Source organism: Panthera pardus, unplaced genomic scaffold (assembly GCF_024362965.1).
Source record: "Panthera pardus isolate Hobbes unplaced genomic scaffold, ASM2436296v1 HiC_scaffold_25, whole genome shotgun sequence".
Classification (NCBI taxonomy): Eukaryota; Metazoa; Chordata; class Mammalia; order Carnivora; family Felidae; genus Panthera; species Panthera pardus.
Genome location: NW_026526821.1, coordinates 12,036,178 through 12,178,012, shown reverse-complemented (window position 1 = coordinate 12,178,012; position 141,835 = coordinate 12,036,178). Strand labels below are relative to the sequence as shown.

The following is a 141,835-nucleotide window of genomic DNA, read 5'->3' as shown; positions in this document are numbered from 1 at the left end:
TGCTTCCAGTCTCTCCTTCTGGGGAAAATCCCTCTCCTGGGACATCAGGGGACAAAGACATCCAGGGACTAGGAGGAGATCTAGGGGCGGCCTCTCTGCGGAGAGATCCAGGCCCTTCCCACCATGTGGAAAAAAGTAAAAACCTGTGGTTTCCCTCCAGGGCCAGAGGCCAGGGAGCCTGGGGCTGGGGCTGGGCTCCTAGAGCGCCAAAAGTGGCTGGTGGTGACATTTCCCCTGGGAGCTTTCCAACGGGAGTGGGAAGAAGTAGGGGGGTGGACGGGGGAAGGGGGGCAGGGAGTACTTGTATCACCAGATGGGGGAGGGGGAGTAGAGGCTGACTGCGGCTGAGAGACAGAGCCGTCAGGGAGAGAAAGACTCAGGAGGACAGCTGGACGTAGAAATAGATCTGGGAGAGGGGACGGAGAAGGGGAGAGGCTGAGACAAGGAAGAAAGGTGAATCTCCACGGATTGTGAGGTGGTGCCCTGGGTCCTGTGCCTCCTGGTCTCAGGCCCCCCGGGACCCCCATGAACCTCAGGACAAGCCCAACCTCCCCTCACCCCAGCTTGTGCCCTGGCCCCTCCCAGACTCCCTCCTGCCCCTCTCCCCTCACACCCCAGCGCCTCACTGACCAGGCCGCCATCTCTCCCCGGCTTTTGGGACTTGGCCCAGGCTGTGCCCTCTGCCTGGAACCCTTCCCCTCCTCCTCCCCCTGCACATCCTGCATGTCTCAGCTCAGACCCTGCCTCTCCCAGGAAGCCCACCCTCAATCCCTCTCCAGGGGCAGATGTCCCCCTACCCCCGGGCTCCCACAGCCTCTGGGCTTTCTTCCCCCTTCCCAACACTGGCTTCTGTGTGGAGGGATTGTCTGGGTCCCTGTTTGTCCCCCCACTTGACCAGCGGCTCCAGAGGACCATGTCCTCTCCGTGGGCCTCAAGGTCAGGCACTCGGTGGGCGCAAGGGACTGGAGGGGTGACCGGGATGGGGTCACCTTTGGCTGAGGGGCTCAGGGCAAGCGTGCATGAGAAAGACGGGGAGAGAAAGAGAGTAAGAGACAGAGAGAAACAGATGTTCAACAAAGCCCGTGCTCTGGCAATCTGGCTCTAGAAACTACAGTATCAGCCCATGAAGGCAAGATCTTGTCTGTCTGGTTCAGGGCCTTGGCCTGGCGTCGGGCCTATGGTCAATACTCAGTAGCTTTTGGCCAATTGTCAGTTGATCAGTCCACTGTGGCTCAGAGGCAGCCCCCACCACTGACTCTGTGACCCCGGCCGGCCACGGCCCCTCCCCGAGCCTCCCTTCCCACATCTGTAAGTGGGCACTTTAAGACTTGGCTCTTAGGTCCTACACATATTAAGACTCAAGGACGAGCTATTGAGTGAGTGAATGGACTCCGAGCTGGAGGGGCCACGAGAGTCCAGGGCTGTGAACTCAATCATCCCGACATCACAGGACGAGAGTCATAAATGACCAAGTGAGCCGAGTGCGGACTGCCGTAGCCACCACTCAGCTCCAGTCACCGGCCACCGGATCTCCTGGTTTCTCAAGGGCAGCCGTAAATACAGTCTTACGAGAACTTTCCTAACTTTTAAGTGGTGACAACTGATTTATAACACTTAGACACATCTGTGAGCAGGATGTAGTTGCAGGCTGTTGGTTTGAGCCTCCCCAAAGGCCAACTGCTGCGGCTCAGAGGTGGGGACTGGAGCCCAGAGAGGGTGAGCCAGCAGCCCCAGGTCACAGAGTACAGGAACTGGAGGGAAAGTGGCCATCTTTCTCCCCAGGCCTCAGCCCCGCTGCCCAGGCTCAGGGCGCAGGCTGGACTACTTGGCCACAGTCCCGAGGGAGGCAGCCCTGCCTTCTCCACCCAGGCCTGGCCGTCCTGGGACGAGAGGTTACCACATTTCTGCCCACCCCACCTAGACCAGGCCGTATCAGGCACTGAGATCCAGAGAATAAGTCTAAGCAACAGGCTGGCCTAAGAAGCAAGAGCTGGGGTGGGCTGGGGGGTGGGCACATTCCTTCCTCACTTCAGCAGAGCTGGGAAAGGGACAGATCTTGGTTCAACGCCTGCTTGGAGAAGTGTGCTCTGCTTCCGAAACTGGACCCCCCCCCCCCCCCAAGCCCAACACCACCTTTATAGATCTTGTCGGGCGATACCTGTACCAGGCCCGTCTCACCAGAGCTCATTTGACCCCTACACCCTCCCTGACCTCCTCTCTCCATCTCCCCCACATCTGCCCCAGTCACAACAGCTAGTCCAGACATGCCCCCACCTCAGGGCCTTTGCACTTGCTGTTGCCTCCACCTGGTATACTTCCCCCCATTGTCCACATGGCTCATGTCCTCACCTCCTTCTAGGCCTCTGTGAAGTGCGACCTTCTCAGTGAGGCCCTCCCAGCCTGTTCACCTGGCTGAAAATCACAAACCATCCCAACATCCCCGTTCCCCATCTGGCTTTGTTTTTCCCCATAGGACGTCTCACTAACGTCTTATACGCTACATTGTTTATTTGTATATTGGTTTCCTGTTGCAGCTGTCACAAATCAGTGCAGCTTCGTAGCTTACAACCGTGCAAGCTTATTATCTCATAGTTGCGGTGATCGGAAGCTCAAGCTGGGTCTCATTAGGCGAAGCTTAAGGGGCAGGAGTGAGCTCATTCTGGAGATGCAGAGAGAAAATCTGCTTCTTTGCCTTTTCAGCTGGCTACAGGCCACCTGCCTTCCTTAGCTCTGTCTTCCATCATCAAAGCCAGCAGTGGTGAGTCTGGTCTCTCGCGTGCTGCCTCCCTCTTGGACTTAGAGGGACCTTTATGATTCCACTGGGCCCACAGGATGGTCGAGGATCATCTCCCAGCTCAAGGTATGTTGATTCGCATCTTTGATCCCCCCTTGCCGTGTCACCTAGTGTGTTCATTCTCAGGTTCCGGAGATCAGGCCGTGGACATTGTGGGGTGGGGTCTCACATTATTCTGCCTAACACACACACACCCCAAATTGGCTCCAGGAACACACAGGTTATTGTCCATCTGGTCTATACTAAGCCAGTGCCTGGTGCTTAGTGGGTGCTCAATAAACATCTGGCGATGGATGGGTGGATGGATTATACTGTGGTGGCTGAAGGAATGACAGGCATGAGGAGATTCGGACACCCCAAAACTACCCCTATCTGACTCATGAGGAGACCTTGGCTCAGACGGACCCAATATGCCAAAGGTGAGGGAGCTCTGACTTAGCCTCTGGCCTTCCTACGCCAGCCAGAGCGTGCCCATGTTGTCATCCTGTGCCCACAAAGACGGGGTGGACACGGGTGTTTTCATTCCCTTATCGCTTAGCTCTGCCCATTCCAGGAAGGAACTGAGCTCCTTGTCCCCTGACAGGCTGTGGGCAGCGTGTGAGAGCCCCAGGGAGAAGGCCTGAGGTCTGGGCAGCTCAGACAGGGGAGAGGCGTGGCCCTGAGCCCACTCTCCAAATGCCCGCTTACGACCTCAAGCTCTCTCCCCAGGCCGTGCCAGGCTGTGCGTGCAGACAGCTGCCGGGGCCCAGCCTGCCCATCTGGGGGCTGCGGCAGCAGGTTGGGGGGGCTGGTTGGGGGGGGGTGCAACAGGACCCCACATGAGTCACGCAGGGAAAATCTCTCCCTCCCAGCCCTGCCTGTCTTCCCGACTTCAGAGAGGACGGGCTCGGGCCCAGGTTTCCTCATGACTGAAAAATGTTCCACCCCAAAGGACGTGAGCAATTGGGCTGCTGGAAAAGATGCAGAAATAAATGGCTTTTCGGCACCGGGAGGGATGCTCAGCCACATGCGGCAACGTGTGGAGACCGTGGGAACAGCATGTCGAGTCAAAGAGGCAAGGAACAGAAGGAGAACCTGTCCTAACGTAGAAACGCTCACGCAGAAAATAATACTGCTCGTTTCACAAAGACACGTATGCACCCAGGGACACATGTCATGGGCCTGGGCATCAAGAATGAAGGGAGAAATCAAACAAAATAAGATAAAAAGCAGTGGAAATCCCTGACACAAACCAATAATGACAGGTTTGACTCCACAGCTAAAAAGAGCTCCGCTTCACCCTCAGTTTATAAAGAGAAGTTTATGGGGCGCCTGGGTGGCTCAGTCGGTGAGCGTCCGACTTCAGCTCAGGTCATGATCTCGGGGTTCCTGGGCTCGAGCCCCGCATCAGGCTCTGTGCCGACAGCTCGGAGCCTGGAGCCTGCTTTGGATTCTGTGTCTCCCTCTCTCTCTGTTCCTCCCTCGCTCACACTCTGATTCTCTCTCTCAAAAATAAATAAACATTAAAAAAAATTTTGAAGAGAAGTTTAGGGGCACCTGGGTGGCTCAGTCAGTTCAGGGTACAAGCAGAGCCTGCTTGGGATTCCCTCTCTCCCTCGCTCCCTGCCCGCCCCCCAACTCTCTCTCTCAAAACGAATTAAAAACACTTAAAAAGATCTTTAAAAAATAATTAAAGTAAATAAAAAGAGAAGTTTAAACTACATTAAGATACATGCTTTCATCTATTAGAGTAACAAAAAATCAAAAAGCTCCTAACTCACAGTGTTGGCAAGCTTATGGGGAAACGGGAACCCTTACACGTTGTTGGGGGGAGAATAAATTGGTACGACCTCTACAACGTGCAATTTGATCCTATGGACCTCAAATGTCAAATGCACAAATTTGTCCTAAAATCTGACCTCAGGGATTTTCCCCACAGATCTTCGCGCCCGCGCACACGCACGCACAAAGGCGTTAAAGGAGGAAGACAATGACTCTGGTATTGCTTGGAAATGGCAAAGAGCTGGAAATAACCGAATGGTTCAACAGTAAGGGAATGACTAAGGAGGATAAGGTCCCGCCACACAGTGGAATACTGCGCAATTGTAAGATAAGAAAGGATGACGCCCCCGCATCGGTGACAAATTAAGATCAACAAGACGTGCAAGGGCGCCCTCTGGTGGCTCAGTTGGTTCAGCATCTGACTCTGGGTTTCGGCTCGGGTCATGATCTCACGGTTCGTGGGACTGAGCCCCGAGCTGGGCTCTGTGCTCACAGCGTGGAGCCTGCTTGGGATTTTTTCTCTCCTTCTCTCTCTGCCCTTCCCCTGCTCATGCATGCTCTCTCTCTCTCTCTCTCTCTCAAAACAAGATATGTCATGTGAAAACAAGCAAGATGTGAGACAGCGGGAACGTCATGCTTCTATTTGTGTATAAAGACCATCTACGGTCACGTCTATTTGCATGCGTATGCTTTCTCTGGAAGAGCCCACAGGCAGCTGAGCACAGGCCTGCTTGGGGGTGGGGCTGGGAAAGCTGGCGGCTGAGGGTGGGGAAAAGATTTCATTTTCACTACATACCTTCTTGTGCCATTGGAATATTTTACCATTTACATGTCTTACCAATGTTTTGAGCATACTTTTTTTTTTAAGTTTATTTATTTATTATGGGAGGGAGGGGCAGAGAAAGAGAGAGAGAGAGAGGGAGAGAGAGAATCCCAAGCAGGCTCCATGCTGTCAGGGCACAGCCCGACACGGGACTTGATCCCATGAACCGTGAGATCACGACCTGAGCCAAGATCGGACGCTTAACCGACTGAGCCACCCAGGTGCCCCTGAGCATAATTTTTAAAAAATAGAAAAGCCACACTCATTTCTCCCCAAATTTAGTGAAATGCAGATAATATGAAACCAATCGTCTCTAACCCCTGCCCTGAAACAACGACTATTAACAGCTTTCCAGATTTAGTAAATGATCTCAAATTTTGACATGCTTCTGTATTGTTTGAACTTGTATGACAGGGGCATGACCCAAAATTAAACATAAAGTCTTTTCCCGTTTAAGTCAGAACAAGCAAGAAGTCTGTTGTAGTGGCAAAGGTGAGAGAAAATGGTGGCCTGGACAGGCCGTGGAGGCAAAGAAGTGGCTGGCTTCAGGAGACAAGCATCAGGGACAGTTGCACAGGCAGGCGAGCAGGGACGGTGGGCCACAGGCTCCCGCGTCCAAGTCCACACGGGGCTGGTAGGCCTGTCCCCGTCAGATGGGGCTGAGTACAGGGTCCCGGATAGGAGCCCAGACAGGATCACAAATTCAGGGATGGTGGTGGGTCTGGGGGCACAGGGAAGGGGTACGTGGGTCCTGGATATTAGAGTCTGGAACCCTCAAGCTCAGAGCAAGATTCATGGATGATGCACTCAGTTTCAAGAGTGAAACTCCACGGGTACATGGAGTTCCGGAGTCTGGACTCATTGCTGTGAAGTCTGGAGGGAGACGGTGGTGACAATAATATTAACGATCACAATAATAATTACAATAGCCAACACTTTGTAGCACTAACTAGAAGCCAAGTGCTTTATACGTGTTAACTCACTTATTTTTATTTTTTGATATATATTTTTACATTTATTAGAGACAGTTAAGTAGGCTCTAGAGCTCAGCATGGGGGTGGACACAGGGCTCGATCCCACGACCCTGGGATTACAACCCGAGCTGAAGTCCAGAATCAGATGCTCAACCGACTAAGCCACCCAGGTGTCCCTGTTAACTCTTTTAGTCCCCATAACCATTCTCTAGAGAGATGCTGTCATCCCCATTTCACAGATGAGAAAACCGAGGCGCAGAGGGGTAAAGCAAGTTGCCTAAGGTCACACAGCTTGTTGACATGCACACCACTCAGGGCACACCGCTGAGTAAAAAGGAGGTCCCTTCACCCTAGCGCCCCAAATTCCACCTTCCTCACTCTGCCTCTCCAGCCCACCACAGCGCGGACAACAGCAACAGCCCTCTCCTCTGCTGCCCGGCTTCTGCCCTCCTCCCCCATGGTCCCTTCTCTACCCAGCAGCCAGAGAGGCAGTCCTAAAGTGTAAATCTCCTCGTCTCTTGGCCTGGTCCCTGGTAGGGCCGGGGATTCAGGTGAGGCAAGGCCCAGGGCACATAAATCTCAGGAGACCCTCACTTTCAGGTGAGACCCTGCACCTGCCCGGCCCCATTAGTGAGGCCCCCTAACTTCTCACCCTCGGCTTCTCACAGGTCCTGGTCTTGGGCCTGCTATTCTGTACCCTTCTCTGGCTCCCCATGGCCTTCTAGAAATGTCCAAAGTCCTGAGCAGGTCTTGGAATTCCTGATCCGACCTGCTGGCCTGCTTCTGTCTCCATCCCCCTCCCTTCTCCTCTCCACTGGCCCAGCTCCCGGTGCCCTGAATCTCCCACATCCTTCCCACCTCTGGGCCTTTGCTCAGGCTGTACCCCGCCCCCACCCCCCGCCCACTCCACCTTTCTCCTGATAAAATACTGTTCAATGATCAACTGTTCCTCACTTGATATCCACCCCCCTTGTCACCCCCCCCCGGTCCCCACAGCCAGAATTAACCTCTTGGCTGCATGGATCCCCCATGAGGTCTGTTCCCTGGGGACCTTCCAGAGCGTGAGTCCCATATTCCTCTGCGTCCTCTCGCCTCCCTGGGCCCCTGCACAGGCTCTGCTCAGAGCAGGCTCGGTCACCGCAGCAGGAACAGACCCTCATTTTACGTTCTCTCCCAGCAGAAGGGGCTTCTGAGGCACAGTCTTCAACTCAGGGTGGAGAGATGGAGATCAGAACAAAGTCCGGGAGAGGTTCTCGGGCCGGTACCCTGGCCTGCCTCAGCCCTCTCCCCTCTTGCCCTCGGCCCTGGGCTCTTTCTGTAACCGTCTCACTGACAGAGGCATCCGGCAGGAAGGAGTGGGCTTCCAAGGTGGTGCCGGGGAGACCCATATATCCACTGCACCTGGCACTCCTCCCCCAGGCTCCCCGAGAAGCTATCCTGTGCCGGGTGGGGGACGGGGTGGAGAGGAGATGTGGGGGTGGCCGTCAGAACCCCCACCTGTATTCACTGGGCACTCACCAGTGCAGTCCACGCCCCAGTGCCCTGCAGCGGGCCCCTGCTGTCTCTTGAAGGCACGAGGCCAGCAGCCCTCGTAAACTAACAGACTCTTTCCCTACTCACCCAAAAAGGTCCCAGGGAAGATGCTCATTGACGTGGCTTTGGTCACTCTCCACGAGTTGCCAACCGCTCTGGTCACAGGATACTGACTTCTGGAGCCAGAGGTGGGTTCCGCCCATCAGTCTGGATCCCCGTGTCCTTGCCTAGTTATAAGTAAAAATTCAAAGCAAGTGAAGGCAAGCCAGAGCCTATACATCATCAGTGATTACTTCTTCCAACCTAGAGCCCAAGTTCTTACATAGAAGTTGTATTTTTTTTTTTTTTTCTGATTCCCCTTGAAGCTCTTCAAGTTCCCCTCTCAGGATTCTTGGTTCTAATTCCCTAAGGTTCAAGTCTCCATCCCTGCAGGGGACATGAAAATAAAGCCCCCAAGTAATGATTAATTAAAAAGGGAAATAGTATTTACAGGAAAACTTTTGTTCAGCTTAGCCAAATGATCAAAGTGAACATCACCAATAAATGATAGCAATAATAATCAACAATCGTTGGGGCGCCTGGGTGGCTCAGCCGGTTAAGCATCCGACTCTTGATTTCCACTCAGGTCATGATCTCACGGTTCAGGAGTTCGAGTCCCACATCAGGCTCCGCGCTGACAGTGGGGAGCCTGCTTGGGATTCTCTCTACCCCTCTCCCTGTCCCTCCCCCGCATGTACACACACACCCTTTCTCAAAAATAAATAAATAAACTTTTTAAAAAATCAACAATTGTTAATAACAACCAGCATCCCGTGTCGCCTGGTAAGATGTACCCAGAAGGTTCCGACATTCACTCCACAGCTCCGGACAAAAGCACACAACCTGAGTCTACACATGAGGAAACACCAGGCTGACCACCGAGGAGGGACAGTCTGCTCAAAGGGTATCCAGATCAAGGACAGAATCTCTCAGATTCAAAGAGACCAGAGAGGCACGATGGCCAAGTTAGACTCGGGATTGGGGAAAAACTCGCTGTGAATGACGTTACTGGCACAGTTGGCAGAGTGGTTATGGATTTTAGATAGTATCTGTGCCACAGCTGCTGAATTTGATAGCTATGTGGTTGTCCAAGAGGATGTCATTACCCTTAGGGAAAACACCCCAAAATATTTAGGGGTAAAGGAGTATCCCGTCTACAATGTATTCTCAAATGATTCAGGGTGGGGGGTGGGGTGGGGAATGATCCCGAAGAGAGAAAGAATGAATTGTTAAGGAATGGCAAGGTGGTAACAACTGGTAAGTCCAGGTGAGGGGTTTTAGGGTTCTGCATCATCACATTCTTGAAACCTTTATTTATCTCAGAATTAAAAGTCTTTTCACAAGTTCCTAGGATCCCTCCCTTGTCATCAGCTTAGGCGGCATTTTCTACTCTTGTGCCATCCATTTACAAGGCTACTTGTCACGTTTTATCCAGAATCCCTCCGTGCTCTGGCAGGACGGTTTCCCAGTTCTCTGACCTGTCCCCAGACTCAGCCTCAGGGCTCCCTGAGGGCAGGAATGTGTCCCTGTAGCCCCTGCAGCCCAGAGGTGGGCCTGGCGAATATTTGCTGAATGAATGAACAAAGCCACTGGTTACCCGCTGGGTTCATATTGCAGCTCTGTACTTCCCCACTGGAGAGCTTCTTTGCTCAGAGGAACCTCCCTTTCTCCCTCTGCAAGGAGCATATTTCCAGGTTTTTTTAAATCTTTTTTCTTTCTTTTTTTAAAAATAAACCACAGGTACAGAAAACCATGTGGCGCGAATCAATACCTTAATAACTACGGTAAAAAGAATACACTTTCTTGAGATCACCTCCAGGTGGAGAACAGGACTCGGCTGGCTCCCAGAAGCCCCAGCAGGAGCCCCGTCCCCCAGCCCCTCCTCCCTCCCAGCAGGAACCACTACCCTGGTTTAGGGTCCTCACTTCTGCTTCTTTCTCTACGGAGGTCCCCAGACAGGACACTTGGTCTTGCCCATTTTGAAAAAACTCTGTGTCTTTTAAGTCTCTCTCCCTGTTTCCTGCCCCATGCCTTTCTCGTCCTTGCCATCTGTCTGCTGCAGCCCCTGTGCCCTGTGATCTGCAGACTCTCCCAGGGGCTGGGGGGCTGCCGGGGGGGGGGGGGAGGGGGCTGCTGGTAGCACATGCTTCAGCTTTGGCATTTCCTGCAAAACAGCAGCTGCATCCAGAGGCTTGATCAGGGTATTTGCAAGGAATGAGGGTGTGTAGGCAGTGCCTGGCTTGGGTGGGCAGCCCGAAAACCGAGACTATTTGGGGTGCCCACGTGGCCTGACCGCAGCTCAGCCAGGGCAGACATCCGGGCTCCACAGCCCCCAGCTCTGAGTCCTGCCCACCCCACCGTCGGCAGGCTTATCCCAGTGGGAGCTGGTGGCAGAATGGCCAGTAAGTTTAGCCCTTTCTCTTCCCTAAAATTATTTCTCATCTGGAAACGGTTTCCAAACCCTCCCCAGGAAGGAGTTAGTGGCACAGGAAACGTTTTTCTATTAAAAACCAGAAAAGAGGGGCGCCTGGGTGGCTCAGTCGGTTAAGCGGCCGACTTCGGCTCAGGTCACGATCTCGCGGTCCGTGGGTTCAAGCCCCGCGTCGGGCTCTGTGCTGACAGCTCAGAGTCTGGAGCCTGTTTCAGATTCTGTGTCTCCCTCTCTCTGACCTTCCCCCGTTCATGCTTTGTCTCTCTCTGTCTCAAAAAATAAATAAACGTTAAAAAAAAAAAAAAAAAAAAACAGAAAAGAGACACTGAGCACAGGGTCTCTGCATCCCCGGTTCTGGAGGCCTGGCCAGCTTCTACCTTGCCGGAGCGACTCTGCCAGGGAGAAGCAGAAAGTGACCTCCGTTGCCAGGATCCCCCATCCCAACCTGGGCACGGACGCAGGGTCTGTGGGTGCAGGGCCTACAGGGACCAGAACGAGCTGGGGAGAAACATGTGGCCTGGGGTCGAGCGGCTTCCTCAGCTGCTGGGAGACTTGAGGACTGTGGATTGTTCTAGGTAATGTAGGGCATCAGGTCACAGAGGGGCTGTTTTCCCCACAGGGATTCTCTCATAGCTGCTCTGAGCATCTCAAGGAATAAAGCTCTCTTGCTGTTGGCATGTTCTTATCACCTGGATAACTAACCCTCTCTCGTGTCCGTCCTTTCTTTCTTTCTTTCTTTCTTTCTTTCTTTCTTTCTTTCTTTCCTTCTTTCTCTTTCTTTCTTTCTTTCTTTCTTTCTTTCTTTCTTTCCTTCTTTCTTTCTCTCTTTCTTTTTCTTTTCTTTCTTTCTTTCTTTCTTTCTTTCTTTCTTTCTTTCTTTCTTTTTCTTTTTAAGGTTTTGTTTTTAAGTAACCTCTACACCCAATGTGGGGCTTGAACGCACAACCCCAAGATCGAGAGTCACATGTTTCTCAAACTGAGCCAGCCAGGCACCCCTCTCATGTCCCTTTTCACAAAGCTCCAGCAGGCCTCCACTCCCAGGCCGGACCAGCGAGAGTATCTGGCAAGAATGTAATGACATTATTTCACTCTGACTGTATTTATTCCCACCTTTATCTTCGTGATAAATGACATGGGATTTCCATTTCTGCTAATGATATATAGTTTCCTTTGTACAGAAACAGATTCACCTACAAAAAAAAAAAAATGTGGGTGGGCGTCCATTCAAAATCTACATTAAAGAAGGCAGAGCACAGCACGAAACTCAGAGCTGGCTGGAGATTGGACAACTGGGTGCCCCGGGTTAGAAGGCAGACTACAGAGCCTGAGGGAGGGAGGGCCTGGGCTCAAATCCTGCTTCTGACATTCGTGGGCTGTGTGATCTTGGGCAAATCACTTGCCCTCTCTGAGCATTGGTTCTGTATGTGTGAAGGAAAGGAAAGTAATAGCTCTTCCCTCATAAAATTATTTCTGAGGATCCAGTAAGACAACGCTGGGAAAAACACTCCACACAGCGGGGATGTGAAAGATTCAATAAATTCATCCATTCAGTCAGAGCACACTGAACCTCTCTCCTGAGTTCATAGTGTTTCCTCAAGAAGCCGCGAAGCATCGGGGCAGCTGGGTGGCTCATCCAGTTAAGCGGCGGAAGTCGGCTCTGGTCACGATCTCCCAGTTGGTGAGTTCAAGCCCCGCATTGGGCTTGGGACTCCCCCCCCTCCCCCCCTCCCCCCGCTTGCTCACTCGTGTTTGTGCGTGTGTATGCACGTGTGCTCCCTCTCTCTCTAAATAAATAAATAAGTAAAAACTTAAAGGAAAAAAGAAGCAGCAAAGCGTGGAGGTTTGCCCAGCCGGTTCAACCCCAGCCACTTCCTGGTTGTCTGGGTAACCTGCACCCGCCTCTCTGAGCCTCAGCTTCCCTGTCTGTAAAAGGGGAGGCTGATATCCCCTTGAGGTTCCCGAAGGAGGTGGAGGGCCATTTTCTGGGACCCCATGTCTCCCTGTGTGTCCTGTGTCTGACCCCAGGCCCTGCCTCTGCCGCTCAGAGAACTCAGCCCCACAATCTCTCTGCCCCATCCTGCCTTCTTCCCATCCTTTTTAAAAGTTTTTTTTTTTTTAATGTTTATTTATTTTTGAGAGACAGAGCTCGAGCAGGGCACGAGCAGGGGAGGGGCAGAGAGTAGGGGAGGCACAGAATCCCAAGAAGGCTCCAGGCTCCGAGCTGTCAGCACAGAGCCCGACGCGGGGCTCGAACCACCAACCGTGAGATCATGACCTGAGCCGCCCAGGCGCCCCCTCCCATCTTTTTATGCCACTTTAGCAGACTCAGCTATTGGGGCTCCTGGAGTCACCCCGGGGCTTCCGTGCGCACCGTCCCCTCAGCCTGAAGTGTCCCACGGCTTCCACACGGAAACTTGTTCCTCCCGAAAAACCCAGTGGGCTTCCCCCCTTCCCCTGCGGCATCCCCTGAGGCCGGGTGAAGCTGCCCCTCTCTGGGCCGCCCCAGCTCCCTGGTTCTCTGAGCCTTCCTGATTCCCCGATACGGCGGGCCCACAAGCGTGTTAAACAAACGACTGTGCTCTGCCTTAACCCACCCTCTTGGGCACAAGTGTCCGCCTCCCTCCCTGTGGTCAGCACGCGGATGCGCTCATCCCCTCCTCGCAGGGGACCTGCCTCCGTGCACCGTGGAAGGGCGTTGTGTCTGCCCAGGGACCTCACTCGCCCGGCCTCAGTTACCACCTCTGAATAATGGGGGCAGTGACAGTACCCGCCTCATTCCGGTCATCCTCAAGAAAGCTCATGCCCACAGCCCCTTGCTCTACGCAGAGCAGGAGGAACGCCTATCTGGGAGGACAGAGCCTCTTAGACCACAGCCTGGGCTAGTGTGAGGCGAGTGAGGTGCCAAGGGTGCAAAATTTAAGGTGGCGCTCACTCCTGTGGCGGTGCTGGTCCTGCGAGCCACGGTCGTCCCAGAGCTCCGTTCGCCCCCTGCTGGCCCCTCTGCAGAATGACATCCCTTCCTTCTGCTCCCGTGGGTCTCCCACCCTCATGGCCAGAGCTGGCTGGAAAGAGGGCACCTCACCAGCCTCTGCCCCCTGGGAGCCTCGGTTTCTTCACCCGTAGACCAGGAAAGCCTGCCTCACAGCGCATGACAAATAGAAGGCATGCCTCAAACATTTATGCGCTTCCCTTCCTGCAACACCACTATTTAATGAGCACCTACTATGTGCAAAGGACGGAAGAACATGACTGAGCTATAAGTCTTCCCCTTCAGGGGCTTAGGGCACGGAAGGGAAGGAGGCAGAAGGCTGGGAATGGTGACTGATGTGAGGCACTGTCTCTGCTGAGCATGTCTACAGTGCCACATACAGTTCTAAACGCTTGTGGATTAATGGTCTCAGAACACGATGAGTGGGTGCTATTGTTACTTCTTTTAGGAAGCTCAGGCCCAGAGGAGTTAACTAGCCTACCCAAGGTGGCACAGCCTTGGTGGTGGGGGTGAGATTAGAACCCACAGATTTCTAGTGTGAGGCTGTGATCCATTCAGCAAATACTTGTTGAGCACCTGTTGTCAGAGCTGGACATGGGGAGAGTGCAGTGACTGAGCAGACACACCCCTGCCCCCCAGGAGGCTGTTCACAAGGAGCGGGTGGGCAGGAGGGGAGATAAGTAAGCAAAACATGTCCCTGCCGATTCTTGCTGTATATAAAAAATAGAGGGCAGAGGGCAAGGAGGCAGGCAGGGATGCGTTTCGATTTTAAATAGCGGGCAGGGCTTTGGCTTTCACTGTGAATGAGGTGGGAGCCATGGGGGGTTCTGAGCAGGGAGGGACATGGGGGTGACCGAGAGGAGTGGGGACAGCTCCCTGAGCCTCCCTCCAGATGGAGCTGCCTTTGAGCCAGGGAAGGTGGGGAGTTTGATGGGTCCATTCTCGGTTGCCTGTTAGCGTGGGGGCGGAGCTTGGGTTTCTCCGCACGAAACACCTCGCATTAACCCGGCACATCGTGAGCAGCCGGGGGCGAAGCGGGATCGCTGCCACCATTGATACTTGTCATCACATGAACCCTGGAGGGATCGGTTCTGAGTCTTGGCTTCTCCCGAGGCTGCTGCATTGTCCCGCGGAGCCACCAGGTGGCGCGAGCGCGCGTGCCTCCCAACCAGCGCGGTTCGGGCGGGAGCTGTGCCCTGCGCGTCGCTCAGCAGCGTCTCTGGTCTCCACTCATCCCGGGTCAGCAGCATGCGCCCTCCTCCCCGGCTGACAACCCAGACTGTCTCCAGACATTGCCAGGCATCCCCTGGCGGGAAAAATTCCCCGGAGCAATCAGAGCCGAGACCTTGGTGCCTGCTCCATTTACTGAGAGCGCCCACTGTGTGCCCGAGCCCGGGCTCGGCTGGAACTTGAAGCCCAGAGTAGGCTGCCAGCAGAGACCACGGCCAGACACAGCTGGACCCCAGGTCACGGTGAGGCCGACATTCAAGACAGTGGGACACCAGGAGTCAAGTTCATCCACCCCGTGGGGAAGAGGAGCCCTGGGTTCCATCCAGGGGGTGCCATCTATTAGCCACGTGACTCTGGGCAAGGCGCCGTAGCTCTCGAATTTCCCCGGAGGTAGAATGAAGCAGGAGCCCGTTTCGGAGCCAAGCCCCACGCCGGGGTCTGGGATCCAGCCGCAGGGAGGCCACCGTCCCCCTCCGGAGCCCACAGGCTTGGACACGCGGCATCTGCAGGGTGAATCCTGCCTGTGCCAGTGCCTGCGTGCTCCCCGACGCTCCCCGACGCTTCCCGGCCCGCGTTTTCTCCACTTCGTCACCCGACACACTGTTCTATTCACTCACTTCTCGGGTTTATCCCCAGGCTTCTATCTCAAGCGCGTGAGCTCCCTGAGGGCAGAGGTTTTTGCTACAGTGACTCACTGCCCTGTCTCCAGTGCCAGGACTGTGCCTGGCACACAACAGGGCCTTCATTTGGTTGGGTGAATAAATTCCCTTCTTCTGTTTTGGCCCCATCTAGTCCGTTATCAACAAGGCAGCTTAAGGGGGGCTGTGGAAACCCACCACAGATCATGTTCCATGGAACTCTTCTCAGAGTAAAAGGCAATGTTCTCCCTATGGCCTGTAAAGCCCAGCATGATCTGCCCTCCCTCCCCCACCAATCTTATCTTCCTGACTTCATCTCCCACCATCCTTCGCCCAGTCTCTCTGTGCCAGACACACTGGCCTCCTTGCTGTACCTCACACACATTGGCATAGTCCTGCCTCAGGACCTTTGCACTTGCTGTTCCCTCTGTCTGGAAATCTCTTTCCGCCAGATATTAGCATGGCTCCTCCCTTCCATCCAGGTCTCTGCTCAAATGTCACTGCCTCAGAGAGACCCCCCAGCCCAGGCACTGGTTATTTTTACAACACGTATCACTAGCAGAAAGGATTTTATTGGGATATTAACTTCTTTATTGTCAGTTTTCACCCCACAAAAGACAAACACCTTCCCTCTTGGAGTTCATATTATAGTGAGCCAGATGGTCAGGAAGGGCCTCTTTGAAATGGTGACGTTTGAATTGTGACTTGAAGAATGAGAAGGGACTGGTCATGGGAGACTGAGGAAAGTCTCTTGGAAGGAGGAATGGCAAGAGCAAAAGCTCTGGGGCTGCTCAACCCTCAGAGCCTGCCTCAGAGCAGGCTCTATCTAGGCGGGCCCTGCTCATTTGGGTGGTGGTTTCCCAGGCCAGGCCCACTTTTGGCTTGAAAGCCCTTAAGTCATCAGGAAGCCGTATACCGTGGACAGGGGCTGGGCCAGACCTGGCCGCACAGAGGCTTATGGACAGCCAGACAGGAAGGGCCCGAGGTGGCCCGAGCGGTGGCTCCTTCTTGCCAGCTCCCAGGATGCTCTGGCTGGAACAACGGAAAGCCTGGAGCTTCTCAGTAGATTTGTGTTTCCCAGAGTAAGGGAGAGAAACGCAGGTGGCCTGGTCCCTTGGACACACAGGGCGGGTGTGCAAGGGCTCTGAGTTCCCACGGCACCGTTCTAAGTCCAGCCCCGCCCTTCGCTAGCTGGGTGACCTTGGCCGCGCCCTCTCACTCTCTGAGCTTCAGTTCCCCCCTCCCCAAAATGGGGTGATAAACAGGCCCGGCACTACAAGGATGGTGGAGGTCGCATGGGGGAGCAGCAGGAACCAGACATGAGCCGGGAGGTGTTTGACAGCAGGGGGTCCGCTGCGGTGGCCATTGTGGGGTAGGCTCCCGTGGTTCTAAGCATTAAGACCAGAGGGGAGCATGACTCGGGTTTCTGGTTTGGACCAACCTGGGTCCGGCTCAGGTTTCCTGCTTTCTGGCTGAAGGCAGGTATGATCTCCCCGGCCATGCCTCAGTTTCCGCATCTGTAAGGCAGGGATAACAGGAGCCTTACACGGGACAATGACTAAGGCAGCCACACTGAAGGCCCCCTCTGGTGACAGAGAACAGAGAAAGCATCAAGGCGCACCGGAGACGGGAGGAGAGCGCAGATGTGCGCAGGGCCTGGAGGCAGGTGGGCGACCCCTGCACGTTCATGTGAACAGATGTACAAGCTCGACCGCAGGTCAGGGTGGTTGAGCACGTCTCAGGCTCGGGGAGCCGCAAGAGCTGAGACCCTGGGAACAGAAAGCCACACGGCAGCGGCCGAGGCCACGGGCACCTTGAGAAGTCCTGCTAGAAAAGTCGGCAGGCCCCAGGAAGGGGAGCGCAGACACCCCGAAATCAGGAGTGTGGCCATGGGGAGCTGTGGGAGGCTGGGGAACTGAGAGCCAGACCGTTGTGCCCTTGAGAGCTGGCACAGAGAGGAGGGAGACCGCACTTCACAGCTTCGTCTCCAGCACCCAGCTCGGGGCCTGAGGGACAGCTGGTGCCCGGGGAGATGGTTTGGGATGAATATGAGAGTTAATGGGGGAGGGGGAAGGCTGAGCCTTCCCTGGCCCTTCTCCACCGCATAGCCCGGGGTACCTTGAAGGACTTAGCGGTAGTTTTTCAAAAGCTATAGTAGCTGCTGTTTGTAGAACATGGTTTACTGTGTATCTCCTATGTGCTAGGTATTGGCGAGAGCCAAGAACTAAGCAGACCTAGTCCCAGCACTGGTGGAGCTCACGGTTCAGTGACAGGTAAACCGACAAATAGGATGCCTTCAGGTAGAGTGCTCAGTGCTTGGGAAGAAGCAGGGTGGGCGTGTGAGGGAGCGAGGAGAGAGTTGAGGACACAGCCGCAGGAAGAGCTGAGGGAAAGGCATACCAGGCAGAGGGACCGGCACAGGCAAATGTCCCGAGGTGGGAATGGGCTCAGTGAGACGGAGGAGCAGCGAGGAGGCCAGGGAGGCTCGGCAGAGAAAACCAGAGGAGAGGAGCCTCGTAGGGTGACGAGATAGGAGGGCACTTCTGCAAGGTTTTGCACAGGGGAGTGAATGGCTTGATCTTATCTGCACTTTAAATCCTCCTTTCTAAGGGTTTAATCGTTGCTATCCCCATTTTACAGATGAGAAAACTGAGGCTGCAGAGTTTTCATGATTTACCTTAGGTCCCACAGCTAGTAAGAGGCAGAGCCAGGGTGCAAGCCCAGCCTATTTGTGTCTGGGGTCTGCAGGGATGAAAGGGATTAAAAGATGCCTGCTGTGCCCACAGGGCTCCTGAGTCATGGGTCTGGGCCTGGGGCTCACCTCCAGCAGCCAGGAACTGCCCTGGGAGGTGTCCCTCACAATGCGCCAGGGGTCTGTCAGGTGCTTCCACACCCTTTCTACTCTCCGGGCAGTTCCTGTCGCTGACACCAGCGCTGAATGCCTTGTAGGAGACTGAGTGACAAGCCGCTGCCCCATCTGCCCCCCTGCTTTTGCCATGTGGCCTTGAGCGAGCACCCCACCCTCTCTGGGCCTGCCCTGTGCCTGCTGCCTGGCCCCACCCAGTGCACCATGCCCCTCCCTTTGCACCGTGAGTCCTGGCCGATTGCTGATACTGGGTCCGGGCTGAGGACAGAAGGGCGGGGCAGATACATGCAGGCAGTGGAAGGCGCCCCCGGCCCCACAAGCCTAGATGCCTGTGAGAGCGGCCGAGGCTCAGGCCCCACCCGGATGACAGGACCCAAGAAGCGAGAGACTCCTGCACCGGAATTTGACCGCCCCGTTCCTCCATTCGGTCCCGCGTCAGGTTTCTGACCCACTTCTCACTCTACCACCCTCCTCAGCGTCCTCCAACCAGGTTTCCACCCTCTGTGCCACCAAATGGCTCTTGATGTCACAATTCTCGCTGCCAGGTCCAAACGTGGCACCCTGTGCTCAAGACATTCTTGCTCTGCTCTGTCTTTGGACCTCCTTCCATGTCCTTGGTGACCTCCCCCATTCCGCTGCTTTAAATAAACGTGCGTGCGTGCGAGAGATGACTCTAAGATTCCCATCAGCATCCTGATCTCTCTCCTGGACTCTGGACTTGAAACATCCTAAAAAGACATCTTAATTTCCCCAAACACGTATTTCCCTCCATCCCAGCCTGAGCCTCCAGTCTTTGTTCTTCTTTTGCTTCTGTCCAGCTCTGTTGCCACCACCCTGGCCCAAGCCACCACCATGCTTGCCTACAGCCCCCTTGCTGGGTTCTCTGACACCGGATTTGCTCCCCACAGCAGCCAAAACATGCCATTCCCCCCCTGAAACTTTGCAGTGGCCTCCGGCTGCTCTCCCCCAAGCTCCAAAGTTCCGGACGCGGCCTACAGGATCCCACCTTTTCCTCCTCCCCTCCCTTTCAGCCATACTGGCTTCCTGGCTTCCTTTCATTTTCTCCAACAAGCCAGATTCTTTCCTGCCTCAGGGACTTTGCATTTACCCTTCCTCATCCTGTAACTCTCTTCACTTTTCTTGCCATAACCGCCTCATTTCTTTTATAAACCTCAGCTGAATCATTAGCTCCCCAGCGGTGTCCTCCCTGACCATCTAACCAAAGGAGCCTTACCCTGTGTCTGGTCACTGTCAATGCCGTCACCCTGCTCATTTCCTTCATAGCTTTTAGCGTGTCTGGAACCCGCTTATATACTTCTATATTGTCTATCTACCCCTCCTCCCCAGACTGTTTGTTTGAACTGTCTTGTTCACTGCCAGAGGTGGAAACCAGGAGTACAGCACAGTATCTGGCACATAGTACATGCTCATTAAATATCTGTTGGATGCAAGGATGGCTACATGGATGGATATATATGCAACCAAGTAAGTGAACCTCAACTACACCTTTATTCATGCCACTCTCCCGCTCAAGAACATTCTTTGGCTCCTTACTGTCTATAGAATGAACAACAGATTTTTTGTGCATTCAACGCTTTCCGAATTGTCTCCAGATAGGATGGTTACTGCACCCTCAGAAGATAAATGATCCATTCATACTTAACCCTTAGGGAGTGGATCACTTAGCTCAGAAGATAAACAATTCATTTATACTAAGCCCTTAGGAAGTGGATCACTTAGCTCAGAAGATGAACAATTCATGCATACTAAGCCATTAGGGAGTGGATCTGCCTTCCCCACCTGGCCAGGAGCCATTTGAGAGCAGGGTCTTAGTACTCTGCATCTCTGTATCTCAGCATGTAGCCCCTGGCCAGCAACATCAGAAGTTTGACGAATAAACACAAGGATCAGTGAGTGAGTGAGTGAATGAGTGAATGAGTGAGTGAGTGAGTGAGTGAAAGAACCCGTGGTGACCCTAGAAGCCAGCAAGCAGGAAGGCTCAGAAACAGAAGCTTCAGACCCAGACAGATGACCTTTTCAAATTTAGAATATGGGAGTAGTTTCGCCGTTTCAGGTGACTGCTCCTGGTCGGGGTTTCAAAGTGTATAAAGCTGGAAAGTGTGGTGACAGGGAAACTTTGAAGCCTGCCAGAAATGAGGCAGGCAGTGTCTCCTCACTCTCTCGGGAGGGGATGATTTGACTAACAACTCCGATGATAAGACCCCGGCGGCGCTGGTTCAGAAAAACACACTACGGCACCGGGAGCAGAGGTTCTTGAGGCTTCTGGAAGGTCTTGTGGACTTGCTTTCTGTCTTTGCCTCTAAGCCTTTCAGACTCAATTCTTTGGTCCCCGGGTGGGGTGGGTGCAGCGCTGTGATGGAGGGCAGGCAGCTGGGTGACCGCGGGTGCGGCCTGGCCTCCTCTGAGTCACCAGCTCTGGAGAACGGACCTGCCCCACAGAGCGGCTTTGTCCTTTTTTATTGCTCGTTGGCTCAGTACCTATCTTTGGCTGGGTTCACTGGAAGGCAGACTCAGAGACAGGTTTGCACGCAGGCCTTGTTTGTCAGGCCCTTTGCACCTGCTGTTCCCTCTGCCTGACGCTCCTTCGGATCTCCCATGGCTGATTCCACACCCTTCAATCTGCCATGTCCCCTCCCTACAGCCCTGAGCTGCCCGGACGTCACCACTGACCACCAGGAGAAGGAGGACCCCATCCCCCAGGCCTGCTTTGAGGCTCCTGGTGTGGGACAGACACAAAGGCTCCCCATAACCTGGCACGCATAATACCGCAGCCATATGTAGTCTGTTCCCCTAATGACCGTGATCGCTGAGTAATGATTCATATTTACCATCATGTGCAAATTTGCTGTGAGGACAAACTCTTAAGGTCAGTTTATGCCACGTATGTGATGAATTCTGCTTGTTGTGGGCAGAAAATTGCCAGGGAGGGTATGAACCGTGCGGCTCCCTTATGAGCACAGCCTTCCGCCCTTTTCTCTCACCCCTAAAGGCGGGCCTTTCCTCTCTGCCACCTGGCCCTGCCCCTCCACTCCCCACTACTGCTGGCCAGGCACCGACAGAAGCGGTGTGCTTTATTTCCAGAACACTGGTGGGTGGCTTAGGGAAGTAGCCAAATAGGAAAGAGGTCCCTGCTTTGCGGAGAGCCTAGAGGTAGGAGGAGGGGAGGTCGGGGAGTAAATCTCTTGCTCTTAATTCTAGAAAGAGCAGGGATGTGGAAAGATGTTTGACAGCGAGGGGCGCTCGGGTAGCTCAGTCAGTTAAGCATCCGACTTCAGCTCAGGTCACGATCTCGTGGTTCACGAGTTTGAGCCCCGTATTGGGCTCTATGCGGACAGCTCAGAGCCTGGAACCTGCTTCAGATTCTGTGTCTCCCTCTCTCTGCACCTCCCCCACTCACACTTTGCCTCTGTCTCTCTCTCTTAAAAATAAATAAACATTAACAACAACAGCAAAAACAGATGGCCGAAAGCCAGATTCTACCTTCTACAACCAGAGCTCCACAGCCTGGAGAAGTTCCTTCACTTCTCCGTTTCCTTCGCTGTTAGAGAAAGAGAAATTAGATAAAACCAGGGGTGGCCCATAGTTTTTGTAACAAGGACAAATTGAAAAGTCTAGGAATCTGGGTAGATAGCCATCCCATCCCATCCCCCCCTCCTACACACACCTCCTGTCTCTCTTTCGGTTTCTCTCTCATTCAACACATTTTTTTAGAGTTTATTTATTTAATTCTAGAGAGTGTGTGTGTGCAAGTGTGAGCAGGGGAGGGGCAGAGAGAGAGGGAGAGAGAGGATCTCAAGCAGGCTCCAGCACGCAGCCCGATGTAGGGCTTGAGCCCACGAACCGAGAGGTCATGCATGACCTGAGCCGAGATCAAGAGTCTGAGGCCTAACCGACTGAGCCTCCCAGGCGCCCCATCCTACAGATATTTTCACCCCATGTACTGGCACATGCAGCTGTGGATGGTGGGGAGTGTGCAGCTACTTTGTCGTCAGGAAGCTTACAGTGTCGAGGGGGGAGGCAGCTAATAAACCAGTGAACGACCAAATGAACAAGGAACTTCTTCTAATGACGTGGTGTGAAGAAAAACTAGCCAGGATGGGGACGGTCAGCTGTTTCAGACTGGGTGTTCCGGGAAGACATGCATCATATCTGAAATCAAAGAAGTGCTCCCAGCAGAGGGAGAAGCACGGGGAAACCCCCTGGAGGCTCATGTCCCAACGTCAGCTCTACACGCATTCCAATTCTTTCCCTACCACCCTGCACACGAAGTGTCGGGCTCACGTACAAAATTTAATACTTTGTACAGGAAATGAATCAGTTAGGCAAGAAACTGGCACAAGAAGCTGTCAAGGCCAGAGGGTAAACATTTTATTTTTAAACGTTTACTTATTTTTGCAGAGGGAAAAAGTGGGAGAGGAGCAAAGAGAGAGAGAAGGGGACAGAGGATCTGAAGCGGGCTCTGTGCTGACAGCAGGGAGCCCGACGCAGGGGCTTGAACTCACGAACGGCAAGATCGCGACCTGAGTGGAAGTCAGACACTTAACCGATAGAGCCACCCAGGCGCCCCAATAGTGACTATTTTAGATATGGGGGCCATACGTAGTCTGTCACAACTGCTCTGTTCTGCCGCCCTCCCTTGAGGTCGCCACGGACAACTCGTAAACAGACGGGCATGGCTGTGTTTCAGTCAAAAGTTTATTTACAAAGACAGGCGGCCGGCTGGCCATAGTTTGCTAACCCCTGAATTAGGCTAAAAATATACAGAAAAGTGAGCGGTGAAGGAGGGATCACAGAACAAGGAAGGAGTCCAGGGAAAATAAACCCAACGATCTGTACTGGCTGGTTTATCACCGCGTAACACGTAACAGGAGTACCGTGGAAGGAAACTGAACCACCCGACAAAGAGAAGAAAGACAATTGAGGCTCTGGCAACGCAAGGGAAAAGGGAGCGACAGAGAAGAGTGACAGGTTACACAGAAACACGGAAAAGCCAGGCTGACGGGGGAAGAAAGGTCACACCACAGGAAGGACGTGCCCGTTAGAACATCGAACTGTAGCTTCTTTGATCCTGGCACGTGGCTGAAGAGAGAGCTACTGGAGATTTAGGGCAAGGAGGGACATGACTTCTGTGTCTGCCGAACCAATGACCAAAACCAGCGTCGAGGCAAAATAGATTTTTAAAAAATGTACCACTTAAGGGGCGCCTGGCTGGCTCAGTCGGTTAAGCATCCGACTTCGGCCCATGTCATGATGTCACAGTTCGTGGGTTCGAGCCCCGCATCGGGCTCTGTACTGATGGCTCAGAGCCTGCAGCCTGCTTGGGATTCTGTGTCTCCCTCTCTCTCTGCCCCTCCCCTGCTTGCACCCTCTCTCTCTCTCAAAAATAAACATAAAAAAAAAAAAGTGGAGTTGTAATGGAGATTAATAAGTAGAATTTTATCATTTTTTAAATTGTGGTAAAAATATGCATAACGTAAGAGTAAATCTTCACCATTTTTACAATGTGTCTAGTTCAGTAGCACGAGGTATATTCACGGAGGTGTGCGGCCAATTTCCACAACTTCATCTTGCAAAAATGGCATCGTACTATCATCGAACACCACTCCCCCTCACTTCTGAGACTCAAGGTGACCTGCTTATGTCCGTGCACGTGGATTTACACGCAGCCGTGTTCACTGTGGGGCATACGATGTGACAGTGGAAAACTGAAAACAAATTCCATGTCCTTCCCGAGGGAAAGGACTAAATAATGACACTGGTCCACACAGCGGTTACTCCATGTGGCCATTCAAAGGAAGAAGACAGCTACGTTCAACAAAGATTTAATGAGCACCTACTATGTGCCTGGGCCAGTTCTTGGCACTAGGGATAGAGCAAGAACAAAGCAGACTCTACTTGACAGGGACTACGTTTTAGTGGGTTGACAGTCAAAGAGCAAAGAACCAAGAAAAATAATGGGATTCAGGGCAAGAAGTCTTGTGGAAGAAAATAAAGGAGACTAGGGAATGAACCATTTTAGCGTGGTGCTCACACAATGCCTCTCCGAGGAAGGGACACTGAGCTTTATTGGAAGAAGCCTTTCAATCACAGAGAAGATATCTCCAAAAAATAGTAGGATAGGGGTGCATGGGGGGGCTCCGTCGGTTAAGCGTCCGACTTCGGCTCAGGTCATGATCTCACGGTTCGTGGGTTCGAGCCCCGTGTCGGGCCCTGTGCTGACGGCTCGGAGCCTGGAGCCTGTTTCAGATTCTGTGTCTCCCTCTCTCTCTGACCCTCCCCCGCTCACGCTCTGTCTCAAAAATAAATAAACATTAAAAAAAATAGTAGGATAAAAAAACAAAAGTTATTACAAGACAGTTGATGTTGTTTTTCTAAGCATACATGTCTTTACCTCCCCATACATACGTGTAGGCAGACAGGCATCAATATAGACACGAGCCAAACTGCTACCATTCAAGGGGGAGAAATTTAATACTTTTTCAGTGAGCACATACTCATGTATTACTTTTATTAATAAAAATATTTAGGGGCGCCTGGGTGGCTCAGTCGGCTAAGCGTCGGACTTTAGCTCAGGTCATGATCTCACGGTTCGTGGGTTCAAGCCCCACATCGGGCTCTGTGCTGACAGCTCGGAGCCTGGAGCCTGCCTCGGATTCTGTGTCTCCCACTCTCTCTGCCTCTTCCCTGCTTGCACTCTCTCTCTCTCTCAAAAATAAATTTTAAAACATTAAGAAATTAAAAAATATATATATGAACCGTGTCTTAAACAAAAGCTATTAAGAGCACATATACAAAAAAGAAGTCGGACCAGAAGTAGCATAGGGGTTCAGAGCATTTACCTTGGGGTAAAAATGACCCCGTGTTCAAATCCCGGCTGTCTCCGGGTGCTAGTTTTGGGACCTCAAGTGAGCAGTGGCTTTGGTGGCTTCTGTTCCCCAGCACTAGGACAGCAGTGGCAGCCAAGGGATTCTGCTCTCCCCAGGGTCATTTGGCAATGTGTGGTGACAATTTTGGTTGTCACAACTGGGGAGGACGGGGTGCTGCTACTGGCCGGTAAAGGGTAGAGGCCAAGGGTGCAGCTAAATTCTCTGCAGTGCACAGAGCACAGCCACGGCCGCCCCCCACACCGTTGCCTGTACAAAGAATGATCCCGCCCCAAATGTTAAGAGCCGAGGGTTGAGAAACCTTGCTCTAGAAAGAGGGACAGTCTCCCCTACAGGGCTGAGGACTAATTGTGTACAATGTGCTGCGTTAGCACAGCCCCTGACACAGGACAAGCATCAATAAATGGGAACTACCATTTTTAGGACTGTACTTCCCCCAAATTAAAAAAAAATCATGAGTGGGGAGGAAGTGTAGTCACCAGGAATCAACTCTGCCTAATTCCAATTCTGGTGACTCACTGAAAAGGAACCTTGTTTTTTTTGAACAGCTGTAAGGATCTTTCACAGGGTGTCGGTGCCTGCCACGTAGAAATGACTAGGAAGGGGTCCTAATTCCTCTTGGGTTTTGTTGAGTCTCCCCCCTCCCCCGCCAGTAGCCCAGGTACATTCCTGCTAAATTAGCCCTTGTGCCTCGGATACTGAGCTCTCTTTCTCCCGTCGGCGTCTCCCTGCGGTTCGAAAACATACTCAGGTTTCTCTGGTTGGAAAACCAAAATAAAACCCTCCTCGAGCGTCACACGCTTCCCTCAGCTACCAGCCTTCTCTTTTCACCCCTTCACATGGGATTTGAGAGATGCCTGCACCCACTGCCGCCTCGCCTTTCTCGGCCCACCCCCCGTGGGACGTCCATCGCCGGCCTCCTCCTTGCTCCCCATGAGTTTCAGGCCTCATCGTACATCAGGTCTCTGTTGACCCCTCGCCCTCATACATCTCTTCCCTTGACTTTCCCATCCAACCCGCTGCTGGTTCCTCCAACCAGTCTGAGTGAGCCCTGCTCATCACCTTCTTCTTCTCAGCCGGTATAAATGGAGCTCTTCGACGCTTGGGCCTGCTCCTGCTCTACTCGGCACCGAACCAGCTGGTTCCACTCCTAGACCCGCACTCCTCTCCCACACGGGGGACTCCTGATCCATCCTGGTCCCCACTGCGCTTTGCAGTCCCCAGGCTGGAACATGTACAACTGCTTGTCGGCCATTTCGGCTTGGGGGTCTCAAAAACCCCCCGAACTCAACATGCTCACAACTGATCTTGTGGTCTTTCCCGTGAACCTGGTCCAGTTCCAGTGCCCTCGTCCCAGGGAATGGCCTTGCCGTCTACCCAAGTGGGGACGCCGGAGGCCAGGGCACGTCCCCCCAGCTGCCCCCCAGCCCCTCTCCTCCATACTGTCCCCGCGTGACTGCGTGCACTTACCCGATCCCCCTCCTTCTCCTTTGCTTCTCTACAGCACCCATTTTCCCTGCAGCCAGAACCATCTATCAAAATTACTACTGAGGGATGCCTGGGCAGCTCAGTTAAGCATCTGGCTTCAGCCCAGGGCAAGATCTCATGGTTCTTGAGGTCCAGCCCGGCCTCGAGCTCCACACTGGCAGCACGGAGCCTGCTTGAGATTCTCACTCTTTCCTCGCTCCCTGCCCCTCCCCCGCTCACGCTTTCTCTCGCTCTCAAACTTTAAAAAAACAAGATAAAATAAAACTACTAATGACATCACACACAGCTCTATCTGCTGGGAACTCTTGAGGCCATTGCTCTAAGGACAAAACCCAATCTCCTTACCTCGGCGCACGAGGCCCCGAAAGGCATTCTGGCTTCATCCACCTTCCAGCCTAGCAGTCCCCAGGGCAGCCCTTTACTGTCTGCACCGGCCTGATGCTTTTCTGTTCCTGCAGTTTACCGGGTGACCCCACTTGTCTCCTCTGAGCTCATCAACATCCCCTCGGGAACGCCTTCCACACCTTGTGCTCACGTCCTTTGTAACACTCCTGTGGTTTTTAATTTTAATCATACCCTCCACGGGGGGGCGCTGTGTGAGGCAAGAGGACAGTAAGCTTTAGGAGGCCACTGACCCTGTCCTTTTTGCTAATCATTATATTCCTAGCACCTGGGCACGGAACTTTATACTCCATAAAGATCAGTGAGTGGTAAACACTCAACGAATAGAAGCTATGATTACAATCTCCAAGCGGAACCAGGCAGGCAGCAAACTGTGGACTGGCCCCAGAGGACCTTCGATCTGGACTCCATCAACTTTCATCCTCTCCGTGCCCAGGTGTCTTGCTCGACTCGATGGGCATCACCTGGGCCAATTCTGGAAAGACATTGTGGGAGGATGCCTGGGCAGCACAGTGGGGTTCGGCGCTTTTGCTCCAACGGCTGAGTTTCTCACTCACTGGTCTGGTCTCGGGGGTCGGGTGGGCAGGTTTTCTCTCGGGAGTACCCAGAGGCCGGCGGAGCAGCGTGTGGAAGTCAAGCTGCTTGAAGGAGCACACAGGAGCTGAGCTCCCATGAGAAAAGGAGAAGAAAGGCCCCCGAGGAGCCAAACGGTTCTAGGTAAAGACAGATGACCACCAAGGTTTGGTTCTTGAATATGTATTTTTTACTGAAAAAATCATTCATAAATTAACATACAAAAATGTACAAACACATGAGTAAATAATGTAATGACAAAGGACTATTTCTGTGAAAAGTGTTTTTAAAACATCTTTAGATTTCAGTGCAAAAATGTACCCCTGGCACCTCTTAAAACATAAGAGCAAGCTCAAAAAAAAAAAAAAAATGTAGTGATGGAAGGGTGCTAGCTAGCTACGTTCAATGCCATCGTCAATGGTGAGTGGACACGATCAGTACATGTGGCTGCTGCTCAGCTATTAATGTCTGTGGCAAAGGAGCTGCAACAAAACAGTCCCTGTAATGTCAAAAGAAATATTTTTGCAATAACTCCTCCCCCCCAGAAAAACCGCGTGAAACGAGAAACCTTTCCCTGCACGCAGCAATCAAAGACGAGACTGATTTAAGGGGTCGCCCGTCAGTAGCCTTAAAGAATTTCAGCTGCCAAAATACTCACAAGGTCACATTTGGTTCTTATTGTTCTTTTTTTTTTTTTTCTTTTTTTTTTTTTAACATGAGACTCTTACACCATTAACAGCTCACGGGCCTGGTTGTATATTTTGCCTTTTATATTTCCGCACAACACTCCCAACTTGGTGGGTAAATGACTCAGCGGCACACGGGCAAAGCGATTTCACACTAAGAGAACAAACTCACATGTGATCGCAAAGACAGTTTCAGTGACCTTACTTCAAGCAGTGAAAAGAGACCTTTCCTCTTGTCCTCAAATCAGCATTTTCTTTTTAAAATCAGGTGTTTCACCTCTTGCCAACATTTTGTTCTCGGTGGCAAAGACGTTCATGAAAAGCTTCGAACGAGACCATTTTACGACACTGCTGGGTACACACACATCGTCCTTAACCAAGGATCGGTGTATCCCAGCAAATTCTTCCAAATGACATCATATAGTTGTGTCCCACTGAAAGCGGCTCACGGCCTTCAGTGACGAAGGAGGACAGGAGAAGGACCAGAAGCGTCTAGGCCAGCACACAGGCCTGGGGGAGGGGAGGGCGGAGAAATCTTTATTGCTCTATGCACCAGACTTCAAAAAGGAAAACCAAGTGAGCTCCTGGGTGTGATGTTCCCCCGTGAAGGTCTTTCAAAGCATGAGATGCTCAACATTCTTTTAAAACCTAGGATACAACTTACCAGCATTTTCAAGGGCAACAACCTGCCTTCTCATATGAGCTGATAAGAGCTTTGTAATGCTATTTTCTATATATACCATTCTATTCTTCAAAAGAACAAAAAAGCAAGAACAAAAAACAAGGCCCGGCCAATCACTCCCACAGCTTGTGGGGGTCATAAGTCCATGGAACCAACACATGCAACGGAGAAAACCCCCAACCCGCACGCGAATACACAAATATACCCCCTACACACACATTCATGTAAACCATGAAAATTAAGGAAGTTGAAGGCAAACAAGGCAATTAAAAAAAATATGAAGTACTTTTCAGGAAGTACTCCTAATCACGATATATAAATATGTTTTATGGAAAAGGAGAGGAAAAAGACTGGCATTTGTCGGCGTCCTGCAGAAGCCAACAGGAACTCTAACTTGAGGGATTTGGCTCAGGGAAAAACAGAGAGGCACAACTTCGAGGGCAATTTGGAATCTAACTTCAAGAAGTGCATGGGGTGTGAACACAGCGCATGGGCTTGGGTCCTTGCATCCTGGAGCTTTATTAGTCTGCTTTGCAAAGCTCTGATCGGGGCTAACCAGGACCCTAGCTAACCCACGGCACCCAAGTGTCACCTGCTCCCCAGCTGAATTCTTCATTCCATCGCTCATTATTTCTATGTACTAGTTCATAATGTTGACAAACAATCTTTCCAGAAACCCAAACAGGGAAATATTCAGAGGAATCACTGAAGCTAGTTAGTAATTTAGGCACAGATTTCAGGAATTGTGGCCAAGTTCCACAAGAGCAAAAACAAAAAAACAAAAACAAAGAAAAAAAAAAAAGAGGAGAAAAGAGGCAGAAAACCCATCCACCCCACCCCATCCCCACCTCTCTCAGTGATGAAAGGATAAACACTAGAGTCCAGAAATCCAGGGGCGTGTGCACAGGGGGGCCCCCGAGGGCTCCTGTTCAGCAGGCGGCTGGATGAGGGCGTGCGTGCCCAACTCGGGAGAGCGCGTCCACAGCAGAAGTCAAGAGCAAAGACTTTCGGAAGAGGAGGATGGGAGGGGGCAGGAGTTAGCTACCAGTGACAGACTGGACCGGCTCGTTCTGTAGGTGACATGCCCTGCATCCTCTCCCTTCCAAAGTGACAGCAATTTGGGAGGGGACATTCTTCCACTTCCCCTGCGTTTTTAACGGAGTTCCTGCATTTGCCAACCAAATAAGTGAGCTAATGTAGAAATCCTCGGTTCGAATTGGAGCCAGCTATAAAATTAAATTTAAAAAAGGCATTTTACATGGCTTATTTACAATTATACTTCTTCAAGAAGTGATTGTTATAGGTCTATTTATCTTCCCCAAGCCCTCCCCCCCCACCCTCAATCCCCACCCAAAGCAGGTAATTTATGTATCTATTTTTTTCCTTTTAAAAAAATGAAGCCGAAGAGAACACCAGAGATGGAGAAGGATGGTGTGTGGAGTTTCATTTGCGCTGCCCTGGGGTGGGGCTGCCTCTTTGCTCCAAGGCCATTCGTAGGAACGGGCTCGGCGGTGGGACCGCGGTGGATCTCAGTTCCGGGTGGAGAGATCCTGGCTGAGACGGGACGCTGGGGCAGGAGACCGGGGGAGCAGAGCAGCAGGACAGACGTCGTCTTGTGAAAATAGAAAGCCAGTCCTCATGAAGGGAGTTCCCAAGCCACAGTGAAGGCGTTTTGTGCGTGGACACTGTTCACATTTTTTTTCCCCCTCGAACCCTGTGATCCTTCATCAGACACTGTATTTCTACTCTCTTCCTGTGTGGAGCCCCCAGACCTCACACCAGGCTGCCTTCTGGGTGGCGGCGGGTAAAGCACATACATCCTCTCCTCCTCTCAGTACTCGCTCACCTGAGCCAGCTCGGGCGTCAAGTTGACAGTAATGTTTTTATACAAGGCGTCGTATGTGATGTTTGCAAAGTAGTTCAAGTTGTTGAGGCCGTCCAGCCCTTGCCGTTCTTTGGACTTCCTCAGCAGAGCATACCTGTTGAAGCAGAGAACAGAGGGGTGGCTCTGAGCGAGGGGCTAACCTCCTCCTGGCAGGGGATGGGGCGGGGCAGACACGGGAGGGGACACAACCCAGGGCAGCGTCCCCTGGCGGGTGACTGGCCCACCCGTGCAGCTGCTCCAGGCCAGATGTTATTACGGGAAACACCTCCTACTTCACGCCAGGTGCTTTCCTTATGACATCATTTCAGTTAACGTACCTGCCCCGTAGCAAATGAAGAAGCCAGGGCTCATGATGTTAAATGACTTGCCGAAGGTAAGGGCAGGGGGCAGGGGAGTGGCAGGTAAGATACTAAAAATCCATCAGATGAGAAGGTCAGGGTCGGCATTCGGTGCCTTCCTGCTCCCATGACAACAGAATGCATGCAGCGAGAACTGATGGTCCAGAGAACAGGCCTCCTCCCAGTTAACGAGACAAAAAGCTACTCCTGGAAAGGCAGAGATGTCCCTCCATCTATATGCCCCAATCAGTCCAGTATGGAAGCTTCTTATCAGAAGCAAAGGTGATAACAAAGCAAGTACAAACGGAATTTCAGGGGCCACCCTTCCGGAACCGGAGCTCGCAGGAAGGGCTCCAGTCTGCTCTGTGGTGTGGGTGTAGGTTACACAGAGACCTTTAACGGGAGTGGATTTTTCTCCAACTCCCTGAAGACTACAGAAGAGACCATGAAGCTTAAGCTGCCAAGTGACCGATTTCCTTAAAAGACCTATGATCAAGTTTTGCACCGATAATCTGATTTCACACAAGCGCCTGCCTCACGGGTAAATGAACATCTCTCCAAGAACTATTCAACAGCCACCAGAACCGGACCTTAGAGAGGAGGTGGGGAGGAAGACAAAGGGTTGCCACATGCTCTGGGACATCTGCAAATGCAAAGTACAGAGGGTATTTGTGAGAAGGATAAACACATTGCACCAACCTTCCAAGAAACTGGACTTCTCCTCGATGGTGATGAGGAATAGATTTGTATTTCCCGGTGTCGCCTTCCGGCCGGCTCACGGAGTAGCCTGCGTTCTGTACTCTGTCCGAGACAAAGAGAATGGGCTTTTAGACCAAATGATCTAGCAGTGCAGGTGTCCACATCTATGCCGAGGCTGAGAAACCCCAAGGTGAACAACAGAACTTCTGCACCTAAATATTCAATTGCCTACCCTCTGGGCAAGTGCATGGTTGCAGACAAGAGGTCTACAATACAAAAAAAGTTTTGAGAAAGAAAAGAAATTTAAAATTCTCGAGAGTGAGGTGTGCTGCCAGGTCCCCAGGGACAGGTACATCGGTGAGCGTCCCCCAGGGGGTGAGTGCACACGCCCTCTCGGCCGGCTTGTTCGGATCCTATCAAAAATATTTTTCTCACTGGTGGACAAAACACTTTTCCTTTCCACCACCTGCTATAACGCAAGTCAGGAAAGTCAGAGTTGCACTGTGCTTTCCTGGTTGTGAACTTAATTACTCTGCCCAACTCCCCCGTCGCCACGGAGGTCAACTCATTTGCAGGACATCCTCTGATCTAGATGTAAAACTTCACAACACTATGGGGACAGCAGCATTTAAGGAGGTATTCGGTATTTATCCTTACTATGAAAAAGGTAGGATTTTGCAAGCTGGGTTTACTGGAAACTTGACGGGACTGTAAGAAACTATGAAAGCATGGAGGCAGACTTTGGAGAGCTGTGTAAAATTTACGGTTGTCTTCATATGTCAACACTGCGGGAGAATATTATTTCAACATCCTCCTCTTGACTCCAAATTACACTCTCCTTTTGATACAGGAAAGTGTGTTCTTACTCTGAGTTGATAAATACATATAGGATGCCTACTGTGTGCCTGGAATTGTGCAGCACACTGGGGGGAACCAGCCCCAGATCCTGCACCCAAGGGGGTTCCTGCTGACCTGGGGACAGTGCCAGCGGAGAACTGACAGATGTCCTGAATTGGAGTTTGACTGGACTCAAGGACCAGTCAACCAATAGGTTTGTGGCAAAGCTGTTCATCCTCACCGGGTTCCTAAGAAACCCGAATTAATTAAAAGGATGAGATGCCATTTTTTATCTCTCAGACTGAGAAAGAATTCTCTGGAGCTCCTCTGTCGGGTACAGCAGCCTCGGGCCACACGCGGCTGCTGAAGGGCCGGAATGTGGCGAAATGTAAAAGGTTGTTTATAGCCAATGTTGGCCGTGATGGAACGGTGATGCACCATGGCTTGGACTCTTTCTGCAATCTCTTCTGGAAGAAAATCCTGGCGATTACTATCCACATTCAAAAGAGCAACTTACTTGACTCTGCCGTCCCACAAGAAGGAATTTAAGCTACAGAAATATCTGCACACGTGAACAAGGATATTCAAAACTGCGAACAACAATGTTCATCGACGGGAGAGGATTAAAATAAATTCTCGTGTATCCACGTAAAGGCATACCATGCCGTTGCTAAAATTAAGGAAGTGGCTCTCTCTGTATTAACGTGGTTGGAGAAGGGATGGGCCTGGGTTCTTTACGTAGGAACAGAAAAAAGTGGGGAAAGAAACAGCCTGTTCGAAATCGCTACTTCCTAGGAATGAAATAGGATAGCGGTGGGGGATTAACAATTACGCTCTGGTTTATGCACCTTTGTATTATGTGAATTTTTACGGGCAAGTATTGCTCTGTAATTAAAAAGCAACACGTAGCTTTCTTTTTTAAAGCCAATTTAGAAAGTAAACAGATACAAGGTAGAAATTCTTTTGCTTCTTTGTTCCTTACTAGGTTACTATTCACTTACTGTGTAAAAAGACTAGTTGACGTACTCAAATACAGCACCGTTCACCCAAACTTGTACAACGCAAGCCTGACCTGATGGTATGGATAAATATGTGTACACATCACTAATATGTGACCTCTGGTTTGGGGAGGTTTCAGTGAAATGTGCCAGGAGTGTAAAATAAATACCAGATTTCAAAGCTAGACGGGGGAAAAAAGATGAATGTGAAGGGTCTTGTCAACATCTTATACTGATTATATGTTGGAAGGATATTATTTCTGATATGTTACGATAAATACACTGTTAACATGTTTTATTAATAAAATAGTGAAATTAATTTCCCGTCTTTTTCTTTTTTAACCTTTTTAAACATGGCTGCTAGAACACTTCACATTACCTCTGTGGCTTGCACCCTATCCCTCCTGCGTGGCGCTTGTCTGGGGGAGCCTAAGGCAGTGTTTCTAGAAGGCACCGGAAACTGGAAAAGGGGGTACCTGTTCCATAAGTCATCATCTTCTCCACCCCAACCCCAGAAAGCGTTTGGGAAGCCATTGATCTTCCGGAACTGTTCCACCGTTAAGCCGCTGACTCCACCAAAGAACTCGGTGTAAGGAAGCCTGGAAGGAGACGTACAGCTTCAGTCATCTGTGCGTCCAAGGGTGGTTTGTCCCCAGGACAGGCCGCCACCTCACCGGAGAACCACACAACGTGAAACAGCGCTCTCCGCACTGCTGTCCTGACCCATCTGCAACCGTTTCCTTGTGCTGAGGCACGTCGCCCTCCGTAGCTAACTGCATCCTTCTCTAATTGTTTTTTCATAACAGCTTTATTGACACATAACTGGCGTTCCATATAATTCACGCATTTAAAGTACACAACTTCGTCGTTTTGGGACATTCACGGAGTCGTGCCACCACGACCCCACTCCATTCTAACACCTTTCATCACCCCAAAAAAGAAGCCTTGTACCCATCAGTGGCCACTCTCCGTTCCCCCTCCTCCCCTCAACCCTAACCATCACTGTCCTTTCTGTGTCTGCGGCTTTGCCGAATTCTGGGCAAGTCATGGAAATACAATCAGGCCAACACGTGGCCTCTGGTAAGTAGCTCCTGCCTCGCACCAATGCTTTCAGGGTTCATCCACCTGCCAGCGTGTCAGGACTCCCTTCCTGTTTGCTGCCGAATAGCGTGCCATGCCGTGGCTGTGCTCCATTTTGTTTATCCCTTCGCCAGCCGATGCGTGCTGGGTGGAGCTAACTGGGTTTGGCCACCTTTGCATCCCTCAGCATCCTTTCAGATTTGACCTCTTCCAGGGGACGTGATACTCACAGGTACATATACTTGTCCAACTTGGTTGCGAAGTGTCTCGGCATCTGCCCGCATCCATAGTAGTTCCGATCGCTTTCTGGTATATGATCCACATCATGAAAAATGAGACAGTCCCAGTCCAGATCCTTCATTGCTTCTTGAAAACCGACGTTGAAAAGCATGGCTCGATTAAAAGGCTGGGTGCCGACCTAAAAGAAGCAGAACTTTATTTTTCTTTTGCTCCCGGAGCAAACTCTTTGCTGTCCCAGCCCTGCCTAAAGGAGCGCTTACTGAACCCGACAGGGAGGGACCCCTGGGGGCTGGGCCAGCACGCTCATCACTGCCTCACAAGCCACTTGACATCTCGCCCCGATTTCCTTAGAAATGAGAGGGGTGATGACTCTCTCCCAAGACTGTCCTAAAGGCAGACATTCGACCCATAACAGCATTTGGAAGTCCCATAAAGGGAGGAAAGAACAATACAGCCACTTCTACTCACGGCTCCTTATCCTTATCTTAAGGGGAATTTCCTGGGTCTGGAGACTGAAGACACCACCCAAGGCAGCTCTGACTCCACCCCCACACAAGGAGCCTCTGTTGAAGGGCACACAAAGTTCCACCCTGGACTCGGGTCTGCCCGTCTCGAGTGACACCTCAAACCCAAACTGCTCTCTCTGCTCTCCCTTTCACCTCTGGGTGGCTCGATCGTCAGATTTCCGTTTCGCTGGCTCTGCACTCCAAAGGTGGGCTCTAAACTGCCGCCTCGGAACAGAGAGAAGAGGGAAGGAAGGGCCACTCGCCTGTTCAACCACATAAAACGCAAACCGCAGACGCTGGCGCTGGAGCATGGGAATCAGGTGTCTGAGCAGGACTGGGAGGTGCTCGTGGCGGTTCCGGAAAGGGATGAGGATCGCCACCTGGAGAGGGTCACAGCGAGAGAAGCCGCCCCGTGAGTCCCCCCGACTTCTGCTTTGTGGCACGAGGCTGCTGCGGAATCGGGGGACCGGCTCTTGGGCTATTCTGGAAGGCTGCCTTGTCCGCAGCCTCTGCTGAGGGAGCAGCCGTGTTGGCAGGTGGACCCTCGGAAGTAAGGGGACTTTGTCCTCACACACACCACGCTGTGTACATAGTGCACCTGCTGAGTGAGTTCTTTCTAGGCCACAACCCAGAGGAAGACGTTCATCCTCCACCAAGACCGGTCCCACAAACACGTCCATGGACACAGAGGCGTACAACTAAAACACGCTCCACAAAACAGTACTTCCCCTTAGAGCGTGCAGCGCACTCTGAGATAGATATACACATATCTATCTCATCTCTTAGTGCTGGTCACACGCCCAGTGATGGGCTGGAAATGCCCGTCTATTCCAGATCTGCCTTGTTCCTTGCAGGACCGGCACAGAAACAGCACTTGAATAAATACTTGTTGAAACACTGGACTCAGGCCGGTGTCACGAGCCAGATCCACAAGCTGATGCCTCCCAACTACAGTCATGCAGAAAAACAACCAGAAATTCTCAGTGTCAGGCTGGAGAACTCCGCTCTTGGTCGCACTAAGCTCAGAGTAACAACGCCGAATGAGGCACATGCAGCCCCGGATTTGTGAAGATGGCTTTTGCTAACATGGCCCAAGAGACCTACCAACCCTCCTCCTTGCTTAGCCAAGACGCCTATAAAGAAGACCAAAGGGTCCCGCTCAGCCATGCGGACGACACACACTTCCGGGGCTGCAGCCTGTCCTTAGGGAAACCCACGCCTCCAAAGTGTTTCCACGAACTGCAGATACTTTGCATCGGGCAGTAGGGTGCAAAGCACAGATTATCACGGTCCGTGAATCCCACGGCGACCTGGGATGATGGCCAAGTCCAGGTGGGCCTCCTGGCATCTGGTCTGACTTCACAGCCTACCTTCCATCGAGGCATGCAATCCGAAGGCTTCCAGTGACCTCCGAGCTTGATGGCTGGGTCTTTGGAGAAGATTTCATGGATGTCGTCCATTGTGATTTCACTCATGTTTATGTCTATTGGGCCCTCTGAACAGAGAAAGGGGGGGGGGGGAGAAAAAGAATTAAGAGGCCAGAAGATGACAGAAGCCTCCCCCCCATGTCCAGGGTTTCACTCTCTAGGGAGGTTCAATGCTTTTTCAGCTGACTGCCATCTTTCACAGTGCTGGGAGGCCCTTCCTCTGCTTTGCAACCCCCTGTATTTCACTTCATCACTATTACTGGGCAAAGCAGTAAGTCAAGAAGTTAAGACTTTAGAGCTTTGGCTCTGCCAATGGAGTGGAAAGAAATTGAGACTGAGTGAATGGCAGCTGAACGTCTCAAAGAGGAAGGAGGAAAGTGGCTGTGCTTGAAGCCTCTCTGAGGGCTCCCGAGGCGAGCACCCACGCACGGCCCCACCACCGATCGGTGATCCCGAGTGATCATGCCCAAACTCAAGACATTCATCTTCTGCTCAGGTCATGATCTCTCGGCTCGTGAGTTCAAGCCCCACATCGTCCAATCCTCTGCAGCCCCCTCTCTCTGCCCCTCCCCCACTTGCACTCTCTCAAAAATAAAGCATTAGGGAAAAAAAAAAACCTCTCACTCTTATTTTAATCAGATAAAAAGACCCGTCAGTCTGCAAAGTCAGGGCGGCTCTACTCACTCATGGAAGGGAGCCTCTCAGGGCAGGTATGGTTTGCAAAGTAGGTGAAGTCTTCAGGAAGAAACGTTGTGGTTTGTAGGAAGGTTTCGCTGTGGTTCAAGTCAAGAGGATAATCTAGAGAGGTAAGAAAAAAAGGCACATGTCCTCAATTCTGCAATTCTCAGAGGCCTACCAGAGAAGTATTTTTCTTAGACAGCATTTTTTTGTTTTGCAGAATTGGGACTCTGGGCTAGCTGTTTACCGCAGCTAAAAATGCGAACACATCAACAAACAGGTTAACAGACGATCTTATGCTAACCGGTGTTTCTATTCTTATTGTTACTACAGTTTTATATGCACCTCAGTGTGCAAAGAATTCTAGAACATAATTTAAAAAAAAAAAAAAAAGAAAGAAATGAAACAGTGTCCCCCTCCCATGTCTTATTCTCTACAGGAATTATTTTCACTTCTTTCAGACAACTACTTCCACGGACAGCTGTTCTAGGAGCTTCTGTTTTAGGTCTGTGGGTTTTGCTCTCTTCCCTCCCTGCCCCCACGACACACACACTCTTTCACCCTCCCATCCCCCAACATATATGATCACTGTGGTTCACAAAATCCTTAGTATGTACACGGAAGGATTTATTCCTCAGATACTATTTGTAGCTAAGAAATGTGGAAGGTTAGGATTCCTTTTCTTTTCCTGCATAATTTTTTCCTGGAGCGACTGTTTCTGTTTGCTTAGTTGTTGTTTTTTTTTTTTTTAAGTTTATTTATTTCGAGAGAGGGACAGAGAGAGCAAGTGAGTGGGGGATGGGCAGAGAGAGAGAGAGAGAGAGAGAGAGAGAGAGAGAGAATCCCAAGCAGGCTCCGCACTGTCAGCACAGAGCTGGACTTGGGGCTCGAACTCACAAAGGCACTGTCAGCACGGAGGCCAGTGTGGGGCTCGAACTCATGAACCGTGAGATCATGACCTGAGCCAGAGTCGGACACCCAACCAACCGAGCCACCAGGTGCCCGTTTGCTTAGTTTCATGTGGTGTCACGACTAAGCCGACACTGTGCCCTTTGCCACCACATTCCCACTTAAGACATTCACAAGCCTCACATCTTCCCTCAACTCTGTCATCCCAAAGAGGTCCTGCGCCTTCCGACCAGTCTGGACTGGCTCCCCGCTGTGCCCGCTGTGCAGATGCTGTCCTGGGGTCTCCCCTCCCCTCTCAGCAGGTGTGGAACCTCACTTTTCCTTGGCTCAATTTCTCCCTCTTTCTTGCTAGAACACATCTCCCTCTGGCTTCCTAAGCAGGGGAATGGAAGTACATCTGTTTCTAGTGTCTCTCCCTTGATCCATAGGCGGGCCGGGCTTACAGAATTCCGGGCTGGACACAATCCTCCCGGAGAACCGGGCAGGTGCTCGACTCCACGCCTCCTGCTGAACCTGGAGCCATTCCCATTCTGGGTCCCTGTAAAGGTGACCGGGAATTGCTTTCCCAGAGTGTGATGAACTTCCTCTGGGGTCAGGAAATGTTACATTTCTATTTTGGGGTCTATTGTCACTCGCTGTGTTGACCATTTGGTGGACCTTTACCGTGTAGAAATTCATGTCCTCCTGTTCTAGAATTTGGGGGCAGGAAGAATAGTATTTTTTTTTTAATTTTTTTTTAACGTTTATTTATTTTTGAGACAGAGACAGAGACAGAGCATGAACGGGGGAGGGGCACAGAGAGAGAGAGACACAGAATCGGAAGCAGGCTCCAGGCTCCGAGCCATCAACCCAGAGCCCGACACGGGGCTCGAACTCATGGACCGCAAGGTCGTGACCTGAGCTGAAGTCAGATGCTTAACAGACTGAGCCACCCAGACACTCCCCGCACCCCCCCCCCCACCTTTTAATGTTTATTTATTTACTTAGAGAGCATGTGTGAGTGGGGGAGGGACAGAGAGAAGGAGAGAGAGAATTCCAAGCAGGCTCTGCCCTGTCAGATCAGAGCCTGATGCAGGGCTTGAACCCATGACGTGTGACATCAAGACCTGAGCTGAAATCAGGAGTTGGACACTTAACCGACTGAGCCCCCCGGGTGTCCCTCTCAACTCTTCTAACTCACCATCTTGCCACTTTTCTGCTCTGCCTTCTAAAAGGTTTCCTCGTTTTACCCAACCCTTCTTTTTAATTATCATTCCTGCTATTTTTTATTTTAGCAAGTCCTTTTTACTTCTGAATGTCCATTTCTTACAATATACTTCTTTTCATGTTTGCAATCCCTTTCCCCACACCCTGGAGAACATATGTGATAGGTGTTCTGAGTTTTCTTCTGCCAGCATGGCCTGTTTTCTCCTGATTTGCTGCTGCTTGTCCGTTGTGATTCCTAACACAGTCTTCCTTGGTTATCCGCTAGTATTTCAGAGGGGACTAACCAGCTACCTGGCAGGGCTTGGACTGAGCTTCTGCGTTGCAGAATGTTGTGGCAAGAAGTCTGGTTTGGAAGCCTCCAGCGTCAGTTCCTTAGGGGCTTTCTTCTTGGTCCAATCAGATTCCCCAGAGAACTCTATTCTTTTATAAAGATTTTTTTTAAAGCAACCTCTATATCCAACATGGGGCTCGAACTCACAACCCTGAGATCAAGCGTTGCACGCACTTACCAACTGAGCCAGCCAGGTGTCCCTAGAGGACTCTGCTAACCTCCTGGCAGAATGGTGCAGTCCCTGCCACAGGCACACTGGGACTGAGGAGGAGAATAGGGCACCTAAGCCAAGCCAGGTGCCCTCAAGTTGAGGGGCCTCTGTCTTACCACCTCTGAGGGTTATCAAGTGTCTAGTTCTTTGCCAGGATAGGGGAGAATCTGGGTTTCTGACTGCTTTTTAAATAGCTTTCAATCTATCTTTACCTAGGCTGCCACTTTTAGTCTTATCGGCAAAAGCACTTAATATTGTTAATTCCTGAGCTTCTGGGGGATTTTGGGGTCGTTATCGGCTTTCCCTGCAGCCGCATTATCAGTCAGTTTTCTTGGGTCTTTTGAGCCCTTTATCACCGGTCTGTCTGCTTTCCAACTTCCAAAATTTTTTGCTGTGGTCTCCCTTCTTGTTCTCCTCATTCTTCAGGGTTTATGCCATTCAACACACACACACACACACACACACACACACACACACACACACACACACACACTGTTTACTGTCATTTTAGTGAGGCTTTAAGAGTGTGGAGTTGATGCTTCTTTCCTGGGGATCTGTATGAAGGGGGCCCTCCAACTTCTTATTTTTTTTTTACAGAAAAAGAAACCGTGTCTACACAACTGGTACAAGGAGACCTGGCCAGTGCATGGGTAACTCTGGGTTAGTGATCTTTCCATTACACTGCACTATTTTTTCAGAGTATTAAAATCTCTCTTACCGATCCTTGGGGATTCATGCAGCTTCTACGAAATTAAAACTTTCTACTCAACTCACTTTTGTACCTGAGAATTATACAATCTTCAACTCATATTTTTTTTTAAAAACACTGTGAGATGGTTTCCAAGAATCAAACAGTGACTAAGTACAGGGAATCCTTTTATACAGGCACAGGGCTATGTACTCTATAAGCGCTCACAGGACACAACTCAGTGAGCGTTGACTTGAAGAGAATTAAATTTCTTAATAGGGGAGGAAAAGAACAAAATGCTTTCTGTCCTTTTCACTAGCAGCTTTCCTGAAAAACACCAAGCCTGCATCATATCGCCAAAAACAAAGCCAGCACGAACCCTAAAGGCAAAATCACATTTACAACAGAAATGAGTTCAAAAGTCCTCAGCTCATACATGTACACCTGTCCTAAACTGATCCTTTTTGAAAGTATTAACATTTCAAAAAGCTCTGTCAAGCACCTCCAATACTAATCATTACTCTGGATAATCCTGATTTTACTTCTTAATCATGTATATATATCTACATATACCTACATGTATATATATGTAGATATATGTAGATATACATATGTGTGTGTGTGTTTAAATCTATAAACGATTCTCTTTAAGAAAAGTTTTCATGTGTACTAGAAAATGTGTATTTTGTGATATGTACATGTGCAGAGGGAGAAGCTTCTTCAAAACAGCATCACAGTAACTACATTTGCCTCTCTGAAGGAGAAGAAATTCCCAGGGGCAATGTAATAGCATTTTCATAAGCAAATAATAGTAATAAAACACACACACAGAAGAGAATAATAATTCTGGGCAATGACAGAACCAAGCTTTAGAACTACAGCCTAAACAGGAAAGAAGAAGAAAAAAGATAACACTTACCATGATGTAGGAGAAGAGACAAGACACTTTCTAAACCTAATGATCCTATAAAGCCCCTTCTACTCTCTTCAAACACTAATAAACCTAGTAGCAACGAGCATGAAACAACCAAGACCAAATCAACATCATTCATTTTTTCCCTTCTGATTACTATATTAATAAACTATTTTTTTTAACCCCCACAAATAAACAACTCCTAAGTAGAAGTAACCTTGCCCTACACCGTGAGGGGAAAAAAGGCCCACAAAAACCTTCATTTCCTCATTTCTAACTTTAAATTTTTTACATAAACATTTAAGTAAAATTTGCTTTCTCACCGGTAGAAACCTTTCAAAGAAGTGGAAGAGGCAGAGGAAATTAGCTGCTCGTGACCTGGTAAAACTATGTAGTTACCGTGGGTGCCCAGTCCTCCTCTCCAGCTGCCCAGAAACGGGAGCTCCCAAATGACAGCTTCTTCCTCTTCCTCTTTTTGAAGACTTTATTTTTAAGTGACCTCTACACCCAACGTGGGGCTGGAACTCACAACCCCGAGATGAAGGGTCGCATGGTGCTGACTGGGCCAGCCAGGAGCCCCTTCCTCTTCCTCTCTGCTGAATGAGGGAGGGAGCAGCTGGGCGGGAAAACAAGCTGGCTGACTTTCTCTGGCCGAGGCTTTGTGTTTTCAGTCGAATCTGTTTTAAATCAGGACATATTCATCCAGCAAAGGAGACAGAAAGGCAAAGAAGGTACTGTTTTTGCATTTATAAAACGGGAAAACAGCAGAGAGCCTTCGTACCTACAAATTCAGATGGCCTGCTTACTCAACTTTGCTTTCCAGCAGGGCTTCGGCAGCCACATCTGCACATTAGAATCGTCTATGAAGCTTGTAAAAACCCTAATAACACACAGGCTGTTTCCCAGACTGATGAAGAAAGAACCTCTGGGGGAGGGGTGCAGGCACTGGTATTTTTTAAAGCCCCCACCCCTGGGAGTTTCCAGTGTGCACTCAGGTTGGCACGGCTACCCCAGTGTTTAGGAGGGGCAAACGTCTGCCCTCTCCCTTATCTTGTCAAAGCCAGTTGAGCTGGGACTGGGAAACGCTGACCAACAGATCCCAGGAAGAACCACCACTTTCCCCTTCCATTTGAGAAAAGACCAAACACTCCCCCTCTCTGCTTTAAAAATGTGGAAATGTGTATATACTAGCAAGCTGTCATCAGAACAAATATCTGTAAAATACAAAGAATTAGCATTTTTCACGAGTTAACAGGCCTAAGGATGACCTTGCACCTGCTGGGGGAGTAGACACAAGGAAGACCATGGACTGAGCACCCAAAAACCAGACAGAAAGAGGGGCGCCTGGGTGGCTTAGTCGGTTAAGCATCTGACTCTTGATTTCAGCTCAGGTCATTATCTCGTGGTTCATGAGTTCGAGCCCTGCATCAGGCTCCATGCTGACAGTGTGGAGCCTGCTTGCGATTCTCTCTCTCATTCTCTCTCTGCCCCTCCCCTGCTCGCATGAGCGCGTGCACTCTCTCTCTCAAAACAAACAAACTTAAAAAAATTTTCTTTTCCTAAAAAATAAAGAAAAACAACAACCAGAGACAAAGAGGTTAAGAATATCTAGCTCACTGAATCTATTGCACAGTGCCCTGGCAATGACTTTATTCACTTTATTTGCCTATGGCAACAGATCTGTTTCCAAGGATGTGGACAAGAGAACATTTTTCTGAGCACGTGACTATAAAGGGGTTGGGGCTGTAAGTGTGGGAAGGTCTGTGTGCATGTGCGGACACACGTGTGTACAGAGGCAAGAAATCTCCCTCTGGGTAAAAGTTACCAAGTAGAATGGCACCTGCAAACTCATATTTAAGGATGAGAAAGGCCCGGTCCCCCAATCACTCGCCTCATTTATAAAACTAAGTGGGTGGGGACGCCCTGGCTGACTCAGTCAGAGGAGTGTGTGACTCTTGATCTCAGAGTCATGGGTTTAAGCCCCCATATCGGGCATAGAGATCACTAAAAAAGTAATAAATAAACTTAAAAACAATCCTAAGTGGCTAGAAGAGATGAACCCAGATGACCCATTCTGATGTCAATGTTCTTTGAGCATCTCCCCTACTGCTCACAGTAAATTCTGCAGGATTCCTGAGGTCACACACACACACGGCACCGAGAAGCCTCCTCTCCAGGTTATTGTTACTTCAGGTGTATCTCCTGGCTCACAGTCCTGATCCTGACAAGTGCATTCTTTTTTTTTTAATTTTTTTTTTTTAATGTTTATTCATTTTTGAGAGAGACAGAGACAGAATGCGAGTGGGTGGGGGCGGAGAGAGAGGGAGACACAGAATCCGAAGCAGTCTCCAGGCTCTGAGCTGTCAGCACAGAGCCTGACGCGGGGCTCGAACTCACAAGCTGTGAGATCATGACCTGAGCCAAAGTCGGACGCTCAACTGACTGAGCCACCCAGGCACCCCTGACAAGTGCATTCTTATTGGACAATCACCACTTTGGCTTTCAAGGATAAAGCCAGCATTATTTAAATGCCACACTAAGCTTTTTAGCTACACTTGGCCTAATGAAAGCCTTTGAAGATGGGCATGGGCCCCAGCACTGTGTCCAGGGTGGGGCAGTGGAGCTCGTGGGCCACCTCCGTCCTGCTACCCTTGTCAAGCCCGTGGTGGGAGTGGTCGGGTCAGAAATGACGGTCACCCACTATCTCAGCAGGATCAGGTCGAGAGTGCCCTCTCTGCCTGGCACTGCTTTGAAATGAATAAAAATGGTGGGTTTTCACTGGATACCTTTCCAATGAAATGATATTTCCTCTTTAAAACTCACTCCCCAAGGATGTGCCAGGAACACGGAAGCCAATTAAGATGGTAATCTCAGAATTAGGTTACAACACTTAAAATGTTTTGTTAAATCTATTCACTCACACACTCAAAAACCACTTCCTGAGGGCCTTCTGGGTGCTAGGCGGTGTGCAACGTGCTGGGGCTTCCAGACCAGAGAGGCCGCGAAGGCTGCCGGCATCCGGAGGTCGGCAAGCCCTACCCCACAGCCCCACCGAGCCCTGTATTTTACCTTCTCATCCCTAAAGTGGGAACGCGGCAGTCGCCTTACTGAGTTCCTATGACGAGTCCATGAGGCAGTGCAAGCAAAGTGTCGAGCGCATAGTAACACAGCCCCTGACAGCTAAAGACTTCCAATTTATAAGGGAAACAGACACCATGGACACAAAATGGGTGATTATTCCCACCAGAGGGATCCTGGGAAGAATTATTTTGGTCTATGACAATTTGAAAATAAACACGCGCAAAGTCAAATCACAATGGGTCCCTGGATACGTCTTCTGAGGGCACCACTTGGTTTTCAAGTTTCAGGGTGATTAGTGAGATCCTGTGCTTGTAGGAAGGGCAGCTGCCTGTGGCCCTCTAACTTCTGAGAGAGAACAGACTAACTCACCAAATGCCCAGATGGACGTCCCAGTATCATCTAACTTTGGAGAGGCATGGAGACTTGGACCGGATAAATGTCATGACAGCACAAATGTTCCTTTTTTCCTGACTGATTCATCAGGGGGAAGGCTGATGAGTAGTCAAAGGACTCCCTAGTTTCATCACACAACGAAAAGCAGGTTTGGGGCAGGGTTCGGGCAAAGTCACCTGAACAAGTCACTCCAACGCTTCTAAGATTATTTGTGCTACCTGTGCAAAATGGAAGTAACATAAAATCCTGTCCACCTGACAGGACCATGCTTGAGTCAAGGGTGACGATGTTTGAGCAGATTATTTGCAAAATCTAATGTCATACACGATGAATTAGGAAAGTGTGCTCAGCCTTCTCTCATGCCTTTAGAAACTGTATGGATTCCTCTTCCAGATCTGGTTCAGGGCTCAGGCCAATTGTTTAATGAAACCACAATTTGGCCGAAAGGCTCTGAAAAGCCAATCACTTGCTCTTTGCAAACAAGAAGAAAGGAAGTATTAAAGCTTTGGTTTGCTAACTGTAGTCCTTTGTTGCTAAGTTGGCCAGCAGGCCAGACTGATGATAAACAAGGATGTGGTCAATTCTTTTAAGGATTTCACTTCCCTTTGAGAGGCAATGCTTTCTCCCGAGATCCCAAGCACCACAGAATTTTCATTTGCAGTGTTTGCAAAGCAACTTCACATTCTACAGTGAGCTCTGGACAATCTCAGAACTTAGAGAAGGCTGATTTGGAGGCAAGAATATTTCTTCAACTATACTCATTTTATGATATTGCACTAGGCTTGAGTGAAATTGGTAATAAAGCCACAGGAAAGCACATTGGGTCTCAGTTAAAGAAATACAAAGGCAAATCATAAATGCTTAGCAAAATAAAATCTCGGGGGTGTCTATTTTTTAAATAAAATACATCCCTGGCCAGACAAGAGACGCCTCACGACCGTCCCATTTAACCATCTGGAAATACTTTCTATGTTCAATTTTTGGAGGAGTTAAAAAGAGAGACCAAAAAGACAGCTTTCAAAGGTGAAGAACTTGCTGTGTATAGCCTTTATAAAAATAGTTAGAGTCAAAACCATGATTCAGGAACAAGCTCTTTTCATATAATGTTAGGCAAGCCATCTAACCTCTGTGTTCTTTTTTCCTCTTTATATAATTAGTGCTTGTAAGATAATAAAAGCCACAGGTAAAAGTTCCAAAAGACTGAGAAGGCAGAAATGTTCACTCTTGCGTCCATCACTGCTATCTTTAGCTGAATAGTCTCAAAAGCTTTCTGCAAAGCTGAAGGATTCTGACTACCAAACTCAGCCACGTAGCTGGAATTAAACCACAGGATGAAAACCACACCTGACTAGGGAAGATAAACCAGGCAAACTATTGAACATTTCTTCCAGAAGTGGCTGTTAATTTGCGGAGGCTGTCCCAGATGACGTGATTATTATGAAATGGAAATCTGTTAAGTCTCAATTAAAGCACTCATAACCAACGAGGTAAGCAAGTCCTATGGGGCTGGCGAAATTCAAGCACAGTCCAACAGGAAGAACAGAGTTGGAGCAACTCTTCCTGTTTGGCAACCACAGCCAGATTTACTTTGAAAATACCGTGGACCACCACTACGTGCAACTCACGAGACAAAACCAACCCACCAACCAACCAACCAACGATCCAACCAACCCCACAACGTTGAGCCACAAAATAAGCAAGTGTGAGGAAGTCCAACCAAGTTCTGTTTTTCCTCGTTGGCTGTATGGAACATTTTTTGAAATCAAATTCTTTCCAGAAACAACTGTTTTGCTGGTGTCCTAAACATAAGCTTAATTTTAGTCCCCTCTTAGAGGCTGAAAAAAGGGGTCTTAAAAGATATTCTTTACCCCCCCAACCCTGAAAAGTATCAGGAGCAAAACTGGAGTCATCCAGTCACCTTGAGTATAGTGTTGGCAACACGAAGAAGGATTCATTTTGCAAGAACCTCTTTTTTAGGAAGAAGGGAAGGCTCAGCCAAACCTTCTCTCTTTTACAATGCACTTTTTCTCATCACAAATAATTATTCGAACCAAATTTACCTCTCTGGGGAGGAGACATTCTAATCAGACCATCTCTTGACTAAAAATATACCTGAGTCATTCACGCTGCTGTTCCTCTTGGCATAAGCACTCCGAACCACCTGCTCATAAACCTGAGCTCCGATGGTTCTCATGTTGTCCCGGATCAGAATGCCTTGAGCCTGCATCATGAAGAGGTAGGTGTTCACTGCAGAAAACAGAAGAGAAGGGGAAAAGAGGTGAATTCAAAAGCCATCATGAAAACAAAACAAAATAAACACACATACTTTGGCTCACTTGCTTTCCTTCTTTAAAAAAGTTTTTTCAGGGGCGCCTGGGTGGCTCAGTTGGTTAAGCATCCAACTCTTGCTTTCAGCTCAGGTCATGATCTCATGGTTCATGGGTTTGGGCCCCACATCAGGCTCTGTGCTGACAGCACGGAGCCTGCTTGGGATTCTGTCTCCCTCTCTCTCTGTCCCTCCCCTGCTCGCTCTCTATCTCTCTCTCAAAAAAAACAAAAAAAACCCCAAATAAACAAATAAACATTAAAAAAAAAAACAACCCACTTTTTTCAGCTCTGAAACCCCCAAATGCCTTAACTCTATTTTTCATCCTGGGCTCTATGTTCCTAAGACACCAACATTCCTTGGGTAGCTGAGTAGGACTAAGGGGGCATTTCTGTCAATATTCAGCAGCTTGAGGAAAAAAACCCAAACACATAAATTACAAAAATTATATTCCACCAGGTCTTCAAATAGCCAATCGGTATTCTAGCGCTGTGATGATCACAAAACCCTTAATTTAAAGAAGATCTCATCTCGCTTTAAGTTCACCTTCTCAACGCTCACTGGCTATGAAAGGAAACCACTGACCGCTCTGCCTACTGCAAACACTTAGGTCCAGGTCTGGTCTTGGCAACCTTCTGAAAGTGGTGTACTAAGGTCCAGCTACTTTTCTCTGGGGGGTTTGGAGAGAAACAGAAGACAGTGAAAGACTCCCAGCAGTCTGACTACCCGCCCACCCCAGCCCCGAAGTCCAAAGCAAATGGGAAACGAGCAGGCTGCTTGGTCCGCGTGCAACGGAAACGCACTCCCTTCGTACTACACACGAGTACTGAGCTACGGTGCGGCACGCCCGAGACACGTATGTCAATGACCCTCAATAAGACCAAACCAAAGCAAAAAACATAATCGTGACACACGATCATTCGCATTGACTGTCCAATCATCGTCATCTCTGGGGAGTGAGCTCCACTTGCGTTTTCTGCAAGTGTCTCTGAGATGTCAAACTGGGGAGTCACGAGTACGCGCGAGCACAGCGCCTGCATTCCCTGTGCAATCTCAACTACCAAGTCGTCCGTTTCCAAGACATGGTAAGGTTTCAAGACACACATTTGCAAATCTGAACTCCGGCCCGTGCTGGAGACCCTCTGAACACGTGGCTGCCCTCCCACCAAGCCCCAGACAGGTCCGCTACGTCTGGGCCACTCGGCCTCGATGCACGTGGCCTCGGGCACGAGCCGTGTTTTGTTGACACTGCTTCACCATTATCGTCTCGGTGTCCTGCGCACAATGGGCAGTAAATAAGGGCTAAATGGATGAAGCGGAGAAGTCAATTTATTGTATTTCAGGCTACTGTGTTCGCTGCTTGCACTGGTGACGGGGGTGGGGATGGGGACGGACCATCGGGCACAGCTCTCCATGAAAAACCCCAGGTGGCCCGTGTTAAACAGGGACATAAAACACTGCAAAAGATTTCAATGATCCCGAAGGTATATCCGGAGCCAGAAAATAATAAACAAATTAAAAATAAAGTCGATGTTCAGAATGCTTTCGGGAGAAATTAGGTAGTTTCAATGTAGGCCTTGCACCGACAGGAAGACAACCACACGTTAACTTCTGGTGTCAGCAGAGAGGAGGTCAGAGTGTTTATTCTCTATAGCCAGAGGAGTTACGGCAAAAGATCCCTTCAAATCCTTTAAAAAGTGTAATTCCGTGAAGCCTCTGAAAGCAAGAGTCACATCCCACTTTCTTTTTACAGCAGGTAGACAGCACAATGCCCAGTCACAGGAGGTAGGCAGTCCAGAAATATCCCTAAACAGAAGATGTAAAGTCCATCCAGTAATAAATTTCCAATGTAGTTTCATGGTATCTTTTATTATTATAATATATACATTATACATATTATATATAACTGTCCTAAATCTTCCTTCCATCCCCAACATACTACTAAACCAGCTGTCTTCAATAACATAGAAACAAATATTAATTAAACTTTGTGTGTACAGCTGTTAGTTCGTGGGCACTGCAAAAAATCACTGCTTTCCTCTCCCTAAATTTCACAACCTTCTCGGTGCCTGTTACCTCCTACACTGCAAAGGACACTGTTCTTGGCCCCTCTTTTAAATTCTCTCCCTTTCTTTGTTCTGGAATCCCAAGGGCAGGATTCCCTGGGGCAGTTCTCAAACTTTTCCCTGCCCACCACCTTGCAGAGCTACTTGGAGCCTGAGTGGGGCCCATGAATTTGCACTCGCAGCAACCTCACCTCACAGGCGATACCAGTGTGGGGGTCTGAGGACATTTCCAGAACCAGGGCTCTAGGGAAGTGCAGCTACATAATAAATAGTTAAGTTGCATTCACTGAGCACTTCATTACATAATTCTTTATCTCATTTAATCCTCATAATTATCCTAAGAGGCAAGTAAGAACTATTCAACTTACGGTCAGTTTCTAGACTTCAGGTTCTCTATGCAGCTTCACCAAGGTCAGCTGAGCCACGGACCCGTACAGGTGCACCCATGCTCAGAGGACTGAGCTTTAGGACTTTGCTCTAGCCAACACCTCTCCCTCAAAGATTTCAGGTACCCACGTGGCTTACACGATTCCTGTTAAGGAGCTAGCTTTCCAGTCTTTATCTCCTACACAAAGCTGCCAGATGGATCTTTCTTAATTACAGATTTATCCACACTGCTCCTGCTCAAAAGCCTTCCATCCGGGGGCTTCTGCGCTCCTGTCTACCATGCAAATCTCATTAATCCTTCAATTCCCAGTTACACACTTCTTTAGTCCTCCTCGAATTTCTGTGGTACTGTTACAGATTATCAAAAATCTGCCCTTTGTTTATATTTTGTCTTAGTTTCCTAACAACTGTCTCATGTGTTGGTCTTCCCATTCAAATAACAAATTTACTCAAACCACCTATTAAGGCTTTTTCTAATTATCTACAGGAATTAGCACAATGCTGGGGAAAAAAAAAAAAAACAACAAGACTGAGGAGATACATTTTGCCAAACAAAAGAAAATAAACACGAATTCACAGACTCAAGATTGGATGAGATTTTGAAAAACACTCCTCAATCAATGAAACCAGAAGCTGGTTCTTTGAAAGAATTAACAAAACTGATAAACCCCTAGCCAGTGTGATCAAAAAGAAAAAGGAAAGGACCCAAATAAATAAAATCAAGAATGAAAGAGGAGAGATCACAACCAACACAGCAGAAATAAAAACAATAAGAGAATATTATGAGCAATTATATGCCAATAAAATGGGCAATCTGGAAGAAATGGGCAAATTCCTAGAAACATATACACTACCAAAACTCAAACAGGAAGAAATAGAAAATTTGAACAGACCCATAACCAGTAAAGAAATTGAATTAGTAATCAAAAATCTCCCAAAAAACAAGAGTCCAGGGCCAGAGGTTTTCCAAGGGAATTCTACCAAACATTTAAGGAAGAGTTAACACCTATTCTCTTGAAGCTGTTCTAAAAAATAGAAATGGAAGGAAAACTTCCAAAGTCTTTCTATGAAGCCAGCATTACCTTGATTCCAAAACCAGACAAGAGACCCGACTAAAAAGGAGAACTATAGACCAATTTCCCTAATGAACATGGATGCAGTAATCCTCAACAAGATAATAGCCAACCGGATCCAACAATACATTAAAAAAATTATTCACCACGACCAAGTGGGATTTATAACTGGGATGCAAAGCTGGTTCAATATCCACAAAACAATTAACGTGATTCATCACATCAATAAAAGAAAGGACAAGAACCATACGATCCTCTCAATAGATGCAAAGAAAGCATTTGACAAAATACAGCATCCTTGCTTGATAAAAACCCTCAAGAAAGTAAGGATAGAAGGAGCATACCTTGAGGTCATAAAAGCCATATACGAAAGACCCAACACTAATATCATCTTCAATGGGGAAAAACTGAGAGCTTTCCCCCTAAGGCCAGGAACAAGACAGGGATGTCCCCTCTCGCCACTGTTATTCAACATAGTATTGGAAGTCTTAGCCTCAGCAATCAGACAACACAAAGAAATAAAAGGCATCCAAATCGGCCAGGAGGAGGTCATACTTTCACTCTTCACAGATGACATGATACTCTATATGGAAAACCCAAAAATTCCACCAAAAAATTGCTAGAACTGATTTATGAATTCAGCAAAGTGGCAGTATATAAAATCAATGCACAGAAATCGATTGCATTCCTATTCACCAACAATGAAACAACAGAAAGAGAAATCAAGGAATCGATCCCATTTATAATTGCACCAAAAACCATAAAATACCTAGGAATAAATCTAACCAAAGAGGTGAAAAATCTATACACTGAGAACTACAGAAAGCTTATGAAAGAAATTGAAGAAGACACAAAAAATGGAAAAAGATTCCATTCTCCTGGAGAGGAAGAACAAATATTGTTAAAATGTCCACGCTACCCAAGCAATCTACATATTCAATGCAATCCCTATCAAAGTAACACCAGCATTCTTCACAGAGCTAGAACAAATAATCCTAAAATTTGTATGGAACCAGAAAAGACCCCAAATAGCCAAAGCAATCTTGAAAAAGAAAACCAAAGCAGGAGGCATCACAATCCCAGACTTCAAGCTATACTACAAAGCTGTAATCATCAAGACAGTATGGTACTGGCACAAGAACAGACCCTCAGATCAATGGAACCGAACAGAGAACCCAGAAATGGACCCACAAACGTATGGCCAACTAATCTTTGACAAAGCAGGAAAGAGTATCCAATGGAATAAAGACAGTCTCTTCAGCAAGTGGTGCTGGGAAAACTGGACAGCGACATGCAGAAGAATGAACCTGGACCACATTCTTACCCCAGACACAAAAACAAACTCAAAATGGATGAAAGACCTAAATATAAGACAGGAAGCCATCAAAATCCTTGAGGAGAAAGCAGGCAAAAACCTCTTTGATCTTGCCCACAGCAACTTCTTAACTCAACACATCTCTGGAGGCAAGGGAAACAAAAGCCAAAATGAACTATTTCTGCACAGTGAAGGAAACCATCAGCAAAACTAAAAAACCATTGACAGAATGGGAGAAGATATTTGCAAATGACATATCAGATAATGGGTTAGTATCCAAAATCTATAAAGAACTTATCAAACTCAACACCCAAAAAACAAATCATCTAGTGAAGAAATGGGCAAAAGACATGAATAGAAGCTTCTCCAAAGACATCCAGATGGCCAACTGACACATGAAAAAATGCTCCACATCACTCATCATCAGGGAAATACAAATCAAAACCACAATGAGATACCACCTCACACCTGTCAGAATGGCTCACATGAACAACTCAGGCAACAACAGATGTTGGCGAGGATGCAGAGAAAGAGGATCTCTTTTGCACTGCTGGTGGGAATGCAAACTGGTGCAGCCGCTCTGGAAAACAGTATGGAGGTTCCTCAAAAAATTGAAAATGGAACTACCTACAACTCAGCAATTGCACTACTAGGTATTTATCCGAGGGATACAGGTGTGCTGTTTCAAAGGGACACATGCACCCCCATGTTTACAGCAGCACGATCAACAATAGCCAAAGTATGGGAAGAACCCAAATGTCCATCGATGGATGAATGGATAAAGAAGATGTGGTATATATATATACAATGGAGTATTACTTGGCAATCAAAAAGAATGAAATCTTGCCATTTGCAACTACATGGATGGAACTAGAGGGTATTATGCTAAGCAAAATTAGTCAGAGAAAGACAAATATCATAGGACTTCACTCATTTGAGGACTTTAAGAGACAAAACAGATGAACACAAGGGAAGGGAAGCAAAAATAATATAAAAACAGGGAGGGGGACAAAACATAGGAGACTCTTAAATATGGAGAGCAAAGAGAGGGTTACTGGAGGGGTTGTGGGAGGAAGGATGGGCTAATTGGGTAGGGGGCATTTGGGGATCTACTCCTGAAATCACTGTTGCACTATATGCTAACTAATTTGGAGGTAAATTTAAAAAATAAAATTATAAAAAAAAAGAAAAGAAAAACACTCTTCAAGACCACTTAATACTTCCACACCAACCCAAAAGCTGTGCCTTCCAAGAAGACTGAATCAGTATGTAAAACAGAGCCATCTTCAAAGAAAATCCTGCTTTGAGTTGGGTCCAAAATGTTTCCGAATCACTTTTACCCACTGGTAAAATTCACATCTTCATGAAGTAGATATCATCCTGATTTTTTATTTTAGATAAGGAAGTCAAGTCCTCCAGAAGTCATTTACCCAAGGTCATACAATCAGTGAAGTAAAAAACAGAGACAGGTGAGGTTAGGTATTCTGTAACATTTTGATAAGCTTTTGGGAAAACAGTCCTTCCCAATAATATGGTCTTGATCAACAGTGGCTCAATCACAACTAAAAACAAAACAAAACAAACAAACAAAAAACAAATGAATTTATTTATTAGTATTGTTTTTTTAACCTGATTTAAACTGGCACTCTGTTGTTGAGTCCTCCATTGTGTTAACAAGAATCTACTGAGCGCCTGCTTTCCTGGGTGCTTTTGACAGGCAGTACTAGGTCACTGGGGGCCAAGCATGAGTAAGACAACACAGAGTAAGGTACAGACACAATTAAACAATTATAATGCAGTGTGATAAATGTCAAAATAACATTTACTACAAATTCAGGCATACTGTTAACTTTTTTACACTTTCACAAGAAACCCTAATTATTATCCAGCCCCAGTATCTAGGTTAAGGGATCTCTTATGACCATAAAGCAGTTGAGAAAAATGAGCCCCATTCGGGTGCACACAATTGGAAATTTCCATCCCCATGCCAGTGTAAGCAGCCTTGGGCCATGGCTTTAACTAGAGCGTTTCCGGAAGCAAAGCACTGGGTCTCCTAAACCGGAAGACATACTCTCTCCTCTCCATTAGAATTCCGATCAGCTTCCACATCCTTATGAATCAGGTAAATGATTTTCACTTGAACACACACATTAATAAGTGACTGTGACTCATAAAAATTCCTTACAAGATCTGAAATTCCAGATTAGGAGCAAAATAATTTAAGGAAAAGACAAAATAACAGAATTCTACATATTTAGAGAGTTCATAATTTTTTTAGGCTAAACATGTGTGTCCTTAATGTTGGTTACATCTGGCTTGGTAAGCTAGAAGTAGAAAGAGAAAGCCATTCTTTTCCTGACCGCTCTTGGAGACCTGTGTCTTACCCCCAATACCCAAACACCCCAACACACACACACACACACACACACACACACACACACACACACACACACACACTTGCACACCCACAGCCCAATCTGCCTTCCCAGCTTTATTTTCCTGGTTGACACACTACACATTTTCTTCTTTGTCTTGTCTAGGCTACTTCCCTCACTAGAACGTGAGCTCCCTGAGGGCAGGGAGCTATGCCCCTGGTAGCTAGAACAACGTGTCTCGAACAAGGAAGGTGCACAACAAATAATGTAAATAAGTGACTAAATGAGGACAACAAACAGAAGAATCTTCTGAATGAGGCTGTGCCCAAGGAGGTACAGATACGGGATTCTCAGCCCTTCTCTTATATTAGCCCTTACTCCTTTATGAGAGAAACCCAAAATGTTCCCCAAACTAACCTGTTCCTAAGAAAAGTTCTGCAATTCCTTTTTACCAACTGAGCAGAGCTGCCAAATTGATTAGTTCTTCCCCCAAAAAATGTTCTCTGGGACTCTCCTTCCTCATGAAGTTGGGTTTTTTTTTTCATGCTCCTAATATAACGCACGAGTTAATCAAAACCTTATACATTATTTGTAATAGAAAAACATTGGGAAGAACCTAAATGTGCATCCAAAAAAGATTGGTTGAATACATGACCATACACCTACGTGGATGGAGTACTAGGAGGCCATAAAGAAGAGTGAGGAACCATTAAAAATAGCCCCAAACTGGAAAGAACCCACAGGTCTATCTGCAGTAGAACAGATTAAAAATCTGTAGCTCATCTGAATCAGAATCTATACAGCAACCAGAATGAACTACAATTATGTGCAACCACACAGATGGGTCTCTCATACGTCACGTGGAGCGGAGAAACCAAAGAGCGTACATATCATTCCATGCACATGAAGTATAAAGTCAAAAACAGGCACAACTAGTCTACTGAGTAAGAAGTCAGGAGAACAGGTATCCTTGGAGTGGGCAGTGTGGTTGGAAGGGGGCTTCTGGTAACTTTTTAATTTCTTGGCCTGGGTACTGTTTACATACTGTGTTCATTTTGTGAAACTTTATCAAGCTGTTCACTTATATTGCTTCACTTATTTGTGGATTTCATTAAATGTACCCCCCCCCCCAAGAAAAGAATGAAGACAATCCGTGAACTGAATTTCAGGATATCCTGTTAAATAAATTAAAAAAAAAAAAAAAAAGCAAAGAGAAGTAACAGCATACACATGTGCACATGTGTGATTGTTTCTGATTGTTTAAATAATAAGGTGAAACTTATACACTTACATTTTTAAGGAAAGAAACACATGAAAGGGAAGCCATTATATACCTATCATGTGCCAAGAACTGCCCTCCACTCTGCGGATAAACAGATCACCATAAATAAGGTACAGTCCTTGTCACTGTCTGCAGTGCAGGACCCAGGCAAGGAAACCTGTAACTAGTCCCGTTTCCAAGGGACAGGAGAGCAGCCACTAAATCCCTCTGTGAGGGCAGGGTCAGGAAAACGGTCTCAAGAAGAGGAGAGTCGGGAAGAGCACGGCATAGGTCTAGGCCAGGAAGAGGGCCCATGAGGACGAACGGGCACCAGGGGAGACATATGTTTGAGGATCAAAGAGCAGCTCAGTATGGCTGGAATGAAGGGTGTGTATGGCAAAACGTGCGAGGAGGCCAGAAAAACAAAGGGGGTGAGATCACAAAGGGCTTTATGTGCTATATTTAGGGGCTTGACATTGAAGAAATGGTCCAGGGTCAGATTTCGGGTGGGCCAACTGGCAGGTATAAATCCAAACATATAAATTAGCCCTTACTCACTCATGGCTCCAGAAAAAGGACTCGTATTTTTAGTATCTACAACCTAAGTTCCTTAATCAAAGGAAGAAAATTCTTTGGATGAACTGACTAGGGTTCTATGTGCAGAATCCCACTTGGTTATTAAAAGCTGGGTGTCCAGGAGCACCTGGGTGACTCAGTCAGTTAAGCGTCCGACTTTGGCTCCGGTCATGATCTCACGGTTCGTGGGTTGGAGCCCCATGTCGGGCTCTGTGCTGATAGCTCGGAGCCTGGAGCCTGGAGCCTGTTTCGGATTCTGTGTCTCCCTCTCTCTCTGACCCTCCTTTGTGCGCACACTCTCTCTCTCTCAAAAATAAACACTGAAGAAAAAAAAAAAAGTTGGGTGTCTAAATCTTACCAAAGGCCATATTTTTGCTCTATGTGAAGCAGCGGGGGGAATGTCCTGTCTGCCAAAATCTGGGAAGCCAGCAGATGGAGCAAAGATGTCAGGATGGAAAGCTGGGGACTGCTAACACTAACCACACCCGGGGAGAGCTGGCGCGGGGGGCAGGCACCTGACAGGCAAAGGTGCCACTTCCCACTGGAGCAGGCTGTCGGACCACGTGTTCTTTCCCTGGATTTACTCACACCGGGCATCTCTGCTCTGACCACCCTACAGACCACACAAATGTGTGACTTATAACAGTGTCAAGGACATTCCAGGAAAACACGGTGACAAATCTATGAACAGATTATACCCCATTAACCCCAATAGGGTTATACCCCATTCAGATGCCCATTTTCTCAATATAAAATGAAGGCCGGGGAAAGGGAACAGAAGCAGAAAAGGAATTAAAGACAGGAAAACAGGAAGGTTGCTCACTTCCTTTCCCTTCCCCCGTATGTAAGGAACACACACAAGATAACAATGAAAATTAAGGGGAAACAAAGAACAGAGAGGTGTCATAGGAAGTTTGGACTTTGAGTTTTGCCAGAGTATCTGCAAAACCTGCGCCACCTTTTTTGACCAGTATTTTCTGAGAAAAACCAGAACCTGAAAAATAACTGAGCTCTACCACCAAAAACAGAGATTACCAGGGTTCACTGCTCCGCACAGAGGAGTTCTGTAAAAGAATGCATTCACTTATTCTCCTTTTTTAAAAATGTTTTTAATGTTTACTTATTTTTGAGAGAGACAGAGTGAGAGTGGGGGAGGGCAGAGAGAGAGGGAGACAGAATCCAAGGCAGGCTCCAGGCTCCGAGCTGTCGGCACAGAGCCCCACGTGGGGCTTGAACTCACGAACTGTGAGATCATGACCTGAGCCGAAGTCGGACGCTTAACCAACTGAGCCCCCCAGGCGCCCCCGCTTATTCTGGTTATAATATCCATATAATACACACACACACACACACACACACACACACACACACACAAGCCCTTACAAAGAGATGGATTCCTAGGAAAAGTCAAGCATTTGTTGAGCCCGTGTGCCAGCACTTTCCTGGATACCTGTGTCTGTCACCTCATTTCCACCTCACACTAAACCAAGGTCGGTTACTACCCTCATTTTATAGACTGAGGGGACTCAGGCTGGGAAAAGTAACTCAACTGTGTGTAGCCAAGATTTCTCTGTCGCCAGAGTCCAAGTTTTTAACAAATACTATGTTCCAGTTTCTCCGGTTCTCAAATGCCTAGAAATCTCTTGAATGCACACTTACTGTTCCCACGCTTTGCTTACAGATTCCTTTCATCTGGATCCGTAGGGTCAATATCTTACACCTGATTGGCTCCCAATATCACACTTCAGTAGTGGGTGTCTGTGCTCATGATATAGTGTGGTACGTCCCTAAAATTCTATTAAGTTTTATAAGAATGTACTAAGTTTGAGGCTCTAATGTGAATCCTGAATCTTTGCGTTTCAGATCTACCTAAATACTGGAGGCTTATAGTAGACATTGAGATAGAAAGACCCAAGGTGGTTAAGTACACTGTGGCACATATCTAAGAAAGAAAATATAAACTTTTTTTTTAAGATGCAAGGAATTTCTTGAAAATAAATTTAGTCTTTGGCACATCTGTTTTACTGCTCCAGAGCAACTGTGTGGCAATTTTCACACAAAAAGTATTTAAAGAAAACTGGGTGTTATGGGAGGGGAGCATTAAGAGAGTTAGGAATCCCCAAAATTATGGAGGAAAAATTTCAGTCCACAAATCTTTTGCTTTCCTAGTTCTTCCCATGTGAGGCAGAAAAACCACCAAGTCAATCATAAGTTCCGTTTTTCACCCTCCCTGGTTATTATTCCCACCAATTAAAAAAAAAAGAGCAAAAAAAACCCAAGTGGTAAAAATTAACAACTATGAAATACTCTGTTAACGTTTCCGCTGCCCTGCTAGTGTATTAGCTGTTAAATTATTAAACTGTACATGAGATTAGAAATGAAAATGCTGCCTAAACAGATATTAACTAGCCAAGCTGCCTAAGGCAATCACTTAAGCTTCAGCTTTGTTCCCCCCAAATTCCTAATAGCACGATTACCAACCTTCAGAGGTACAGACCCGCAAGAGGGGCTCAGCAAACACGGAAGCCCCAGTCCTGCACTGTGTAACCTGCACAGAACCCTGGGTCAGAGAAAACTATGAATGACCCATCTGGCACTGTTCCCATCCAATGCCTGCATCTACCCTGGCTCTGCCTTGGGGGTTAAGTTGCAGAGAAGGTGGAGATGTCACTGGGGGGGGGGGGGACCGACAGAGCAACACCGCTCTCAGCAGCTGACTCCAGCCAGACAAAGGCTCCGCCCACCTCTTGGGCCCACCCTCCCGGATGACCAGGCAGAACCCCACCTCCTGCTGCGGCTGCCACCTCTCCTGTCTGAATGTGCTCCGGTGACACTAAGCTTTAATGGCCCTTTTCACAGTGTTTCCTGATATCATTCCACCCCCAGGATTAGAATGGTCTTGGCTCTTTCCCAAGTGATACATAAACTCTTATCCATGACCCCATACCTGTGAGCATGGCTCTTCCAGCAGGCTGTGGGTATGTGTTACTCTTCCCACCCCCTCCCATCTATGATGTCTGACAAACAGTAGACACTTCACTATTTATTAAATTGATGAATTACAGCTTGGCACAGAGCATGTTGTTATGGCCATTTGGTGGAGGTGACCTGTTTTCTAAAGCTAGATGTACGCTGGTTTTTTTGCAGCCACACTAGAAAGATTCGGCCAGAAAAGGGCACAGTGAGACTTATCCTTGACCAACTTTGCTGCTCTAAGTGTAAACTGGTATAACCCTTTGGAAAAACTATTTGCAGATTCAATGAAGAGCCATAAAAATGCTCCCATCCTCTGCTCTAGCAATTTCAAGCAAACTATTCCAAACCTGAGGGCATTCTACACGCAGGGTCTTTTATTGAATTATTTCTCCAAGCAAAACTTAGAGAACAACTCAAAAGCAACAATAAAATAACAGATACGTTAATTGTGATACGTACTCTTGGCAGAACCTATAACTTTACAAGTACAAACTATGAAACCTTATACGCAGAACAAATGTAGAACACCTAACACAGACTATCACCCTTAACCTGAAACAAAGTTCTGTTATATTAGGTAGTTACTGCTGAGGAACGAGCACATGCATGAGGCAAAAGAAGATTAAAAGCAAGTTTACTAACAGGCTTAGGTGTAAACAGTATGTGATTTGATTTTTTCCTTCTATTTTTACAACTTTTCTCTACAACGTGTGTGTGTGTGTGTGTGTGTAATATGGGGGGAAAAAATCAAGGATTCCTCCAGCCAGAGTGAATTTATCTGACAAGAGACATTAATAAACAAAATATACACAATTTCATTCTTTAGTTGTCAGGCTGGCGGGAGCGGTGGGGGGGCAGGTGGAGAAGCAAGCATATAAAGTATGTAGCTGTCATAATTGAATTACCCCCATATCAACATTCTGTTCTAGGAAGGTTGTTAATCACGGCTGCTCAAGTGCTCCCTACCTTGAAGCCCAGAAGAACTTCTTAGAACCAGAAATGTCTGCAGAAACCAAGAATTTACATACTGACAAGGAGTTCTACCTTTCTGTCTTTGGGGAGTAGAGCTTATGTGTACCACACAAATAACAGATATGACTGGAAAGGTTAGAAACCCCTCATAAATATCTTCCTTCTAACGGAAAAGCTGGAGGGGAAGTTCCTGAACTGGGGGGTCCTGGTTTGAGTCCTGTCCCTGGTGGCTCTGTGCTTTCTGGACCTTGGCTGTCCCATCTGTATCATGTTCGTATTGAACTGTATGAGGTTTTCTCAATCTCTTTCCAACCAGGCCACGACCCCCATCACTGATACACAGGAGAAATGCAGATACAATTATACTAAATGCATTCAAAATACAGAATTATATAATACTGAAAAATTCTGATTCTTCTCCCTTCCCTTGGGACCTTGAGAATCATCGAACTGCTAAGTCTCCTTACCCTTCAAATCTCACGATGGTTAAGTGTGTTGTTTTCTTTCTTCACTTTGGAAAAACTGGCCCACATACACCTCAGATTTACATTTTCTGCCTTCTCTCCTCTTCCTTCCCAGAGCTGGTTAGGGTTTGACTGTCCTACACTGTTGGCCTTCATTTCCAGAACATTGTGCTTCAGCCCCCTTCATGGTAAAGCTGGAGAGGGTGCTCGACTGGATGGGAAAGCACATTCCCAGGGCCACCTCCTTCCCCATACACACGGGTCAGGAAATTATAGTGGAGCTATCTACAATGAACAAGGGTCATAAAAGGGCTTCTAATTCTCTCTCTCTCTCTCTCCCTCTCTCTCTTCTCCCTCTCTTACCACGCTGAAAAATTATATTTTACTTGTGATTTATAAGAACGCAATTCTAGAGCAAAGAGTTGAATTTCTTCACCTCCGAAATGCTATCTGCCTACACCTAAGTTTCCTCTATCCTTTTGCAAATAAGAAACCGGACAAATAGGTGTGTTCAAGGATGTTTATCTCAGTATTATCTATAAAAACAAAACCACAAACCTACCTAAATGTGCAACAAAAGGGACTGGGGACAAAAATTATGGCCAAGTCAACGCCATGGAAAACTGAGCAATCATTATTTCATCTAAACAATCATACTGTGGGACAGTGTATGTAGTATATATCACATTTGTATTAAAGAAAAAGAAACACAGGAAAATACATGCATAAAACAGTGTTACAATTTGCGCATCAAATGTTCACAGTGTCATCTCTGCTCAGTGGAATTATGGGTCATCAGCACTTTCCTTTCTCTGTCACCATGCAGCATTCCCATGGCTGTCAGAAAAACCCTCATATAATAAAGAAGTTCTCTGCTCCAACAGTGAAAGTTCTTGCAGCAACCAAGTCTGTTTGACCGCAAATTTCAAGTTTTCCAGAGTTACTGCTACAGCAAATACTCAGCACCCAGGAAGAGACAAGCGGGGAATCAGAAAAGACGGTTTATTTCACACCTGTGCCAGCCGAGTGGTGTCACCTCCAAAGGCTGAGCCCGAACCTCGGCCTTGGCCTTCTCCTAAGGCTGGGATGGTAGGGGGCTGAGAGACAAAAGAATAAGGGGAGGGGGCAGTTATGCAGGTGGGTGGTACAGGCAGGAGGCAAGCAAGATTACAGAAGCCAAAAGCATGCAAGGGAGTATCCGCCGTGGACATCTGGCTGGCCCCTTTTATCTTGTATTTACTAGCTTTTCTTCTCATTAGTAAGAATGTCTTTTTCACATAGCACCTATTGAATATCTATGAACACACTCTAGGAATGCTGCCTTTGAATGTGGTTTCTTTCTTTTTCTTTCTCTCTCTCTTTCTTTCTTTCTTTCTTTTTAATCTATTGATTTTGAGAGAGAGAGAGAGAGAGAGAGAGAGAGAGAGAGAGAATGAACCCCAAGCAGGCTCTGTGCTGTCAGCAAAGAGCCCGATGAGGGGCTTGAACCCACGAACCGCTGAGATCAGACCTGAGCTGAAACCAAGAGTCAAACGCTTAACCAACTGAGCCACAAGCACCTAGGTGATTGTTTTTTTTAAAACAATCATGCATTTTAATATGGGGAAAAGGGGACACAAAAACACAGCTGAGCTTTTGCTCCCCCCTCTTTACTGCTCCAGACCCAAAGGATTTCTCTAACCCCAAACCATCATTCCACCTTCACCTACACCCATGTGATTCCTAATTATCCTAAAATTTCTGATCCTTCTAGTTATAACTTCACCAAGCAAGCTTCTTCTGCCCAGTCTACAATCCCAAAGTATTCTTCACATACTCTTGTTTGGTCTCTCTCCTGATCCTCTCTTGGAAAGGAGATTATTCTCCATGTCCTATGGGGATAATATATTATAATCATATTACTGTTAGCCTGGAAGATTATAACACACTAATAGGGTTACCCACTCTTTAGGAATTTAAGTGTTTCCAAAAGGCATCATTCTAGCTGACATTAACACTCACATTGTCAGACACATGAAATCAGAGCCATGATTTCCATAGAAAGGCAAAAATTACCATAGAAAGCCCTTGAAAATGTCTGGACTCTAGGCATAAACACTTAGCAAAGAAAGATCTTCCCTTAACACGCTGTGGGTATGATACCTTCCTCCAGACCAGATGGCTGTCTTTAGCAGACATCAAATTGTAGTCCTAGAGAGGGGTCCTCTGAGCCATGCAGAATGCTGGGCTCAGGTCTCTCATCTATTATACTGTTTTATCTTTCACTTGATCCAGAATGATCAGACATTAGCACTTCTTTCTGTAAGTGATGCTCACGTGCTTAAGCAATGCAAGACCTACCAGACCTACCACGTCCAAAGAAATGGAAGGGCCAACCAAGAATACTCTGGAAAGAGGAATGCATGGTCAAAACTTGGAAGACTACTCCGGAACATTAAAAAATTCATCCCACAGATTACTTGATTACAAAGGGCAAAAGGTACATCTACAATGGAGAGTTCAGACAGGGACCACCTGACCAAGGGATCAAAACGGGCATTACTAACATTGGAACAAGCCAACATTACCTTGAGAATATTCTTGGCAGAAACTCATAACCTAAAACTAATCAAGCTTTCAGAACTATCTTCCAGCTTACAAAAATCAGGGGGTTAAAAAACACATCAAACAGACACCAAGCAACTCCAGAATGTAGAACATTCTATAAACCAGTGGCCTGGACTCTTCGAAGTTACTATAATAAGGGATATGGGGAGGGGTGGGACGACTACAGACTGAGACCAAAGAGACATAATCAAATATAGTATGCAATTTGAGGAAGGGTGGCTATAAATTGAGCACCACTGGGGAAATCTGGATATGGTCTGGATATCAAAAGATATTATCAAAGTACTGTTAATTTTCTTAATTGTAATAAAAGTATACAGGAAAATAATAGTATACAGGAACATATCATTTAAAAAAATACTTTTATTTTTGAGAGAGAGACAGAGACAGAGACAGAGACAGAGCACGAGTGGGGGAAAGGCAGAGACAGAGGGAGACAAAATCTGAAACAGGCTCCAGGCTCCGAGCTGTGATGCAAGGCTCCAACTTGCAAACTGTGAAATCATGACCTGAGCTGAATTTGGAAGCTCAACCGACTGAGCCACCCAGGCACCCTGAAAATATCATTTTTTTTAAAGATTTGATTTTTAAACAATCTCTACACCCAACGTGGGGCTTGAACCTACAGCCCCAAGATCGAGTCACATGCTCCACCCACTGAGCCAGCGAGGCACCCCTATCCTTATCATTTTTAAGAGATCCATGCTGATGCACTTAGAGGTTAGATGTCTTGATGTAGCTACAGTTTAATTTCACAGGGCTCAGGGAAAAAGAAAGAAGCCAGAGTTAAAATAAATAAAACAAAAGGTAATAACTGTTGACCCTAGATGAAGGGTAATGTATACATTGTATTATTCTTTAAAAAAAAATTTTTTTTTTTAATGTTTATTTATTTTTGAAAGAGACAGAAAGAGACGGTGTGAGCAGAGGAGGGGCAGAGAGAGAGGGAGAATCAGAATCCAAAGCAGGCTCCAGGCTCTGAGCGGTCAGCACAGAGCCCGACACAGGGCTCAAACTCACAAACCGTGAGATCAGGACCTGAGCCGAAGCTGGACACTTAACCAACCGAGCCACCCAGTCACCCCTCACTGTATTATTCTTTTAATTTTTCTGTAGGTATTAATTTTTTCAGAATAAAAAGCTGGGGGGGGGGGTGTTTGATTCTGGACGTATCTAAATTGCCAACAAGATCTAAATTAAAGTGTATTAATACTATACGAAGAATCCTGTAAATGGATAAAAAATTGTAATACAGGGAGTAAACACCTAAGTAACGCTCATGTAAGAAGTGAAAACATTCAGCATCTATTCTATACAAAAAATATATTCTTTATTTTGTCTTTGAAACCAATAATTGCATTTACTCTTTACCTATAACTTCATAGGAGAGCTGAGGAGAAATTACAAATAAATTTTCCTGTTGCTTCCTCTATTTATATTTGAATGGCTTTCCACTGCCTCCAAGGTCAAGTTCAAATTCCTCATGCATTGCATGACTTAGGAGAATCCATGAAACTTGGCCTCTGTCTGTGCAATTTCAGACCTTGCCACTCCCCAATCCCACCCTTGATGGACATCAGCAACTCTCTGGAACCAACCAAGATCTCAGACAATGCCGCTCCCTCCTTTTGCCCAGAACTTAGAGACACAAAACCCAAGATGAAGACAAAGCAAAAATTCCCAGGACAAATCAACCATCCAAACAAAAGCAAGTGCTCAGGAAAAGGGAAGGGGAATGAAGATTCCAGTGAACACCAAACCCAGATGTGCTTCCCTCACTCTTTGCAAGCAGTATTCCCGAGCTGGCTTATTTGTAGCTCCTTTTCAAAATTACATTTGCAGGTTTACAGAAAGAAAAGTGACTAATTCCTGAGGTTGGCCTAACTCTCAGGCAAAAATTCGTAGGACTACACACCCTACAATCAAAAAAGAAAAAAAAAATTTTAAGCCTGGGTGGCTCAGTTGATTAAGCATCTGACTCTTGATTTCAGCTTATGTCATGTCATGATCTCACGGTTCGTGAGTCTGAGCCTCACATCGGGCTCTAAGCTGGCAGCAGGATTCTATCTCTCCCTCTCTCTCTGCCCTTCCCCCGCTGTGTCTCCCTCTTTCAAAATAAATAAACTTTAAAAAAAACTTTATCGGTTAAGAATTAAAACTCAGTATGCCCAAAGACTTTATAAAAACGACCCTCTGCTAACAACCACAGAGCACTGAAATGCCAGAAAAATTAAATTACAGGGCTTTGTAATAGATTCAGCACTTTATTTTTAAATATTAACAAGACTGCCGGAGGGAGTAAGTTTATCAAGGGATAAGAATCCTCGAAGCTCCTAGTTCACTCAGAGGCCAATTAACATTTCCCGCCACGCCCAACACCTAGGCGTTCAAAGCGGCTTTAGGGCCCGTGGGTTTTTCTGCAGGGGCCTCTGACCAATAACCTACTGCAATCAATGCTCTAGGGGCTCAGCGAACAGGAAGCCCCAACCTGAACTATCACAACCTTGTGAGCCGATTTCGTTTGCTTCTTTTGCGGTCTGAGGACCCCAAAACCCAATAATGTGGCTCGTTGAGTTTTAGTCTCTCTTCTCACCTTGGATTTTTCTTTCCCACAGTTATTTTGAAAATCATCAAATGCCTAACATTCATAAATTGTCAGTAGCCATCTGTGCTTTTCACAAGTAGATCACTGTTAAAAAAGAACAAAATTTTTAGTCCAGACTTTACTTCAACAATCTGGCAAACCATTAAGGGGGTAAGTGAATGATTCCATCTTTAGAGTGGGGTCACTGTACTATGAGGCCACCCTGAAAAAACCCAGTTCTTCAACAACTGCAGGTCCTGAGTCTTCTGGTTAGAGAAGGCTCCCCCAACCCCAAATTCAGCTCCCCAAACAAAGCTTCATACTTTCTGGATCCCTGCTCATAAAAAGACCAGGCCACTGATGGGGTAACTGCAAAATTTTTGAGGGGTTAAAAATAATACCAGGTAAAAAGCAAAAGTAAAGAGCAAAAACAAGAACAAGAAGTTCTAAGAAAGCTGTGAACTAAAGAATAGACCGAAAATTCACCTAGAAGGATACAAAAATGATCAAATAACCCCAACTCCAACCTTCTACCCAAATGACTCCTCTCAATGGATCCACAAAAAGGTTCTCTTGAAGTGTCTTTTGCTAATTCGTGGTTAGAGCACAACAAACTCAAGAAAATGATGCTCACAGCAGGCCACTAATACCAAGTAATTTTATGAGATTATATCTGTGTCTGTGCAAATAACTTATTCTGGGAGCAGTAATAAGCAGAGATCAAGTTAAGCTATTGACTGAAGATACTAACCTTGTCAGAGAGAGAGAGACAGAGACAGACAGAGAGGGAGAGAGGAGGATGAAAGGAGCACCTGAAGACCCAGCATGATGTAGCTGCCAAATGATCAACTCCCTCTGAAGTCCCGTTGCTCTTGCAGACAACACGGTTTGCACCTGGCAGACAGATGTGCCTTGACTGCGGAGGTCCTGCGGTAGGAGGGCTACAGCAGGCATTTAGCAAAACCGCTAAGAAGCTGGCTGAAGGGAGGAGAGGCACAACTGGACAGAAGACAGTGAACAGCTGTCCTGGCCCGTTTTGCGGGAGGAAAAGGAAAACCCTGCCCAGCAAGTGTCTCACTCTTCAGAAGAACAAGGTTAAATGGCATTCATACTCCATGTTCACGATGACTAGACCTGCGGCCTTCTGGTGAGGAATGTGGTGAATAATGAAGGGGAGTCATTCTGAGGAGCAGAGAATTACTTCTGTGTTCCTCCACCTACAGAAAGGCATTGCCATCCCCAAATTATGGGGCTGGGGCATTTGAATACACCCCCTCCCAAGAAGTGCGTGTGCCTTTCTTTTAAGAGGTGCCATCGTTGTGCTGACTTCTTTGCTCCCTGGGGTCTTTCTGCAGCCTTTTCAGAAGCAACTTAGAGTGCCGGCCAGAGGGCACTGCAACCTTCTGATGTTACGTGGGGAGCATGGGCTAGAAAGCCACAGGGCTTCAAAGATGATCAGAACCACACCAGCTGTCATGGGAAGACGACCCACACTCAAGTCAACTGCTAGCTCTGCCTGAGTACGAGAAGTCTTAAAGTGACCTCCCTCCCCAGAGTCTGGCCCCAAGATAACACGACAGACGCACAGTCTGGTAAAGTGCGCGCCACCTCCTTCCACCCGTCGCCCCCGCCCCCGCCGGCACTGCACCTCGCTCCTGTTTTCCAAAGCAGCACTTCCGGGACAGCATCGCCCTTTAAGACACTGCAACTTCAACCGTCGCTGACGTGTACTATCATTTCTACTTTCTAATCCCCTTTCACACCAGTTACACTGTGAACACTGATCACTGATCCCAAATGCTATAGCTCCATACACTTAGTGGCATTCTGTTAAAGTGAGGCTTCTTCGATTCTATCTTTTTCTCACTTCTAAAGTGGACGGTCTGCGTAGGGAAAGAGGGGAGAGTGCTGTTTTATTATGCAGCTGAACGGATGAAACAAAGCTTAAATATAAGCAGAACGCAATACAAAGCAAGACTTACGCCCTCCAAAATTACATACAGATTTGGTTAATGTGATAAGTGAAATATCTTCTAAGTCATATGTTGGCATGTGCTCTAAAAGATATTTTCTATCACAGGGAGCCTGGCTGGCTCAGCTGAAGGAGCATGCAACTCTTAATCTCAGGGTCGTGAGTTCAAGTCCCACAGTGGATGTAGTAGACATTACTTAAAAATAAATGAATAAACATCTGGGGCGCCTGGGCAGCTCAGTCAGTTAAGCATCTGACTTCGGCTCAGGTCATGATCTCGCAGTTTGTGAGTTCGAGCCCCGCGTCGGGCTCTGGGCCGACAGCTCAGAGCCTGGAGCCTGCTTCGGATTCTGTGCCTCCCTCTCTGTCTGTTCCTCCCCTGCTCACGCTCTGTCTCTTGCTCTCAAAAATAAATAAACATTAAAATAAATAAATAAACAAATAAATGTTTTTAAAGCTATTTTTCCACCTTATGGCAGAGTCAACAAATTTTATTTCTTTAGAGCAAAGGAGAATGGCAAGGTAGAGAATCAGATGACATTGGAAGTGAGCCTAGATCTCACCCCTCCTGAAACGCCAATCAGATACAGCCTAGGGCTCCTGAGCTAAATTAAAAGATGAAGGTCAACTTGGTTACTAATTTCCCAGAAACAGCCCAAGGGAACCAAGAGAGAAAACCAGAAGCAACCCTGAACTCAAACAGAGTTAAATGCATGTCAAAGCATTATTTATAGTCCAGAATAAGTAGATAATAATTTGGCTGGACAAGAGTTTAGGCCTTTTCCTGAGTTGACTCACCTACTGTTCAAAGAATGTAGGTGCCTTCCTATTGTAGCCACAAGCTGGGCACCAGCCGTGAGTCCTTAAGCAGACACACTCAATGGTGTGGACACTGGCTCTGAAAGGCAAGACTTATTATCGGCTGGTCATGAGGTTTTGAAAAAGTCTAGCAATGCATGCTTGATAAGATACATGATCACTGAGCCCTGGAAGCCATCCAGGGGCACACCAGGGCTCTGGGAGGACAAAGTGAGGCAGACAGGTAACAAGGACACGTTCTTTTCAAACTTCTCCTTGCTCAAGCCTTAATCAAGAAGCGAATTAAGAGTTAAGGGGTTTCATTTCATTTCAATGAAGTATTATGATTTCCTAATTTTATAGGAAAACAGCTGAGAGTCAATGATTGCTTTGATGCGGCCTAAAAGCTCCCACTAAGCTTGCTCTAAGACCATGGCGATCCTGGGCCTTCGGAAGTACTTCAACACAGATTGTCACTGCCATTACAGCTAACGGGCAAAAATGAAAAGTTCTCACGGTTCATGGCACCCAAAGCAAAGTCCCCTCCAATCTCCCAGATATATTAATTTCATTCCTTGCCCGCTAGATGATTCCATAAAAAAAAAGAAAAGAAAAATTGTAAAACCTAGGGCCAGCCCGAAGACTAACCACAATTCAAAAGGAGAGAACAATGGCTACTTTGATCTTCCTTTTCAACTCCTTGCGGTGCACTGTTTTCAGCACTGCTGGCGTGACTCGATGAGCTTTGGGAAATGACCTGAAAGCTGTACCGGAAACAACTAAACCAGGACTGTGTCCTCAAAACAACCGCTTGCCTCTAATTTTCTTCTCATTTTTTTTTTTTACACAAAGATTTTTTTTTTTTTTTTTTTTCAATTGCCAGGCTGCAAGTGAAGCTAGAAATTAATTTTCACTCCCCACCCCGCCCCCCATCATTCTTTGCCACCACAGGGAAGAACATTACCGAGCCTTGTCTAGGAGACTGAATGTTGGTTAAACAAACAACGCCTTGTTCAACACGTCAACTGAGCTTTCAGTGGACTTAACTCCTGAACCCCAAAGGAGGGCCAGGTTCTCCCTCAATGCACTCCCTGCCATGAATACCGCTGTTATCTAGCACAGAGCCAAGAGGTTATTTAGGATATGGCAAATAACACCACAAACGCCTGGAAGCAACAGGCGAACATTACAGGACTTGCCCCCAATCTTAGCAATTTGTTAAATGAGCAAGTTGTAAAGTTATGCTCTCCAAAATACTTCTCATCCCAGTTCCAGAATGATCTACTCTGCCATGATTGCCACCTTTAAGCTGTCACTTTTTGAGGTTTTCTATTTCAAATGAGACAAGCTTATCCTTTGATTAAAAATGACACATAAGGGGCACCTGAGAGGCTCAGTCGGTTAAGCATCTGACTTCAGCTCAGGTCATGGTCTCGCAATTTGTGAGTTCAAGCCCCGCGTCGGGCTCTGTGCTGACAACTCAGAGCCTGGAGCCTGCTTTGGATTCTGTGTTTCCCTCTCTCTCTCTGCCCCTCCCCTGCTCATGCTCTGTCTCTCTCTGTCTCAAAAATAAATAAACATAAAACAACTTTTTAAAATAAAAATGAAGTAAAAATAAAAATGCCACATAATATCAAAAAGTCATCAAGTCAGGTTAGAGGATAACTCATCCAGCTACTTGATATCACTGTCACTATTTTACTCGCTGCACCAGTAAGAGTGAGGGTTGCATGGGCCGATGGGGCACTTCTTCAAGTTCTCACAGCTTTCCAGACCCACAGACCCGGAGTGCTCTGGAACACAAGGCTGAGTCATTGAGACCTCTCGAACCCCTTTTCGAAATAGGACTCAAACAAAAAGTTTATGTTAATTATTCAAAAGAGTTAAAAAAAAAAAAAAAAAGAATGAAGGCCCTGATAGGCTACAACACAGATGAACCTTGAGGACCTTTTATGCTAAGTGAAATAAGCCAGATAGAAATGCAAATATTGTAGGATTCCACTCATATGAGGGACCTAGAACAGGCAAATTCATTGAGACAGAAGAAATGGGATTACCAAGGGCCAGAAGAAAGGAGGAGCAGGGAACTGTTGAACAGGTGCAGAGTTTTTGTTCGGGATGAGAAAAAAGTTCCGGGAAGGGACAATGGTGACGGCTGCACAACGTTCTCAGTGAATTGAATGCACTTGACTCTACGCTTACCATGTGTACAACGGTGAATTGTATGCTGTGCGTATTTCATGACAATTTCTAAAAAGCTGTATGTAAGAACTAGAGTTAGTGAGGTTAGAGGTGGTAGATAGTATGTCGACCCCAAGGGGCACGAACGTTCCATCCTTAAAACCCATTTCAGGATGAAAAGAACCACCACTCCGAGTGTAGTGACGCAGTCCAGACAGAGCTACAGCGGCTCCTACTTTCTCCATCCAGTCTCATGACCCTGAATGCCATTCGCACACTGAAGGCTCCCAGACTGAGATCAGCCGTGACCTCTCCTGGGCACCGACCGGTCTTGTAGGCCAACTGCACCCTTGACAGCCCCACCTGGATGCCTAACGGTCTTCCCAAGCTTGTCCAAAACCAAATCCCCGTCCTCACCTACCACCTGCTCTGCCTACTGCAGCCTTCCTGTCCTGGTTTAAGGGTGACCGTACCGTCACCTCCCCCCTCAACAGCCATTCTCAACCAGGCGCCCCGCGGCGTCCTTCAAGACACAAGTCAACTGATCTCACCCCTCTCTATTCAAAGACCTCCAAGGAATCCTCATTTTCTCTGGGAGTAAAGTCCAACTCTGGGCCACAGCTGCTCTCCTCAATCAAGAGTCGGCAAACTTGGGGGCCCAAATCCTGCCCCCCACCTGTTTTTGTAACATGCTATTATCGGAACACCGCCACGCCCGCGCGTTTTGCGCTGTCCAGGGCTGCGTCCGCCACCAAGCTACAAGGTAAAGTAGCTGCCAGCACGGACTGCACGGCGTGGAACACTCGAGTCTGCCCAGCCCGGCTCCACAAGTGTGTGCCTCTGCCTCCCCTCCGAGGGCAGCTCCGTTTCCTCTCCAACTCACTCACTTTGCTCTAGCCACACTGGCCATGTTGCTGCTCCCAGACACCCTGTGCAAGCGCCCACCTCAAGGCCACTGCCCAAGGGGCTCCCCCCCCCCCCCCACAACCACCCACCCTCCAGGCGCAACTTTTCACTTCTGAAAGTATTCAGTCGTCACCTCAGGGAGACCCTCCCAGGCCACACAATGTTTAAAATTGCAACCCTCGGGGCACCTGGGTGGCGCCTCAGTTTTGAGCCTCTGACTTGATTTCGGCTCAGGTTCGAGAGATCGAGCCCCGTGTTGGGCTGCTCGCTGACAGTGCAGAACCGCTTGGGACTCTCTCTGTCCCCCTCTCTCTGCCCCTCCCCTGCTCATGCGCAAGTGCTTGCTCTGTCCGTCTCTCAAAACAAATAAACTTAAAAAAAAAATTGCAACCCTTGCCCCACAAAAAACACCCATCTGCACTTTCCCTTTTCTGCCTATCCTTCTCCACAGCGCTAATCACTAAATATATATAATTTTCTTTTTTGTCTGACTTGACCCCTACACGCTAGAATATTAGCTCCACGAGGCCAGGGGTTTTTGTGATTTCTATTCGCTTATCCCAGGGCCTAACATACAGTAGCAACCCAAAAAATAAATAAATACTTAGAGTTGAAAGAGCGTGTGGTATACTTAGCAAGCCTAAGGCAAAAATTCACAATTTCTATCTAATGGGGGGGAGGGGTCAAATGATTAACAGAAGAGGGGAAAAATTAGGATTCGTACTTAAAAAGAATCTGAAGACACGTTTTTGGCTTATGCTACATTCCAAATATAGACAAATACCTCTAAAGTTAAAGATAAACTTCTCAAAAAAAAAAAAAAATCAAACACCAGTCTAGAGTTGCAATTAAGTAATAAATACCATATGTGCTCATAATTTGAAAACTGTTTCAAGCTCTAGCTCTCCAATTTACTCATTTCCTACTGAGCTGTATTTTTAATCTTCAAAGTCCACATCTTCATTGATACATATCCTATCCTTCTATTCCGATGTCCTGTTAATACTGCTTTGCCTTTCACCTTCTGAGCCGAAATGACCAGAACTAGGGGGCGGGGGGAGATCCTGTTCGGATGAAGGAGGTTAAAGACGAGGGGTGTTAGCAAATTACACAAACCAACCCGACGCTGAGAAAACTGACAACTCTAGTTTTTATGAGCAATATTTAAAAGAAGGAAAACGGATCATGCAAAAAAGGTGAAAGATGGAGAATGGTAGTAAATTCTTTGCCCCACAATCAACGACATCAAGGAAATCTGTTAAGAAATTGGCCTTACGGACAGATAGCTTAATAAATACCATGTTGATATTTACAGCAAGAATAATACACCTGAAATGAACTCAAAAACTAATAATACGTTAGCTTATGTTCAGAGAAAAGCTTAGAAGAATATGCACCAGGCTGCTTAACGGCACTTACTTGGAGGAGGAGGTGGGATTGTGAAGGGCTTTTGATTTTCCAAGATTATGCATTTCTGTAATGTTTTAATTTTCTATACCTTCATATGCTTTTGTAAGAGAAAAATAAAGATAGAAATAATACAGAAGACTGAAAGAAGCTTGTATACAGCAGATAAAAACTCCCAACTAGCAATGATTAATGAAGCAGTTATGTTACAAATAAACTGTTTTGATCTCACAAATAGTTAATGTTCAGATGAGAAGCTACACAGTAGCCGCACACAAAGGTGTTCTGTTCGGCCTATTAGGTGTCTTCCGGTTTCCTTTCATCTTTAAACTGTGACTTAGCTGCCAGATAAATAGTTCGGTGGTTCAAAGTATTAACTTTGGGGGCGCCTGGATGGCTCAGTGGGTTGAGCGTCCCAACTTTTGATTTCAGCTCAGGGCATGGTCCCAGGGTCGTGGTGGGATCAAGCTCCACAAGAATCCTGTTTGGGATTCTCTCTCTCTCTCTCTCTCTTCCTCTGCCCCTCTCCCCTACTCGCTCCCTCTAATATAACATAACATACATAACAGTATCAACTTTATATGTAAACCACCTGTGGTTAAATCCTAGTTGGCCAAATGACCTTGGGCAAATTACTTAACCATTCCGTGCCTCAGTTTCTTTACCCATAAAAATAGGGGTAACAATATTTGTACCTCATTTAGGATTAAATGAGGTAATATTTGTAAAACACTAAGAAGAAAGCCTAGAACATAATAAGGACTACATTTATTTCAGTGTTCGCTGTTATTATTATTCATCTAGAAAGCCAGATTTCTAGAGTCTCTTGAAATATTGATCTGGCAAAAACAAGCATGTAATTCCCACCTTGCCTCCCTGATGCAATCAATCATCAGGTGCTGAGTAGCCCAGTGGCTGTCTCCTTTTAACAGAATACAATCTTTTTAGTTGGCCCTAATCCCCCATTTATGCCCTCTGATCTAGACTGAAAAAGGAAAATACTTTATAAAATCAGAATTTCATGGCTTCTACCCTCCAAGGAGTTACTTTTATTTTTTTTTAATTTTTTTTTTTACATTTATTTACTTTTGAGAAACAGAGTGAGACAAAGCATGGGGAGGGGGGCAGAGAGAGAAGGAGACACAGAATCCGAAGCAGGCTCCAGACTCTGAGCAAGCACCTGACACAGGGCTTGAACCCACAAACTGTGAGATCATGACCTGAGCCGAAGTCGGACGCTCGACCGACTGAGCTACCCAGGCGCCCCAAGGAGTTACTTTCATAGTAATAGAGGCCGCTTTTAGGCAACAGGCTTGAGCAATGGAAACTTGATCAAGGCAAAAGGGCCCACGGTGGACTCCTGACTGAATACAAACTGGTCCATCAGGTGACCCACCCCAAAATACCCACAGGCCCTAACTGACCAATGGCCACATCCAGGCACAGCTCCCAAAAGGGGAAATTCCATACGCCCTCATACCTGCTCCCCTTCCCGCTGGAAATACAGCCCCCGGCCACTGCCTCCTTACAGTCTCTGCTGAGCTGTACTGCCCGTGGCTTCCCTGCAGTGTGTTCAATAAACTTCTCTCTCCTTTGTTCGGCCTCAGCTGAATCGTTTCATTGCCATCACCACTGGCTCCCCGCCCCCCCCCCCCGACCGGGTCACCCCGCATCGGACACCACACTAACCAGCCTTCAACATGGAAGCGTCTACGATGGAGCAATGGCGGATCCAACGGCCGTAAAACAGGAGCGCAGCTCAGCGGGTGAGAACTAGACTCCCAAATAAACTATGTGGACTCGAGTGCAAGCTGCGTCACATATTAACTGTGTAAACCTGGTGGTCAAGTTACTTAGGGTCTCTGTACCTCAATTTCCTCACCTAAAAAACAAAGCGAATAATAACTCCTATCTCACTGGGCTAGGAACACATACGAAGCGCCACGACGGGGCCGTGGATATGATTAACACTCGTGTCAGTTCAAGACGGACTGAAAGGAAAGAAATCGCTAAATTGCACACCTGAAACTAGTATTATGCTGCATGTTACCTAACTGGAATTTGAAGGTAAAACCTTTTTAAAAATCAAGGAGGGGCGCCTGGGTGGCACAGTCGGTTAAGCGTCCGACTTCAGCCAGGTCACGATCTCGCGGTCCGTGAGTTCGAGCCCCGCATCGGGCTCTGGGCTGATGGCTCGGAGCCTGGAGCCTGTTTCGGATTCTGTGTCTCCCTCTCTCTCTGCCCCTCCCCCGTTCATGCTCTGTCTCTCTCTGTCCCAAAAATAAATAAAAAACGTTGAAAAAAAAAATTTTTTTAAAAATAATAAAAAAAATCAAGAAGGAAAGAAAAGAAAGAACAAGCTGGTCCCTGAACTGCCGGAGGCCACGTAGGAAGAACAGAAGTGTAACCATCAGTATGTGCCACGCACTGTTATTGGTGCTACAACAGAAATCGAGGCATAGGTACAGGCCTGAGCGCCACGCTGAAGAGCCACCTGTTCAAACAATTACACCCCGGGAGACAGACAGGAAGCTAAATGGGGTGTGATTAGTCTTTCCCTCAGCTCAGAGGAAGGTCTGAGTCAGGACCCCGTGGTCCTGAACTTCTTACAGTCTCGTGAAGGTTAGAGATAACAGATGTCAGACCCCTAAGTTAGTGATTAGAACAGAGTAGACCTTCAGGAAGTCACAGTTATTATTCTTTTCATATGCCTTCTACTTTAGAGTAACTTTAGATTTACAGAAATAGAGGATTACATTACAACACGTTCCCAATGATTACTTCTATCCACATTGTTATTCTGATCATAGAGACAGAAATCATCTCTGTGCTACTTTTAAAACCCGTGACGGCAATGAAGACTGACACTCTGGGAAAATTCTGATTTAAGCACTTTAAATAAATACACCAGACCACATCAGCGGACTGATTTAACAAGTATGTTAAGATGTGTCATGAGATGTGTTTCAAGGCAGATGTGAGTAAGAGGCTACGATGCTCATCACAGATCTAGCACCACCTTACCCAGGCTACCGTCTCCCACAGGAGCTTCGCAGGTATGGAGGGGTGGGTACCTCAACTAACGCCACAAACCCAGTGGCTTCAAAAGCTCCTCATATGCCCCGCGGGGCCCATCACAACACAGTATTTCCTAACCGACCAGAAAAGGAAAAACTCTATGGCCCAGACAGGCCTGTATTTGAAAGCGGCAGGGACAGCAGTGACTGGGCTCCCAAAGGTCAGACCATCCAGAGTGCTGTGGGCTGGCAAAGGTAGGGGAGAAAAATGCTGGATCTGAGCCTGGATCCAAGCGTTCACTGAACAATTAATTTCCAGGTCCTTTCCTTCATAGCTGTTTGACTCCTAGCAGATGCCTATCATAAAGGTAATGTGAAAATATCATTTTGTATTTTACAAAATAGAAATTACAGACTCAGGAGAGACATATCAAGACAGTAGCTAGAAAAGTGGGAAAATAACAGCTATTGTCCCAGAAATCGAACACAATTCGCGCTAACATTCAGACCAACTTTTTTTCTTCTTTTTTTAGACTCACTTTGAAGAGCTCTCAAAAGCTTCCTGTCATAGACCTCTCTGGATAGTTTTTAAAGCCTTGTTCTTTAAGAGTAAGAAGAAAGCATCCTCTGAATTGAAGCGTTAAAGCAATTCGTGTGAAATGCTTGCTACAAGATGTAGGTGCAAGAAAAATGGCAGCGTTTGAGCACTGCAGAGGGCTTTTTCTCCTCTTCACCGACGCTGGGGTGAACCCTCTCTGACTCAGCACCTAAAAAGCACCATGGGAAGGGAGTACCACAAAAAGCCATGCATTATTAATACGAGCCTCGGCATTAAAGCAGAGTGATTTGGAAAACAGGAAAATGTCTGCAGCATTACAGAAAGAGTAGCCAGCAGTTCAAATCACTTTTGGTAGTGTCATACCATTCAGAAATGTCCACTCCAAGTCAGTTCTCTTCTTAAGCAGGCTTTTTCTCTTGTAACCCTTAGTTTGAGCCCTAATTTGGATCCCTTTATGTCCTTCCTACCTTGAACTCCAAGCGGTTATTTATATTCTCTGGGCAGATTTCTCGGTGTTAATTTGCTCCTGTCGGCTACGTCAGATCACCGTGAGAAGAGATTGCAACCTTCTGCTCTGCAGAAGCCCGAGGAGATGCCACACATAGGCTGGGACGGTCCCCACCACGTAGAAATCGAGAATCTGTCCTCTCAACTCTAGGACAGGTGCACCAGTGACCTAAACTCTCCATTCACAGCAGGTAAGCGAGTGGTAAACAAACCCCACATACTCTTAGTGCCATTTGAAGAGCCCAGGATCTACCATCAAATGATCAGGCAAGAGGGAGGCTGGAAAGCCATCCAATGATGAAAGACAGCGACCTGAGTAACTCAGAGTTCACTTCTCTGGCACTATACACAATTAGGAAAACGACTCCCTCCTCTTAGGTCAGTGCTTTTCAACCAGGGGTGATTCTGATCCCCAGGGGACATGTTGCAGTACTTGGAGACATTTTTGGTGGTCACAGCTCAGGGACCAGTGGGTAAAAAGCCAGGGACGCTGCTAGACCATCTGCAGGGGGCAGGAAAACCCCCAACAGCAAAGGATTGATTATCCAGCCCAAAGCACCAAAAGTGCCTGCAGGGCTACTCCCTGAGAGTATAGGCAAACCAGAGGCAAACCAGAGGCAAATCGAGCCCTCCCAAAGCCACACCCTACCTCTGATGGCTCACTCCCTCAGAGGAGAAATGGGATCAGACCCCACACTATTTGCCTGGCAAACGGAGTGAGCCCACTCTAGAGGATGATGAAACCACACAGGACCACTGTAATTTTTTATATACAACATCCAGTTTTCAATCAAAATTACCAAGCATGCCAAAAGACAGGATCAAACGACTGAATAACAGAAGAAGAACCAGACAACAGGAAAAGATCCACAGGCGATACAAATATTGGAGTTAATGACTCTTGGGCTTTAACAATAACTGCATCTGGGGTGCCTCGTGGCTCAGTCAGTTAAGTGTCTGACTCTTGGGTTTCGGCTCAGGTCACGATCTCACAGGTTCGTGTGATCAAGCCGCATGTCCCGCTCGGTGCTGATGACAGCATGGATCCTGCTTGGGATTCTCTCCCCCCTTTTCTCTGTCCCTCCTGCACAGACGCGTATGTGTGCATGCTCTCTCTCAAAATAAATAAACTTTAAAAAAAAAAAAAAAAAAAAAAAACTACATTCAAGAAAACAGAAAAAATAGAGAATAAAGATGTGAAGAAAATGGAGAATTTCATCATAAAATTGGACTCTTAAGTATCAAGTAAACATTCTAGAACTAAGAAATACAGCAACTGAAATTAAGAAGTTAATAGATGGGTTTAACATCGGATTCGATGCAGCGAAACAGGAAAATTAGCGAACTAGAGGTCAGGGCATAAAAAGTATCCAAACTGAAGTCTGGAGAATAGGAGAGAAGAGAAACATACAGATTTGTACTGAGCGTTAGCCTTAGAAAGTATCTTGGCAAAACACACGTATCCGTTGGATGTGGTATGTAGAAATGAACACAGATGCTAACTGTGATGATTATACAGGGCTTATATTACTTGGGTCATTTCTAGAACAGTAAAATAACCAGAACAGTAATCTTTGTACTCAATGAAGAAAGACACTGAGAGACCCCTAACATAGTAAAGATGAAGAATTCAACGATTCTTACTTCGCTATCAATCTCAAAGTGAAAAACATCAAGGCAGTGGTCAGATTCAAATGGCTCCATTTCTGCCCCATGGTGACCAGAATCTTACAACATCTTTAAAACCAACATTTTATTATGAAAAATTTCAAACATACAGCAAAATTGAAAGAATTTTATATGTAAACCCATTTCTCACCATCTTGATTCTATTACCTTTCTTACCAAATATATCCATCTAGCCATCCATCAATTCATCTTATTTTTTTCATGGATTTCCCAGTAAATCGCAGAGATCAGCGAACTGCTCTCTAAATACTTGAGTGTGTCATTAGTAAGAGTTCAATATTTGCATAATTTTTCCCCTTTGGATATAAAGTTTCATGAAATGAGTGTCAATTTGCTGAGTTTTTATGAATGCACACCTGTGTAATCCAAATCCCTATCAAGATAGGAAACATACCATCACCTCTCAAAGTTTCCTAGTTCCTTTCTGGTCAATCCCAATGTTCATTTCCCCCTTCAGGAACAAGTGTTATTTCTAACCCATCCTTTTTCAGAAATGTATTTTGAACAATCTTCAAGTGTATGGGGTGAGGAACCAATCTTAGAAAAGCAATGTTTAAAAACGCCATTTTAATTATAAAATATTAGATGAAAGCACATTCCTGAAGTAAATTTATATGCTTATATATGTAAAGTTAGGAAAAAGTAACCTCTAAATTCCTGTAATTCCTTTACATTTAAATACCTTTAAATTCCATGTTAAGTGATATTAATCTAACAGCCAAGTTGCTGCCAGTATCTTTCAATGTAATAATATTTAGCTCCCAAGAAGGCACACTGATTGGTATGCCAACATATGTAGCCTTTATTTAACAACTATTCTTGTTTGCTGAAATTCTATTTTTATTAATTCATGGAAGCACAAAATAGTCTAGGGAAGAATCCTCAGCCACGGATTTCAATTTTATCCATAATTTACATTCCTTGAATACTTGGATTTCCTTTCTGCATATGACCAAAACAAATCTTGCTTGGCAAGAATGGATTGTTCTCTCTGCTGTGAACTATAGTTACCTGGCCTTATCCAGCAACCGGTTAATTTCACATACATTAGCAGACTGCTTGTGCTCTGGTCCTAGAATATTATTTAACAGCAGGTAAGAGCTATAACTGATCAAAACAGGGCTTGCTGAGTCAGGCAAAACTTCTTTGAGGGTTAATTTATTATTTCAACTTCTGAGACTATTTACAGATGAGGAAATATGAGCCATTCTGATAAAACCAAGGTGTAGCTTCAGACATTACTACTATATAAAAACATACCAAAAATGTCCTTCTATGGCATATGACAAAGTCCACATTTTCATACGGGACTGAAAACCTGACACTCTGCCTCTAGATTATACTTTAACATTTTAAGTTAATATATAAAATCATACATACAATATGAGCTCAATTATGTTTCTGAACAATTACACACACACCAAAAAAAAAAAAAAAGACAAGACAATTCCCAAAATGTGAATAGTAAATTAACTTTGGGTTATGAGATTTTGTGCTGTCTTTCTTTTCTTTATGCTTGGCTGTATTTTCCAAATTTTATACTTTCAGTGCATTACTTTTATAATCCAAAGTAAATAAGAACTACTGGGGAAAAACCCCAAAACCCTGGCAGTAACTAACCTGTAATGATCCCCATCCTATTCTGATTATGGAGCTACAATGCCCTTTGTACGTGTTTTATCTCTGCTGCTCCCCCAAAGATGCACATAACTGGTTTTCGTAACAGCAAAACACCCTGACATCCCACATACCCCATGTCCGTAAGGACAGCACATGGTACTTGAACTGTTTTAAACCTATGCCCCTACAATCATGCTTTCTCACTATCTTCGGTGTATTCCCATCTGCCAAGTTTTTTTTTTTTTTTTAACTTATTCACTGTAGTCTGCACTATAAAAACAATAGGTGTGTTGAGTGTGCTTTTTCTATTTATACACAAGCCTCTCTCAGCCTCGCCCCCACCAAAAAAAAAAAAAAAATCCTGCTATCGTCATATCATCATCATCCAATGCCACCTTTATGAAAATCCTTGGTTTAATAACTGGACAAGGAATGAGTTCTAGTCTTGGTATTGCCTGGGAGACTGCATAAATCCTTCACCATCTCTAAAATCCCATTTCCCCACCTGTAATATACAGAGGTCATTCCAGTCATCTTGAATATGCTCTCCCACTCTTTTATGTTGTAATTCTTCCATCCTGTTATGTTCCGTATACGTAGCCTGGTCCGAAAAACACATCTAAGATCAGAATCTCCCAAAATGCAGACTACCAATCACAGCTGTAGCCAACATTCACTGGGTACACCACTGGCAGGAACCTTGCTAAGGACTCCACTACGAGGTAGGAACTACGACCATCCCGTGAGAATGCTGACGCACACGCGAACAGAATAGTTCGGGAATTTGCCCCAAGTCACGACTCCAGCAAATTGCAGAGTTGGGACATGAGCTCAGAAGGTGTGGCTCTGGAGCTCCACGCAGTTTTTATCTCCTACGTGCAGGCAAATTCCCTCCGTCCTGAACAAAGCAGACACAGTACGTGGGTAACTTGGGTGTCTCTGAAGGTCTGCAAGCCAGATGATTGGGAGACCGACAAACAGATACATAGGGAGAGGAGAGAGAGAGAGAAAGCTAGCTAGCTAGCTTTCTACATCTCTGTTTCAAGGAGTCTAGGAAGTGAGTATAAATATCCTTACTATTCTCATGGTTACACGTCATTAAAAAACAAGCTTACTTTCCTCACCACTTTCAAAAAGCCTGGCTGACAGTATGTTTATTCTCAGATACGATTAGCTCAGCTCCACGGTTAGAGAGCAGTGCAAATGAGGTTACGGTGCCAATTCGACTCCAGGGCAGGCCTGCAGCTTTTCATAAAGAACAACTCTTTGCATAAGGAGTAGCCTGGGGGAAGCTCCCGGTCCCCAAACAGCGACCTCACAAAGGCCTGACACCAGTCACAAGGGAGAGCTGTCACGATGGGGGACAAAGGCACAAAACAATTCATCCCTGCACCTAGAAAATAATTCAAAACGACATGATGGACACCCACTTTCAACTGTTATTAACGATGAGCCACATCACTCCACTCACAGAATAATAACAAGACTGAGACGGGCTGATAAACTGAGTAACCTCTAAGCTGCTCTTCCTTAAAAGCATCAGGTCTTTGTAAAGGACCTTAATATTCACATTCGTTTCCAAAGAGAAGTTAGAAAAGCTGTGATCCTCATTCTTCGAAGTGCCCCTCTGTACGAAGAGCACGGAGTTGTGGCCAGATCAGAGAAGAAGCAGGCTTATCCGGGGTTCACACCTACCACTCCTTTGGGCCCATTCCAGGAATGCCAGCATTTAAGTGGCACTGTTTCCAGGCAGCTAATGGCGTCTATTTTTCTTCTTCCAACTATAACTTTCAAGAGCTTATGCTTCCTCTTCCTAAATCAAAAGGAATCAAAAACAGGGATTGAAAAATTCAGCCTCCTCAAATTTATCCTAATCCTACAGAGGCAGCATCACACAGTCACGAGGACAGGCTCTAGGAAAAAAGCAGGCTTGGATTCAAATTATACTGCTAACCTCTTACAAGTTATGTGACCTTGAACAAATTATTTAACCCCTCCCACCCTTGGTTTCCTCACCTGTAAAACCCGTACATCTCACAGAGGTAGGGCGTTTTAATAGGGTAACACATGCAAAACACCTACAGAGAGGGCTCAGCCAAAGGGGACAGCACCTGCTGCCACTGTCATGGTGGGAGAGGGGAGGATGGGCCACTGAGCTAGAAGGGGAGACACAGAAATGCAAACTACGGACCAAGACCGTCACTTCTGGAAAGCAGGCTTTCTCAAACACCACAGTCCCCATCTATATCACAGGGAAGTCTGAAGAGGGGAGGAAAAAAAAAAAAAGACTCATCAGAATTACGTGGGCTACAGACTTCACCCTCTGGTTAGTTAAAAACGGGCAGCCCGTAGGAAGAAATCAAGATGATCCTGTGCACCGAGAGACACAGAAAATGATCTAGGTGACATGGCCCCGGGTGAACAATTTTCCCCCCAAAATGTGAATTTACTTAGCAAAAAGTTTTATATAGACCCCTTCTGAAACAAGTCAATCCTTTTCTTCCAAAACACTTCAGTCCTAAAGCCGTTAGGTGGACTGAGCTCGGAAGGGGTCTGTGCTGAGGTGTCTGGGGGTGGGGGGAACAGAACGCGGGCCTCGGATGGAGGCCTGAGCACTGCGGGACGAGGGCTGTCCTGATTGCAGTGTCAGAACCAGGAAGGGTGAAGAGGGCACTCAGCAGAAAGAGGGGGATGCCAGAGTTGGGGTGCCACAGCCCGAGCAGGGCTGAGAGGAGTGTCTGCCCAGGGAGGAGCAAGCAGTCCAGTCCACGGTGTCAGAACCCACGTGGGGCAAAGAGGGCACCCACGCTGGCGGAGAGGCTGGTGCAGAGCATGAGAGCTTAAGTGGGATAAGGATGGAGGAGGAAAGCCCAGCAAAGAGAACTGAACTGTTTGGGGTAAGAAGGATGTCCAAACAGGGACTGGGGATAAAGCAGCAAGGTGCATACAAAGAATTGATCAATTAAGTAAATATATTAAGAAAAACGGGAGCTGGGATTCTCACCGCCAAAGGAAGGAATTACAAATATGGAGAGGGAGAAAACTAGAATGAACCCTGAGGTGTTAGCTGTAAATGGCAGGTAGTGATGTGAAGTCACAACTTTCCATTTACATGCATGTAGAAATACAGATGCCAATGTGGGTATGTGTCCACATACACACATTCCATAGATTTATACACTGAGGCAAGAAGCCTGGACACTCCAATAGCAGTGAGGGCACAAAGGACCTGGATCTTCGCTTCTACATATTGATCCTCCACCAAAAAGAATCAGGATTCTTTGGTGAAAGAGCTGATTCCAGATCTGGGATAAGGAAAGCACAAATGTGCCTAGAACATGTTGTCATGCCAGAAAGTAAAAGAAGTGATTCTGAGCTGAACTATTTTTTTTAATTTTTTATGTTATTTATTTTTGAGAGAGAGAGAGAGAGAGAGAGAGAGGACAGAGTGCGAGCGGGGGAGGAGCAGAGAGAGAGGGAGACACAGAATCCGAAGCAGGCTCCAGGCTCCGAGCTGCCAGCACAGAGCCCGACGCGGGGCTCAAACTCACAAACCGAGAGATCATGGCCCGAGCCGAAGTCGAACACGTAATGGACTGAGCCACCCAGGCACCCCATGAACTGAACTGTTAATTATTTTGATATAAAAGACATTATTGGGGCAACTGGCAACACTCTAATGGGGACTCAAGGATTACATGGCCATGAAGTATCAATGTCAATTTTTTTTTTAATGCTTATTTATTTTTGAGAGAGAGACAGACACACTGCAAGCGGGGAAGGGGCAGAGAGAGAAGGAGACAGAATCCCAAGCAGGCTCCCAGGCTCTGAGCTGTCAACACAGAGCACGACGCGGGGCTCGAACCCACAAACCGTGAGATCATGACCCAAGCCGAAGTCAGAAGCTTAACTGAATGAGCCACGCAGGCGCCCCCAACAGTTTTTGATTGTTGTGTACCTAACTTCATTTTTTCCCCATAAGTTCTACGGCTTTTATTCAACAATTTTGTGTAGCATCGTGTTTTTTAGGAACGCTTAAGTCATGTTATAACAGAACTAACTGTATTTAATATAACCACCTTAACAAAGAAGAATAAATTGCATGACATCAATGGTATCCCTATTCTGCACCTACAGACGTTAAAAAGAAACAAAGAGGATGGAAAAAGAAAACATCCCATTTAGTTGCAACCTAAATTTCCAAAAACTCGGAAGCAAAGGAATATCCTGAGTTTTCATTCTGTCTAATGGTTCTACATGGGATCGTCCAACAGGCTAGGGAAGCCCGGTCAGCCTAGAGAAGGCCACACAAATTAACTTTTTTTTTTTTTAACATTTATTTATTTTTGAGGCAGAGAGAGACAGAGAATGAACAGGGGAGGGGCAGAGAGAGAGGGAGACACAGAATCCGAAACAGGCTCCAGGCTCCGAGCTGTCAGCCCAGAGCCCGACGCGGGGCTCAAACTCACGGACCGTGAGATCATGACCTGAGCCGAAGTCGGATGCTTAACCAACCAAGCCACCCAGGCGCCCCAAAATTAACTTTAACTACATATCTAATTCCTTTAACTACAGATTTAGAGGGCACGCTGTGTCACACAACTACATATGAAAAAACAAAGGAAATAACGGCAGTAAAGTATGTGAATGTTTAATGTGGTCGCAGCAACCCACCCTACCCCCTTCGTTTTAAGCTGCTCTGACCTACCTTTGAGTGCCTTCTCAATCATTTCAAGTTTAGTTACTGCTGACAAGCTGGAGAAAACAATACCAGGCTGGAGAAAAATAATCACTAAGTACAACAGCTTTCTGAGAAAGCCTTTCTTTCTGCTTTGTAGAATCCCATCAAAGTAGGAGCCAGATTGAATACTACACTTTCACATTAAATTAGCCACACTGGTATATGAGTTAATGACATATAAAATTCTTCCGCTTAATTTTTATTCGTAATATTTAGGAATGAGATTAAATCAACCTGACACCAAAGGGGCTACAATTTCCTATCTGGTTTTCCATATATCAGTAAACGCAGCAAGTATGTTTTCTTTATAGCTCTCCTTTTAAGAACCCCTTGCCAGAAAAAGATCTTTTTTTTTTTTTAATGTTTATTTATTTTTGAGAGAGAAAGAGAGAGCACAAGTGGGGGAGGGGCAGAAACAGAATCCCAAGCAGGCTCCAGGCTCGGAGCTGTCAGCACAGAGCCTGATGTGGGGCTTGAACTCATGACTGTGAGATCATGACCTGAGCCGAACAAAGTCAGGCGCTTAACCGATGCTTAACCAACTGAGCCACCCAGGCACCCCCAGAGATAATCTTATAGCGAGACGTTATGTTTAGTTAGAGTGAGGGAGAGACAGAACTAACCAGGAAAAGATGTTACAGCAAAGAAACTGCAAAAGGGTAATCCAGCACAAAACAGCATTTACTGAATTGCTACCCTTCTCTCCAATCAATTCTCTCAGACTAACAACTCCTAAGGTGCAAAATTTTCAAATATCTGAGTGTGTATAAAGATGAGAAGGAAAACCAAGAGATGAAAACATTTGTGAGGAAAAGATTATGAATAAATTATTGTAATTTCCTTCCTGCATTGTTCAAGTGGGTTTAATAGTTTAAAAGTGTTGTTCAACAGCACAAGGGTGGTAACATTTGTGAGACCCTAATTAAATATGATTCATTCTGGAATGTTTCCGGTGACACAAACTCACATAAATAATCTACTGGTACGTTTATTCAGATGTCACAATGAAACGAGTCTGTTTTTCACACACACAAAACAACCCCAAACTGTAGCTTCCGTCTATGCACACTGTTTTACTATTTTATTTATGGAACAATTAAATTAATAAAATAATATTAAAATTAAATTGGTGGCAGTGATGTTTAATTTGTGGATACTGGGGAATGTTACTGAAAGCAAACCACAAAACCTAAGCCAAAACTAGTCCTAAAAGAGGCATTTTTCCCACTTTCCCTTGTATGCTTGGTACTTCGCTTTGGTCAAAGCTGACATAAAGAGCTACAGAAATCAGCAATACAGTCTCAGAAAATAAGGCCACGGAACCCAGAGAACACAGGTGTAAGACAGGCTAGCAGTTAGTGGCGTGCTCCCAGGGGACCCCAGGGGCCTTCATCATCCTCAGCCATAGCACCTGCTTCTCAAGCTCAGCAGAACCTTCCAGACAACATCACAGGATGAAAAGATTTATCCTTTGCAAACCTACTGACCCTTGTCCTTCTAGCTTTAAATTCTGAGGGTTCAAATAAGAACTGGGTAACAGAAAAAATGAGACCCTCCGGAAACTTTGCTGCAATCAACTGCTTCAGCCCTGGTCTACTACGTTCCCCTTCACGGGAATTGGTAACCCTAGCAGGGAGTTCCCCACTTTCCCTTCCCCTCTCTACTCCAATAGAGCACTGCGATCAAGGGGCTGGGGAAGAGGTGGGAACGGTGATTTGTTGAACACCTAACTGGTACCAAGACTTGCAAACATGTGATGATATCCCTCCTTTATCGTCACAATAATCCTGCATTTATGTACCGCTCATCTCCCGTTTTTACATATTAAGAAACACTCATTTGGGCACCTGGATCAACAAGACATCTAAACAAAAATGAAATCGAATTATCCAAAAGCTTTAAAAATCAGCCTGCCCTTATGTTTTGTTTTGGTTTTGGTTCTTTGTTTGTTTTTGTTTTTTGGAAGGGGGAGTGTTTTGGCCCTTTTACCTTTACAGTTTTCAGAAATACAAAGGTCACATCAAAATATTACCTTTGTTCATGGCGGTCCAGTATACTATTCACACTGCTTTTGTACAGGTTTGAAATTTTCTGTAATCAAATAATTAAGGGAAAAAAATTATCTCAAACATAAAGCAGACCAAAAAAGTAGCTTCTTACCTACAATTAACTGCCAAATGAAGTTTGAATAAAAGCCAATCTACTAACCCACCCAAATCTTAAGATTTCTCAATACTTAAAACCAGAATGAAGATAAGCCAAGTCAACAATAAAAGAGAAAATCAGGCCAACACCAAAACAAAACATCTCACTTGCCCTATGCCACATACATTCTCTCTCTCTCTCTCTCTCTCTCTCTCTCTCTCTCTCTCTCTCTGACACACACACACACACACACACACACACGCAGAAGAATGAAGGATTCCAGGGGCGCCTGGGTGGCTCAGTCACTTGGGCATCCGACTTCGGCTCAGGTCATGATCTCACAGTCCATGAGTTCGAGCCCCGCATCAGGCTCTGTGCTGACAGCTCCGAGCCTGGAGCCTGTTTCAGATTCTGTGTCTCCCTCTCTCTCTGCTCCTCCCCTGCTCACGCTCTATCTCTTTCCTTCAAAAATAAATAAACATTAAAGAAAAATTTTTTTAAAAACGAAAAAAAGAATGAAGGATTCCAGTTGCCCCTTCCAGGCAAAGCAAATGATGGGTGCCAGCCTAGCACAATCAGCTCAAGTTTTTATCGAAAACATAATCTTAGCAACAGAGGCAAGGTTATTCCCGCTTTCCATGCACAGAGCACAAGAGACTAGCTACTTCTCAATCACAGACTTGTGCTTCATGCCGTCTGTATGGTCCAGTCTCAGAAGACACTTCGTCCTCATCTCTCCTTGGATCAAGTAAAATACAAAAGTTTCTCATTTCCTACGCGAAAACTACCTCTCAAAATGAAAGACTGGCCAGCAGAGCCAAGACATAAAGGCATAACTTTTATAAGTTTAAAAACACCAAAGTCATTAACCTAGATACTTTTCTAATTAAAAAATTAGAAATGGGGCGCCTGGGTGGTTCTGTCAGTTGAGCATCCAACTCTTGATTTCGGCTCAAGTCACGATCTCACGGTTCATGACATCAAGCCTTACATCAGGCTCTGCGCTGACAGCACAGAGCCTAAATGGAATTCTCTCTCTCCCTCTCTCTCTCTCTCTTCATCTGTCTCTCTCTCTCTCCCTCCCTCCCTCTCTCTCTTCCTCCCTCTCTCTGCCCCTCCCCCACTCTTGTTCTTGCACTCTCTCAAAATGAATAAACTTAAAAAAAAATTAGAAACAATGTTCCTAGCAATATATGAGAATCATCGTAGCTGCCCCATCCTAAATCAATCAGGACTGTTTTTCATCGACATGTCAAGTTTACGCACAAGACAAACCATTAATAAATTCATCTGCGACTTCCAATTTCAAAGCATTATCACACACAGACTAGGTAAGACACAAAATGCTTACAAGGGTTAAAATCCTTATTGAATACCAAACGGGCAAAACCTAAAACTACCACTTGTCAGCTGCCCACACACTAGGCCCACATAAAACCAAACATCTAACTGTGCTGGGCATAATTAATATAAAACCGTGCTCTGTGTCATAGTTCAATTATAATGAACATTTTTACAAATCCATCATGTTTTTATTTGATTCTTTTAGTTCCTCACCCTGAAGTTTTCTTGGTTAGCACGGCAACCTTTAACATTCCCATATGAGCAGGGAACTAGCTAGTTGTACTTTTCAGCACCTCAGATCTGTCCACCTCTCCTTTACTTCCCTAACTTAACAAATAAATAGTGGGGCGTCTGGGTGGCTGGGTGAAGCCTCCGACTTCAGCTCAGGTCATGATCTCGCAGTTCGTGAGTTCGAGCTCCATGTCAGGCTCTAAGCTGTCAGCACAGAGCCTACTTCGGATTCTGTGTTTCCCTCTCTCTCTGCTCCTCCCCTGCTCATTCTCCCTCTGTCTCTCTCTCTGTCTCTCTCAAAAAAATAAACATTAAAAAAACACAAATACATACTGACTGCACACCTTCTGTGTGACAAGACAGTGTTCTAGGCAGGAATACAACAATGAACAAGAAAGGTAAGTCCCATCCATTTAACACTGAATGAGAGAGAGGTCTGAAGATGGGCAGGAGCACAGAAGTCAGCCAGTGAAAAGGAAAAGGAAAGAGTCTAGTCTATGTTGGAGGGACAGGAGAAGAGTGGCGTAAATGAGGCTGGAGAGGGAGGTAGAATCAGGTAAGATAGAAGGCCTTACAAGTTACGATAGGGAGTCTGAACTTTATTCCAAGAGTAATCAAAGTCACCGAAGGGTAGGAGACAAATTCATTATGTCGGACAAATGCCTCCTGAGCACCTACTCGGTGCCAGACTTGTATTCTAAAACCGACACTCTTCCAGGTGGAAGAGAAGAGGCCTCGGCATGTAAATGTGTCCCTCCTCCACTGGTCCAGAGAGCACTGTTCTTATTGAGAAACATCAGGTCATTGCTTACCACCATCACCATGACTCCATTCAGGAGACACACAGCAGCCACATTCCCTGTAAATGTGACCACCAACCAAAACCAGGCACAACCAATGAGCCCAGTGGGGTAGGAAATCAAATGTGTTTTCAAGAATTTAACTTTTCTGCTGTCTTAAATACCACGGTCTTAAATGTCTTAAATTATATGCACTATTATTTCTGGCGATTAAGGAATGTTAACACCAACTGAACAGCAGTTGAAACTGATCTTCAATTAGACACATCCATCCAGGAGTATCAAATCACTCAAAATTGAAAATTTTTACTACAGGGGAGCTGTAGTCCCTAGCCGAATACTTAAAAAGTAACAGAGCTGTGGTGCCTGCCTTATTCATTACCGAACCCCAAAGCCCAGCACACTGCAAGGGTGTAACACAGAGATTAAATTAATGAAGTTATAGCTCTAGTAGCCAAAGTAGGCAAATGAAAAGCCAAGTTTATGTACTTTTTTTTTCATCACAGAAAAAAAATTTTCTAAGGACCCACCTGTCTTTAATCACTACCATTATCACTCATGTTTACATAAATACATCTGCAGCTGGCACCGGGCACAAAACAATAAAATTGCCAAATTTTACCTTGTCAGAGGTACAGGAGTTCAGCAGGTTTTACATATTAGGTTTTCCCTTTTGCTCATTCTTTACACTCTGTTCATATTCTGATAATGTTGCGAAGTAAACAGGATGAAAAATAAAAAATCCTGTGTTCACACCACACCCCTCCTCATCATGCAGTGACCATCCTGGCAGCGTGTGCCTCACCTCCACCTGCCAGCCTGGCCTGTGCCGTTGACCGGGAGGCATGGGGAAACAGAACGCTCTGGTGAATAAGGAATTACCAATTTTCAACGAATCAGAAGACAAAACAAAAACAAACAAAATGACCCCACATTTCATACCAAACTCAAAGCCACGCCTCCATTGTCTTCATTCTAACCACCAGCACCTACTATTAAATAACCAAATGTAGGGGCCTCTGGGTGGTGGCTCAGTCGGTTGACTTTGGCTCAGGTCATGATTTCCCCGTCGGTGGGTTTGAGCCCCGCATCAGGCTCCGTGCTGACAGCTCAGAGCCTTGATCCTGCTTTGGATTCTGTGTCTCCCTCTCTCTCGCACTCTGCTCTCTCAATCTCTCTCAAAAATAAATAAGCATTAAAAAAATAATAACAAAATGTATAAGGTGCTGGTTAATGGAGATTTGGGGTCAACCAAATGCCAAGTAAAATTTACTTTTCCCTATCGTAGAAGTCATCAGCCCCTTTCATTTCTGTATGGAAAATAATGAGCCCAGTGTTTCATTAACTATGTTCACCAATCTATAATATTTTCCAAATTTCTCTTCTGTAGCAGATGTTCAATCAGTAAACTGTATTGTCCCCACCACCAAAAATGTGGTATCTCAACATCTGGCCTTGCCTTTACACGGACTTTCAGAGAACCGCGACTCGAAGCAGAAAACGTTTAAGTTATATTTCAGTCCCGCTGGACAAAATAACCAATAAACAAAAAACATCAAATAAGACGTGGATAGTCCCCCTTCCATCAGAAAAAGTCACAGGACTCTTCTAACACTGAAATACTTAACACAATCCGCACAGCGTGTCAAGTTTAGCAGAAAGAGTAACTATTTTAAAGACAGAGTCAGAAGTCAAGCAAGCAGCATCACATTTAAAGAGGTTAAGAGCAAAATAAACCAAAAACCTGTGACTCCTCCTTTCTCAGTAACCAGACCAGTAGTAGCTTGTGCAGGAAATGCACGAAATGCCTTCTGGTAACTTAAGCATTACAAACGCCTATCAGACCTTCACAGGCAGAAAAAGGAATGGGCACGCTGAAGAGAGCAAAAGTTAGCAGTACATTTTTTTAAAGTGCAAACAAAAGAAAAAAGAGAGACAAATTGAACCTCATTAAAATTAAAAACTTTTGCACACCAAAGGTTGCTATCAAGGGTGAAAAGCAGCCCACAGAATGGGAGAAGATATTTGCAAACCACAGATCTGATAACAGCTTAATATTCAGAAAATAGAGAGAGCTTCTCACAACTCAACAGACAATCCAATTAAAAAATGGGCAAAGGACCAGAACAGACATTTCTCCAAACAAGATACACAAACGGCCAATAAACCCATGAAAAGATGCTCATTATTCGTCATTAAGGAAATACAAAGCAAAACCACAATGAGCCATCATTTCACACCTAAGATGTTTATACTCAAATAAAAAAAAAAAAAAAAAAAAAAAAAACACCCAAAAATGGAGAATAAGAAGGGCCGCCAGGATGTGGCAAACTGGAACCCTCATACACCGCTGGTAGGAACGTAAAATGGTGCATCCACCGTGGAAAAGTCTGGCCGTTCCTCAAAAAATTAACTAGAATGACCACATCGCTCAGCAATTCCAATCCTAAACATATACCCCAAAGAATTAAAAACAGAGACTCAAGCAGATATTTGTACACTAAAGTTCACAGTGGCATTATTCACGTACCCAAAAGGTGGAAATAATTCAAGTGCTCGTCAAAGATGAAAAAACCAAATGCGGTGAATACATACAATGGAATATTCTTCAGTCATAAAAGGAACAAACTTCTGATCATGCCATCACATGGATGAGCCTCGAAAACACTACAGGAGGTGAAACAAACCAGGTACAAAAAGACAGTATTCTAGGATTCCACTTATGTGAAGCATCTAGAAAAGGCAAATTCAGAGACAGAGAGTAGATTAGAGGGTACCTGGGGCTGAGGAAAGAGGAGAATTTGGAATTACTGTTTACTGGGAACAGAGCTTCTGCTTGAGGTGATGACATTTTTGGAAACGGTGATGGGTGCAAAACTTGTGAATGTAACGAAAGCCACAGAATTACACATTTAAATTACTAAAATACAAGGCAAACTTTATGATATGTATTTTTCTACCACAAAGAAAACAAGTACAAAGTAGTTTGGGGCAAAATGAATGCAAAGCCACTTCAAAACCAGGATTAACAGAAGAAGCAGTCCTTCCCCCAGAGTGAATGCAATCCCACAACGAAAGGCTGATTGATTTACCCGGACGACAGTTTCTTCATTCACGCCATCAAATGCTGAAGTGCATACAACGTGCCAGGCACTATCCTAGACCCCCCAAAAAAATCACAATCCAGAAAACTTCCCCATCAGGACTCTACAGATTATGACGATATGGATAAAGTGAGTTTTTCTTAACAAGTTAAAAGATTAAATGCTTTTATTTAAAATACACAGTTTCATAATAAGTACATCAAAACTCCTAAAACCAGTCTGTTACCATTTTGGCCCACGTGGTTTAATTGAAGTTACCAATTTGTCACTTTCTTTTTTTTTTTTTTAATTTTTTTTTAATGTTTATTTATTTTTGAGAGGGGGGAGACAGAGTGCTAGTGGGGGAGGGGCAGAGAGAGAGGGAGGCACAGAATCTGAAACAGGCTCCAGGCTCTGAGCTGTCAGCACAGAGTCTGATGCGGGGCTTGAACTCACGAACAGTGAGATCATGACCTGGGCCGAAGTCGGACGCTTAACCGACTGAGCCACCCAGGCGCCCCCCAATTTGTCACTTTCTAAACTGGAATAAAGGACCTTTCTTTCTTTCTTTCTTTCCTTTCTTTCAACAACCCAAACATGATCACAGCGCAGCATTTAAGAAAATACTATTTTCTGACCTTCACAAGCCAATGGGCTACCACTCGGAAAATATATACATCACAATCCTGAGTATAATTTAGGCGTGGTGCCTAAAAGCAGAACTCCTCAAGATGGGATAATTAGCAGTTCTATGAGGGAAAAAAACAAACAAACAAACAAACAAACAAACAAAAAACTCTTGTTTTCCCATCTTTCCCAGCGCATGGTTGTTCAGCAATGAGAACTAAGCAAAAGGTTTAAATGACTATGAATCATAGTTTTGGGACCACCTGGAGGGTGAAGAAAACAGTTCCCCCTTTATGATATTTAAATGGTTTACAGCTCTTTAATAAAAAATAATACACAGTCGTGCTCACTAGCATAGCCTAGATTAATTTAAGTTTTAAAGCACAACACTGAGCTGTCCTACGACCCACGCCTGCTGGTACCTGACGCTCCACAGCATTTTCATCACCATAATTAGGCCACTAATCGCCTCAGAGAACTGTTCATAATTGATGACGGTAACTAAGGTAACTCAGAAACAATGACCAGGTTGCCTTCTAGTCGCTGCAAAGTACCTGGGTATCTGTAACCTGGGAAGGAGCAGGAACAATGCCTACCGTCTAATAATTGCTTACTCAAACCAGCAAAGGGAGGGGAGGGAGGGACACTGGAGAAGAGACAGCATTTTAAATGATTCAGGGTGACTCCCGTGCCTGGGAAAACACTGAATTCAGGGGATCGGCAGGAGGTATGAATGTTCTTCAGGATAAAGCCACAACATAAAAAAGAATTTACTGGGTCAAAATGTGATATTCATTTTCATTTAGCATCCAATTACCTAGAGGACGGAGGACGGAGCAGGAGCTAATGAGTCCGGGGCTATCTCACGCTTGAAAGCAAAAGTGTGATACTAGGGAAAGGACTGATTTAGCAGATTAAAACTTAAAAGGATTTCCCCAAGGACAAAAAAAAAAAAAAGAGGGGGGGGGGAGGTTTTAACATCCCCAAGATATTCCCCATAAAATTCTTTTTAGTTTTTTTCCCTTGCCCAAGACAACACACAATTTTTTTTTTCTTTTCCTTGTCATAGTAATTTCAAAGATACAGACTTGAGTGCAAAAATTCTTCTTTTTAGGGCAAAAACTGTCCCAAGACAACAGCACTGCACACAGTGAACTTCTCCATCACCCCAAAGGGGGAAACTGCGCAAACACTTCGCCACCCCAGCAGTGCCACAGAAGCCACGGCTCAGCACCTCACCGAGGGTTAAGCAAGCGGGAAACCCAAATTTTAAAAGATGGGTGCCTTTACGCAACACAAGCCATTATTCCTTCTTCCACATCAAGGTGCCATCCACACTCGCCCAGAATCCTGTAACCTCAGATCTGACAGCATCCCTAGAATCTGTACCACCATCCGTGCCCTCAGTTTACAGACGTGAAGACTGAATACCGCTTCCTGTCTAGTCACCGGTGATGCCGGACTAGAGCCGCGGTGGAGGACGTCTCCCACTTACAAATAATCGTTACAAACCTAGGGAGCTTGGTGTCAAGCTCTGTGCTAAGCCCTTTTACATACATGCTCTACTTAATTCCCACCACAACCATGAGAAAGATAGTATCTTCCACTTGGTAGATAAGAAAATTGAAAATAATTTGCCCGGGGGACCTGGCTGGCTCATTGCATAGAGCTTGTGACTCTTGATCTCAGGACTGTGAGTTAGAGCCCCGCTCTGAGCAAGGAGGAAAAGGAGGGAAGGGAGGGAGGGAGGGAGGGGAGGGGAGGGGAGAGGAGGGGAGAGGAGGGGAGGAGAGGGAGGGAGGGAAGAAACAATGTGCACATTCAGTGTGTTGATTCAAAACCTAGGTCTGGCTGACTTCTAAGCTAATGTTCAGTCCTATTCTCCAGTCCTTACCATGGCTACAGGGTCCTACACAGCCTGACCCCTCCTACATTTCTGAATTCATCTCCTACCACTCTCCCATCTCTTAAAAAAAATCCAGTCAGGGCCCCCGGGTGGCTCAGTCGGTTGGGCATCCGACTTGGGCTCAGGTCACGACCTCGCAGTCCGTGAGTTCGAGCCCCACGTCGGGCTCTGTGTGGACAGCTCGGAGCCTGGAGCCTGCTTCGGATTCTGTGTCTCCCTCTCTCTCTCTGCCCCTCCCCTGCTCATGCTCTGTCTCTCTCTGTCAAAAATAATTTTGTTTTTTAAATCCAGTCAACCTTCACTCAAACTCATCCCTGCCTCAAGGCTTTTATACATGCTGGGTGTCCCCATCCCTACCCCCACCACCACCCCCAAACCTGTCAACGATTCATTCTACCCCTCCAAGACAAGTACCACCTCTTCAACAAGGCTTTCCCTAACCACTCAATCTAAAATAGACACTCAGGGGGCACCTGGGTGGCTCAGTCAGTTAAGTGCCTCTTGATCTTGGCTCAGGTCATGATCTCAGGTTGGTAGGATGGAGTCCCACGTTGGGCTCTGTTGGGCTCTGCACTGACAGTGTGGGGACTGCTTGGGATTCGCTCTCTCCCTTCTCTCTGCCCCTCCCCCCACGCGTGGGTGTTCTCACTCTCTTTCAAAATAGCTAAACTTAAAAAAATAAACAAATAAAATACAACAGATATTCCGTCACTCCTACAGCTATCTGAAATCTTCTTGTACATTGGTTGTCTCCTTATTAGGATAAAAGCACCACAAAGGCAAAAGCCTCTCACTGAAATAAAAGCGCCAAGATGGCAAAATGTTCTGCCTTATTCATTTCTAGACGACCCAATACCCAAAAGAGCATCAGACCAGAGGAAGCTCTCAAAGGAACCACCAGTTGAATAAAGGAATGAATGCCTTTATTCTACTTTTCCCTAGTTGTTTCTTGTGATTAATCTTATCTTTTCAACCATACTGCATGTGCCTCAGGGATATCTTACAATTCTCACTTTGGGCAAGTTAATGACTCAACCTGGGCTTATACAATCATCTAGAAAGTGAAAGAAGCAGTCAGTCTGGAATTCAGGGGTGCCTGGGTGGCTCAGCTGGATGAGCATCTGACTCTTGATTTCAGCTCAGGTCATGATCCCAGGGTCGTGGGATCAAAGCCTTGTGTGGATCCACACTCAGCGTGGAGCCTGCTGGGGATTCTCTCTCTCCCTCCCTCTGTCCCTCTATCCCTCTCAAGCGTGCGCACACTCTCTCTAAAATAAAACATCTTGGGGTGCCTGGGTGGCTCAGTCGGTTAAGCGTCTGACTTCAGCTCAGGTCACGATCTCACGTTCCGTGAGTTCGAGCCCCGCGTCGGGCTCTGGGCCGACGGCTCAGAGCCTGGAGCCTGCTTCCGGTTCTGTGTCTCCCTCTCTCTCTGCCCCTCCCCCGTTCATGCTCTGTCTCTCTCTGTCTCAAAAATAAATAAACGTTAAAAAAAAATTAAATAAATAAATAAATAAATAAATAATAAAATAAATAAAATAAAACATCTTTTGTATTTAAAAATGTTTAAAAAGAAGCTTAGAATTCAAATATCTCCCACAGCTGGTAACATAACAGGTAGATACTGAAATACTCATTATTGACCCATGGATCTTAAATTCCTTTCATTTTCTCACATATTTCTACAAAAATACACCTACTGTGCAAAGGCAAGCGTGCTTACTTAGCTGGCATTAGAAACTAAGGAATAACTGGGGCGCCTGGGGGGCTCAGTCAGTTGAGTGGCGACTTCGGCTCAGGTCATGATCTCGCGGTCCGTGAGTGCGAGCCCCGCGTCGGGCTCTGTGCTGACAGCGCGGAGCCCCCTTGGGATTCTGTCTCCCTCTCTCTCTGCCCCTCCCCCATTCATGCTCTCTCTCAAAAATAAACACTAAAAAAAAAAAGAAGAAAGAAAGAAACTAAGGAACAACTACCCTTACACTAGCAGCATACGCAGGCCCGCCTCTTCTCAAGAGGGCTCCGTTCGCCTCTTTCAAGCCACACCCAACCTGTCTGCTTCTGATTATCCTTTATCTTGACCAGGGTTAAGCTCCAGTTTTCTCTACTTCTTTGACAGGCCTCAGCAGCATCACATTCTTTTACTTCTTGCCTGCTAAAGTTTTGTTTGCTTTAGACGGTTGGATGTGTCCAACAGATCTCCTATGATCAAAAAAGCTCCAAAATTAGCGCAGTCAGTTGCATTTTGGCTTCTATGGTTTGGAATTTCTACTCTCCTGAAGAGTACCAAAGAGTCTTAGCAACACAGAGACCCTCCTTCCTGGTAATGTATTATATGCTGCTCCCACTGGCCTCTCAAGCTTGGGGTGGGGGGGGGGGGGGGTGATGTCAGGTTGGGGCGGGACCATCTACTGGCTACAGTATCAAAGGCCTGGAACCATATCTGATACCGTGTGAACGGCTGCTTCTAAAGATTGTCCAAGATGAGCATATTTTCACTGTTAAAGACATTTCATCTCCAAACCCAGACCTTGTTTCCAACACAGCAAAATGCTGCAGGGGAGACATGAAACGTTGCCAAAGTCCTGGTCAAAAATGTGCTGTTCCGGGGCGCCTGGGTGGCGCTCAGTCGGTTAAGCGGCCGACTTCGGCTCAGGTCATGATCTCACGGTCCGTGAGTTCGAGCCCCGCGTCGGGCTCTGTGCTGACAGCTCAGAGCCTGGAGCCTGTTTCAGATTCTGTGTCTCCCTCTCTCTGACCCTCCCCCATTCATGCTCTGTCTCTCTCTGTCTCAAAAATAAATAAACGTTAAAAAAAAAAAAATTAAAAAAAAAAATGTGCTGTTCCGTTTTATAACTTCAACCTGTTCCCTAAAGATGGTTTCCTTCTAAGACAACTGACCGGACTCAAAGAAAATATTTGAGTGAGTTGAGTGTGAAAATGAGCATGAGGGGGTGGCGATCTTTAACAGGATGAGGTTTTTTTACTTTTTAAAAAAAAAAATAACCCACATTCCACCATATGTATATCACTCCACAAAAGCTCAAGAACTACATGCACTGTGGCATTTAGGGGGCATTTTCACATAGGGTACAAAAAAATCCCACAAAAAAACAAAAAAACGAGGCTGTTTTCATACCAAACTGGGGGTTCTGAAATTTTCCTATGGTTATTAGAAAAAGTTGCACTTGACTACATAAAACATGTACCTTATCTAAAATCTTAGGCCCAATATTTGTACAGAATATGAATGAATTATCAACTTTCTGTATGTGAAAACATCTCATTAAAAGTTGGTTAAGATGGGGGCACCTGGGTGGCTCGGTCGGTTAAGCGTCTGAGTTCGGCTCAGGTCATGATCTCACGGTCCATGAGTTCGAGCCCTACGACGGGCTCTGTGCTGACAGCTCAGAGCCTGGGGCCTGTTTCAGATTCTGTGTCTCCCTCTCTCTCTGCCCCTCCCCTGTTCATGCTCTGTCTCTCTCTGTCTCAAAAATAAATAAACGTTAAAAAAAAAAATTAAAAAAAAAAAAAGTTGGTTAAGATGAAGTTCTGGTTTTTCAGACAACTTTGGGGTTTTGTCAAGTATAAGATCAGAGAGAATCAAGTGACTTGCTCAAGGTCATTTGGTCAAATCAGGTGGGATTAGCATTACTGGTTCCTGCCTTCCAAAAGCCAACCAAAAATCAAACTTTTCTTGGAACTAAGCAAGCCAAAAGGGAAAAATCGTTCCCCATTTCCTCTCCTCGGTAATCCAAGGACAAACGAAAAATTAGTTTCAATGGCAGAACCTCAATTAATAAAGTTTCGTCAATACATAGATTATTACCTCCAACCATGCACGGCACCTCTCTCAAAATTAGTAACTATTTTACCAATTTGAAAGGTCAGTAACCTCTATACAACCTTCCCATCTAACAGCCCCATAAACTTACTAAGAAGCTTTTAAATCAGCCTTTCCTATGTACACCTATAAATAGTTCACTTCTCTTATCTTCTATAAGATCTGGTCAGACTGCAATATATAGATGTACTCTGAGCTGTTAGATTTTTTTTTTCTTGAAGTTAAAGGATCATAAATAAGTTCAAAGTTTTCTTCAGAACTCTGAAAGGAATAGGGATATTTCACCAGGACGGGTGAAACAGCGATTAAACACACGGGAATCCGTCAGGCTGTGGCTGGGGCAGGGCTAGAGAGGCTCGTACACATTTTGATCACCAGATCAGCTGCTGCTTCAGACATTTCAAATCCAGCACCTTCATCACATTTTCTGCCCCATTCCTTTTCATTTCTACTTTCAACCTGCTGATATAAAACACTACCCTTGAATTAATAACAGAAATGTAATACGCAGTGAAGCCATATTTTGAAATCACTAACTGGACTGGGATAGGGATATTGAAGCAGCTGGGAACTCTTTGTACTTATTACAAGCACAGTGTACTCATATCTAGCAAGGAACAGTCCTCACATCCAATTTTCTAAGTCGAATGGTGCCATTACCCCTATTTCAGATGACCCTCAAGTCCGGGATGTTGCCCTTTGCCCTCGGACGAAAGGTCACCAATATTAAAAGCTGGCACGAGAACTCAAAGATACTAAGTTAGTGGGCAGGCTAAAATTGTGGCTGGATTCTATCATATATGAACAACTTTAAAATACTTATAACTAACATTAATTTTCTCTTACCTCAATTTCAATTCAAGTCTACTTATTTCTGAATATAGTTGTAACACACTTTTTGGACTGATGATTTCTCTTTAGGCCTTTGAGCAAAACGTGATCACTGGGTATATAAGGCAAATCAAAAGCAGGACTGGAAAAAATTAAACCCGGAAGGAAATGTAAGTCACTAACACTTTCCATTAAGCCAGAAGTGAGAAATGTCATTATTTGGAAATGAATCAGGTTAAGCTATTATCACACTGCCAATATACAACTGTTTTTGACCTGCAAAAACAGAAATTTCATATGGTTCAACCTAATGTTATTTTCTAAGCTCATTTTAATAACTGTCTCAAATTAAGGTGTTGACAACCCAAGGCCCATAAAACCTTCTATTTCTCTAGATTGCCTTAACCTTTGGAAAGATTTGCCACCCCACTGTCCAAAGCTGGCCATTGGAGAAATTAAGTGTATTAACAGGAAAGCCAAGATTTAGAAAACAAAACAAAACAAAAACAAAAACAAGACCAAAAATCCCACCAAACAGCTGACTATAACTGTGCCTACAAGAACCCTAAAGCCATTCCACATCTTTTGTGCAGTTCACATTCTCCACTAACAGAAGTTGAATCCTGAGAAGATCTGCCCTTTGGAAGACTTCCATTTAAGGAAAAACCAGTGAAAATGTAAGTGCACCACATCTTTTTCAGTTTTCAATGATACAGGAATCTAAGCATGGTAAATGTTCATCATTTTACACTGGGGTTCCACTGACCTAAAAATTTATTGTTGAGGAATTCTAACTGAGTTGGTGAGTTCTGCTGGAGAATGTGCCTTCTAACCTTTCTAATCTCAAGGGTGATCACCATCCCAGTGGGATTATTCTGCTATTTGGATATGGTTGATTTATGTACAAACAACAGAAATAACCTGTCACGGAAAGCGGTTATGGCTGCAAGACTACATCTAGGTCTAAATCTATATCATCTCACACCCATTGTTAGTAAGTCTAATATCTAATATGCTAATGACCTCTTTTCTCAATTAATTCCACTAATTACTCACCTGTTCTCATTCTGCCAAAATTCCTATCTCCTAATCTGATCCATCAGACCACATACTATACTCTCCCAGAGGGATGTTTTTTCCCTAAGATACTTCATAAACTGTTAGGACAATCAGATGGTGCCTGTTCTATCTTTCCAGGTTTCATTTATAGTATACAGCAGCAATATTAACCAGCAAGTGAAATACGCTCTTAAAAAAAAAAAAAAAAAATCAGGAGAGAATCTCCTGCTCTATCTGGAAATTTCTCTATTCAGCTAGTTCAGTGTTGACAGGTCAACAGAGAATGGCACTAGGCATTACTACAGTCCTAAAGGGCATGCCCCTATAGTGAACCCATCAACCCTTTCCTAACATCCAAATGACCCAGACTTTTTATAGCAGAATCTACTCTCCTTGCCCCAGCCCCAACAGCATCTTCTGGTCATTTTTCACCCTGAACTAAAGTTTTCTCTGGAGCGTGTGGTGACACCCTGTCAGTCAAATACATTCTTTAAACCTTCCATCTACTCCCTTCTTTCTCCAAAGTTGCATGTAACTGTTTTTTAAAAAAACACGTACAAAAACTCCCTGTGCATCGTAAGTGCTTTAAAAAAGAATTTATCTACTTCCATCCTTAAAACCCTATGAGGCTAGGCTTAGTACTCCCATTTTACAGAGGAGAAAAGCTGAGGCTCAGGAACTTGCCCAAGGTCATAAAGGGCAAGGATTTGAATTCGAGTCTGACCTCGGTGTCCTCTGACCTTAACCCTCATGCTGTATTTCCTTCCAATCTCTTTCTTCATGTCCTTTATGTCTGTCTGCTCTGTGGTCTTACAAAGTCTATGCTTGGGCAGTGTTCAGTTTCTCCCGGGGCTGTCTTGCCTTTAAAGGACATGCCTTCCAGAAGAATGAGTACCCATTCCATTTTTTCTCCATGCTCCTCCTTCCCACCTGGCACCATTTCCCCCAAGGCTCTTATCACATCTCCTCCTCTAGGGCCAATTTACGTGTCCTCTCGGTCCCTGAGCAGGCACCACTGAGCAGGCACCACAGGATACTGAAGGGCCACCTTCTACCCTCAAGGCTACGAGAGAGAAGTAAAAGGGTGGAAGGGTCCAGACAGCCCCTCTCCTAAGTCTTCATTCAGGAAGAAACTGCGGCCGAGGACCGGAGGGGGGGGGGGGGAGAATTTGGGGAAGGAAAAGAGGTACGGGGCGGAGTAACAAGGGTGTGCCCTTGGGGGTGGGGGGTGGGGAGATGGAGATGGGGAGGAGGCGTGGGACGCTCAGGGTTTAACAGATTGAATGGGAGGGGGGGTGGACCGCCATAAGGTGGGGGGGGGGGGGTGCCACCCGGAGAGGAAAGGGGCCACTTGGAGGAGGAGAATGTGTGCGCTGGGGAGGAGAACCTGGAGGTGGATATAACAGGAAAGTGGAGGGAAGAAAGGGTAGGGAGGGGGAGCAGGAAACGGTGGACTCACCCGGGAGGAGAGAGGGGAAGGATGGATGGGAACCGGGAAGGTGGGGCGCCTCGAGACCCCACCACCGAGGCTCGGCGACGAGGGGCGGGAGGGCCGAAAGGGTTCGGGGTCCGCGGAATGCCGGGAACCGGGGCCTCGGGAGACCCCGGGGGAGGAGGAGCGGGAGTTCTCGAGCCGAGCGGCGGGAAGGGGGGCTCGAGGGAGGCAAGGGCGGGAAAGGGGGCGTCCCGGCCCGGGGGCTGGGGGCGAAGGTATCGTCGGGCTCGCCAGGGGATGGAGTAAGGAGGGCCGGGGGTGCGCGGGAGGCAGGCGGGGGCAGTGGGTTCCGGGGCCCGTCGGGGTGCAGAGGGCGGGAACGTCCTGGCGTCCCCCGAAGGCCGGGCGTGGGGTCTCCCGAGGGTCGGGTCGGGGTCCCCGCAATCTTCCGCGGCCAGGCTCCGGGCGGCCTCCGGCCGGGGTCTTCCGAGGGTCGGCGCGCCGTCAGGGTGGGGCGAGGGGTTCCCGAGATTCTCCCCCGCTCCCCGAGGCCGGAGCGGCGCCTCCCCCCCAGGACCCCAGGCTTCCTTCCTACCTATGCCGGGCGCCACATAGACGAAGTAGAGCAGGGAGGACGACAGCGAGAAGAAGAAGAGTGCGGCGAGCAGCGAGCGGCGCGGCAGCCGCAGCAGCCCCCGGCGGACGCGCATTCTGCAGCCGAGCCTGCTCCCGCCGCTCCCCGTCCGCCGCCTCCTGGGCTGCCGCCGCCGCCTGGGCCTCGGCCACCACCTCCCGGGCCTCGCGGGCCGCCGCTCGCCGCCGCCGCCTCGCCGCTCCCAGCCGCCGGCCACCGCGGGCCGGGCCACATAGAGCGGGCGGGGGCCTGAGCGGCCCGGAGCGAGCGCAGCGGCGGAGACGGGGCGGGGCGGGCCGCGGGAGGCGGGCCGGGGGCGGGGCCAGCGCCGCCGGGCACCGTCGCAAAAGACCGGCGCGCGCTCCCTCGCCGCCCGAACCCCCGGTTCGGCTCCCGCGGCGGAGCGGCGGCCCGCAGGGAACGTCGCTAAATGGCGACAGCCCCTCTCCTGGCGCGGCCACCGCCCAGGCTTTCGGGGAGCGTCGCTCAAGTGCCGGTGGGCTCCGCGCAAGGGCGCCCCTAGCCCGGGAGCCAAGGGGCCGTCTGCAATGTCTGACGCTGCTGGTCGCCTACTGCGACAGTGGAGCGGGGATTATAGGCATAAGGGCTCGGCATACACCTTCACTCATTCATTCATTAATTCACCTCACCATTTATTAAAAGCCAGACATCGGCCATAGGCCAGACACTGTTGTTGGTGTTGGGCATGCTACAGAGAACAAAACAGACAAAATCTGTCTTCATGAACTCACGCTCGAAAGCGAGGAGGAAAGGAGACAAATCAGTTCATAGTATCGGGTACTGATAAATGATATGAACAGAATAAAACACGAGAACGTATTGGAGGCAGGCTAGTGTGGTTAAGGAAGGCCTCATTGACCAGGTGACATGGGATGAGACATAAAAGGGTGAACAGCAGGCACAAAGGCCCTGAGGTCAAAAAGCCTCCTCTGTCCCCAGGTTATCCAAACCCAGGATAAAGGTTAGATCTCTAGGCAGGGTCCACATCCCACAGAATCATAAGGAGTGTAATGATAACAATTATCAACGTGAGGACTTGGGTTGAGAGACGCTGGGCTTTACTTATGTCGTTAAACTGCCCCAGCAGCCCTGCAGTCTGTGCTCTTATAATTGCTATTACACAAATGAGGAAACTGAGGCTCCTAGGGGAAGCAATTCCCCCAAGCCTTGCAATAGGGCCTCAAATCAAAACTGACCTGTCTCCCAAGGCAGACCTGTGACCACTAGGTGGTAACTTACCTCAACATTACATCTGGCTACTAATTCGCACCCTGCAAGTTGGTATCCTACTCCGTAGGATAGTGTGTGTGACCATAACCAAAAGAATGTTTTAAGATCAGCCCCAGGTCAGAAGAACCAGCCCGGCTTCAAGAACCTTCCAGCTGAATTGGAGAGGAAAGTGGTCCTGGTGTAGATACATCTCCCAGGAACTGTGAGGCTGTCTTGGAATCCCAGAAGCAATCAGGAGGGATTCTTTGAGAGTCAACAATAATCCCACTTTCTATTCCTAAGGTAATTTATACTTTTTGCAGTGTCTGAGCCTGTAAGTGAGGGCTCTAGAGCCAGACTGTCTAGGTTCCATGGCTCCTATCTCTTCCATTCTTAGCTGAGTGACTTCAGGCAAGTTGCTTAACCTCTCTGTGCCTCTCAGTAAAATGGCGGATATTATTAGTAACAATTGCATCCAGTTGTTGCGAGGATTTGAGTAATCCATGGCAAACCAGGCACGTGGTAAATGCACATAGCTCTCACCTAACCAACACCCCTGGAAAATGGGATGGGGCAGAAGAAGCTTAAACAACAAAATTTCTCTGCTTTTCTCGGCAGGGAATTTTGACTCGGATTTGGGTTCAAATCTTGGCTTGGTCTCAGCTAGCTGTGTGACCATAAACAAGTCGTTTACCCCTCAGATTCTATTCATTGCCTACAAAATGGACCCAGTGTTGCCCACCTCTACAGGGACGTGATTCAGAGTAAGTGAGAGCTGAGTTGAGGCCCTAGACCAGAAATCTCAAACTGGCTGGAATAATCTGACCTGTAACTCCTTTTTGTTTGGCCCACACCACGGCCCCTGCCCCACCATGATCTCGCAGTTTGTGAGTTCGAGCCCCACATAGGGCTCTGGGCTGACAACTCGGAGCTTGGAACCTACTTCGGATTCTGTGTCTCCCTCCCTCTCTCTCTCTCTCTCTGTCCCTTCCCCACTCTCACTTTGTCTCTCTCTCAAAAATAATAAACATTAAAAAAAATGAACAATCGGGGCACCTGGGTGGCTCAGTCGGTTGGGCATCTGCCTTTGGCTCAGGTGGTGACCTCACGGTTCAAGGGTTGGAGCCTGCATCGGGCTCTGCTCTGTCAGCACAGAGCCTCCTTGGGATTCTCTCTCTCTGTCTCACTCTCTGCCCCTACCCTGCTTGTGCTCTCTCTCTCTTTCTCTCTCTCTCTCAAAATAAATAAATAAACTTTAAAATTTTTTAAAAGAAAGTGAACAATCATACTGTAATATGCTGTAATAGCCAGTACATTCCCAAATTTCCCAAATTTCCCCAATTGTTTAAGAAATGTCTTTTATAGCTGTTATTTTTTTTCAACAGCATCAAATCAAGACTTACAGATCGCATTTGGAATTATTTCCATAGTATGTACTTACTTACCTACAACCGTCTCTGTACCTTTTTTCACCATTTCTCCCAATATTTTATTTAAAACATTTTTAAACCTATAGGGAAGTTGAGCAAATGGTACAGGAAACACCCAGATATTACCATGCAACGTTTTGTTTAACCGAACCAGTGCTGGACCCGTTGGATTTCCATGGGGGGAAAAAAGACTCTTCACTCCTACCTCACACTATCCACAAAATCAATTCAAGATGGATTGTAAATCTAAATGTGAACGATCACAAAAAAGCTTTTAGATGAAAACAAAGACTATTTTCATGTCCTTGACGTGGGCAGAAATGTGTCAGAGGACACAAACACCAACCAGGAGGGAAAATTGTGATAAATGAGGCTGCATTAAAATAAAAAATTCTCTTCATCAAAAGACACCAGAAATAGAAACAGAAATACATAGCTTATAAAGAACTCATATACAGAATTAAAAAAAACTTTTTAATGTTTATTTATTTTTTCAGAGACACACACACACACGCAGGGGTGAGTGGGGGAGAGATGGAGACACAGAATCTGAAGCGGGCTCCAGGCTCTGAGCTGTCAGCACAGAGCCAGACGCGGGGCTTGAACTCACAAACCACGAGATCATGACCTGAGCTGAAGTCGGACAGTTAACCGACTGAGCCACCCAGGCGCCCCCAGAATTTTTAAAAAACCCACAGACGTATAGAAACAAGACTGACAACCAAATAAGGGGTGGGCGGGGGAAGACTTGAACAGGCATTTCATAAAGGAAGGTATCTAAATGGCTAATAAGCATATGAAAAGGTGCTTAAAGCTCTGAAAAAAGCAGAGGAAATCCACACCTCCAGAGCGTGTGTGGGCCGCTGGTTCTGAGCAAGGGAGGGACAGCTTACAGCCAAGGCTTGAGGGCGCTTCAAAGGGCAGAGCAGTAGGAAAGTGAGGTTGTCAAGCTGACAGAGAAGGAGGAGCAAAGCCGGGAGGCTGAGCGCTCGGTGCCTCTGTCCCTGTGAGTAGGCCGACTTGTGCACTTCTGACCACGCTGCGGCAGGGAGAAAGAGGGTCCAGCCCCCTTGGATGACACAAAATGGGCTTCAATTAGGAAAAGGCTGCTGGAGACCCAGCCCGCTTGAACCAAATGTCTCTACAATTGGATTCCCTTACCATCCACCCCCACCCTCGCCTGGGTGGGCAAGGAGTTCAGCTGTTCCGCTGTGAAAGAGACAGGAAAGCCTCCCTACCCCTGGCCTAGGTTCTGATGACCAATCTCTACCCCTACTACTCCATCTGAAATAACAAGATCTTGAAAAAGATTGGGTTTTTTTTTTTTCAACTTCTTTCTTTGATTTTTTTTGGAGCTTGACACTTTTTTAAGTTTATTTCTTTATTTTGAGAGAGAGAAAGGGAGAGCACAGGGGAGGGGCAGAGAGAGAGGGAGACAGAATCCCAAGCAGGCTTCGCGCCATCAGCGCTGAGCCAGACGCGGGGCTCGATCTCACAAACCGTGAGATCATGGCCTGAACCAAAATCAAGAAATCAGGATTCTAAAGCTTAACAGACTGAGCCACCCAGGCACCCCCGGGGTATTTGTGTGTGCATGTACGTGTGTGTGTATGTGTGTGTGTGTTTCAACCTTCTCATTTCTGAGTTAGGCTTCCAACTCACTCAAATACGCATTCATTCATTATTAATTTCCTATTCAGCCGCTCAAACAAGCTCACTGCATTCTGATCTCTGCTCAAATGTCACCTCTTCTAAGAGACCTTCCCTCTAAAATATCTTCTTCCCCACCCCAGGACTCTCTCTCCCCTTACCCAGCTTTATTTCTCTTCATAGTACTTTTCATTCCCGACATTATATTATACACGTGTGTGTTTGTTCGATCATTTTCTGTCTCCCCTGTCAGAACATAAGCTCCGTGATCTCAGAGATTCTGTTTCATTCTCTGCTACATCCTTGCATCTAGCACGGTGCCCCGCATCCAGCAGGTGCTCAATAATTGTTGGAGGAAAGGTGAAGGAATAGCAGGTGTGCACTAAGCGTGATGGGCAGGTATCCAGGGGCTTTTGCAGCCCAGGGGCAGCACTGACAGGAAAGTGGGTAACTGGTATGAGGTGTAAGGATAGGACCCTTGGGCTATAGCAGTCAGGGGAGCTGTTCTGTGAGATTCTAGATGGTCTTTTTTTTTTTAACATTTTATTTATTTTTGAGAGACAGAGCATGAGCGGGGGAGGGGCAGAGAGAGAGGGAGACACAGAATCCCAAGCAGGCTCCAGGTTCCGAGCTGTCATCACAGAGCCCAATGTGGGACTCGAACTCACGGACCATGAGATCATGACCCGAGCCGAAGTCGGTCACTCAGCCAACTGAGCCATCTAGGCGCCCCTCTAGATGGTGTTTGAGAGGGAGTTGAGACAGGCTTGCTGCCTGCCTGATTGGAACAACCTCTCAGTCCAAGGACAAGGAAAAGACGAAGGGTGAGGCTGGAGGTGGCTTGACCCCATGGCTCAGTAGGGGCCCCTGAATTGAATCGAAAAGACCTGGAGGCCAGCCAGGCCTGCCTCTTCCTTGTTCTCTCCCTGTGATCTGGGCAAGTCTTTTCACCTCTCTGAACCTCCATTTCCACATCTGGTTCCTTCTTCCAGGGTTTCTGGGAGGATTTGAGATAGTACCTATAAAGTGTCTGGATGTAGCAATACTCAATCACTGTTGGTATTCTCACACTTTTTCCTGTGGGCCATAGGGAGCCCTTGAAGGTTTTGGAGGAGGGGAGTGACCTAAAGAAAGGAAGGCCCCTGGAGAAATCCCAGAGAGCACAAGTTGGCCCTCATGTCTGCTCGTCAACACCTAATTAACAGGCTTGCCCAAAGCAAACACATAAAGAAGAGGCTCCACAGCCTAAAGTAAAAGATACCGTGCCCCTCCTACCCCCTCATACTTTACTGGAAAAGATTCCAGGAACCCGCCCTGAGGAAGATATTGCATAATCCGCGGACAATAGTCACCAGTAGTGTGATAACATCATACACTTCAAACTATCTCAGGTCAAACTCCCAGAGGCGTGAGCAGATAAATATCATTGACTTGTGCATAACTGCTCTCTACGTCCAAGGAGCCCTGGCATTGAGTCCTTCCGTCGCCAGGGATGCCTATTGGCCGAGCATCGACTGGGTGGCTCACCCTGGTAAGCTTTAGCCAGGCAGTAGTTAATTAGCCCCTTTCAGAGAAACTGAGGCTCAGAGCAGAAGTGACTATCACTTCCTGCCAGCAGCTCACGGAGCCAGTGTCCTTTGCTACTCTTTTCCCTCTGCCGTAATAATGAACAATGTTCTGCAGAGCTGAGGCCCCACCAGCTGACTTCCAGAGTGAGGAGGAAACTCCCCTCACCCCATCATGATCAAGAAATAAGGGGCTCCTGGGGGGCTCAGTCAGTTAAGCATCCGACTTCAGTTCAGGTCACGATCTTGCGTTTCCTGAGTTTGAGCCCCGCGTCAGGCTCTGTGCTGACAGCTCAGAGCCTGGAGCCTGCTCTGGATTCTGTGTCTCCCTCTCTCTCTGCCCCTCCCCTGCTCGCATACACTTCTCTGCAACATGCTTTCTCTCAACATTATTTTTATAAGACATGTCCACAGGGAAGCATGTAGCTTGAGTTTATTCATTTTCACGGCTGTGTAGCATTTCACCGTATATTGAGGCCTGTTTTTAAGTCCTTTTTCCTGATGAGGTCTATTTAGGTCGTTTCCTCTTTTTTGCTACTACTGGTCCATAGATTCTTAGCTAAAGTTCAAAATCCAAGAAACCTAAAACCTAAAAGCTTTTTCGTAGTTTATTTCGCAGCAAGACCTGACCTGACCTGAACATCTTTAGTGGCAAAACTTGACCTCAGTAGACAGAAAGCTGTCTATAATCTTTATCTCACTGTGAATATCTGCATGTTCCCCTGAGGAAACACGTAGATCTTCCTTTACAGAGTAGCCCCCATCCCTCTCAAGAGGTGTTCTGTAAATATTCAGTGTATGTCTCATATTATCGTTTTTATTTTCATATTATCTTTCAAAATTCTGTGATTTTCAAAATTTCCAAACACATCTGGCCCCAAGGGATTTGGGAAGGGGCTGTGGACCCAATTCACACAGTGGTGCAAGGAACAACTGCGGCAGAATGCATTTTCCAAAGATGGTCTCAAAAATATTTTCCATCCTCCTGCTCTTCTAGAACTTTCTTCATTTCCCCCTTCTTTGCAGCTGGGTGGGGTTGTGAGTCATTTGTAGCCAATAAAAACGCGTGGAAAGTGACACTACGCAGCTTCTGACTTGTTGGTGGGGACACACATCTCTGGAACCTCTGGCCACCATGCGTGAGGAAGCCACACGGAGGGGCCACCTATGGGTGCTCTGGTCAACGGCCCCAGTGGGGATCCCAGCCCACGGCGGGCATCTTCACCAGACGTGAGAGAGAACAAACCTTTAATTTTTTTTTTAACATTTATTTATTTTTGAGACAGAGAGAAAAAGAGCATGAACAGGGGAGGGGCAGAGAAAGAGGGAGACACAGAATCTGAAACAGGCTCCAGGTTCCGAGCTGTCAGCACAGAGCCCGACGCGGGGCTCGAACCCACAGACCACGAGATCATGACCTGAGCCGAAGTCGGATGCTTAACCGACTGAGCCACCCGGCGCCCCGAGAACAAACCTTTAGATATTCCAGCCCCCATCTGTGACCTTCCAGTCTTCTCAGCTGAAGCCCCCCGACAGGCTGTCCCCACTGTGCCCTTCCCAAATCCATGAGCATAATAAAATAGTTACCGTTTACACACCAGTCTGGTTTGCTACACAGCAGCAGTAACTCTAACACCACCCTCCTGTGCAATCCTATGCATATGGGCAAGAGTTTCTCCAGAGCACGTACATGCAAGAGTGGATTTGCACATCTGCTTAACTATTTCTGAATTGCTTTTCAAAATGGGTGTACCCATTTAAACTCCCGGCTGCAGTGAATGAGGGTTCCCGTGACTTCCTGCCTCACCCACAATTGCTATGATCGGACTTTTCCAAGGTTCTGTCCCTCGGCCATGAAACGCCTCTATAGAGACAAAGATATGAGGAACATCCCTTTTAAAAATTCTGCCACTGTCTTTCTCTCCTGGACAGGTAGGCCAAAGGCATAACAGGGTTGCGGCCGGGGAGTATTAGCTGATAGAAGTAATTTTCTCATTCAACAAATATTTATCCAGTACCAAACTATGTGCCAGGCACTTTTATAAATGCTAACTGGAAAAGATGATGATGATGATGATGATGATGATGTCGTCCTGGTACCAGGCATTTATTGACCTTCTATGGTCACTTAACATTCATTCACCTTCTGCAACAGCTCCGATTGCCTTCACCTCTTGCTTTCATTCTGCCTGGTGCTTTGGGGTTGCTGACTCCATTTCTACCTTCAGACTTATTATGTGAACCAGCCTGGTCAGTCATAACATTGTATTCCTCTGGTAATAGTGACTGGTTTGGAGTTGGGCGGACTGGTCAGAACCAATGAGACTCAACTCCCAGAAATTTAAATTTGTGCCTTTGGAGAAGCCAACCATGTCTTTCACACTAGACTTTAATATGAAGCGTTGTAAGCCTGGAGCAACGGCAGCCATTTTGTCAGCATGCGAAACCTGGGAATGAAGCTGGTGTATGCAAAGAGACTGATGTAAACAACAAGGAGAAATTGAGTCCTGATGACATAATTTGAGCCCTGAATCCACTTAGCCCTGGTGGCCATCATTTTACCCCCACTTTGTACTAGCTGAGGTTTTCCTGTTTTGTTTTAACTGAAGTATAACATGAATACAGAAACATACGCATATCACAGACATACAGCTCTCCTACATAGGGTGACTGTAGACACCTCTAGCAGAGCACTAGTCACAGTGCTTCATATGTGGATATGTGCACAAGGATGTAAGTTCAAGTGTATGTACATATTTAAAGAAGCACTTAAATAGTACTTACTGGGTGTCCGGCACTGTTCTAAGCACTTTATACACAGTTACCTTACAAAAACATCTTGAGGGAGGTACAATCATCCTCATTAGCAGAGAAACTGAAATCTAAAAAGATTAAGGCACGTGACCAAAGTCACAGAGCTGGTTTCTTTCTTTCCTTTTTTTTTTTTAAAGAGGTGGGTTTTTGGGGTGCCTGGGTGGCTCAGTGGGTTAAGCATCTGACTTCAGCTCAGGTCATGATCTCACGGTTTGAGGGTGTGAGCCCCGTGTCGGGTTCTGTGCTGACAGCTCAGAGCCCGGAGCCTGCTTCGGATTCTGTGTCTCCCTTTCTCTCTGCCCTTCCCCCGCTCACATTCTGTCTCTCTCTCTTTCAAAAATATACAAACATTAAAAAAAATTTTGTTTTAATCAATAAAGAGGTGGGTTTTTTGTTTTGTTTTATTTTGTTTTGTTTTAGAGACAGAGCTCAAGAGCATGAGCAGAAAGAGGGGCAGAAGCAGGGAGAGAGGGAGAGAGAGAGAGAGAGAGAGAGAGAGAGAGAGAGAGAGAGAGAGAGAGAATCTCAAGCAGGCTCCACACTGATCATGGAGTCTGACGCAGGGTTCAATCCCACAACCCTGGGATCAGGCCTGAGACAAAGTCAAGAGTAGGACACTCAACCTACCGATCCACCCATGTGCCCCTCACACAGCCAGTTTCTTATAAATTATGTGACAGTTATGGCCAAGTTACACATTTCCTTGAGGGCAAGAGCTGTCTCTTTTCCATCTTTGCACCCCCAATACCTAAATCAGGGCCTGGCATAATGTAGATCTTGGGTAAATATTGGTTGAATGAATGAATGATGAATGAATGAAAGAAAGAAACTTTATGAATTCAACTGAGTCTGCTGTGAGAAAACTTTAAAACACCCAAAAAATCCAAATATTTAAAAAAGACTCCAGGGTGTTTCTTCTCCCACTAGAGCACAGATAAGCAAACTTCTTTAGTAAAGAGCCAGATAGTAAATGTTTTTGTTTTTGCAGGCCTTACATTCTCTGTCACAACCACTTAATTCTGCTATTGTACAACAGCTAATGTGGCTATGTTCCAATTGAATTTTACTTTCAGAGACAGGCAGTGGGCCAGATTTGGCCCTTGGGTTGTAGCTTGCTAACTCCTGCTCTAGAGAATGAGTCTTTATTTTATCGAAGTATTCGCTGTCGATTACTGCAGTTAGTAAAATCAATCAGTACCTTGATTTTTGCTTTGCTTTAAGAAATTATGTTTAAGCCACTGCCTTCCAGTTTATCCCATTTACTTCCTTCACTATGTTAAGCTTCCTAGAACATACTTCTCATCATGTCACTGTATTAATCAAAAAACTTTAGTGGCTCCCTATAACTTATAGAAAATGGCCTCTCTTCCTTTGACTTTTAAGACCCCTCCACGATCTGGTCGTGACCCTTTGCGACTCTTCCTTCTCTCCAACAGGTAAGTGGGGGTGTAAACATCTCAAGTTTTACAGTGGGGAGTGTGGTAACATTCTATGACTGTAGACCGTAGGGCACTCAGTCAACATTCCAGGATTCTACACAGAAGAAGGGGGTTCAGCTAACATTCCTTAAGTCTATACAGATAAGGAAGCTCTATAGACATTCCATAATGATTAGCAAAGAGGCTCTGCAAACACTTGATGATTTTGTAGAGACAGGCATCCTATAAGTAATATAAGATTCAAGCCACAACAAGTGGCTTTGCAAGCATTCCATGATTCTGTGGACCTGAGGGTGTTCCTCAAAGACAGTTCATAATTTTATAAACAGGAAGGAAAAGATGTTCAAACACCCTCAAATTCCATATACAGGGAGTGTTCTGTAAGCATTTTATGATTTTCTACCCAGGAGGAGACTACAAATATTACTTAATTCCATAGAGAGAATAAGGCTCTGTAGATCTTCCTTGATTTTCCAATGTGCTTTGCAGATAGTTAGCGATCCTTGAGAGGGCTCTGCAAACAATAATTCTACATGGAGGAGAGTGTTTATTCCCTGAACAGGCTTTCTAGGTAGATTCCTATGGTCGATAAAGATTCCATGGTCCTAAACAATAGGAAACTCTGCCTGCGGTTAGTGATGGTACAGATAGGACAGCATTCTGTGAGTATTTCTTCTTTTAATTTTTTTTAAATTTATTTATTTTGAGAGAGAGAGAGAGAGAGAGAGAACAAGAGGGGGAGGGCCAGAGAGAGAAGGAGGGAGAGAATGTCAAGCGGTCTTGATGCTTTCAGCGCGGATCCCCACGTGGGGCTCGGACCCACAAACTGTGAGATCGTGACCTGAGCCAAAATCAGGAGTCGGACACTTCACCGACTGAGCCACCCAGGCGCCCCTGTGTAAAGAGTTCTTGTTTTCACACAGAGGAGGGGCAGGGAATATAGGCCATGACAGTAAACAAAATGGTATTCTGCAAATAACTCTTACGATTCTATACATAGGAGAGAGCACAACACATTCCCAGATCTTACACAGGTGAAGGGGGTCCAGCAAATACTCCTTGAGGAGTATTTGGTCCTCTACCAAGAGGACCAAGAATCTCTGCGAATATCCCTTGGTGTTACCTATAAGATGATTTGGAAGCAGGTCATGATTTAATACACAGGAGGGTGCTTGGCAAAATCTCGGGGATTTTGTGGGCTCTAGTGGGCTGGGCACATCTGGTCTTACGAAGGAAAGCTGGGGGCTGGGCAGTTTTACCAAAGGACACGAGAGGCCAGAGGCCACAGGCCAGAGTCTGCAATTGTTTCAAGTGCACATAAAAATGTGTTAGACCTAAAACACAATATTGACTCCAGAATATAAAAAGGAAGCTCCAAAAGTTGAAATTAATTGATGTTTAATTAAAATGTCTACAAAATAGTAAATCAACTTATCAACTGCCTCTGAACTCACGTGATTACATCTCACGTATCTAGTGGGCCATGGGGGTACATTTTCTTATGCTTAATAGGATATGGGTGGGCCTTAAAAACTCAAGACAGAAGCCCAGGAAGATCCTAAAATGGCCCTAGGCTTGGAAGGGGCTGGAAAGTTCATGTGGGGAGGTCAGAGGACTCTCCAAGCCACCTGCTGCCCCTGTCCGGCCTCGTTCCTGAACAGGACACTGACATTCCAAGGCTGGGACTCTCCCAAGAGATGGACCGGGCCCCAAATATCACTGCTGATTAGGGGAAAGGCCGCCCATGTCAGCAACAGGGAAAGCCAATTAGCCAAGGACATTATGTTGTGGCAGGTGTCTGGAAGAATCAGATATTGTCATGGTCTCTCTGTTTCTGTTTCTCCTCCATCATCCCGAGTCCCAGGAGAGGGCTCTGAGCTGGCAGCATTACTTGGAGCAGGGTAATGGGGGCCAGAGCAAGGATGTGTGGCCATAGGTAAGCCCCAGAGTCACAGGCAGAAATGAAGAGTGTTGATCAAAGACAGTGAGGGAAAATCTGAGTCTAGGGTCTTAACATCCCAGAGCCCAGCCATAATCAATCAACCCACGTGACAGCAAATGTAACATTGCCCTGAGCTAGAGGCCACGGGATGGCAGAGGTTATAGCTTTGTTTCTCAGTTTTCTTAACCCATACCCCATTTCAATGAACATAAAAGCATCTCAGTCTCCTTTGACATCATTTTAGATTATAAAAAAAATGTTTTTTTTCTTCGAAAACTCCAAAATGATTAAAGGAACACATAGAAGAATATCTTTATGACTTCGGAGAGAAAGAGAGTCCCTAAAATGGCACAAAATGCACAAACTATAAAGGAAAAGATTAATATACTGGAGTACATCAAAATTTCCTCTATGGCAAAAGACCTCACAAAGGGGAAAAACAAGTGACGAGCCAGGAGAAGATACAACCAATGTAACAAAGGAATTAAATCCAGAGTCTATAAGGAACTCTTGTAGATTAATAAGAAAGAAAAGATAGTCATCCCAATGAAAAAAAGCACTAAAGGATTTGAAAAGGCATTTCTGCGAGAATAGAAAGCCCAAAGGGCCATAAACATATGAAAAGAGGCTCCATCTCAAGATTAATCAGGGAAATGCAAATTAAAACCAGAGTCAGACACTGCTTTACGTCCAGGGATTGACAGAAATTCTACTTCTAGGTATGTGCTCCAAAGAAATTCTGGCAAGTGAGCACAAGGAGATATACATACAGGGTGTTCGTTGCAGCATTGAGTACAAAATTTGCAGACAAACTGAATTTCATTATTAGGGGAACAGGCTAATAAAATACGGTTTCACAGGGGCGCCTGGGAGGCTCAGTCGGTTAAGCATCCGATTTCATCAACTCGGCTCAGGTGACGATCTCACAGTTTATGAGTTCGAGCCCCGCGTCGGGCTCTATGCTGGCAGCTTGGAGCCTGCTTTGAATTCTCTCTCTCTCCCTCTCTCTCTCTCTCTCTGCCCCTCCCACCACTCGCGTGCTCTCTCTCTCTCAAAATTAATAAATAAATTTTAAAAATATAATGCTTTTACTAGTGACATGATGGCGTGCTATGCAGCAGTTAAAACGAATAAACTAGAGCTTCTCTGTGTATCAATGTGAGAAAGCAGCAAGCTACAGAATGAGACACATGGTTGGATAACATTGGACTGAACTGTAAAACATATAAACAACGAAACCATAGATACTATGAGAAAATATGAAAGAGGGCTTTCTAACCATGATTTAAAGTCCAGAAGCCGTAAAGGAAAAGATTAATACACTTGACTACATTAAAAGAAAAAAACTTCTGGCAAAAACAAAGTAATAAAGAGAGAAAAGAAACAACCCATCCTATACAAAGTCAAAACACACACGACAAACAGCAGAAAAATTCTTGCAGCTCATATCACAAAGAGTTACTTTCCCTCATGTCTGAAGAGCTCTTAGAGGCAGATAAGAAAAATGGACAACAGCCCGATAGAAAAATGAACAAAGGGTGTAAACAGACAGTTTATAAAGAAGGAAACTCAAGTGGCCATTAAACATGAAAAACGGCTCCATTGCCACTATGCTCCATCTGTCACACTGGGAAAGTTCCAGAAGCTTGATAAGACTTCGAGGCCATAGAGCACCTCCATGATTCCCGGTGGGGCATCAACTGGCCCAACCTTTCTGAAGGGCAGTTCAGCAAAGTTTATCAAAATTAAAAATGCGTAGACCTCTTTGATCCAACAATTCTATTTCCGGGAGTTTGGCAAATAATCCCATGTATGTGTGAGATGACATTTGTATGGAATTACTTATGGAAAGTGTGGGTTATAACAGAAAAAAAAAAAAAAAAGGAAAACCATTGTCTGTTATGAGGAGACTGGTAGCATAAATTGTGATCCACCAAATCATAGAATATTATGCAATAATAGGAAAAAGAATAATGATGTTCCCTACACATTGATACGGAAAAGTGTTAAAGTAACACTGATTGCTGTGTGGAAAAGCTACTGTGACAGTATGTACCTTGCATGAAAACAGTAGGAAAACAAACACGTGTGTGTTTGTATTTGTTTATGCATGCAAAAAGAAACTCCAGGGGCGCTTGGGTGGCTCAAACAGTTAAGGGTCCGCTTTCAGCTCAGGTCACGATCTCATGGTTCGTGGGTTCGAGCCCCGTGTCAGGCTCTGTGCTGACGGCTCAGAGCCTGGAGCCTGCTTCGGATTCTGTGTTTGCCTCTCTCTCTGCCCCTCCCCTAGACATGCTCTGTCTCTCTCTCTCTCTGTCTCTCTTTCAAAAATAAACATTAAAAAAAAAGTAACTCCAAATGAACACATAAGAAATTAAAACACTAGTTACCTGTTGCAGGGGGAGGGGGACATATGAATTATCATCCACTTAAGGATTAAACGTAAAAACAATGAAAATACACATTACACACACACACACACACACACACACACACACACACACACACACCTCTAAATCAGTTTGTTTCTTCTCCACTTAAAAGGCTCCCAGAGCTGTCCCCTGACATCACAATAAAATCCAACACCTGACTGTGAGGCCTCCCAGCCTTGCATGATCAAGTACCAGCCTTTCCCTCCCAGCCCATCTGTTCACCTTTCCTCACCTCCTTCTACCTAGATGCTCATACGGTTGTGTGTCTCAAAAAACCAGCAGGTATGAAAAGGCATCCGCAAATCGGAACACTTACATGCAGCTGGTGGGAATGTAAAATGGTGCTGCCGCTTTGGAAAACATTGTGGCAGTTACTCAAGATGGTGAAACATAGTTACCATATGACCCAGCAATTTCACCCGGAGGTATATATACAAAAGAATGGAAAACACACATCCAGGAATGCCTAGGTGGCTCAGCGGGTTAAGCATCTGACACTTGATATTGGCTCAGGTCCTGATTTCAGGGTCATGAGTTCAAGCCCCGCATTGGGGTCCTCACTGGGTGTGGTTGCCCACTTAAAAAAAAACAAAACAAAAAAACCCAAAAATGTGTCCACACAAAAACTTGTACACAAATGTTCATAGCAGCATTAGTCATGCATTAGTCATACGGCTCCAGAGTGGAAACCTTCAGTGCAAATTACTAAGTGAAAAAGCCAATCGGAAAAGGCTGTATACTGTATGATTCCAATTATATGACATTCCAGGAAAGGCAAGAGTATGGAGACAATATAAAGATGAGTGGTTGCCAGGGGTGAGGAGAGGGGGGGGAGATGAAGAGAGCACAGAGAATTTTTAGGGCAGTGAGAATACTCTGTATGTTAACGATGGATATACGCCATTTCACATCTGTCCAAACCCATAGAATGTATAACACCAAGAGTGAATGCTTAACTGTAAGGTAAACCGGGGACTGTGAATGACTATGATGGGTCAGTATAGATTCATCCTAATAGCAGAGGCTGTGCATGAGACGGGGCAGGGGCTATATGGGAAGTCTCTGTACCTCCTTTTCAATTTTGTTGTAAGCCTGAAACTGCTCTTAAGAGAACGCGATCTTAGGGCACCTGGCTGCCTCAGTGGGTGCAACATGCAACTCTTGATCTCAGGGTTGTGAGTTTGAGCCTCATGTTGGGTGTAGAGATCACTTAAAAATAAAATTAAAAAAACAACAAGATCTTAAGAGTGCACACACACACACACACACTTACCCCAAGACAGAAAAAGACATGTATATTTTTAATGTTTATTCATTTTTGAGAGAGAGAGAGAGAGCATGAGCAGGGGAGGGGCAGAGAGAGAGAGGGAGACACAGAATCTGAAGAAGGCTCCAGGCTCTGAGCTGTCAGCAAAAAGCCTGATGCGGGGCTTGAACTCACAAACCGCGAGATCATGACATGAGCCACCCAGGGGCCCTGAAAAAGACATAATTAAACAAAAAATTATTGAATGAGTTATTGATGGAAGTGAAACTGAAGGCCACCTGTAGCCAAACCAGATGGCAAGCCAGGAGGAGCAAAGTGCCAGTCCGAAAGACTGAGTGAGGGAGAGAAAGGCCAATCCCAGTGTGCCCTTCCTTCTCCACCGCCCCCCACCCCACTTCCCCGCCCTCCACCTCTCCTGCCCACATACACACCTTTTCTCTGAAACCCTTCTCACCCTCCTAGGCTCACATACACCTACACCTACACACCTGCCAGCCTCAACTCAGACTTCACCTCCACCAGGAAGCTTCTGTGATAGAGTTTACAGCTCACACTAGAGCCCAGGGGAGGGACCAAGGTGGTGAGTCGGGGCAGCAGGGAGGAGGTCAGTGTGGCTGGAGTGGAGCTGGGGGGAGCTGGAGGAAAGAGATCAGAGGTAATCTGATCAGGGAGGGTGATCACAGAAGGCCTTATGGATCATAGTAAGGCTTTTACTCGAATGAGGTGGGAGCCACGGGTATTTTGAGGGACACCGGCTGGCTTAGGATTCCTTTACTTCTGGAGAGTGGTTGGTGACAGCAGAAGCAAGAAGCGACACCCTCAATCAGAATTGGGGCGCCTGGGTGGCTCAGTCGGTTAAGCGTCCGACTTCGGCTCAGGTCACGATCTCGCGGTCCGTGAGTTCGAGCCCCACATCGGGCTCTGGGCTGACGGCTCGGAGCCTGGAGCCTGTTTCCAATTCTGTGCCTCCCTCTCTCTCTGCCCCTCCCCCGTTCATGCTCTGTCTCTCTCTGTCTCAAAAATAAATAAACGTTAAAAAAAAATTAAAAAAAAAAAAAAAAAGAATTAATTGGCGATGTACCCAGACCACATGCGTGAGCTCCTTCGACCAAGCGAAAGCCTTTATTTCTTCTGTTTTATGTTCCAGTTGACTATAAGCAGGTGTGAAGCACGGTGGTTAAGACCAAGGGCTCTGGAGGCTGGCCTCTGGGTTGAAGCCCAGTCTCCCCCATCAAATAGTCCGGTGTTGTTTCGTTCGTTGGAACTTCGGGTTTTTTCATCTGTAAAATGGGGTTGATAAATTGTATTGACCCCCACAGACTTTTGAGGATTAAATGAGTCAATCTACATTAGAGGATGCCAAGAGCATAGTGAGTGCCCAGTAAATATTAGCTATTATTAAAAAGCGTCTGTCTGCATGACTGTAACCAGAATTTCTCAGGAACTCTGTACTGATTTAAACAGGTACACTGAGGCTGCCCTCGGGGGAAGCTGGATGGAGAGTCAATTCTCTACTCACTGCAGAAGGTCTCCCTACCTCCCTCCTTTACCTCCCCCTGTCCCTCCTTCCCCTCTGACCCTTCCTCCCCCTTCTCCCCCGGGTTTGTTCTGATTCTTGTACCAGGTTCCTGCAGACTCTTTACCTGCTAACACTCCCAAATAACTCCATCCAGCAATCCACGCGTCTCTGGACAGGTGGAGAGACTGATGGAGCCATTCAGTCACACGGTGGAGGGGCTGGCGGGGCCTCAGAGCCCTTGTCTCATGCACATTAAGGTAAAGAAATGGAGGAACAGAATGGTTAAGCCGCCACTTCCTGCACGAGTTAGGAACAGAACCGGGGCAGAAATACAAGTTTCCTCTCTCCAGGGCTGAGGTACTTTTGTTTCCTTTTATAAATTTCTCATTACACAAGTAAAGCAGTCTCCTCATTAAAAAAAAAAAAAAAAAAAAAAATGCAGGTGAGGGGCACCTGGGTGGCTCAGTGGTTAAGCATCCGACTTCTGCTCAGGTCAAGATCTCCCGGTTTGTGAGTTCGAGCCCCGTGTCGGGCTCTGTGCTGACAGCTCGGAGCCCAGAGCCTGCTTCCGATTCTGTGTCTCCCTCTCTCTCTGCCCTTCCCCCCATTTGCAATCCTTGTGTGTATCTCTCTCTCTCTCAAAACTAAACAAACATTAAAAAATAAAAATAAAAAAATGCAGGTAAGTGTGAAAAATGTCTTTAATGATCACCCTGTGCCATCTGCTAGCATCTTTATCCAAAGCACCCATTCCCACGACCTACCACCCGCTGGAACAAAACCCCCAAGAGGGCAGGGAGTTGGGTCCATTGTATCCACAGCTGAGGTCCCAGTGTAAGGATAGTGCCTGGCACAGAGTAAGTGCTCAATAAACACCTGCTCAAAGAATAAACGATATTCTTCAATCCTTCCTCTCTCCATGTCAGGGTAATTGCTATTATCAATTTGACTTTTTTTTTTTTATTCCAAGTTAGTTATTGCATATGCAGTAGTTTCCCTCAGTTTGGCTTTTTTTTTTTTTTTTTTTTAACCCATCCAGACCAGCACCATCCGATAGAATGTACTAAAGTGATGGAGATATTCTATACCTGCACCGTCCAATATGCTAGCCGCTAGCCACTGGCCACATGAAGCTACCGAGCCCTTGAAGGGTGGCTGATACCACTGAGGAGTTGAATTTTAAATTTTAGTTAATTTTAATGACTTTACATTTAAATGTAAATAGCTGCCCGTGGCTAGTGACAGCTGTAGCAGACTACTGCTCTTCAAGATGGGTTTCCTGTGCATTTGCACATGTACGTTACCGATAGACGGCTTTGCATTTTTGTGTTTTGCGTAAGTTTTCAGGCTTTTTGTATCCTTCTGCTTCTTGGTTTTTGTTTTTTGTGTTTTTCTGGCTGAACACTAGATTTTAGAAGTTTTTCCTATCAGGCCACACAGCTCTGCCTCACTCTCTTTTAACTGCTGCACAGGATTCTATAGTGTGGATGTGCCATAATCGGTTCAGCCATTTCCTACTGAGAGATATTTAGATGGTTTTCAATCCGTCACTATTAAAAGTCACGCTGCAATGAATATTACTATCCATATCTTCCTGGGCATAAAAGTGACCTTTCTCTTTTGAAAATTAACAATAATAGTTATTGTTATAATAATAACTGCTTGTACTTATTCAGCCTTTATTATATGCCAGGCATTGTACTGAACCTTTTCCTTGTATTAAATGATTCAAATCCTATTTCAGTCTGATAAGGGAGGTTTTGTTCTTCTCTCTGCAGTACAGATGCAGAAACTGGGCACAGAGAGGTTCAGTAATTTTCCCAAAGTCACACAGCCAGTAAATGGCAGAGCCAGGATGTGAGCTCAAGGAGTTGCCTCCAGAGTTGCACATCCAGTCTCAGTTTTCCTAGCCCCTGCAAACTACTCTGCAAAGGGTAGGGAGGTTGTGCCAGTGTCCACACAGCCACGGGTCCTTCCCACCAGGGTGAACTGTCACCCTAGGGATCTCTTTTCTGGGATGAGACCCTGGGATCCTCATTCTAGGGTCAGTCACACATCCCTGGAAACTGGAAACCTGGCGGGGCCACGCTGCTATTTGGGTCTGTCTGGGCAGCAGCAAACTCCTGCTGATATGCCCTGTGTCTTCCTCCCAGGCTGGTGTGAGCTCCGAGCGGTATGGAGACAACAGCAAGACAGAGACAGTGCTAGCAGCCGGCAGACTTATGCAATCCGGTGATACAGGCCGACTGGCTGATTGGAAACAAACAGGAAAGGAGTCAGGCAGAGCTTCCTGGAATCCAGGTCTGGGAGCTGCCGAAAGCAGGCCTCTTCTCTTAGGAACAATTGAATGTCACTGGGGTAACTGAACTCTGCTGGCAACAGAGGCCTCCTGCCCACGGCCTCACAGAGCGGCCTGTGTGAGCCAGGCCGGGCTCCAGAGGAAAAAAGGGCCTGGCAAAGTGCCCTGTGAGGCCATCTGAGGAGACACTGCAGTCTCTCACGCTGGACCGGCCTCTGCTGTAGCCAGGCTGACGGGCCACAGGCGTGGGGATTCCCAGGGCGAGTCTCAGGCACAGAGACAGCTCTCGGGGAGGGCCCTAGCCCAGTGGCCAGGCCCTGAGCTCAGGAGGCAGGACGCCTGAAAAGCAGAGACAGTAGGTATCCGCTCTACCACCCAGCTGTCTTTATGTGAGAACCGCTGTTATCATGCCAAACACAGGGGAGGAAGTGCAGTGGCTTCAGACATTTCTGGAACTGGCGTCTGAAAAGTCACCTGGAATTGTGGCATCTGTATTCTGTGTTCCTTTACCACTCTGCCCACAGATTCCTTCATCTCTGCTCTCTGCTTCTCCTCCCTCTCTCTCTCCTTCCCCAAGCCCATGACCAACTATGGCTGCCTCACAGCACCTGAGGGTGCACCCATCCCGTAAGCAACAGCTCACGAAAATCACTAGATCATAACCCCAAAATCTCAGGAGAGAGGATCCAGTTGGCTCAGTTAATCAGGTCCCCGTCTTTATCCAGTCAACTCCGGCTGGAGGGTAGGGTTGTGCATTTGTAAGCATGACTCCCTAGGGCGTCCACACCTGTTCCAAAGAGAGGGGTCACCATGGACTGGCCCAACCCCACGTAATGTGCCCGTGATGCTCTGTACCTGAAGGAGACAATCCACAGAGAGATGGGAGCCAAGTTGCAGAAGCTGTGCCAGCAGCCAGGAATTTGTTTCCTCGGGACGAGACCGAGTCCTGCCTCTGGGGAAAGGCTGAGGCTGCCTGCCAGAGCACAGGACCCAGCTGTTGGGTGGGGCTCTGCAGGGCCCGGAGGAGCATCCTACCAGAGCCTCATTCCAGCAGGAAGCCACAAGAACATCTGCAGGAAACCGAAATCATGACAATATAAAATGGTGCTACGAGCAATCCTTAGTCAGTGGTACGGCAGGCTTCGGGCAGGTATTGTACACGCTTCACATTTTTAATCCTCACGAGGATACAATAGAGTAGGTCTCAAGCTTATTTACAGAACACTTGTCGAATGACTTAGCACTAACTGATCACTTGTCTCCTTTGTCCATTTAGTCCTTCAATCACTCCGTGAACGGATATTTAACGGAAGTCAACTCTATGCCAGACGTGTGTTGCTGGGTGTTGGGGCCACAGTGGAGAGCAAAAATGATCCTGCCCTCACAAAGGCTGGAGCCTCTGAAGGACCGATAGCCACTAAGTAGCCATAGAGGGAAGGGAACAGCATCCTAGCACAGGGAAGAACATGTGCTAAGGCCCCGTAGGGGGAGGGAGGGTGTGAGGCAGCAGGAATGCTGTTAGACTAACGTAAACCAGGTAGACAGAGAAACAAGCAATTTACGACAGCTAACTCTCTGAGCCCTTACGATCCCGTGAGATTGTTTTTAATCTTACTTTGAGAGGAAGAAGAGAGGGCGAGAGAGAAAGAGAGAAAGAATCCCAAGCAGGCTACACACACTGTCAGCACAGTGCCCAGCGTGGAGCTCGATCTTACGAACCATGAGATCATGGCCTGAGCCCAAATCACGAGTCAGACCCTTAACTGATGAGCCACCCAAGCATCTCAATCCTGTGAGATTTTTTAAAATATCACTTTGAAGATGAGGAAACTGAGGCACAGAGAAGGTAAGTAACCTGCCCAAGAACACACAGCTCCATCAGCAGTGGGAGAACCGGGGTTAGAACCCAGGCCTCTTCGACTGGAATCCCAAGCAGCTCTAATCTTTAGTAAAGAAGGAGACATTCATCCAGTGGGAGCAGGTGTGTAGTCTGGGGGCCCTCCAGGACTATTTTTATTTGCAGCTGTAGCCACAGGATTTGTGGTTTCCATAACAGAGGGGAGAAGAGTGCATACAGCCTTTCTCAGCCACGGACAGGAATCCTTTCAGGCCCTTATTGATATTCGGCTGCAGGAGATGCCACAGGGAGACACGCGGACGGGACGAGCCAGCCCAGGGAGAGGAAGTGAGGAGACCGGCATTCATCCTGGAGGGGCCCGTTTCCCTTTCCGTTAGGGGAGAGTCTGTTAGAATGGAAGGAGCTTGGACTCTGCAGCCGGGCCAGCCAGCGTCTGTTTCAAATGACAGCCCCTGCCACCCACATGCTGTGTGGCCTTAGGCGAGTTACATCAGAGCCTCCATTTATTTCCTTGTACAAGCAGGATAAAAGGACCCAAAAAAAGTAAGCCTCTCTGTCTCTCTTCCTTCCCTATCCCACTTCACCCGGTCCCCCACCCCAGAATGTATGCATCATTGCTAGGTTCGTATGTCACCTTCCAGGTAAATTTTAAACCAGAGATACATGGATAGATAGATGATAGATAGATAGATAGATAGATAGATAGATAGATAGATGTACACCTATATATAATATATAGGGGCGCCTGGGGGGCTCAGTCAGTTGAGCGTCCAACTTCGGCTCAGGTCATGATCTCACAGCTTGTGAGTTCAAGCCCTGCGTCAGGCTCTGTGCTGACGGCTCGGAGCCTGGAGCCTGCTTTGGATTCTGCGTCTCCCTCTCTTTCTACGCCTAACCCTCCCTTACTGAACACCTGGTTGCTCAATCCCAAAGGCTCATTAGAATCACTCTCAATTTCTCTCTTTCACTCACTTGTTACATCCTGTCCAACAACCAGTCCTGCCTGGCTTTCCTGTAAACCCAGAGGTAGATCTGCCAAGAAGTGGATGAAGCATGAGTTCAGCACCCCTCAACTGGACAGCCCTTTCAGTGTGGGCACAGCGACTTGTGATTTTGTAACACCTGCCAAGGGAAGGTGTTAGAACTACAGCCATCAAGACCACTGTCTCTCCAGCTCCCCTCCCCCCGCCCATTCCCTACCTCAGTGTCAGGTGACATGGGAGAGCCTTGGGCACTTGGAGGGATCCGCTAAAAATAAGCTGAACTGGGGAGTCCACTCAGTGGGGTTTAGTGGACGTGATCACGAAGCTGTCCGTCTCTTTTAAGCACAGTGGAGGTATGGCCTGCCGTCCTGGCATAGCAGTGGCGTTCGGGACACTCTTATAGCCCACGTACTGACTCACCTAATACAGAGACACAAAGGTGCAGGGACAGATGTCATACCTCTAAGGAGGATGCAGCAGAGGGACAGAAAGAATCTGGATCTTCGACGATATCATTACTTTCCCAAATGACCAACTCTGAAAGTGTTCTATGAAAAGTCATACATTTGTACGTTAGATATTAGTTTTTTGGGATTTTTTTTTTTTGTTTTTTAATTAAAAAAATTTTTTTTACATTTATTTATTTTTGAGAGACAGAGCACAAGTGGGGGAGGGGCAGAGAGAAAGGGAGACACAGAATCCGAAGCAGGCTCCAGGCTCTGAGCCGTCAGCACAGAGCCCCACGGGGGGCTTGAACCCACCAACCGTGAGATCATGACCTGAGCTGAAGTCGGACGCCTAACCGACTGAGCCACCCAGGAGCCCTGGTTGGATAGTGTTTTGTACTTAGAGCCAAATCATCTCAATAGATACAATGATATATGCTTATATACATCTAAGGTTTACCTGGAAGGGGATGTGCAAAACCGGAATCCCTAGATGCCTCCTGGGATGGGGACAGGAGTCAGTGGGAAGCAGATGAGGGGGAGACTCACGTTTCCCGGATATTTTTATTCTGCTTGAATTTTGTTTACTTTGGGTCAGCTTTTCCTATCTCAAGAACTAGAAAATAAAACTTCAAAAGTCAGTGGAACACTTGAATTTTACATTTCTTTTAGTGTATGAAATAAATAAATTTAATCTGACAAGACTGGTCCTTGCTGAAATAGTCTCCAAGAGGCTGTTAGGATGGTGAAAGAAGAAATGTTGACAAGTTCAGTTACTTAAGGGTCAGAAGGTGATCTGGGACCCAGCACGCAAAGCTCAAGGGACATTCAGAATTTTTCCCGCCTGCTTTCCCGCCACTGAGCAGCTCAGCCAACCCAGCCTGATGTTCCCAAGGATTTCCAGGAAACTAACACCGGCCACACCCCTGGGAAGTTCTTTTGAATGACTGTTTCAAATGCATCAGGCTCCTTCCTTTTTAAAGACAGTAGAGAAAATGTTGCTGACTAGCCAAGGAACCTGGAAGATGGTTTTGCCATCTGTTTTAGAAGTCAAGGGGTGGAATTTTTTTTCAAGGTCACACAAAGTCAATAGATGCCAGGAGGGAGTCATCAAGGATTTCCCCGTCTGCCTGTGTGTACTTGGCCCCTTCATGTTCCCGGTTTGCCCAGGGTTCCTTATCTCCTCCAAGAGGCTTCCCTGATTTTCAATGTTAGCAAGGGGAGGACCTGTATGAAAAAATGACCTTGACATTCAAAGTCCATGAGTCCAGAGAACAGCTGCATTCTATAGCCCCTTTTGTGGAGATTTACAGTGCATAATAGATGAAAGTCTCTGGAAAGTTCTGTTGTAAAGAAAACCACCTAAAAAAAATTTTTTTTCCTCATCAATAAAAAGAGGATACTAAAAGGACCCATCTCACGGAGTTGTCATGAGGATTGAGAGCACAAGTCCACAACCTCTTATCAGAAATCAGTGTTTCAAATTTTAGATATTTCTAGATTTTAGAAAAGCCATGTTGTCTATGTTCCACATATTTTAGAGCCATCCCATAATCAAACATATTGATATGAAACGGATTCACATGAAAAGGGTTTGACAAGATTATAAATAACCTCAGATCAGCTCAGGGTTTGCTCCCAAATGAGTTTGGGGTGCCAAATTTGTGGGAAACTGTTGGTTTTCACAATTGTAGATAAAGGAATGGGGGCTTAGAACAAAAATAATTACTAACATTTATTGAGCATTTGTTTGTTTATTCATTTATTTATTTTAAAGATTTTCTTTTTTTTTTTAATTTTTTTTTCAACGTTTTTTATTTATTTTTGGGACAGAGAGAGACAGAGCATGAACGGGGGAGGGGCAGAGAGAGAGGGAGAACAAAAATAATTACTAACATTTATTGAGCATTTGTTTATTCATTTATTTTAAAGATTTTCTTTTTTTTTTTTAATTTTTTTTTTCAACGTTTTTTTATTTTTGGGACAGAGAGAGACAGAGCATGAACGGGGGAGGGGCAGAGAGAGAGGGAGACACAGAATCGGAAACAGGCTCCAGGCTCCGAGCCATCAGCCCAGAGTCTGACGCGGGTCTCGAACTCACGGAGCACGAGATCGTGACCTGGCTGAAGTCGGACGCTTAACCGACTGCGCCACCCAGGCGCCCCTTAAAGATTTTCTTTTTAAACAATCTCAACACCCAGCGTGGGGCTCCAACTCAGAACCCCAAGATCAAGAGTCCCATGCTCCACCAACCGAGCCAGCCAGGCTCTCCCTTGAGCATTTGTTTGAGTCAGGCAATGTTCCGAGCACTTCACATTTAACGAAGTGAATCCACAGGACCCCAAGTGATAGATAGATACTATTGTATCACCCCATTAGGCAGAGGAGAAGACTGAGGCATACAGGGGCTAAGGAACTCACTCAAGCAGCAGAGCTGGGATTAAATGAGATTATGAATACGAATGGTTTATCACAGTGCCTGGCACATAATCACCATTCCATCAATGGTGGCTATTTTTACCTTACTAATATCATCCTCATCGATGGTGGAAGAATTATGATTGATTCTCATCTTCTTCTCTGCACATATGTGAAATTTCCCATTTTGCTATAATGAAAATATTCTTTTTTTTTTTTTCAACGTTTATTTTATTTTTGGGACAGAGAGAGACAGAGCATGAACGGGGGAGGGACAGAGAGAGAGGGAGACACAGAATTGGAAACAGGCTCCAGGCTCTGAGCCATCAGCCCAGAGCCTGATGCGGGGCTCGAACTCACGGACCGTGAGATCGTGACCTGGCTGAAGTCGGACGCTTAACCGACTGCGCCACCCAGGCGCCCCTGAAAATATTCTATGTGTGAGAAAAAATGTTTTTCTAAAGGTGAAACTCAATTTCTGAATTGAGCCTAATCTCTCAATGGTTCTTCTGATTCCTTCTGTCAAACTTGATGCTGCCCCTGGGCAGAAATGGATTGGTCACCTCAAATTTGACTTCTTTGGGCATAGCCAGGCCAGACACTGGGCACCCTATGACAGTCCTGGAGGGGCACAGCTTCAAGAACTTGCTAGTTGCCTGTGAAGAGCGCAGCGAGCTGACAGCCTCCAGCTGCAACGTCTTAAGGATCTGTCTCAACTTTCAAGCCAAGGCCATGCTCTTCCTGCGTTGCCCCAGGTCAATGACTGAGTATGGCGGGACACCAGGGCTGGCCATCTCGCCCAACGTGGGGCTCCTCTAACCAACGATCTTTGCTCCGGAGCCCCCCGTGGAGTTGACAAGGACTTTGCGGACCTGCATTGAAGTGAGCCCCCCTTGATCAATTCTGTTTTCTCTCGTATTTATTTTTCACAAGCAGAACACCTCTCCTACCTTCTACAAACCTCACTCCGTCTGACACACTGCCCCTTGCTACCCCAGAGGCATTCCCACCCCGCTTCCACATCTTCCCTGCCCAGAGAACCTTGATTTGGGGCCCAGCTAAGGGGTAGAAATCCCTTGATCTTTGGAGGGTGGCTGGCTCTCCAGCCCCAGCAGATAAATCATGACCCATCTTAAGTAAAAGTGCGCATTCTCCTTAAGCAATGATTGGTCCAGAATGGGCATGTGATCCGGCTCTCAGCCAATGAAAGGTCAGGGGAAATCTGAGGATCCACTTCATTAATAATATAGAGCTTCAAGGGGGTGAAAGCCTTTTGTCCCCCCATCCCTTCCTTCCTGCTTTGATCGGTGTCCTGTGATCAAACGTTCCATGATGCGGCAGTAGCTGGGATGAGCATGAGTCTGAGGCCAAAAGCCAACCACTGGAGATGATGTAGCGGAAGGATAAGCCTGGGTCCTTGACACATCAAAACGACTCTGGAGCTGCCGACCTCCAGACTTTTTGTTATAAAGGATAATTCCACGTCTTCTTCGCTTAAGCCACGGTCAGTCAGGCATGCCGTCACTTGCAGTTGAAAATATCGTAACCGGTGCGGTCACTTTCCCCATGCTCTATTGCCCAGATTGCCTGGGGAAATAGAAGGAAAGGAAGGAGAAGGAAGGAAACCAAAGTTAGCAAACCCTCGAAGATGCAGGGCTCAGGGTTGCCGTAGAGGTATTTGGACTTTTCCTGGAAGGGCGACATCAGAAAATCCTCCCATCTCCAACTTGCTAACACCTCTGTATGACACGTCCGTCCCCCTGCTTCAAATCCTTCCATGACTTCCCGTTGCTCCCAGGACAGAGTTCAAACTCCTTGTTATAAAGACCTGCAAGCACCCTGGCATCGCCCTGACCCTCTTTATCTCATACTTAGGCTCCAGTCAGACTGATCTACTTTTAGCCCTCCAATATCCGATTTCACCTCTAGGCATTTGCATGTGCTAATTCCTCTGCTCTTTCCCCATTTCAACTGGCTCTCTCTTTACTATTTAGGTCTCAGCTCAAACGTTGTCTACTCCAGGAAGACTTCCTTGATTTCTAGACCGGATCCAGTAAACCCTTGCATCTCTCATTGTACCTTATGTTTGCTTCTATTAAAACACTCACTAAGGGGTGCCCGGCTGGCTCAAGTTGGAAGAGCAAGCGACTCTTGACGCCAGGGTTGTGAGTTCGAGCCCCATAACGGGTGTAGAGATGATGAAAACAAATGAACTTAAAAAAAGAAACACTTGTCAGACCAGTTTTGTAGTTGTTCTGTTCTCATGATTGGAGAACTTGTCTTTGCTTTCCACTATTCCACTCCTAGCTAGTCCTGCTGGCCAAAAGCTGTCTTAGGCCCAGGCAGACTCACAGAGGTAACTACTTCCCGTAGATCTCTCCATTAACTCCCTACAGAGCCTGACGTGGGGCTTGAACTCACGGACCGAGAGATCACGACCTGAGCTGAAGTCGGACGCTCAACCAACAGAGCCACCCAGGCGCCCCAAGAAATATTGTTTTTTAAAAAAGAGAGTGAGACAAGGGGGTGGGGAGAGTATTATTCAAAAATTTCAAAGTCACACAAGACAAAGAAAGACCGATGCTCCAGATGAAAGGAAATTAAAGAGACATGACAACTAAATGCAATATCTGACCCTAAACGGACTGGTTCTTGTGCTGGAGGAGAAAAAACACTTTAGGACATTTTTGGATCAATTAGCAAAATTGTATATTATTGTATATAATTGTATATTATTGGAATTAGTAAAATGTGTATATTATTGGAATGCAAATGGTAGAAAAGGTAGATTAAAGATTTTTTATCAATAATTTTAAAGTATGAAGATTGAGGGGCGCCTGGCTGGCTCCGTTGGTGGAGCACGTGACTCTTGATCTCGGAGTCGTGAGTTCAAGCCCCACGTTGGGCGTAGAGATTACTTAAAAATAAAACGTTAAAAGGAGCGCCTGGGTGGCTCAGTCGGTTAAGCGTCTGACTCTTGATTTCAGCTCAGTTCATGGTCTCACAGTTCGTGGGATCGAACCCCGTGTCACACAGCCTGCTCGGGATTTTTCTCTCTCCCTCTCTCTCTGCCCCCTCCTGCTCATGCTTTCTCTTAGGTGTTCTTTGTCCCATTTTTATTCATCCAACTCTTCTGTAGGTTTGATATTATTAACAAATAAAAAAAAATTCAACACAAAAATTACAATGTTAGAGGCCAAACTCCTAGGTTAGCCCCGTCTTACCCTCTACATGGTAAACGCTTGCACAGGGCTTCAGGAAACCTTCAGACTAACAAGGAAGTTTACACAATTCAGCCCAGAGTGGTGGGGTCCTGATGAATTATTAATGCTTATTCAGCTGCAAGAGCTTCACGAGGAAAGAGTCAAAGAGGAAAGTGGGAGAAGCCTGACCGGCTGTAGAACCAGAACAATCTCAGAGAAGTGGCAGCCTTTTTTGTTCTGCCTTCTGTGCTTTAAACTTCTAAAGTCTGCAGGTGGATCCGTTAGGGCACGTTTGGGCTGCAGGTAACCTGACACTCAGGAGAGCCTTAAATGTCGATCTTTATTATCTCAGGTAACAATAAGTCAGTAAGTAAAATGTTTTGGGACTGGGAACTTCGGCATCTCAGTATTAGGGCAACGGGTCAGTTTCTTGAGGATTCCCTCGGCCATTCCCTTAGAGTCTCAAAGTAAGTGCTGTAGCTCCAAAAGTCACGTCCTAGTACAACCGTGTCCAAAGAATGGAGGAATATATGTATGAAAGAAAAGGGGTTGGGGAGAAAACTTGTCTCTTTTAACAGAAAGGAGAATCCTACCCAGAAGCCCTCAGCACACTACCCCTGTTGCCTCATTGGCCAGGATTGGGTCCCATGCTTACCCCAAGACTAGGTCAAAGGGAGACAGGATTCCCATGCTGGCTTAGACCAAACAGAATTCATCCTCTGGGCCTTGCACGCTGCTCCTTGGTCCCGCAAAATTCGGTTCTGATGGCCAGGAAGAAGGGAAAAGAAGCAATCAACAGAGCCTGCTTTATGGTTTTGGTTATTTCCTGAGTAGGATCCTAATATTCTCCTTTTGTGATCTGAACCAAAGAATAACTTGGAGCCACAAGGGTGCCAAGAAGCCCAGAGCCCTCAAGATACATGGCCTACACCAGGGACTCCACACTGACCACAACCGGCCCTGCCTGTCCAGAATTCATTCCCCCACGTTTGCACACACCGCTCAGTACTTCTTCAGGGAACTTCCTCTCCCTGTGTCCAGGTGGGGCCATCCCTACCCCAACAGGCATGTGACCAGACCTGGACAATCTGAATGTCACCTTCCTTTGGTGACAGTGACTGGTTCAGAGACAGACCATGTCCTAAGTTAGTCCAATCCGAGCGGATGCTGGAACTACAGTAGGGTTTTCAGGAAATGACCCTCCTTTTCCCACCGGACTTGTACCCAGCAGAACGCAGGCCTGGAGCCCCACTTGCCATCTTGTCAAGAGGAGTCTGACAACGGAGCCAACGCACTGAAGAGAAAAGGCAAGAGATGGCAAGTGAATCCAGCTAGGCCTAAAGCCAGAACTCTTCGGTTACTTCAGCCAGTCCTTTTTCAGTTACTTCAGCCAATAAACTGCCTCTTTTGCATAAGCCAGTTTCGAAAGGGTTTTCTTCACTTAAATAAAGGAGTCCTAAGTTTCTTAACCTTTGGAGAAGCGTGTTTGAAAGACAAATTCCCGGGTCTGGTCCTCAAAGGTTATGACTGAGTCCCCCCGGGGCTGGGGCCTGAGACTCCACTTTGGAACGAGGTCCTCCAAGGCCCCCCCTCGAAGGTGGTCCCGCTCACCACAATCTGAGACTCTAGGACCTTGGGGAAGGACGGCCTGTTTTCCTAACTGGGGGTAAAAGGAAACCCAGATCTTTCGATCACAAAGTCCAGCTACCTTCTTGGCACAGAGTCGGGGAAATACCTTTCATTCTTTCCCAATGACTCTGGAGTTGAGGAAATGAAAAGTAGTTGATTTCTCAAACAGGTTATTCCGCCACCTTGAACGTTGGTAACTCCCCTTGCTCCACGATGTTGCTAAAGCGACTCAGAACACTCAGGCAAGAACGATTTCCCGGCCAAACCCAGGGACTGCAAACCCTGTCACTTGAGGGCCAGATAGGGAGGGCAAACCCGAGGAGCTATGGGAAATAGGCCTGCCTGTGGGGAGCGGGAGAGCTCAGGATGGACCAGGCTAATAGACGGCACTTAAAATTATACACTGCGCTGGAACCAGGGATGCACTAAGGCCACCTGGATCTGATTTCGCTTCCTCAGCTCAGCACCAGCATCCTCGGAGGCGGCTTCATCCTCAGAGAACACCGGCCCCCAACCTAACGTCCCAAGGGTTTGGGGACCGCAGCAGAAAAAGGTTCATGTTCCCAATCGTCTCGGTAGAAGTCCAGGAAGAAGCTGTCATTGGCCTGGTTGGGGGTCACGTGACGACCCCTGAACCAATCGCTGTAGCCAAAGAGGTATGGTGGTGTGATTGGTCAGCTCCGAGTCATGTGCCCATCCCTGGAGTTGGGGGATGGGGTCGGTCTCGTTTTAACCGCAGAGACAGAGACCCGGAAGTGGGGGAGAGAGTCGCGTGCCTTAGCTTGGGTTCCCGCACGAGGAGACCCTGACACAAAGATCTCGAGTACAAGTAGATTACTTGGGAGACGATCCCAGGTGGCACCATTTGGAGCTTGAGGGAATGAGACAGGGAAAAGAAGGCAGTCGATGGAGGGTGTGTTTTCACACGAGTTACTACTATAGTCAATCGGAGCTTAATCCCATCGGGGAACTCTGGGAGCCAGCATAGAACGTATGCCTCAGAGTTATCCCATTTTAGGGTTGAAAGCGCTAAGAGGTTTAGCTACCAGCGCCTGTCGATCCTTGTTGGAGAGCTGCTCCCACTGGCGTTAACTGCCAATTGCATAACTTTAAGTATGCAAGAGCAAACTGGTCCCTGGTGACCTAAGAAAGTCCTCGAACATGGACTGTTAGAACAGCGGCTAGGTCAGGAGATTGGAAATGGGCAGTTCGAGCAGAGTGACCAGCCACCCCAGTTGGGGACAAGAAGGGTTCTGGTCAATGGTAAAACCCAACTGCGGGATTTGTGGCCAATCCCACGTCGCCTGAGACCCCCAACTCCAGTTTGAGAAGTTTATCCTCTGTACTGTCTCCTCTTCCTAACAACCTTCTCTTTCCCTGTATCAACTCCTCTTTGGCTAAAAGACGGCCGGGGCTCCTGCCTATGCTCTGTCCTCGTTGTTGGACCTCCTCGGCCCCCAGCTGTGCCCTGCCTCCTGGGAACCCCAGTGATGCCAGAAGCTCTGTCCAGCTCCCCAAATCCCCCATGTCCTACCATTTTGTTTTTCGATCATCTCAGCCCTGGGAGTCCAGGGCTTGCAGAGCTAAAAAGGAAGGATCAGAGTAGAGAAGGCACGTGCCGGTGTTTCTCACGGAAACAAAGTCAGGACTCAAACTCCTGGCCCAGGTGTTTCCCTCTGTACCCCTCAAAATCCTTAGTGTCTGTCATTCAGCTAACTAGACATTTCTCCAGAGCTGAGATAAAATCCTCCCACATGCCCCTGTGCTCAGCAGGGGGCAGAGGGCATGGCGTGTAATGTGGTCTCAAGAAACACTCTGCAAAATACCTCTAGGGTCCTCTTCCCTCTAGCTCCCAAATGATCTCAGGGACTACTGTTCGACTTGTCTAAACACAAGTTATCCCTTCCGTTCCCCAAGCCTGTCCCCCACCACCCCAGACAGCTGGAGGTGGCTTTTAGTGTTTGTTTATTTATTTAGTTATTTTGGAGAGAGAGAGGCAGAGAGCAAGCAGGGGAGGGGCAGAGAGGGAGACAGGAGACAGAATCCCAAGCAGGTTCTGTGCTGCCAGCACAGAGCCCAATGTAGGGCTTGAACTTGCAAACAATGAGATTTTGACCTGAGCCGAAATCAAGAGTCAGAAGCCCAACCGACTGAAGTACTCAGGCGCCCCTGGAGGTGGCTTTTACCCCAATAACAACAGGATCCTGGAGAAACTGGAGTTTCTCAACATCTGCACTATCGACATTTGGGGACAAATGACATTGGGGGGTATCCTGTCCTGTGCCCTGGGGGATGTGGAGTAGCATCGTTTGGCCTCCACCTACTAGATGCCCCCACTATTGTGATGATCGCAAATGTCCCTGACACTGCCAGATGTCCCCTAGGAGACAAAGTCACCGCTGGTTGAGGACCACTGATAGAGACCATGGATGTTTCCTGACTATTCTATGAAGGATAGCCATAAGCAACTGAGAGAATACGGTCATTTTCATCGAGCTGTAGATACCATGTACGTAACAACCTCAAGCCCGTCACACAAACGCAGCTTGCAGTGAAGGCTCTGGCAACCGCTGCCTGCCAGTTGGCTTCTCCCAGTGGGTCACACACAGATTCTGGCACCGGGGCCACCAGCCGCCTCCTCCCCACCCCAACACACGCGCAGCACACACAGAACAATGGAGCCCTCTTTGGCTCTCTGAGCTACTCCACACACCCACTTAGCTCTATTTTCCTGCGCCGGAGAAGGTCTCTAGGTTGTGGGCAACTGTGTTTATGCTAAGGCAATAGAATGGTCTCCCTGGCCTCCAACTTCATGGCCCATTAATACATTTAACCTGAGTTTTTTGACCTTGGCACTATTGACACTTAGGGCTGGATAATTCTCTGTTGTAGGGGGCCATCCTGTGCCCTGAAGGATGTCCGGCAGCATCCTTGGCCTGTACCCACCAGATGCCAGGAGCACCCTCCCCCCATTATGACAACCAACAATGTTTCTAGACATTACTGTGTGTCGTTTGGGTTACAAATTCACCCCCACTCGAGACCCCTTGTCAATCTGTCCTGCAAACGCTAAGGTTCATAATATCACCATCCCTTTACGGATGAAGAAACCAGGGTATGGATAGGAAGGGATAGACAGGAAGACTTGCCTAAGCGGTAAAGGGCAAAGTCAAGGATTAGCGTTAATGTCCCAAACCAGTGATTACCAAATTCTCCAACTGATAAAAGCCTCGTTAACCGAAGTCCCAGACCCACCCAGACCCAATGCCTCTGAACTTTTAGGGATGCGGCGGGCAGTTCTGTATTTCCCAGCTATACAAGCCAGACATCAGCAACCCCCAGAAAACAGCAGTTCTCAATATGCCACGGCTCCCGTCCTCCGTCCTTACAGCTTTTCTCCTCATATGCACCCCCAATGTGTTGACATTACCTTGCTTATCAAACAAAACCTGCTTCTAATGTAATCACTCATACATATTCCAAATGGGATTAGCTGGATTAGCAAACTGAGTTAAATAACTGTCACTCATTGAGTGCCTATGAAAAAGTCAAAGGTGTCCCCAAACAGAGAATGAAGCCAACAGTGTGTCAAAGCACTGTTACTCTAACTTCTGCTGTATGTTGGGCCTTTTAGCTGGGTTATTATTTTTTTTAATGTTTATTTCTGAGAGAGAGAGAGAGAGAGAGTGAGAGTGAGTGGGGGAGGGACAGAGAGAGAGGGAGACACAGACTCCGAAGCAGGCTCCGGGCTCTGAGCTGTCAGCACAGAGCCTGATGCAGGGCTCGAACTCGTGAGCCGCGAGGTCATGACCTGAGCCAAAGTTGGACACCCAATACCGACTGAGCCACCCAGGCACCCCTTAGCTGGGTTATTTTTAAGGCCCACGGCAAACACTGGAATGTAAGAACCATTCTCATTTTAAAGAAGAAACTGAGGCACAAAACTTTAAGTGAGATCGAGCCCAAAGCCACATACAAAGTGAGAAAAATGTCATTACCTGCCTAAACCCACCACTGGCAAGTAGATGTTATGGCATTATCGTGATTCACTTAGGCTCTATAGGATTTACATGTATATGTGCACTCAGACACAGAAAATTCTAGCTGGAGACAGGCCCAGCCTTCCTCTTAAACACATGGCCATCCAGTGTTCCCCACCCCCAAATTGAGGTTCTGTAGGCAAGAAAGAAGGGGCAGGATTGTTATCAGATAGGTACCCATCAGTGTCTCCCTCATTTTATAGATGGGAAAGGCCCCACAGCGAGTTAATTGGCAAGACTGGACCTCGAGCTCCAGTCTGGGCCAGCAGACTCTCTGCACTGTTCCAGATGAGGCCTGAGTATCTGCTGGAGGCTGTTTCCTGGGGAACAGCAACCAGCCACTGGCCACAGGGACACACAGGAGCCCCCCTCCCCTGACAGCCCACCCCCCCCAGAGACTCTGCCCAGAATCCACCTACTTAAGGAACAGAAGGTGACCCTTTGGTCACTAGGGAACTCCTTGTCCACGTGAAGCCCTGTGAGTCATTCTCCAAGGCTCCAAAAGGACTTCCAGACAGGGGCCCATCCCAGAAAGAAATAAAACGTTGGCTCAAGGCCCAGACTTTCAGGGAAACCAGCTGGCTCACTGGGGTGGGGGCAAGGGGAGGGTCACCTTGAACTGAAGCCTAGAAAAGAACTGTTTTCTTATTCAATAATTTGCGCATCAACTATAGTTATGCCTTTATTCCTTTATTCAACACATATTATTGAGAGGGGCAAGGTAACTCCTTATACCCTTTTGAATTGTATGCGTTTGGTATTACAAAAAGCACACACTCCTTTGTTCAGCTTTGTTTTTAGTTAATTTTTAATAACAAGTGATACATAAGCACATTCTCCTTGTAACCAGCATGAGACAAGGTAACTCACACCGTGACTCACAGGTAGTCTCTTTCCAGACTTTTTTTGTGCATATCCATGCAGATCCACAGAAAAGTTTTGAATTGTTTTGTGTGTGTTTGCATGTACGCTATCATGAATTTGTTTGTAATTTAAAAAAAAAAATGAAAATAGAATTTATTGAGATGCTATTATGTGCCAGGCCCATCTAGGTGCTAGAGATACCGCAGTAAACAAGGTACAGCTGCTCTGTGTGTCTAGCGGGAGATAGAGCCAAACAAAGCGATCGTTACAGTACAATCTAATAAGTGCAAAGAAAGTGGAGAAACAGAGTCTCTTGTGAAAGTCCAAAAGGGTACCCACTCCAGCCCAGGGTGTGTTCGGGTCCAGAGAGTATTCGTCGGGTGACAGAATACCCACTAACTAGTGAAAAAATATAAAGTGAAAAAAAAAAGAAAGAAAGGGAGGGCAATTCACTGGTTTATGAGAAATCGTGACATACAGTTGCCTTCACACATGACTGGATCCAGGGGCTCAAGTGATGTCAAAATCGACACCTCTGTTTCCTTCATCTCTCTCGTTCTCTCTCTCCACCTTTCAGCTCTGGTTTCCTCTGTTTTGGATCTACTTTCAGACAGGCTTTCTGCACTTGTTGGCAAAGATGGCCAGCGGCAATTCCAAGCCAACTCAAGTGTTCTTTGTTGCAGGAATACATGCCCATCCAGGAACCAATCACCCGTGGCCAGGGGGATGGGATATGCTGATTGGCCAGGCTCACCCAAAGAGCTGGGGGTGGGGGAGCTCTTACCGGAACCCTACAGATAAGTGTAGGGGCGGGAGTGGTTCCCCAATGGGAAAGTGAGATGCTGTTTTCTGATCCAGAGGAAATCAACGTTGCAAGGTCAAGGTAAAAGATCCCCACTACTGAAAGTTTCCAGGAGAAGTTGACTTCTAAGCTGACAGGGAGAAAAGAAGCAGAAAGGGCGCATCTGGTAGAGGAAACAGCATGTACGAAGTTGTGGAGAACATTGCTTGTTCCAGAAATTGTGAGTGATTTGGTGTGACCCGTGGGTACTGTGGGAGGAGGGAGAGGAAGTGATGAGGTCAGAGAGAAAGACGGGATGCCTTGGGGGGGGGGGAGGGGATTGCAATTTTAGCCGGGCCCCTCCCCTCCACCTCTCCACCCCCATCCCAGTCCCAGGACCATGACTCAGTCATGGGGTATTCACACTCCCCGGCTTCAAGTTTGGCACAGCTTCTACATCTTGAAAATGTGTCATCCATCAGCAGACCACATCGCCCCATTGATCCACTCTGTGGGTTCCTGAATGTCAGCTGATTGTCACAGATCAGACAACAACTCTTCCAGAGTTTCGTAAGGCAAAGGAACTCCAACTTGAAAATCAAGGGAGGATTGATACATACGACACAAGCCGGATGCATAGCACACAGATGTTCACGCAAATTTTCTGTTCAGTTGGAAAGAGGAGAATCACATTATAAGCAGGTCTACAACCACCTTTTTTTTTTTTTAAGTTTATTTATTTATTTTGAGAGAGAGAGCACAAACAGGGGAGGGGCATAGAGAGAGGGAGAGAGAGAATCCCAAGGAGGCTCCAGGCTGTCAGCATGGAACCTAGCACAGAGCTTGATCCCATGAACCGTGAGATCATGACCTGAGCCGAAATCAAGAGCCGACTGCGCAACAGACTGAACCACCCAGGTGCCCCTGCAACCACCTTTCACTGAGCTGTCCCTAACAGCTCAGGCTTCTTTCCTCCTCAGAAGAACCTTATGAGGGAAACGCTTTGGCTGTCTCCACTTCCCAGATGAGAGCAGGATTGAGGAGACTTGCCCCAAATCTCACATGCATGAGCTCTCTTTTATCCTCCCTGCGGTGCATCCCCAATTTAGAAATGGGAAAACCGAAGCCCAGAGAATTGAAACAACTTGCCAGAGTCAAACAGCAACATATGCTGCTGTGAGGAATGAAAAATGGTGCAGCCTCTGGAAAACAGTTTGGCGTTTCCTGCAAAGGTGAAACATAGCATTACTAGCCATAGCACCCAGCAACCCCACTCCCAGGTGCAAACCCAAGAATGGAAAACGTATGTCCACGCAAAAACATGCGCGTGTAGCTTTAGAGCGGTGTTATCGTAGCCAAAAGTAGAAACAAGCCAAAATGTTCAACAGCTGATGAATGAATTTCAAAAAATGTGGTCTACAGCCCCTCTGGAAAACAGTATGGAGGTTCCTCAAAAAACTAAAAATAGAACTACCCTATGACCCAGCAATTGCACTACTAGGTATTTATCCAAGAGTTTTGAAGGGGCACATGCACCCCAACATTTATGGCAGCACTATCAACAGTCACCACAGTATGGAAATGTCCAAAGAACCAAAGTGTGGAGCCCAAATGTCCATCGACAGATGAATGGATAAAGAAGATGTGGTGTGTATATGTGTGTGTGTGTGTGTGTGTGTGTGTGTATAATGGAGTATTTCTTGGTGATCAAAAAGAATGAAATCTTGCCATTTGCAACTACGTGGATGGAACTAGAGGGGGTTATGCTAAGCAAAATTAGTCAGAGAAAGACAAATATCATATGACTTCACTCATGTGGAATTGAAGACACAAAACAGATGAACGTAAGGGAAGGGAAGCAAAAAAAATGTAAAAACAGGGAGGGGGACAAAACATAAGAGACTCTTAAATACAGAGAACAAACTGAGGGTCGCTGGCTGGGTGTTGGGTGGGGGGATGGGCTAGATGGGTAAGTATCATAAGGAAGACACTTGTTGGGATGAGCACTGGGTGTTATACATAGGGGATGAATCACTGGAATCCACTCCTGAAATCATTATTGTACCAGATGTTAACTAACGTGGATGTAAATTAAAAAATAAAATTTTAAAAATCCAAAAAAGTAATATAAATACATAAATGAATGAATGAATGAATAAAGTGGTCTATTCATAAGAGATACATGTTACAACATGGATGGATCCTAAAAACATGCTAAGTGAAGGAAAGACCCAAAGAAGCACGTATTCTATGATTCCATTTATATGAAATGTCCAGAATGGGCAACTCTGGAGAGATGGAAAGTAAATTAGTGATTGCCTGGGGCTGGGCTGGGCTGGGCTGGGCTGGGCTGGGCTGGGGGGTTGGAGGGAAATGGGGAGTTACTGATGATGATGGTTTGGGGTGATGGTGAGTGTCCGTGGGATCCAGAGCCAACGGCCAAGAAAGAATTCTCGAAGACGTCTTTGGTGCAAAAA

The 141,835-nt window shown here is 46.7% G+C and overlaps 1 protein-coding gene and 2 long non-coding RNA genes across 4 annotated transcripts; all 3 read right to left on the bottom strand.

The window, feature by feature from the left end:
- Positions 1–27,613: 27,613 nt before the first annotated feature.
- B4GALT5 (beta-1,4-galactosyltransferase 5) lies at positions 27,614–103,791 on the bottom strand. The gene is made up of 9 exons (XM_019458186.2): positions 103,511–103,791; positions 47,347–47,481; positions 37,509–37,622; positions 36,768–36,892; positions 35,661–35,777; positions 34,882–35,069; positions 34,048–34,170; positions 31,737–31,838; positions 27,614–30,793 (listed from the first exon to the last, which is right to left on the bottom strand). The coding sequence occupies exons 1-9, from the start codon at positions 103,623–103,625 to the stop codon at positions 30,646–30,648; spliced, it is 1,167 nt and encodes a 388-aa protein (XP_019313731.2). The 5' UTR covers positions 103,626–103,791; the 3' UTR covers positions 27,614–30,645.
- Positions 103,792–120,404: 16,613 nt separating this feature from the next.
- LOC109272300 (uncharacterized) lies at positions 120,405–124,172 on the bottom strand. The gene is made up of 3 exons (XR_002082398.2): positions 123,992–124,172; positions 120,962–121,079; positions 120,405–120,598 (listed from the first exon to the last, which is right to left on the bottom strand). It is a non-coding gene; the product is annotated as an uncharacterized LOC109272300 (long non-coding RNA).
- Positions 124,173–129,973: 5,801 nt separating this feature from the next.
- On the bottom strand, positions 129,974–134,413 carry LOC109272299 (uncharacterized). 2 transcript variants are annotated; one of them, XR_002082397.2, is made up of 3 exons: positions 133,780–134,413; positions 132,700–132,805; positions 129,974–130,428 (listed from the first exon to the last, which is right to left on the bottom strand). It is a non-coding gene; the product is annotated as an uncharacterized LOC109272299 (long non-coding RNA). The 2 variants fall into 2 exon arrangements; XR_002082396.2 differs by lacking the exon at positions 129,974–130,428 and adding an exon at positions 132,085–132,540.
- Between the last annotated feature and the right edge of the window lie 7,422 nt (positions 134,414–141,835).

Excerpts from the sequence above, each read along its gene's own strand:
- B4GALT5 (XM_019458186.2), bottom strand. The coding sequence starts at position 103,625 with ATGCGCGTCCGCCGGGGGCTGCTGCGGCTGCCGCGCCGCTCGCTGCTC. Across the intron at positions 31,839-34,047 it reads GATGATGACTTATGGAACAG|AGTACAGAACGCAGGCTACT; the intron begins GTACCCCCTTTT and ends TGTCTCGGACAG. Across the intron at positions 30,794-31,736 it reads GAAGTCCAGTTTCTTGGAAG|GTATGCTCTGCTGAGGAAGT; the intron begins GTTGGTGCAATG and ends CTGCTTCAACAG.